Consider the following 106,942-nt stretch of genomic DNA (forward strand, 5'->3'; position numbering starts at 1 on the left):
AACTAATATTAAATTAAAGTCTAGGCAATCAACGCAATCACCAAGAATTTTGGCGATTTTATTTTGCGCATAGTTAATCGCCTTAAGAAACCTTGTTTAATTTCAGTATCAATTTGTGTCCAATGTACTTATCTAAAGTCTTCGTTACACATACGTATGTCCAATAAATGATAGCACGATCTTGATAGAATAATTGCATCGAAAGAGCTACATCTTCAGCTAACGCTAACAAAGAAATTTTAAATTTGGAAGCCCCTCAAATCTCTATTACATAATTAATATTACTTCTAACTTATATTTTAACCGTTCATATAATTACCGAAGAAATGCTTATCTAATAACATACAGCGTTTAGTGTCACATTATGCAAGTCTATAAAACTAAATACCTGATGATAACCTGATAATTACTTTCTCACTTAAAATCTATCATTAGTCTTAGAAATTACAGAGTACTAAGGATATAGTAGTAAGAGCATATTGAATCGAGATAAGTAATCAAGATACCGACCAACGTTAACTATACACTTGTATGGCAAAGCGCTAATTACCAATTCTTCAGAAACCTTTCATTGTATAATATAACTTAAAAGTATATTTATAATCTTCTTCATCTATTTAGTTGCTCATGTCCATTTGAGTAAGCAGTGATTAGCAATAGATTTTTTAGAATCTTACTGGATCTATTTCGTTGCATACCTATATAGCAGTACTACACCAAGTCATATAACCCACATATGAATAAATATTTCTACATACTGCCGATGCGACGTTTTATTATATTAATCACAATATACGTTAGATATTGCGAGCATAAACGTAATATGTCATATCATCTTACCAGTTTAAGTCAAGCTTCTGCAAAAAATATAGAACTGCCGCAAGTAATGAAGCTTTATTAGTCTTTTATTCATTACAATTCACAATTGAAACACATCTTTGTTAATTTCAAATAATTAGTTTAACGTATCTAGGAGAAAACTTTCCAATCGTAGACATTAATCCTACAAGCATAGATATATATTTAATAGGTCATTCACAAAATTAAAGTCCTCTTTCTTAAGATCTTTTCATCACTAAACATTTTAAGCCTCTTCTAATAATTTCACTTGATCACCATATGTAATATTGCACTCGAATCTCCCAAGTTAGCTTACCAGTCAATAGTTATTCCGCCTTTTTATCTTTCAAGATCTCGTTTAATACTGCAGCATTGATGACTATTCTACAGTTCATGGATAAGCGTGCTCATCCATATTATTTCGGAGGTGATAAGTAGCTATAAGATCTAATTTAGTCCATTCATCATTAAATTGACATTGTCCTACGAGTAAATAGTATTTATTATTTTGGACTGGCTTATTCAGTTAATTTAATGCCTTTACGACACAATGGCTTGCTACTGTTTACATAATAGCTGATTAAACTGTAATTAAATGTGTACCTACGTCTATAAGATAAACGGAATCGAATAATCACCAATATCGTTAAATAGCATCGAGAGCATTACAATTCAGAAAGAATCTAATACCATGCTCTACCGTACAGTAAATTATCTTTAATTTTAGTTTTAGCTTCGATATTTTCATTAAATTCGAGCATTACCGATGAACCTGTTGCGCACTTGCTTATTTTCCTGTGATACCCTGTAAATTCTTGATGATAAGCGAATGATCTATAAACAATTATTCAAATCAGCACCAATTAAATACTATATTTATTTCTGATAATTGTTTTGCCTATTATTCAAAATAATATCATGCCACTACTTTTATAATGATAATTGTTGTTGATATAAAAGCATCAGGGCAACGTAATTAAAGCAGCAAAGCCCTAGTCGTAACAACAACTAATTTGGACCGTAATAGGAAAATGGCTAAGAAGATCGTAACAAACTTTGCTATCGACTTTTTAATTCAACCACCTGTTTTCTTTCGAGGCCAACCAATTTCTGGGATTATTTCTATTTGTTTAGAAGAACCGATAGAAATCGAATGTCTAAAAGTTCGCATGGTCGGTAAAAGTCGAACTAATCTTGTATTTATGTCACATAAAAGTAATCCTAAATTTAATCAGGAAATTAAAGATGAAGAAACTTTTGTTGATCAATATCGAATTTTAGTGGGTAAAGGTAAGAGTAATAAGAGTTTAATACTTGTTATTAATCTACGTGTAGAAATTATTTCCAGTACAATTATTACTCCTTAACGCGTTCTTTGCCCCTACGGTTATTCACCAAACTCTTAAGATTTATCTCAGACCTTATGACCCATGTAAATTAAGTCCTACTGATTTTAATTGAATCAGATAAGCTAAATTATCTTAAAAACTATCCTATTATATACCTTAAACGTCCATAAACCAACAAAGAGACAGCATTTAAGTAATTGTGTCCTTAAATGAAATCAAAAATTCTTGGATTCATATTTTATCCAGATAAAATAGTGTAATATCGTCTTACGAGGATGTTGAAAATAGTTGTAGTAGTTACGGCTATCTCACATCGCCATTCTGATTTGAAAGCACAGGTATAAACTATTTTACTGTAGGAAAGTTTAATTAATAACAATTTATTCCCTACGGCAGTTAGTAATTCGGCACCCAAAGCTATTTTTGAGTAAAGTGAAAGTCATAGTATCGAAACTTAGCCATCTAATATTTGTCAAGTATTGCTTACTTGTACAATGTTATTTCATCTTTGGAAGCTCTTCTTTAAAACTTATTAAAATAAACTTTTCCTAAGAGATAACGTCAAACTAAGATTCAGCTTCCAATAAACAAGATTGTATTTAAATAATTTTAGAATATACCATGATGGACCGTAAAGACATGCAGTATGATAGTGTCTACCACATGTAGTCCATAAAAACGCTTAATTCCTTTAAAATGTGAGGATTTCGAAGTCAAAGTTTGGAAAAAGGATCTAGAAAATGTTTGTCTATTAAAATTTAAGCTTTCACTAGAAACAAATTTTTCTTTAAGGTGGTGTAAAATCTTACTGTACTATATGATACATCGGCAGGATCGTTTCTTTCTTCATTACAAGATCATTCACTGCAACTATGTAAAGATATGTCAGTAATTTGCTCAAAACTAAATAACATTGATTGTTTGGTCCCATCACCCAGTACAGTCTATTTTGGTAGTCTTACGGGGTAGGTTGTTCAATAGTATAGTCAATTGAGGTATTTGATCAAATAATATAGTAGAATTTGGTTGCAGTAATTAATTAATAACACAGTTGATAGTAAAATGCTATAAGTTCGCAAACAAGTCATTGAACAGGAATCGCAGAGCGAGGTTCATTGCTTATAAAAATAATTATCGAAATCTGCCCTTTCTCCTAAATTTAATACAATTTACATTTTAATTTTTTTGTAACAGAACATGAAGGGCGTCTATTATTACCTGCCGGTAAATCAGAATTCAATTTCAACTTTACGTTGCCTACAGAAAGTAAATTGCCATCGACATTTGAAAGTAGATCTTCAGAGGGTTATATTCGATATTCAATAGCCGCAGTATTGATGAGACCATGGGATACTGACTATATCTCGAAAAGAGCTTTCACAGTCTTGGAAGAAATTGATGTCAATCAGCCAGCATTAAAAGTGAGAATGTTTCATTCAATTACCGTACAGATCTAACCGTATAGTCATAAATTATTACTAGCAAAATATTTCTTCAGACTGTATCAAATTTGCAAATAACACTTTATAGTACGAGTAAAATGAGGAGTATTCATTTTCTGATCGTAATTAGTATCGTAAAATTCTAGTCAGAGTGTGTAACAGATTACTATGCAGCACTAAAACTCTATCAACAGGGTTTTAATTCTTGGTAATTCTACTATGTAATTGTACACTATACAGGTGCAACCACCAATACTAGAAGGCGAAACATCTGTTTGCTGCCATTGCTGGACTCGTCGATCCCTTAATCTAGCAATGACAATCGATCGTAGTGGTTATTGCCCTGGTGAAGCTATTGTATTAAATGTAAGGTGTAAAAATACTTCAAATCGAATATTAAATGGCTTGCAAGTAAAATTATGTAGACGAACACAGTATTATGCTAAAGGTAAACACTAGTAAACCCATAACTCCAATAATTCAGAATAATCAATAGTATTCCACCATTCTTTTCTAAGTTTAACTTTACTTTTTATTTAGATCATGATCAAATTACTTATAAAAGCTACTATAGGCTTACCTCAGATAAACAAATTAACGTAGGTGAGACTTTTATTTGGTCAAATCAATTAATCAGGATTCCATGTATATCACCAAGTATCAACTCTGCAAAACTGATCAAAGTGAACTACGAACTTCGGGTTAGTGCCTATGTTATTTGATTATTCTATTTTAAATCACTCTCTGTATTTGTCAAAGGATTTAAATTGTATTTCTTGATAATTAGAATGATTGCACTGCGTATATTCCATCAAGGCTACTGTTCATTTACTTGCATTGCACTAAGTAAAGTAAGATATAGCGGTACCCTTTGTAAATTGTCGATTTCTCGATATATGATCAGGCCAATTAACTCTTAGTAGCATTACAGTTAAATTATATCTTGTGAGGTCAATTTTATTAAAATTAATAGATTATGGCTGACAGTTAATCCTTTAAGTAGAGAGCTCAGATCTATACTTAATTTGGTCTGAATTTTATCCTCACTACGTAAATTTATTAAATTAAAACAATTATTGCAGTAAAAGCCATTCATAGTACAATAGTGGCTTACATAAAATATTTAAAAGCTGCGAGGAGTACGAAAAGATTTTGACATTATCATCCTTAGCTTATCTTAAAACATCTAAAGATTTTGCTACTATAAATCTAAAGACAGATATTTATGAAAATGACTTGCATAACACTTCTAGAGCTTAAATAACCTGATTTATCAATATTTATAGCAGATACTATTGACGTTCGAAAACGAAAATAAATTGATTTCATTAAATTATTTTCTATTCAAAATTGTTAAGGTTTCTGTTAAAGTTCCGTATGATACAGACTTTAGAGCTGTTATTCCGATAGTTATTGGCACTATCCCTTTAGAAGTACAAACACAATCAGGAGGACCTATACCTATCCGCGCATTCTATGATGATACATCCAGAGCAGGTCAGAATTTCCGAATTGAAAGCAACATTAATATTGTATAAAATGCAGCAATCCTTACTCTATTTTCTCACAACATTATTATATATCACGTTGGTATAATTGAATGATTTAATGATGAATTCATTTATTGCAGGGGCTTATAGACTAGATACCAATTATTCAAAATGTGTGGATGGAACCGTACCTATCCACAAAGTAAAATCGACTTTCGGTCAGCCTAATTACATTCCGTATTATCCATTTGTTCGAAATTATCGGCCACCCTTAACTAATTAACTTATTAAGAGTAATTTTGTTTACTAATCAATCCACATATTGTTATTACGGTTAAACTCTCCTAAAGTAGGCGATCGCTTACGTAATGATTTTATGATTAATATCATCATAAACGTGGTGAGCTAACATATGAAAGATCCATTTGCAACTGCTTTTCTAGAACCTTAAATGGCGGTCAAACAATCGCGTACTATATACAATTACTGTTATTTCATCATTTAATGTACCTATTTTACCGTTAGATATAGTATAGATATTGCTTATTTTTAAAGTACTACCAAGTAAGGCTATTTATAAGCTAGATTTCAAAATTATACAGTCTCTAAATAGAATACCACTGATCTTAAATCATCTTGTGAATTCGCTGATAGCTAGGAGTACTGCGAATGAAACTCTATTATACTATTTGAATGGGAACTTTACTAGTCCTAATGTATAAATTGCAAACTGAATCAATTGAAAATTCTGTAGGCTGAAATGAAGAATACTGATTCAGCAAATTTAAATGAGATGAATAAACTGAATATTATTTCAATATCCATTTTTCAATCCAACAATTTAAGAGTCGCTGCTAATTTCTAACAGCTATTCTTTCAATTTAGAATTTACACTATTATACTTTAGATATCCATGAGTATACTCTTAATGCATTTATTAATACCGATTGCGATTAAGCCTTTACATATTTTTTTTTCACGTAAATGAATTTATTATAGTTACCGCAATTTAACCCTTGGCCTATAAGGATATTAACGTGAATTTATGATACTCGACCTAATTTAATTGTTTTCTTACCAAGCCTATAGTATAGATGATATTGTACAAATATCATATACTTGGTGATTTTCTGGTAATTTCAATCCCCCCCTACCTTCATTCAAATCTGGAAAGCTTTATATACTCTCCCAGAGTTACTCCAGTTGAGTACCTTTTTAATGTTTACAGTTCACTTCAAAAATAAAAAATAGGTGCCTACGGAAAGGAATATCTTGTTTTATTGTAGTGTATCCTCGCATTCTATAGCAAAACTCTGCATTAACCTCGTTCACAGAGGTCTGTTCTACAGTAATCGCTTCCCCACCGATGCTTGATGATATTAAGGTCAAAAGTAAATACCTCTATGCTAGATCATATATTGTGCTGTCGTACTATATAATGGCATAACTTTCCATACCTGCCTATTTCCATGTTACGGTCTATCGTGCAGCAACGATTAACTTCAGATTAAAATTTAAAAAATTATTCTAAAATTAAGTGTATAGAAATGTTGCATTTTACTGTAATAGTAATTTAGATAGTCCTTGGTAGTTGTAGGACGAACCTAATTTATATAATAAAGTAGAGTTTACAAGAAACTGTAGTTCTTGTTTTATTATCACTAGCCCTTGTTCACTTGATAATTTCACCAATGATAAACAACAAGGATCTTGACTCATGACGGAACTGCTATCAACAAGGCTACTAGTGTAGTCAATGAATAGTATCGCTATAATGATGTTGTGTAGTTTGTAGTACTGTTGTCAAAATTATGGAGCTAGTCATAACAAGTAAATACAAGCATGGTCATGTTATTAGTATAAAGGATGAAAGGAAATTTCATGTTCAGTTTCGTAAGAAGCTATAGTAATTGTAGAATTTCGCTCTTATACTGAGTCTAGAAGTTAATCGATGTTGTTCAGTAATTCCTGCTTATGATCTATTAATTGTAAACAGGTTAGCTAAGGATAGAAGCAGTTAAGGTAACGCATTAGGGTTTGTCATTTGTACTTGAGATTATAGTCTGCAGTTGAAAACTTTTGTTAACAAGAACCCCCGTCCTACACTGTTTTACTCGGAATCGTTTGGGATTAGAACTATTCGAGAATTACAAAGAAAAGATTTATGACAATCGCAGACATTAAAAGTCATGGCGTAAAGCTTATGATTTCAAGACTGCATTTTTAACTGTATACTACTGTTTTGCTGAGGTAGTTTGCTGTACAACCAGGTCAGTGTTTGAGTGGAAGAGTTGGGTAAACCTTAGACCTGATCATATCGATCCTTATTTGAGATCTAGTAAGCTAACAAGATCAAGAAAAATCACCCCTAGTACATAAATCAAGTCGCTACCTGTAATAAATGCGTCTCACAATAACTATCTCAGTCAAATGGTATTTTTTAAAAGGCTTTTATTACAAGGTTGTGGGAATAGTTGAGCAATAATTAATTACTACAAGAATCTTGTCTAAAATCTAAAGTATTCCCAGTTCAAAGCGAAGTGAAGTCTCTTCTCCTTCGTGAGCTCATCTCTGTAGTTCTTATAAACATTTCGTTAAATGCATCGATGGCAACTTGATTCATCTACAATCAGACATGAGTCATCAAACAAAACACGTTTCTCAAATAGTACATCATTACCTTTTACAATCTAAATCATTCCACTTCAAAGATCTCTACACTTCTATTAACGTCTAGCCCCTTTCTCCGAAGGGCATCTTAACCACTACAGTGTTTCTAGCTACATCCATCTTGTAGCATAATTAGTCAACTGATTACTATTAGTCGTCAACATTTTCTAATATAGTAGTTAGCAATCATCTAATATTAGCTTTACGATAATGTCTATTCAAAGCAACCTAACTATATTAAATACAGCTATCCGTATAATCCAATATGGATGAATCACTATACTACCTTTCATTGCAGTTTACGGCCATGACCCAGTCTATAGTGCACTGTTTTGTTAATGCATTTGCTACTTAACATCTATCAACTTACGCCAATCTTTCCAATTCTCTTATCCAGTTGATCTATTTTCGTCCAACCGAACAATGCTAGTTTTAGATATATTTGCGCTGTAGCATAACTGTAGAGTAGACTGTCAATGGGAAGGAAAAGGAAATATAATTAGTCAATTGGCTAATATTCGCCAATCTTTCCAATTCTCACATCCTGTTGATCTATTTTCGCCCAATGAAACAATGTTAGTTTTAGATATATTTGCGGCTGTAGCACAACTGTAGAGTAGACTGTCAATGGGAAGGAAAAGGAAACATAATTAGTCAATTGGCTACTATTCGCCAATCTTTCCAATTCTTACATCCTGTTGATCTATTTTCGCCCTATGGAGCAATGTTAGTTTTAGATATATTTGCGGCTGTAGCACAACTGTAGAGTAGACTGTCAATGGGAAGGAAAAGGAAACATAATTAGTCAACAGGCTACTATTCGCCAATCTTTCCAATTCTTACATCCTGTTGATCTATTTTCGCCCAATGGAGCAATGTTAGTTCTAGATTTATTTGCGGCTTTAGCACAACTGTAGAGTGGGCTGTAAATAGGAAGCAAAAGTATTGGAAACACTCGTTGCTACCAGCGTTGTCGCTGTCCTATCATCAAATCCAACTATGTTCAAATGGGTAAGCAAAGAAATTGAATTTTAGCTGTACATGAGGTAGTACATAATGCACAGTAGTATGCAATACTCCGCAATCCCCATGGCGATGATGTTACGCCCCATAACGACGATGGCCATGGCGATAGTGTACCGATCGACTGTACAGGAAACTAGTATCAACAGTGATTAACATTGCATTAACGTCTATAGTGTAATTTCCTGTTGAAGGGCGTTAACCCTTCGAGCTGTAATTAATTAATCAATCGCAGCTAATATTGACTTGGAGTCCAAAATAAAACACTCCAGAATTTATTCCTGCAGGACCGGCAACGATAATTATAGCACAAGTTTTCGTTAATCTTTCTTCATCATTACCGCAAGATTCAGCACCTCTACTTGCCAAGCTTTGCCAAGACTGATGGTATCTATCCTTTGGAAGTAACACTAAATGATTCATTTTTACCTTAGAGTGCTACCAATTCAATCCCGATGACGGTGTTACAAGCTTTAGACATTGTCTTGTCAGACCAGATGGCAATCTATTTTCCTGGCCAAACCGTCGAAGGGGTGATCATTGTCCATATTAGCGAAGCGATGAAAATGCGTAGTATCAAAGCATCCATTTTAGGTTACTCGTATACTGCCATTGAAGACCCTGGTGGCCTTCGCTTGGGTGTTCTATTTACACGAGAAAAAGAAAAGCACTTAGATGAGACCATGGTAGTATGGGGAGATGGTAAGAAACTGTCCATGTCTAACCCTATCGTTCATTAACAACAATCAATCACACATGTATACTGTACTCATGGAAGTTTTTACAACCGATGGACAATCCATACTTCCATTGAATCTAGTTATCAATGTTACCATTACTCGATCATGCCTTGCAAGTGGCTACAATAAGTAGACATACACCGTGCTGGTAAAGTAGTGTAGTACTACAATTGCATACTTTAAATAAATGTCTGCAATGGGAAGATCATAGTAAGTTAAAATTGAGCAGTCTCGATCAATTAATGCCATATTGTGAACCAGTGAGTTATCTAAACAGCACAGGGAATAATAGTTCCAGTTAGTACAGCACAGGGAATAATAGTTCCAGTTAGTATAGGTACAAAGAATAAAATTATATATCATACTAATGTAAAAGTCACAAGGCAAAATCAAAAGAGTGCCACTAAAGTGGATCGCTGTAATATGACCCATGATTTTATTTTATACTGTACCTTTGACTGTATTAGCGAAATTGAAACACTGTTATTATCCTTTGATTCAATAGCAAATGGGTCAGAAGATGTGCTGGCAGCTGGAAAATATAACTTTAATTTTCAATTTAAGTTACCCAATGATGCCCAATTACCATCGTCGTTTGAGTACAGAACAAGCCACATTAGATATGAGATCATGGCGACAATTGATAGGCCATGGAAATCGGATCACTTGTCGAAGAGAGCATTTACATTTTTACAGATCATTGACGTCAATAAACCTCCTCTCTCGGTAAGTTAATTAATAAGTGATTGCTTTATTAATTAAGCCATTCAATAACTCAACGCCAAATCAGATAAAATAAGCGATAGATGTTTGGATAATTTTCCCCCCTTGTATGGTTGAAGTTGTACCTAGTTAAATGAAAATCGTATGTGTTTAAATGGGAGTTGGGCTGTTTTTTTCGTTCTGAACTTTGACCAATTATTCATATGAACTAACTGGAGTTATACGATACTATACTTTAACATCGAACACCAATGGATATGACGTTGTCTATTTTGTCTAATACAGTAGAAGCCTTTAATTGAATTAAAATTGTTTCTTATCCAATTCCGCTTGGTAAAATAACCATCGTAATTCATGATAATAGTAAAGCATCCATAAAGGTTTATGCAGTTGCTTTTAGTCAATACAATCGACGACCTAAAAGAAGCTGCTACATTTTATACCATAGCAACCACTTCCACCAAAAGAAGCTGAAACATCCATTTGCTGTCTATGCTGTACTTCTGGTCCGATTACACTTAAAGCAAGCATCGATCGATCTGGTTATTGTCCCGGAGAATCAATTTCTTTAAAAACAGAATGTATCAACAACACAAACACAGATATGGAAGGTATCCAAGTGCGTCTCTACCGAATCGATTCACGAACTGTTCCAGGTTTATCTTTAATAGAATAAATTTCTATTTCAAGTCATGAACAGTAGCCCTAAACCATTTTGTATACATTACTTTAAGTATACAAAGTAATTTATGCAAAAGGGTTCTAGCTTATAAACAGTGGTAGTCGCATTATTGTTATGATATGTCTATTTTATTGATTTGCAACGAAGGTCGCACGATAATCCATAACGAAATATACAGCAAGCTTTGCTCCGATCCGATAAAAGAGCTGCAAAACTTTACTTGGAATCCAGCAATAACAGTACCAGTGGTTGCACCAACCATCAACACCTCCAAATCGATTACAGTTTCTTATGAATTGCAGGTTTCCAATTATGTCTTAGCTGATCCATTTCATGTTACATAGCAATGAAGAGTATTCGTTTATTTACGGTATGCTTTTTTTCAGGTATCTCTCACAGTCCTTTCTGGAAACACGTTAGAACTGAAAATTCCCATCACTATTGGAACCATTCCATTGCATGTAGCTGCGCCTAATATCGCAAATCCATCACCTGGTCAGTCGCCACCTGATGTTCCTCCATCCTGTAAGTACTGACAATTAGTGTATTCTATTCTTGATCCTAGGTAGATTTCATTCGGTTCAAATTTAATACGTGCTTGAATATTTATTTGTAGACGATGCCATTCATGAAGCAGTATCATATGATTATATGGAATGCGTTGATGGTCCGTATGAGTTAAAGGAAATTGACAGCCGTGAATATGTAACCTACAAGCTATCATTTGCACCTTTGTATCCTTGCGTTAAAAGTAGTTTACAAGCCAACAACTCTCCTGTTACTAACCAGCCCACAACAACACATGTAGATGATGTTGCGATCAGTACCAACCAATAGCTGAATCGACTAAACAGAACATCATGACCAAGTAATGGTTACAATTAAAATTTTTTGAATTAACAAAATTGTTAATCAATTGGTTGATAATTAATCATTTCGATAGAATATGCACATAATTCGATTCAGATATAATAGGTAAAGGTAACTTGGCCTAAATATCTTATTATTAAGCATCATCCTCTAATTTATCGCATTAAAATCTTCCATTGAGCCATCTCAAAAACTTTATCTAGTTATCTATAGCAATGATCAATTTTCCCTACAGAAGACAATAATTGGTTAGTTAAAATGTTGTATCGATGATGGAGTACACCATCCTTGTACGCTTGAAGTCTTTGATATAGTTCATATTAAAAATGAAATTTTTCAAAACAATTCTGACAGATAGCAACATTATAAATTTGCATGTTATCATGGATTAAAAAATAGAAATTATTATGTAAATTAAATCGTTCTACCATCTAATATGTTGATAATTTTTTAACCTAGTCAAAAATAATCGCAAATAAATAAATCCTCAGATGTTATTTTAAGCTACATCTGAGTTTTTAAGTTCTATCTAAAAGTCCTTACATGTTATTTGAGCCACGGTTATTTTGTAACGTCTTGTCGCATAAATGCTTTTAGTGGTAGCTACAATGAATTTCGAGGTATGACGGACATCATCTTAGCTAAGGTAGCTCCTTTGCGTTGAATTCGTGTGCACTATTTTGTATCAGAACACCTACTTTATCTCAAGCGAGAGAAATTAAATCACTGGAAATTGTTCCTTCATCCATGTCACAAAGTTTGGTATTGGAGATCATGCTATTGGCATCTTAATGCACAGGACTGATATAAATTTTACGCATACAATACAGCAGAAATCATCAAAACTTTAACATAGCGAGATTAGCATTACCTGAAAGTTATTATTGTAGAGGAGCTCCGATTGCATCCAAAGTATCACTATAATAACATCAGGATATCAAATACCCCTCAAAATCAGCTATCATCAAACTTGAACATCGCTAGATTAACATTACCTAAATGTTAATATTGTAGGCGAGCTCCGATTGCATCCAATATATTATTATAATAACATCAGGATATCAAATACCGTTCTCAATCAGCTATCATCAAAACTTGAACACAGCGCGATTAATATTACTTGAATATTAATATTATAGGGGAGCTCTGATTGCATCCAATATGTTATCATAATAATATCAGGATATGAAATACCGTTCAAAATCAGCTATGGTATGCAACAGGCACCAGCATGCAATGCTCAATATTTTATCTACGCGATATTTATTGCCTTTAAGCAGAGATTTCGATTTTATTGACCTACACTTACAGTAGCTCTTAGGTATCACTTGATGTGTCTTTGCCTTCCATTTTTTGAAGGTCACTTGATCTCCCTTTAACATAAAACGCTTTATATTAAAGGCAGCCATCTCAGAATCACTCTTACATAATAAACAGACGATCAATCTACTTTTTTAAGTTATTTCAAGACTGTATTGCGATCAGCTAGAAACTAGATGGTAGGCATAGTGCAACGAAAGCCAAAGATACAGCTGCCGTAGACATTGGAAACGCAAAGAGTCCTTGCTGTCAATTTTCCACATTATTTCAAGAGCCAAGAAGAGATCCTGAACATGAAGACTTGAAAGAGGCAATCATCAGCTGTATCCCACAAGGTGAAGATGTTGGTGCTGGAGATGTTTACCCTGGTGATGTGCATAGTTAAAATAGCGTTTTGATCTAGCTATACAGTTAAGTCATCCAATGTCATCAACAGTCCTATGCCACAAACTGCGAAATAAGGAAGCATTAAGCCCTAACTACCAATAGATAATAAGAAAGATATTGAATAGCATTCCCTAAATATATTCTATTTTTATTTGTTTACTATGTCGATGAATTAGTTATTACTTTTAGTTAAGAAACAATCACTTTAATACATCCGCATGGAGCATCTACTGCCTATACTTCTAGAAGTTGCTGATGATACTCCGTGGTGGTCTTTCAGTGTTTACAACACCGATGATAACGATGGTGTTGCTGATATGACGAAAAGTGTGATTGGATTGGCACCAATATTTCTATCTGTAAGCATAACTCGAGATTGGTGTTAACACATGATGAGCAAGTTATGCAGTAAAATCCATCTTCGCCATTTTCAGCATCGATAGTATACAGTCGTAGGCCATCCCATGTTGATTAACAGCTGTCCACTGGTCTGCACTATACAGAGACTACAGACTAGACATTAAAATGCAGAAAAGATTCCTGCCCCAAAGGTAATAATGGATCAGATTTAATCATGTCCAACAACGAAGTCTCCTGATATGTATGAATCATGTTGCTATTCTTGTTGATATAATTCTAGGATATAATTCAACTAATTACAGTATTCTTGGACTGGAAAGGTGATTGACGATTGTTATTCTTTAGCACCTTGCCACACCGTACGGTTCTATTGATTCCGGGTTGGACTTGTCATTCTCCTTCCTCTTGGGGCGGTATCTTCCACGATGATGAGTGGAGGCTGGAATCGTTTATAGTTTATGAGCATATATATGTATATACAGTAGTATGCGATCAAGAGGTTAATAAACATTAAAATTCCTCTTGCCGTGAATCATAATGCAGTAGCAATCGATAGAGCATGATTGCGATCGCAGTGAGTGAAGACAGCACAGCATAAACTACAGTACAAGAGAGAAAATGTCCAAAAAATCAAAAACTAAAATTCAGGATATTGCCATCGAAATCGACGAAAATCTATCGTATGTTCTATCTGGCCAGTTACTAAAAGGCAAATTGGTTATCAACACTTTGGATCCGTTAACAGAGATTCAAAAAATCGTTGTCGAAGCTCATGGAGATGGTTATACGATGTTGAGACCTGCAGCCAATGCCGGAGAAGGAAATGTACGACATGGCCAATGGAAGGAATACTTAAAGTGTAGTAGCACCGTGATGAATCAAGGTAGGTTAATTTTAATTGACAAGGTATCTACTCTTACTACGGACTTTTAAGAAGATAATAGTACAAGTGCCTGCTATGATCATCGACTGTCCATCGTGCATGTACAGTGCAACGGATTTGGAACATTTTTAGACAAGAAGCAACTTATTACTCATCTCCGGGCAGGGATTGTTGTTTACATTGACCCAGCTGTTTCAATTTATCGTTTGCGTGTTGATGAATTACATCACTGTAGAGTATTTCATCAACTAAAGACTAGAATTAATATCAAACTTACCATGGAATAAAATAAGAAATTATCATTTGGTAATGAATTCCAACATCAAGACTATGATATTATTTCCGCCTTATTCGCATAGAATTGATTGCCGATTGATTTCGCTCTCGTTCAATAAAAATGACATTTTCATGACCTTAGTTCCAGTTCTTGACAGGATTGGAATACGGTAGATAGATGATGATGCATCGATAAAGTAGGTAATGATCGATTGACTACCTTCAAGGTGCATCAATTTTCTAGCTAAAACTGCGAAAGACAACGATAGCTACGCTTTCACTTTATACGTAATTCAATCCATCATGATGTCTTCCAGCGGCATCGCTAGATGTTAACTTGTACATGTTTAGGAATGGAGAAGCTTTTTCTATTTAGGGAAAGGTTTCAATTCACCATGATGATTAAATGATGACATAGAAAGCTTTCAATCAGAGTTGAATTTGTTAATTTAAATACTATCCTCACCAAAATGATCCCCAATCAAAGGTAATGTCCTGCCAAAGCCCGATTATCGCGGCTCCCGTGCATTTTTTGGACTTCGCAATCAGATCCAAAATGCTGAATTAAGTATTCTCAACGATCTCACTATGGCACTAGCAAAACTAAGCAATTTCCTTTCGTTTCCAATCAAAATAATAATAATAATAAACCGATAGTAAAGGACTACTGCACAGATTACATGTTGAGTGATTATCGGAACATCAACATTCCCATGCTTTACAGAAGAGCCAATTTGAACATTTCAAGGCTGCTTTTAGTATTGCTCAGTTTACGCTCGATATAACGTAATTTATGCAGATTGCTCACTTTGAAACTTGAAATTTTAGATTACAGCCAGGTCCAGTGATCCCGCCTGAGTTCTTGCCTAATAGTCCATCGGTAAAGGAAAGGTTTACTCCCTCTGTACATTAATGATTCCAATCGGATGATGAAAAGCAATGAATACTTCAAATCTAATTGATATCAATCACGCTAATAGTCAGATTAATCTCTACCGTGATCCAATACAGAAACGCTTATTTGTTGGCCATCGTCAAATTTTCAGATTAGAATTATCGCCAAAATATTAACTATGGTAAAATACATGTTGAATTGAACAGAAAGGGAATTTGACTAGTTCTAGAATAATAGCTCAGATCAGATACTTTATAAATCAAGACCAATTAAAGGCCAATAATCCCCATCAACCTGCACCGAGCCACACCATATAGGGCAATACTGTAATTAGGCAAAAACAGGATAGCGATACAGAAAATCCATCAAAATGTGAGTAGTAATTGAGCGCTAAGCAGTCGAAGAAAACTGTAGCGAACATTATTAGATTCGATGCCAACGTATTAAATGCTCTTCCTATTAACTAATTAACGTTAACATAGATCAAAATATCCTTATAAATGTTTATGATATATGACGTTGAAGAAGGCGAAATATCTCAATAGTCTTTTTTCTCGCAGTAGATGAAAGCGAAACATTAACTTTGGATTCCGGTCGACATGAACTCCCCTTCAACTTTGTCTTGCCGTACTATCTCCCATCCTCATTTAACACAAGCAATAAAAACCACAACTATATTCGTTATTGGATTAAAGGAACTGTTTTCTTTACCAAAGACCGATCGGCAACTATTTATAAATCGTTCAAAGTCAGAGAAAAGGTCGCTTTAGGTACCTTGCAGATGAAGGTAGGTCTAGTAATAATAGGCTTAATTATAATTAATTAATAGCCGTTTAGGAATGAGCGCTTATTATATCCCCTGAAGTAATGATAAAATTGAATTACCCATCTTATGCCAATGGCTATTGCTGTCCATCTTTTCTAGAATGAGCTAAAATCTACTTCAACTGACAATGAATTAGTCGATCATAAAGTAAAGCAGTTAGTACTCAAGATATAGGATATAATATTAGCTCAATGTGCCATAAAATGCTATTCCCCCAGCTTTAAACACCAATAGAATCTAAAAACGCGTATCTTTGTTTCAGCTCCAATTAATTATTATCACCAATGCGTAATAATTAGGACTGATTATCGCCTGACCTTTTCCATCTTATTAACAGCAGTAACTAACTTAAGATTTAGAACATCGAAGTAAAACTTTCCGTTAAATTCAATTTATCCCTTGATCAAAGCTTCCAACTTACATTGACTGTAAGCGATGTTATGCTGAAGCAATTTTCGTAGACGGTGACCCAGTGTTGCACATTAGTCCCTCAAGAGAGACCAAGTTAATACTTTTATATTAAACATGATACCCGTCTATTTTATGTGGCTTTAGGAAGAACCGAGATCCATTGATTTAACGCAAACATTATGCTGCAATATATTAAGGCCTGGAAGCGTCCATTTGACCTTTGTAACCGATCGAAAGGCTTACTGCACTGGACATTCGATGTTATTAACAGCAACGGTAGAAAACTTAACTCGTTTACGCCTAAAAGCGTTGAAAGTCGAACTAGTACAATGTGCTACCGTTATTGCTGAGGGTAATCTGGTAGCCACTTGAGAATATCATTATGTAGCCCATATATAATTTAATCAGTAAATTTGAATGTGATTATAGGAATTCTAATGATCATTTGTGTTAGGTAACTCCAAAGTAATACAAACAAAATGTGCCAGCTTGGAATCAGATCCGATTGAAGCCGGAGACACATTGGAATGGCAAAATAAGTCTTTCCATCTACCAGATGACCTTATGCCGACCTCGCACTCTTCTGCCCTTATACAAACGCAATACGAATTGGTGGTAAGGAATGAAACTAAATTCGACAGCTAGCTATTGCAATATCTACTTTTCTTTTTCTTCCAGTTAATATTAAGTTTTCTATCGGTAAATGCAACTGATAGATTAAATACTCAAGGCAAGCAATCTTGTGTAGCTCTAACGCAAATTTAATAGTAAATTATAATTCTCAATCAGCTCTACGCTGCTTCTGATATACTCGTACGTTATTACAGCAGCCAATTAACTATGAAACCACTATCTACCTTGAATGAGAAACCTTTCGATTCGTTACCAACTATGCTTAAACGACTACTTCATCTAATTCAAGTACCTAGCGTTCAGATTTTCTTAAATTTAGAGGAGACTATACTATTAAGTGTTCTATCGATTATCAATGGAGCTGCTACATGGAAGCAAACATGTCAGTTGATGCAAAGCTAACCCATGTTACCTGTATTCAAATGCACAAATAAGACCTGTCCTTGCAGTTGCTCTGCCTACTACTCCATGTTCAATGATTCAATTCATTTATATAACATTGTCACAACCCTCTCTTGTGGCAAAGGAAACGTTTATTAACAAAGTAAAGAATCTCTCTTGTAACTATAATAACTTGGGTTACTTTTCCAGTATCTCCACTTTCTATGTTAGTGATATACGAGAACTCGATTTCTCAACAAACTCCACAGATGACTGAATATATTACACTATTCTTCACTATACGAGTCTAGCACCATTCTTGAGCAACAACTGATTTATTCCACATACACTCGCGCTTAAATAGATTTCTACAATGAATTCTAACGTTAATCAGTGAGAATTAAGTTGGCGTTATCATTATAATACTTTACTAATTATGTACTTAGATATTCTCGTCTTGAGGTAGCTACAAGCTATCACACACGACATAGAGCATGATTGGACTATTTATTAATTAACAGTTACTTATAAGGTTATCATATTGACTGCATTAAACTGCCTAGCAGAATTTATCGATTTATTTATTTACATCGTACGTCTGAGGACTGTTATAACTATAACTAATCGTTGTTGTATTCGTTCCAGGTTACTGTAGTAATACCCATGGCAGCTAACCTTTCCTTTCGACAAAATGTTGGCATTGCAACAGTACTCGATGCCGACGACGATATCCAAAGTAAATACCAGCAGCATGTAATACTACAACGACAATTATCAATACAGCAACAAAGTCAACAACGGCAAAGACATAATTCAGCGGTCACGGATGTGTAATGTAGAATTGTATTTATACTTTAAGTTAATTAACAGAATTTATCAAAGTTAGTCAAAATACTACAAGGTAAACATCAATACTTGTAGCTTTGTTTGATATCCTCTCCTGGTTCAAAACCTCAAACCTGTTTTTTTTCATCCAAATAAAATTCTAACTGACTCTCAACACCAATCTAACTGCAAAGGATAACAGTTACGATACAGAAGTGCTAAAATCGTTACAGCTATTTTAATAACTGTTTAGCGCTGCAATTTTTACTAATTTATTTCTAAGGGTCCGCCTAAAAGTAAACATTGAAAGCTTTTGAAAATCTGTTCATTTTCTATGTTATGACATTTGAAAGTCATTGCTTTTGCATAGTGTGTGTCAGTGTCTGAAATCAAATCCATAAAGCTGATGTTTTTCATACGTATATTCAATACTACCCTATTATTTCAAAACCTATCAAGTGATAGCGGAATATTTTATAGAATCGTACCGGTGTGGATTTGTTCTACTCTCAAAAACTAATTTTGCTTCAAATAAGAAATATAATGAGGTAGGCTTGATGTGAACTAAATCGCTAAGAAAGATGTAGCTGCATTCGAAAATTTTAAATCTATTTAGGAAATCGTATTTGTGCTTGGTTTATACTCATATTTAAATTTAAAGCTGATTTATCCTTCTTATTAAATCATCAAAGATGAATTTAATCTATTTAATTTGAAGGCAATAATAAGATATAGCTATAGCAATTACAGCTATCAGGTTTGAAAGTATCACCCAATTTACGCTAGTATCTGTATTTTATTCCACTGAAACTTTCTCTATGTAACAGATTTTTCCCATTTACGAATGTTTAATCGCTTTGCTAAAAGTTTGTAATGAACTTTATTTGAAAAATATGGAATGTTTACCACTTACAATTAATTTATCATTACTCTTCACTTAATAAATGTTAGGTATAAATAATAAATTTTATGAAATATTCATCTTAGGCGAAAGTTAGTATTGATTCTTCATTGGTAGGGTCAATTCAATTTTAGTTTACCAAAAGTAAAGAAGGAATAGGTGACTCTGCTTTATTTCTTATAACCTCCAATTTGATATCACATATATTAAAATTCGATACAATCGGTGATTGCGCCGAAGCATTTGTTAGTTTCTAGAAATATATCACGTTATCTTAAATACTACAATTTACAGTCTTCAGATTTATTAGATAGTTCTGAGATTAATGTTTACAGGATTATTACTGACCTAAATATAATATAAGTTAATTAGGCATTAAAAGGCATTGATTTCAGGTATTATTTAAAGCCAAAAAAATGATGATTAACTGAAAATTAGCATCACTAAATTTCCTTAATTTAACTTTTAACTTATAAAGGGTCGCAAAATCTTTTAATAATACAACAAATTCACCAAGACTAAATATCTGCGCTACCAATTATTCAATCATAGCCATTTTAAGTTCAATAATTGTTTCACGATGCATGAAAACCTAATTTTCAACAACGCGAAAACAATCCTATCTCACAATTAGTTCGCAAAGATTACGTAGTAAAGCCAAGTTATAGAATTTCACGGACTACTTCCTAACAAGCATACCAGTCTAATGTATCGCCTTACTACAATTTAGAAAACAATTTTATTCTGCGAAAATACTAAAATACTGTGAACATCAGCATTTCTATAACTCTATACTTTTAGGCAACGTAATGCTACAACCAATATATAATAATAAAGCCCTCCAGAACGTAACTAAATAACAATTTTTGAATCAGCATCTATTTACAGCGGCAAAAGCGATTGTATTAAAATGATTAGACATCTGTAGAATAAATTTGCAAGTACCGATAAAAGCGAAAGAAGTTCTCATCACAAGAAGTATTTAAGCAATTCTAGCATATTAAAAGGGACTTACTCACACACTCATAGAGCAGTGATATTACTATGAAACATTTCAGAATGAGAGCTTAAATCATTACAAACCAAGACGAAGAAAATATGAATACAAATACTAATATTACCAAAAGGCTAGGCTTAAGATAAACCTCTTAAAAGCCAAGCTAACCATTCAAAATCGAAAGAAATCAACTTCGAAATTGTTATTTATCTATATCTACTGCCATTAATTCGCTAATTTGGTGGCAGTTCTGTGACAGTCATCAAACCAGCAGTTAATACCATTGCAGAGCATTAAAAGTGACTGCATAGCAATAGTAGATTATTATCAGTGTCTGTTCTAGAGTTTTTCGCTCTTTCGTCTATATCAGCCTAGATTTGAGCAAAAGCTAGCTCGTAACTGTCAAGACATGCAAGTATTGATCCATTCTAGCGATTTGTATGATCTCATCCTGACTCATATATGTTCAAAAAGGATTTAGACAGAAACTTGCATGTTTTGTCAGCATTAAACATTGGTAAATTCTAGGTACTTGCACAAGCTAATAGCTACTTCCAAACGAACTTTTCGAATATTTTTAAAGAAAACTAGGGATTACTCTGGTACTGTGTAAGTTACTACATTGTCGGAGAATGAGATCGGTACTCCGGTGAATCCATTTTTATATTGCAGAGCAACGTAAACTTAACAGTGTTACTGCTTTAATCAGTTTAATATAGATTGGTCATTACCTGAGAGATCGATTAATGAAGTATATGTAGGCATCATTCATCTTCACATTCAGTTGTCATTTATAGTTTCCCATCTCTGCTTAATGTTCAAGCATCCAATATTATTATATAAACTTATGATCTTAATATCAAGGTTGTATTGCCTAGATAAGAGACTTATTTAGGTATTGATGAAGATTGACGATTGGCTGAAGGATTGATTACTGAACTATAGGTGGGAATCATTTCGTCTCCATTTTCAGCTCTGGCGATGTCATTTATTGTCGTATTAGATGCCACGCAAGTATCATAACTAGGAGGTAAATTATTCTTGGCTTTTGCAAGTTTAAAAGAACAAAACATTTCGAGTAAGAGATGAATAGTCATTCAAAATTTGATTTTTATTTTCTAATTAGAATATCTTACCTGGTACGTCATTAACCCTTGTGCTATCGAAAATGGATCGTAAATAAGAAATCGTATTTTCTACGTCTATCGAATTTTCTGATACCCATGATGAAGAACAACTCGAAGAACTAGTGCTAGCATCACTAGTTCTTCTACTGATGCAGCTATTGGACCAATTGTGGCAACTAGTAGGAGAAGATGATCTGAGTGACATTGTTCCTATAACTACCGGCATATTAACGCATAGGTTAAATCCAAATGGAACTTTAACAGAAATCTATCAAGTATAGAAAAAAGTTTGCCAAATTAATACGCAAGATCAATAGAAGCGGATTACTCGTTGTTATCAAAATGCTAAATGGCCCTAACATATTAGAGCAATTGAATAACTTATTGGCTTCAATATGTATGAATAATAAGCAGAAGGTATTAATTAAAGGATATTGAAAAATTGTTTGGATTAAATAAAAAATATCAATGCATTCTGCATTGCATCTCATGGATCTAAAGATAGAAGTATTAAGCTATAATTCAAATGCCATATGAGATATTCAAGCTATCTACATGAATAGGTGTACTAAATACTTTTAATATATGATTTACTTTCCCAGTACCTTAATGTAATAAAGTAATTCAATGATTGAGCATTTGATAGTCGGTGAAAGGTTAGGAATGATAATTTCCCCATTCGTCCATGCCATTGTAGCACCTCCAGTAATTGGACGATTGTAATGAACTGCTGCAAGTTCTCGATCATGGTGTTCAAAAGTTCCTAGGGACAAAGTAGTTTCACCTCACTTTTGGTTAAGCGATAAATATATCAAACAAAAGTAAAAATTAATCATCTACTTGCTACTTATCAGGTATTAGCTCTTTCATTGTACATATTACTTAAAGTTTCAAGTAATATACAAAGATTAAGGTATAGCAACATGATGATAATTGATTAATCTTAATAAGAATTTAAGCAAGCCAAAAGCAGCGGTGAATTAAGTATCATAACAATTTATATCTAGTTTCAAATTGGTTTGATAACAGGTAACTGCTAATTGTCATCAAACTGATAGAATAGCATGATGGAACCTACGATAAATTCAAGACACTAAGCAACTTATATAATAACTTAATATCTTAATGAAATACGAATCATCTATTGCTACGTACAAATTCAAGCTTACTAAATCTACTCGTTAACCAAATATTAAGCAATAAAAAAAAATTTTATATGTCGGAACCCTAATTCAGAAGCAATACCAGATACAATTTCAGTCATTTAAATTATTTGTATGACGGTCAATAAAGTACGAGTTCAGTTACATATAAATTTAGAAGATATACCAGTATTTAATAGTAGCAAGCATCTACTCCTGAACACAAAATTAAGCTGGATAAATGCGTTTACTATCCAAAGTATCCGACGATGCTAGAAATATTTGCAGCATATAATGATAAGAGGCATTGCTAAACTCAAAGTCAAGCTCTACAAATTAAACTGGCTGCCATCGATGTATGATCGAGGTATCACGACGATATCGATGCAGCAATATATCAATTTGATACAAACTGCAGAAGAGAATTAATATTTTAGTATTTTCTGTCAGCTACTGTAAAAAAACATAACAGCTAAGGTAAGGTGCAGTACGAAATCAGAACTTATAATGACTGCATCGTTTAATATTGCATTGCGGCAATCATACTTTACTAATATTATACGCTGTAAACTTCCAATTTACGTATGCGTTGTAGGTAGGTAAAATGCTACTAAAACCAAAATTAGAGAATTTAATGACTACAAAGCTTTCAATTTATGCTCATATCTAGTCAAAATTATAGAAGTGGCTGATCATAGAAAATCTAGCAAGCTAACCTTCAGCCACATAACGGACATCTTGTAATAGTTTAGCTTTTACGTACGGGATTGTTCTACGAGTTAAATTTTCAATCTCCACATTAATAATAATCTTATCACCAGGACAGTATCCATAACGATTTAGCCAACTAGTAACCTTTAATGGGCCTCTTTTCCAAATAAGCCAACCGACATTTTTTTGTCTCTTAACGGGAGCTTTAGCTCGCTACAAAAGTGCAACACCATTCAATATATTGAGTAATTATTATGCAGATAATTAAGATTCTTAACAAGCACAGAAAGTAGAGATCTAAGTTATTTTGCTAGCAAATGGCTTCATGCTTTCACTGCCAATTCTGCAGAAGTAAAATCAACTTACAAAGAGAAAGGGTAAGTTGATATTAATTCGTTCTTTAATAGTAATTTCTACTTTAGTTTCATATTTGCGCTCCTTTGGCCGCTCTGCTGTCGCTTCTAAGCGATATCGGATATAACAGTCGGAGCTATAGTCAAAAGAAGATGGCAAATTTTCAATCGGCAATTGAAATTGGAACCCAAATTTGTGCGCTCCAGCCGGAATCCAAGTATAATTGCCATCGCCATCTCGTTCTACATAAGAAATTTTTAGGCATATACTTAATTTACTGGATTTAAACGAGTACTTTATCTCAATGCTTTATTACATAAATTTGAATATACTCTTTTCATATTTAAGCAATCAACAGTATCTCTGGAAAGAGTTTATCAAGTGAGAAATAAAATCTCTTATAAAAACAAGAGCACCCATTTGATACTGAAATTTACAGTCATTTCCGAAGTGTATTATCGAGAATTTGTAAATCTTGAAGGCTGGGTTCTGATTATTTCAGTATGAAGTACAATATCTTATTGCTGTCATTAAAATCAATCATAGAGTACAGCAGCCAGCTCCTATGATAAACTAATCCATTTTTGTTACAATTTACTGTCTCCATGATTTTGATACCGAAAATACTTGTTAGTGAAACATGAAGGTATCTATTTCTCTATTTCTATAAAATTTTATTCTACTACAAACTCTGGCTTCTGATATTTTCGATATGAAGTACAATATCTTATTGCTGTCTTTAAAATCAATTATTAAAGTATGGTAGCCAGTTACTATCACAAGCTAATCAATTTATATTACAATATACTGTCTTAACAACTTTGGTTTCGAACCTATCGGTTGGTAAAATATTAGAATGTCTATTTCTATAACTCTTTATTCTACAGCAAACTCTGGCTGCTAATATTTTCTATGTGAAGTACGGTATCTTATTTTACTCACTTAAATTAATCCTAGAGTGCGGTAGCCAGCAACTATCATAAATCAATCAATTTTTATTGCAATTTGCCATCTCTATAACTTTAATATCGAACATACTCGTATCTGTTAATAAAACATTGAGCTGTCAATTTCTATGACGATTTATTGTAAATTAAACTATATAACATTGAAAATCTTATGAGCGATTTTTCTTTCAAGACAATTAAGCTATTTTATAAGAAATAATACTTATACGAAACTAACGCAACTTTATGTTTGTGATAAAGTATCTTTAAAACATTAAAAGAGGTAGTACTTCGCGTAAGACTTCATTTTATTTCATAAATTTGGCTCTGCCAACAAAATTCATAACTATCCATTTCCAGTCTAAAACTGTCCATTTTATTGCAACTAAATCTACTATTCACATATAGTATAGAGAGTACTTTTTACCTCTAACTCAAATTCTAACTTCTTGTTCAATTTATAAGCCATTATAGTAGATAGTACAAAGATATTATATTGATATGCATGATTTTTCTAGAACAGATTTTTTTTCTTGTTCATACATGAGCAGTTTAAATTAAAATGAACTAGATTCAATCCCATATGCTACCTTTTTAGGCTCTTACACAAATGGCCGTAATGCAAAACAGCATTTTTCATTGCTTTCTATCGTCTAGCATCAGTAAGGCTGTAAATTATTCTTACCTCCGCCGTAAATAGCATTGGTGCGATCGCAAAAAGTCAGAAACTCATAACAGTCGTTCACTTCACGTTCGATAACCGATCGATTCTTCGATTTTGTATGAGTATAAGCACAACCAAATAAGCGAATTTTAATAAATTTTAATTTAATTGCTTCACGAAATTCAATTAACACTTGACCATGAATAGAATCTCCGGGATTATAGATCAATTTATTTTGATCCAATATGATTTGAAATAATATCAGTTTTCTCATGATGTAAACGCCGTTATGCTATTTCTAACATGATACATCAGGAAGAACATATTTTACTTCGGTGACCTATCACCACTCTCATCCATCAAATGATGATATAATACCGCTTTCAAGGACTATTGCTCAGTAAGAGAATAGCTACGATCGGTAACTCTGATTATATTATAGAATACCAAGTTCAAACTTTGCCATATTGCGACGACAGTTCCTGGCACAAGGTTCAATGTTAACATATTTTTGTAGGAGTATGGAAGCAATCATCAAATTATCATTTGTTTATTTACTTTTATACAGACACCAGAGTTCATGTACACTTATGCAGTTCTTTGCAACGCAGAATCACTGGCGCAATCTTAATTCGACACAATCTTACCAATTTCATTTTAATTAACGTTGTTGTGTATTATAATCTACAGTCAAAGCTAACAACCTTATTGAAGGTTGGTACTACTCTCAATCAGCATAGAGAATTGGAAAATAAACAAGTATTTAGAGTTATTTTAAAATTAACTACGTACTCCTACTCCAATTATTAATTGAAAAATGGCCGCTTATATACTAGCTTCATTTACGCTTATACTTACGTCGCATTATAATTATAAATTTGTAAAACAGCAGATTAATACATATACGTAACACAATCCAAAATTAGTATGTAGAATTAGCAAGCATTAAATAACGCATTTATAGAATACTATAAATCATTATTATCAGTCACGATTATCGTATTTGTAGTTTGCAACAATAGTTAGTTTATGACATGTTCATTCAGAAGATACCGAATTAACACAAAAGCGATCTTTACCTATACTATCAATATTACGTGATATAATTAATACGGTATATAGTAATATATCACATGAATGCAAAATTCAACAAATTTAGCATGAAATAAAATAAACGATTTCATTTTGCTCCCAGTAAACGTTAAATATATGATGTCAGGGTAATGACTATATGTCGGAATTATTCATCACATTCTTGGTGAAAGTAATCTCTGCCCGCATTCATAGCCAAAAGTTACATAGTCCGTAAAGATGTAAGTTACTCCCTAAAATTACAATCATATACTGTAAGAACATTTTTAAGGGATGATAACAACCTACAGTATACCTTCACATCCTTATAATATATTCGCTTCAGAGGTAGACTTATTGTAAACTCAGAACATCGAATTTAATTATTTATAAATTTAAAGCTAGAAACCGATCTTGATTTATATTATACTCCAATCTTTTATATTGGATATTAGTAGGCATTAAAGTGCAGTCTTCTCCAATTTTAATTATTTTTCAGCTTTAATAGTATCTTTCCCGGTAAGCTAATTACATCATTCATAGTGCTATAGCACCAAGATTGTCCACAGCAGTATTTATTCATTTTTATTTTAAAAAATTTGCTTTGGGGATTATCGAAGTCAGAAGCAAAGCATACTGCAAGTAGATCCATAATACAAAGGTGACAGATTAATAAATATGCTAAGTCAGCAGAGTTTCCATATAATGCGTCAAGCCCAATTTTAATAGCTCAAGAACAAGTACGCAAAAGCCATGGATTTTATTTGTCGTTAAGAAATGTACATTCTAATCGTTTGATTTAACTTAATAAATTAAGATCTTATTTCACGCCAGTACGAGTAATTAATATCAATCAAGCATGAACATTAACAAATTCAACGTTTTATAGCATTCTACACTATCGGTTTTTATATACGCTATCTTAACTGTTATAAGCATAATTTGGTAATCAAGTAAGTTGACTAAGGTAAATTAGGTTTAATTTCAGAGTTAACGATTAAATTAAAAACGCCTTCAAGAATCTAAAAACTAAGCTATTTTCAAGTATGGGACAGGAAATAAAAATAAATGAAATGGGATAAGCATTTCTTAAATTGTTAGTATACTTATAAAGCAATGACACTTAACTGATTACCATATAGTATAAGAAGTGAATTAGAATAAATAATACTCTAAACTACATCCTAGAATAGTAAAACTCATCAAAATATTTCAAAATGCAGAAGCAAATTTGTCGATGATAGTCCAATTTGATAGGTATATACTTCAACCGACAATAAGAACTATTTAGTTATGCTTTAACACCCGTTACCATAGCTGGTTGTGCGGCTTGCACTGGTTGGCCCATATTGGCAGCATCATAGCCAGGAGGTTGTTGGGGAACTGTCGTTGTAGTTGTTTGCTGAATAACGACGGTAGTTTGTGCCGGCTGGACAATAACTGTAGCAGTACCCTATTGGAGAGATAATTTACAAGTTTATTTTAAAATGATTACAACAATTTGAAATACTTTCATCATAGATAATACATCTTTAATAATGTAGTTGGATTGCGATTGACTAAAAACAAATAATTAATTATAGATGACATATCATTAATGTTCCTAAAGGTGCAATCTAAAGCCACAAATTTATAAGAACTGCTTAATGTACGGCAATGATGTTAAATACACCTTTACCGTAACAGAGACACCACCTAAGGTACTTTCATAATTTATAGATATTTAAAAATAGTGCAATAAAACTAGTTATAGTTATAATAACGACTTATTTGACGATAGCGATAGAACGCTGCGGCAACAAGTAAATCAAGATTAATCCTAGAAAAAATAAGATTGTTCCTCCAATGTTATCTTGGAAAATTAAATTATTCTAAAGTAATTTATTTCCCTATGCCCCATGCATAACAGCTAATAAGATGACAATCCGTAATATTAATTACATTATTTTAAATTACCTTTATGATAGCTCTGCCAAGTGTCATAAAGCGTATGCATACTGCAAAATTTGCGAGAAATATTAACATATAGATGACGGAAAAGATTATTGGGACAAAGTTGTACAAAGGGTTAAGTTGACCAATAGTTTGAAGATAAGTAACGCTGGTTGAAATGCTGTTGCATCCAAAGCAGAAGGCAATAAATTGTGTAATAAAGCCAACCAATCCAACAAATGTAACGCCTTTGACCTAGTTAGTAAGTAAGTAAATTGTTGCATATTTTCTTTATATGTTCTTTCGAAAGAAATTGAATCAACAAAACTAATAAATAAATACTTTCAGTGGCTTAAGAAATATATAATTATAACCTTTTTTTAACGATTTAATGATTTATTCAACAACGAATGGTAAAGGCTATAAATCCAGTACCGTAACTAGCAATGAGTAAATAGTTTAGAAATCTAAATTATTAATAACAATTTAATTCAAAAAAATATTTTTGGGATGATTTTGGATCTAGACATTTCCTTCAATGTTTGAACTATATCCTGGAGCATAGACTTATTTCTTTTAAAAAATAGATAGTTTCAACAGCTAGTATTATCCGAACCAATAGTGTTATCAGGACAGTTTTGAGATAGAAACTACTATTAACAAATGTCGTTAACAACATTAAGAAGACGTTCTGTATATTTTTCTCTTTCAGTAAAATCTTAATGGATTTAAGGCATAGATTAATTATTGTAATTATCATAGATTAACTATTGTATTGTATTAATTATTGATTAATTATTATAGTCATGTAGATGATAATTTACTAGTGATTAAACTTTGATCAATAATTAATTGCAGTAGTGCTATTCCTAGAATAGAATCTTTTAGAGAAAATTATGTTGGACCTAAAGAACAGGTAAACACTACCGGTATGGTATCCTGTATCTAATAGTATTGACTGCTATGAAGATAATATCTAGGTAATGCATTTATTAATTATTAATAATAAAATCTTCGTTAAGTATGATGGCAGAAATAATTTATCATTTCCTAGATCCGAAAACTATGCAGATTAACCAATATATACCAGTATTGAGAATTACTATGTCACTTTCAAGAAGTCGATTTTTATATATAAATTCCTGTCAATCAATGTTTGATCAATAATGCTGTGATCTAAATGCTTCTTGCATCTTTTCTTTACAAACACCCTAACTAGAGCTAAAACTTAATTTGAAGACTGCCTAACACTATAATAATACAAACGGTCATCATTGCAATTAAATTTATGATAATCACTGCTGTGCTATATATTAGAAGCCATTCTCATTTTAGAATTATATTTAGATAGATAGAATAACAAATTATTAATATTTACCGAATTCGATGTTCTTTGGACCGCTGAACCCACAATAATGCCGACAATTCCTACTAAAATTGCCTAAACATCAAGCGATTTTAGAGTCAATATACATCATTTTAAACGTTTAATCCCTAATATGTATTCAGATCAATGTCAAGACGTTAATTCGTTCAAAGTTTGGTTCTGTGCTGAAGAAGCATAGAAAAGAAATTTTACAATGCACTGATTTTTTAGCAATTGCTATAAAAATTACGTAATTATAATTTATTCTGTTCGCTTTATCCTTAACTCAGTTTGGATAAAGGTTTACCAAGTAATACGTCAAAAAAAATCCACTTTTAAGCCATACTCCAGTTAACAAATTCGGCTTGATAAAATGTTAGAGCGTATAGAGAGAAGATATAGAACGTGCTCGTACTTGTAGATTAAGCTCTTTTAATGGTTGATCGATGGCAAAGAGATTTATGATTAGCCATTTTACCAGTACTTTCATTGAAATGGCATATCCAATTCTCACGCGACATTAAGTAAAATTGCCTTAGATCTCGAATTTACTAATATACCCGTATAGAGTAGTTTAAAAGCATCAGAATCGAAGAGCGCTAATAATCAATACGTATCTATTCTCAATCATGATAACATTTAGCTACGGTTAAGGCCTTAAACTAAATTCTAATGGTTTTCAAAGAAAATTTTTTTGCTTTCTAATTTCTAGGTAGTGTTTATTTATAATTAACGCTCTTTGCGAAGCTTTTGTGAAAAATCATATATAGTAAACTAATTTACTGCGACTACTACTAGAACGCTGCAGATATCAGTCATTGATTTAGAATAAGTGAGAAGACGGATAAGATAGGCTGACCTCTAGCTAATTCTAAAAGCTATAAATATGTTTGATATTAGCACCATTCTTTCACACATATTGTGGTAACTTTTAGCATCAATATGGCGTACAAACTACATGCTCTAGTATCGCTTTCTATCACCTTCGAAAGTCACTGTAATTTGTGTAATTGCAGTACGAGTTCTTTCCAACACACGTATTTGATCTAATCCTGCCGCTTTACGATTATCATAACGCCTGTTTTTATCAGGTAATGCCGCTTACATTTTGTTGCTATGGCTGAATTCAAGTATTACTAACATGTTCAATACAAAATCTTTTAAAATTAGTTTCAAATTAAGATTTGAAACATAAAGTGCACTTGTAGAACCAGCTATTTTCCCCAGTAAAAAATAATAATTAATGAACGTAATATCAATATTTGCGGTTTCTCGTTTAATAGATTCCATCCAGAAGAAAGAAGCACTGATTGATCATATTGAATTTTCATAACCATTAATTCAATGTCGAAGAAACTTCTATAAATTACAACTAACAACTCACTGCTTAATAGGGACAAATATAGAAAATGATTAGGCTACTTCAGATATAAAATTAAATTTTTCTCTGACTTTGATTACATTGAAAGATATTGTCGTGTATGGGCATAATCATCTTGCTATCTCCCTATTTTTCATTAACCAATCTTACAAGGAAAAAATCTTATAGAGAATTTACAATATAATTCATTGGACAAGCAAACAAACTGACAAACAAACAATTTATTCTATAAAAGGGCTAGATAGTTTGTTTTCTCTTGAACATCATTTCAAACAGTTCTATGAATCCATTCAGGAAATAGGTCAGATTTTATTTCAATCACTCACTAATTGTTCTATCGACAGAAATAGCAAAGGGGAACGAGCCCCGATTTATAAGAAACACCAAGATTTAGAATGGCAAATATTACTTACAAAAACGCCTCCCCATACTGGATAATGATAAATTACAGTTTGTGTGCCAGCGTATACAACAGAAGCCAAGATTGGATTGGAACCAATACCGTAATGAAGAGCAATAGTAACGATGCCCGATATGATTAATTCTATTCCCATATGAGTGAAAGCGATGGTGGAATAAGCTGCAACTACTGCACTCATTTTGTCTTTAATCTCGATGTAGATTTTAAAAAGAAAATAAAAGGAGAGAATCTAGTCACTAATTCAACAAGTTGAAAGTAATGGAGAGTAATAGCGAGGATTTATCAATCAATGGAATAAAATTCTTTTTTCTCTATCCTAAATAATTTACAGTAACGTAGTAAGATATAGTTATGATGTTGCTACTGTCGCTTATATCCGTCTTTTAGTGTTGCTATGTACTTTATAACATTAGTTATTTCTATGGCGGTTTTACTCAGCATTGATTGTCTATGAAATACATTTAACAACATCATGCCCTGCAGGGAAAGTTATTTTTAGCATAGAGAAGGACCATCAGAAAACCTCCATATCACTATCAGAATTACAGTCGAATTGATTATAAAGGTCGGTGTTATTAACGATAATAACAGTCTTAATTCAGATGGTCCATAAAGATAAATCAATTTCTTTATCTTCATTATCAATATACATACTCGATAAGACACAGTAACATCTTTCTTCTTATTATTCAATAACTGCTAGTGCCCTTTCTTTGTGTAAGAACATAATTTAATTACTATCGAACTAGAATTAACAATAACAATTAATAATTATAATGAGACACAATTACCTTGTCATTAAACTACCTGTTAACATATACTGTACTAGTTCCTATGATAGTATTCCTATCCAATCCCTATATGAAAGTATCTGACGTAATCGAATTACTTGGATAATCCTCTATGAATAGCTTTGCATTTCTTCAATCAAAACATGATAAAGGCTGATTTTATTACGTATCAGTTGCTATAGGAACCCTAGGAGAAAGCTATAATTTGGCGTGTCATGACCGATTTGCATATACTTCCTACAGTGAAACTATAGGATAGGATAAAAATTCATGAGTTCAAGGTTTTAATCTTAGTAAGATAAATCACGCATTAATCACGGCATAATTTAGTGGTTAAAAGTAGATCAAGAAGAATTGATTGAATACACTTGCCCTAACATCCGCTATTATAAACTTTAATTCTAATTTCAACATTCTTGCAATAATAACATCTTCTGAAAGATGTCTTAAATATTTTGATTAAACATAAGGCTTTTCCTTGTTCAACTAGATAGACTGAGTACGTATAAACTAGTATTAAGTACTTAGAATTTCAACAATATTCCATTATTTTCAAGCACAATAATATTGTTGGAAGCTTTTAGCTAATGATGATACTTTTCGACTTTTCCTACCGTATTAATTTATCGTATGCTAATATTCAATTAAATTACTGTGAAATTTCGAGATTCTTCCTACATTATCAAGCACAAGAATTATCAGAGTTTATTGATGATTTTACTTATCTTACTCAATCCTTTCACGATGAACGAACAAACCAAATATATTATATTAATAGGTTTATTTAGAATTCAAATACTTTAAGAATATCATTATGAATAAGAATTAAGCCAAAATAGTTTTAAAAACATTACTTTTATTTATTCCATCCAATCCTTTAAGGATAATATGATGGAATGAATAGACCAAACAAATGCCATTAATAAGTTTAAAGCAATTTCAATATCTTTTCAATCTTTTACTAATTCTACTCAATCCTGCATAATGAATAAACGAAATACTATATGTGTGCTATTATGACGTTTTACCAGGATTTCAATATCGTTTCAAATCTTTTCACTATCATCGGGTTTAAAAATACTTCAGAATATTGTTATTAAAGATAAAATTGTCAATGGAAGCATATGCAAAGCAGATACATTTTGTTTATCTTAAGCTATATGATACGGATCTCATTACAATATATCATTACTTCTTCACCAAATAATATTCAAATCTCTAAAGCAACCTAGAGTAGATTCTATGCCACTTACTATTTTAAGTGAGTCTAAAATAATAATATTTGCTCTGGAAATCCTCTCATTGATCATAATTTATAATATTACGATCCATAAATTACGACGTTATAATTACTTCACAATTACTATTCTTGCAAATAAATTCGATCATTAAATCCTTATAACTACTCTATCAATGAAATATCAAGCTAATTTACCTTCAAAATCTACGTGGATATTAAAATGTATTTAATTGTATAGTTTTAAAAGCTTCAAATCTATCAATAACTCTAACTCACCAGATTAAATTGCTACCTGTAGCAAAATCAAACTGAATGAATATCAATACTCTATATTGCTACTTTATGTAATATCCATTCATGAAATTGAACATACGGACTCAGTACAATCACATAGCATCAAGTGTAGACAAAATTTAGCGTAAAGCAAAAACTATTTACCCCCATTGGATCTAAAGCTACATATGTAATTGTAGATATATTCGTAAACTTATAGCCTTACGGCGGAAGACAGTAGTTACTGACATATGTAAAAGCGTATCCTATCTAAAATAGTGTTTGCAAAGTGCAACACCATAAATACCGTATGTGATGACCATAGCTTTAGGAATTTGCATTCTGATGATTGTAATAATTTGGGTCATCACATCAGCAAAGAATTACGCAAGATTATAGAGGAAATAACCATCTTTATTGCAATTAATATTAATGAAAAATCAAGAGTAAGGTTTCAGCATGAAAACAGTATAATATATTCTGATAGCTATAGTAAGATAGGATAGATTGATCATGCAAGTTCACGTGCATTTAAGTGAATGAACTACATAGATAATTGTAACACCACTTTATAATACGTTTAGGATTATTCACATACTAGAATGTATAATACCACCGCTACCAATGACAATTTTAGATGCCGTTTAAGAAAAATATGAAAATCACACTGCACGATTACTAGATCTATTTGCCAATTTCACCTTTTAATTACTCTCAGTTAGGCTTTACTACTTTCGTCTTGGTGCTATTACAGTAAAGTCCTAGATCCAAAATAATCTAAATTGTACGTTTTGATTATGGGCTACGTTCAAAGTAATATTCGTTTCTTACTTTGCATTTTGTAAACCACTGTTACAGCTATTGAAGTCTATCTACATTACTTAAGATCCATAGATACAGCGTAATTTCGTCCAGTATTTTGTTGGATAATGACTGCAGCGTTAGCTGGAGCCACCACAGTGTCACAGGTCTGTTTATAAAAGAAATAAAAACTCATATTATTCCATGCTAAATACAAATCTTTTCCTATTAGCTGTAAAGGATGTCAAAATAATTACTATTTGTGGAAGTCATTAGTGAATTTCGAAGGATTGTAATAGGTCCTAAAAATTTATGCTTGACGAATGATAAAAAATGAATATAACACTTTGTCCATCGATCAATACAGGCACACAGTGTATCAGTTTAGTGTTAACGTATTTTAAAATCTAATAGGTCCGAAATAGGTTTTGATAAGTAGCGCAAGTTTAATGCTAATACTGCAAGCTCTCAAGAGCGACGGTTCGTTCCATTCTTGACTACAGTTTTAAAAATGATTAATTATTCTGGTTTATATTTTCTTTCCAATTCGTATTGTAAAGATAAAATCGTTAGTTAGCAAGTGCAGCCAAAAACTCTTACCGCAATCTAGTTTTTTATAGCAACATTTCTCGATGCCTAAAATAATTTAATTCGTTGATGTCGTAATTTAATACCCTAATTACTATTCTAATTTAAGCCAACTGTTAATTTACTCCTTGCGGCTAAGATCAGAATTAATTCCATATGTGGTAAGTTAATTTAGGTTTATCAATGATGGTATTATAAATTTAAGTAAAGCCAAAATCATAGCTAAAATTATAAGATTATACAAGAATAGTTTAACTTAAATATTAGATTACAAGATTACGTTAGTATCTACCAGTAGAAGACAATTATAATATGTATTGTAGTAATTCTACTAAGATGTTCATATTAAGATTCCGAGGCATAAGTAGATTAACTAAATACGTAATGTAAAATTTGTATTGCGATACTTTAATTTAAAAAGCAAGTTATGAACAGATCGCATGATAGTAAATATGCAATTAATCTTGTAGCTTGCTTGGCAAGATAGGATAGTACTGTTAAAAAGAATCAACACGTTACTAGCTCTTTATAAATGATGAATTTGGCTGTAATAATTTAGTTAGTCTGATAGCAGCTAGTTATCCTTGGTATTTGTATGATAAACCTAACTTATGTAATAATATGAAGTTTAAAAGAAATTATGGTTCTTGTTTTATTATTTTGAAACACTTTATCACAAACTTTAATGCTGATTTTATCTACTGTATTTCTTACGGCTATAACGTATTGTTTCAGTTGTCGATAGTTGCAGCTTCAATCTTAGTTTCCAACATTGCTTGGATATACGATAAGCGTATATTAAAATAATTTTATAGTTTATAATCATGGTCGTTCATTTTAACTATCATCCAATATTGTCAAAATATCTTATATTTTATAGCATAAGATTTAGTGTTAAAATATAGAATATTACAGAATAAAATAAAATAAATTGAAATTATCCATTTTTATATCATTAATATTCTAATCACTTATTTCTCGCAATTATATATTGCCCTATTTAAGCTGATCACTTCTAGAACCACTACCAGCAACATACTACTACTTAAGTCGAATTTATGAATAAGATAAAGTTTATCATGAATTTAAGTAACATTTAGAACACGGCTTCTGATACAATTTTGGTCAGGTTTGTGTCTATTTTCTTTCGTTAAGTATCACTTCCTTGGCACTTTATTTATCTACCTCATCTACATACGAGTTTAGTAAAGATCCATATTCCTTGCTCGTATTATAATTATCAATTAAAACTTTGCCTTCAGATAGGTATAGAATATGCTCCTGTAGCAGAGTATAGTTTTAAAAATTTGCTACAATTGATTTTTTCGAAATACTTTAGCCTTAAATACGACAATCTAGCCAACTTACGAAAGCTATGATCCTTACCATGGTCTTTACGAAATAATTCATGCTAACATGGATCTCTGTATCCAGTAGGAATTCATCTTTTTCAGAAATAAAGATTTGGCTATGATTGTTATTCTAATCATAAGCCTGAATAATATTTTTGCATCTGGATATGTACTTAGTAGGGTGGGATAGTATATATACATTTACTGCCTAAGATTAATATTTATATTAGTGGTAACTCAGTGTGTTACTTACAGTGCTGTACTATATGAAATAAAGAATCAAATGATCATTCATATTCCCTTTGTTATCCTAATCTTAACTTGCTTACCGGTAACTCCATCAATTAATATTGGCTAGAAGGGCCTTTAACTGCTACTACAAATGATATGTTACAAATTTTTTATGAATATAAGCCATATTCATACCGAATTATGTCCTCATTTCATCTCCAATTTATACAACGGAAGTTCCTTTCAATCTTTATGTTTTACCCTTTTCTAAAAACAGCCACTATCTAAGATCTATATAGGAGTTTTTACTCGTCTGAAATTCATTCTACCTGAAGCACTTTATCGTAAGTCAACGTATAATAAAGTTATTTATTCTACGTTGAAGATATAGCAGTCTATGTTTTACAGAAAGACTTATGATTTCATAATATATAACGATATAGTATAGACACGAATTCTTCGAAATTCTATGAAGTTATAAAAGTTCAGCCACAGAATATGTAATTTTGCCTAGTAGTATGAACTAGAACTAAAAGCATCAATCAATCAATCTGCAAGGACAATTACTGTTCTTCCGCAATATTAAGCAAATAATTTTTAATTCTAATTTTAAAGACAGCTAATAGAAATCCACTTTCTTATCTAAACAAGCACTTTTATAAAATAATTAAACTATTCAATCTATTACAAAAGTTTAATTTTAATTCATGACGTATCATTATACCGGATGAAGTAACATTAAACACAGAATAAAATCAAACAAGATTGATATGGTATTCTTTTCTATATGAAGTATATTCTATTATTAATATAAATCAATTTCTACTACACTGTAGCCTAATTTCACATACCTATTATCTATATTTAATAATTTACTTTGTAGAATTGTATTTACATTCTAGTTTGAGTATAATGTAAAAATACTCCAACATAGACATAAGTTTTTTTAATCACTCTTTCAATTTTATAACTAATTCTCTCTTGATGCGCTTTCTATATAGTAAAATAAATTATTATCATAGATCTTGATAATTAATTCTACTAGCTGCGCGGTAAGCTTATACACATTACCTCTTCTACTTTACTATAGCTACTTAACCAGTTCATGTTGTTTATAAACGTAGTTATCGAACACAACTTCTTCAAACTTTAACTGCAATAAAATGTCATTATTTTGTTGTATAAGTCCGATGTAGTTTTTCGTTATGGTAACGGACTCTCAATTTTCCGAAATACTAAAACTGAATGACCATTTTCTTCCAATTTAAATCTTATTCATTTTAATGTAATTATAAGTACCATTAATTAAGATTAATCTCTTTCACCTTGGTACCGATAATTAATGTCGATAGATTTAACTAAATTAGCTACTAGTAATCATGAACATATTAAGATATATTCACATTTCCGAACATTTAAGTATAACCCTTAGTGTCTATTTCTCGGTTAATCACGTATTTGCCGGAGCAGAATATTAGCCTAGTATTATGTACCTATTGAATATTTTAAAAAAGATATTTCTATATTAAGCCTAAAGTGTTATCTCTTAGGTGATAAAGAATATTTTAAACAAAAATCAAGGAAAAGCTATTAATTGCTTTCGCAGAAATTTTAATCCACAATATTTAAACATGCCTTGCATTCAACTAATATGGATTACAATACCTGATATGAACAGCTACTGGGAGCATCGATGTAGATAAGTTATAAGCAGCAAATAATGTATAGAATGTTAGTTTTTCAATATCTTAAGAGATGAAAGCTTCCATTGTAACCGAAATCATAGATATCTGTTTTCTTCGACTAGAAATACCTTTCGTTAATTAGGACGTCTCATCATTGCATAAAACAGGTATAGTGAATTTCAGAACTCTCCACTTCATATGCCGGCTGATACGCTGAACTCAAGATCAATCCAAATATCTTTTATCTATGGAGTGGAAATTAGACTTGTTTATAATAACTTAGTAAATACAAAGGTTAACTTAGTAAATACAAAGGTGAACTTGTAGAAACCACTTTGGCTATTGTTATTATTGTCAGGAGCAAAGCGATAAATAAAGTATTAGAAACGATGAATATACATAGTAATAAATATCTGTTCTATCTCCTAAACTGTATTAGAAAATAGAGTAATTATTAGACTTAATGGTCAGCTGATGATATTTTTTTGTATTTATCGCTGCTTAGTATCAATCTAACTTCAAATATTAGCAACTACAGTAATTATTGTTGTTTTTGAGATATGGAAAATAAAGAAATCACCAACGGCTTTAGATTCAATTAAAAAGAAAAATTGTTAATCTATTGTAACACTACAATATAATTTTAATTACAATCTTAGGTATATTGATAAAATACGTATCTGTTATCTTCGGCTCGATTCGCGAGCAGTAGAGTAAAATAATTCATCTATATTAGCATTTAGGAAAAACATTTACTTTCATACTCTATTGTTTAATAATTAAAAATCAAGAAAGATGTAAGTAACATCTCCGAATTCTTGAATCATTCCAATAATTATTTAGTGGTAACTTACTCTAATCTAGCGCTAATTTATTTATTGCTATAACTATGAAATGTTCCATATCTTTCAGATATTTACGCTACTATCCATCTGAAATATGGCAAAGATATTAGTTCATTTTTTTATGATTCAAACTTTAAGAAATACATTTCAATTTTATTTGTAATCATGAATATCTTTCTTTAGCAAGACACACAAGTGCAAGTTTAATTAGTCTACTTATCTAATATGTAGGAAAGCTTGCTAAATTTTACATCAAATTTATTAATGACATCATATTTTATTCATAATTATAACTATAAATATTAGTTTCTTCAGTTAGACGGCATTAAATAGGGTAAAATAATTATAATTTATCTATTCCATATACGGAAAGGAAATTTCAAATTTTTTATCATAGTATAAAATTTATCGACCTGATACACAGAAACGGTATTTTACATTTCATGATTCAACCATTTTCTTCTTAAGATGTAATATTTACAAAAAAACATCAAAAAAATAATATAACTTATGCAACTTTAATTTTATTTATAATTATATATTACCAACGTAGCTACAACTACCGGCACTAAGTATAGCATTGTTGAGCAACTTTTTCGTTGAGAACTATCGGTAACTACATTTTCTAGAATCAATCTCCACTGGACATTTAAGTTACAAAGTTTAACTATAATTCATGAGCTATATAGCTAGAAATATTCGCTCTTTAACTAGATCTAAATTTAGTGTCGTAAAAATGTAAAAATAATTTATCTGACTGCTGTAGTGCATGAGAAAGATGCATATTTGCATTGTGCAATATTTAATGATGAAAAAGAGAACATTATAATATGCAACTTTTGTAGGATTCGTTCGCTGTTTATAATTACTTTATGCTATCTTATATTCGATTGCAATTAACTGCGTTGATTCTTAGATTTATAGCCTTATTGGTAGCTTTGACACTTTTAAACTACCAACTGTGATGGATTCTAGCTCATTTTTAAATCATCTCTACATATGACTTTCTAATTTATTTTCGCCGACGAATATTTTCTATATTCGGTAGGGACAGCATTCATTATAATAGGTAGAGTTATACATTCAGTCCTAGGGGAAAGATTTTTCATCATTTAATTATTTACAATTATAATATTTATTAAATAAAATAAAAAGTTCGAAATGTATTTTTCTTGTTACACTCACTAAAGTATTTAAATACTGCTTCCGATTCAATGGTATACACGAATGAGTCTTCTATCCAATTGGATAGAAACCTCTTCATTGTGAAAAGAAACAGCTTGCATAACTTTACATTTTGTTATACTATACTTAAAGCACTAATATAGCCTGTTAAAGCCCTAAATTCGTAAATTCTTGCTCTTAATTCGTACATTAACAGGCTATTATAATTATGCATAACAGCAGGGATCGAGATTTACCGAAATCGTATAAAGTAAGAAAGCTAGCTTTCGCGTATCCACAAATCAACATATGCAAAACTCTAATATATGATTTAAAAATAGCTTAGCAGACGCACATGATTAACAGAAGGTTAATGTATTCAATTTGAAGCTTTCTTGTAAATATGACGCCTAACTGATGGACGTACCGCTGAACGAAAATAGGAAGTTTATACTTTGGATGTTTACTCTGGTAATGATCCTTTTACCTAACTTAGGTTGTATTATTGCACGTTACAGCCTAAATTCCCTGACTTATCCAATCTTCCAGAAATTTTAATCTTATTTATCATTATTTAGCGGTAACTTATTTATCGTCAAGAACTTGGAAATGGATTAACAACTCTCATAGCGCTCACTATAGTCAAAATTTTCGTCCATCTTTGACCGATACTAGGCTTTATTCCTATTTTCTGAATAGGTATTTTCCAGTATTGAATCTGTTAACTGTAACTCCATTTAAGAAACCAAATAATATTGATGTAGATAAGCTGGAAATAATTGTACGCAAATGGCTTATTCTACGTGACAACATAGTTATAACAAAGACATCTTGCCCCCTGTTTGTTAACAAACACAATCAATAATGAATTCTGTGACGCCAACTGGTATTGATGCAATGTGTTATTTCTATATTTTTTTCTTACTCCACCTATTGTTGACAGCATGGAGATAACAAGATTGAAAATGAAATAATAAAATAGCCAATCAACATGATGTGGTTATTGTTCGGCCTGTAATGATCACTTAATCAAGATTGAAAATTGTATAAGGTATTCCATTTTTCATATTATCTCAATACGTAGGTTGATCAATTAGGTTATTATCTTACCTTCAAATAACCAGCCTTCATAAATGATTACAACAATAGAATAATAGATAAGATTCAATTAACGGTCCAACATCTTTTATTGACTTGATACAGTTAATATTTAACATTTGTATTTTATCTTCTCTACTTTCAAATTTTTCCTTTTCAATTTTCTTTTCCATCCGACACTCAATACAGTACTATTATCCTAAATATCATTCCATCATTATCTAGCATCCAATCAATCATATACCTAAGGTATCTTATAAATCTTTGTCGAGAATTTTTTTCTAAACTAGCAACTTACCTTATCATGCTCTACTATAATTTTTTTTTTCAATCGTGCATTACACGGGAAATGATGGATTTACTACTGCCATAGTTGTATGAAAAAAAGAAATATCTTCTACGTTGTCTTAGACACGTTACTATTAACCTATTCGTCGCATAGATTTCTGTCTTCAGTTCATTTTAACTGTCATATCCTGCTCTAATTTGACATCAATTCAATTATAATAGAAACTGCCTGTGATGATCAAATGAGATATAAGAATTAATATTACAAGGTAGGTCGCTAAATCCTTGTACAATCCATGCTATAGATTTTTGAAATATACTTTTAGATGAAAACTGGGGTCTACTTCAAATGGCTGAATATTTCCTGGTATTCAGTTAAAATGATACATTCTAAACGATAACTAAATAATTTTTACTTGATAATTGAAATTGAATATTCGTTAACAGCATTATCTTGAATGTCATTCCTAACAGTCTTATTTTCATCCTTTTTCAATTTCTAACTGCCTCAGAAAATAATAATCTAACTTATTTTAATCAAGATCTACTGACAGCATGAACCAAGCTATAATCAAGCTTACTGATTGAATCTAAATATCATTGAAAATAGGATATGATTAAGAATAAATAGTCAATAGAGTGATTTGTGGTGGAAAAAAACCAAGATATTAAAGGTAGGATAAATTCATGCATTATCAAGCTGTTAATAATGAAATAATGGATTGAAACAATTTTCCTTTTAATCTTCTGCTTGTCCACAATCAATACGATCTTTGAAGAAACTAATCTATTTGTTACTGTAGAAGCATTCCTTATCCTTTCTTTTCTTCTTTTAGGGCATATACTATCTGTACATCAGATATTATCATTATGGTTAAAGCTTTGACTTTGAAAGTTCAATTTTACGATAACCGCGATATTTATTATCCCGGGCAAATTTTAGCCGGTTATCTCGATACTGATATCAGAAGAGATGTCCAAATCAATTATATTTCAGTTCGGTTATTAGGCCAGGCTAATAGCTCACCGCCAATGGGAATGGTAGATGATGATGATGATGATGATGATGATGATGGCGACAGAGATGATTATCAACGACGTACAAGCACGGTTAAATTGGATGAAAATCAATATCAAGCGTCCATCATCGATCGAATAATTGTGCCTTGGGGTAAAGGTAAGAGAAGTTTATCATTCTTGCAGGATTGACCTTGATGAATACTATCATCAATTGAGGCTCAAATTCAATGTAACAGAATACTCTCCTTTCAAGCATTTAAGAAATTAAAATTTCTTTCTTCCAATTTGATTATGGTTGATTTTGATCCTAACAAATTGCTACTAATGCTAAAAGTAGCATCGATCAATTTTATCCGTTTCCTCTAAAAAGACAGGAAAATTAAATAGCCTTTACAATAAATCCTAAATCTACCCATTACTCTCTCTCTCTCTCTCTTCCTCCCTCCATCATGATAGGAATTAACAAAGATCAATTTCATATTTATGATTAGTATTGTACCTATTTAGGTGATATTCCCATGTTACTGCCCATTTTACACCTAGAACTCGTAGGCGTTTACTAGTAATAATAATTTTATTAATTATTATTTCGTACTTTGGCTATTTTTTGCCATTTTTGAAATACTATCGACTTAGTACGCATTACAGCAACCAATTAATACTTATTCTCATATTAGAGTCTAGACATTTCCAACGATGACTATCCATTTTTGAAGCCACCTTTGCACGAATAGTTTGCATGAGGAGTGCTCTTGTATTGCCGTTGGAGCAGTTATTATATCATCCAAATTGAATTGTCCATTCATTTTCAAGCCTTTATAAATATTCTTACACCATTCTACCGATATTCTACAGACAAGTTAAACAGGAACTTTATGGCTTGATGAATTGCAATTGTTGCAAATTGACTAATATAATTTGTAACATTCAAATGTGCCTTCGTACATTTCAACTGAAACTACAGTCAATATTGCACGTGATAGAAGGGATTTGATTAACTTTATTGCCGGAAAATATATTCATCATTTGAATAAAATCTGTTCCGATTTTTTCTGATCTGCTTATATTGCCATCTTCATTCTGTAACTCTATTAAAATTGGTTTGGTGGTTGGTAATCATAATATTTGATCTTTAAATACCAAAATCGGCTCGTCATCATTGCATGCAGATACAATAAACATTCTTCGAGTTAACTTACATCCAATACAGCTACTCTTACCTAATGTGTCAAAGGTATTTAACATCTTTATTTCTTACCTATACTATCAGTATATTCAATTAGTATACATTTCTCTCCACATGATCAGAGCATTCTATTCAAGATTGTGAATACTTACTTTTATTACGGAATAATTGACTAGTGGCATGCTAGACTAGATTATGCTCTTCAATCAGAGCATGATATTCAAGATTGCAAGTTCTTTTCCAAAGCAATATATGGATAATACTGTCCTTGTTTAGTCATCTAGCTTATTTATTTAAAACCTCTATTAACATATTATAAAGTAAGATGCTTCACAGCATTCAAAATCTTCCAATTCTAAACAAATGGAGCTAAATTCTAGCTCTAGTTTATGTTATCATTAATTTTAGGATGCTATATCTCTAACCTTGCAGTGATGTGTCATGGTTTTTCATTCTGCAAACTACTTTTTATGATGACAATTAACTTTACTTTTTATCACAAAAATTTCTACCATATTTTCAATTTCTACTATTGCTTTAACTAATAATGGCGGAATATTCTACACCAATCCATTCTAACCTCTATTATCATAATTTAAGATCATAATACATTTATTCCCTGATTATTGTGGCATGATTTTTAATATTGTATATGCATGTTAAGATTGCATGACAATTAAACTTTATTCTCTTACCCAGTAAATTTGACTTCTTCATTTTAAATCTCTACTACTGTATTAAAAGGCCATCAAAGATGTTAGGTATTCTAACATCTTCTAGACGTAGCCTTTCCTATCCTAATGTAAAAAGCTATATCTGTATTAATTATTACAGCAGAAATTTCCAAGATTGCAAATCCTTCCTAATTATACCATTACTTTCCTCCCATTTCTTAGAACTCTATCCCTATTTTGAACCTCCATTGTAGGACTAAAGGAGGTAGAATAATCAATATTCTGATTTTCTATCTCAGTCTTCATAAAGTCAGGCTGTGAAGCCTCTGGCATTTTATTATCATGCTTCAACTTTTGCAATATACGAGCATGTATGTAGCCATTACAAAAGCCCATTTTTCCTTTTTCTCCAAGACTGATCTTATGATTTTGAATCTCTTTTCTCAATCCTTTGCATGTGTATGCATATTTCAAATCCGTCTCTACTCTTTTAAGGCTCAAAATGGCAAAGTTTATTCGTTACTGTCAAGACTGCAGTCCTTGTATCGCTGACTATATTCGTAATTCATTTTTTCGAACTAGCTCTTCAAAGACCAAAAATGGCAAAGTACATTTATTACTTTTAGGACTGCGATACTTGTATCGCTGACTATATTCTACATAGTTCATTTTTTACTTTGAATTTCCTGCCTCAGTATTTTGCATCTTTACTTCGAATAGCTTTACTAATATAAGGCTAAAGATCGTGGGCTATTTAAAATTTTTAGTTATCAAGTCTACAAAGCTTGTACTTGAATATGAAAACATTTGGCCATTTTTAGGACTTTATATTCTACTTTATACGACAATCGGTTTTAAATTTACAATCCTTTTTTTCATTTTAATTTTGGGACTTCATTACCGTTATCTATAATAATGATTCGAAAGGTCGAGGAGTTGTTCTCAATTAATTGTCTAGGCTTTGATTAGAGGTCAAAATAACATGCATATATTATTAATCTGCAACCTTTCAGTTCCTTTCCAAGTTTCATACCTTTGTTTTAAATTCTAACCTTAATTTGTGATACAGTTGAAGGCTAAAATTAAAAAATAGAATCTCATTCTCTCATTTCACATATTCATCCATTCTAATGAAAAAGGAAATGTCTTGCTATATCAATCTACATCTGCTATTCTCTTTTCATCTCGATATTTATATCTTCATTCCTCATCTTTCACTATATCCTCTTCCTAATTGCCGCATCTTTGTTCTACATATTGAGTATTATCTTCTTTTTCAACGTGTCACTAAAATGGAAAAATCTAACTTTATTTTCATCATTCTTTGTTTTCTATAGTTATAAGATGATATATTTGTCTCTATTCATTTGCACGTAGCTATTCTTAAATATTTCTGATACTTCTATCTTTATTTCAATGGCTTACTATTAGTTTCGAGGAACAAAAATAGACTAAAACTGAACATATCAGCTCAATTTCATTATTTTATGCTTTTATCACATACCAATAAGTAACATCCGCCATGTTAGTCTACACCAGCTGTTCTATAATATCCCGTTATTCGAAAGTCTACAGTTAGAGGATAAGGTTAGGGTTCGTATTTTAAATCTTTTTTCATTTCTTCTTTATAAACCTAAATATTAAGGATATAATATTCACTGATTGTCTTATTCTTTTGTGATTCAACTAGTTAGATCAAGTTACTTTTGTAAACCTTTCTCTATATTTATCATCTACCTATTTTATGCTATTACAAGTACTGTTTATGTTGGTAGCGGTAACTAACATAACCATCTCCTCAATTATTTTTTCCTTCACCATTCAATCTCATGCTATCGAATTGATAACCATAAAATGTCTATCCATATCATAGACATTTTAACATGACAATTACAAATAGATAGATAATAACTTTTCAATCCAAGATCAGCAATATCGTCCGAGTATCAGTTGTAAATGAATTTTAACTTGAAGATATTGATTAAAGTTGATGATATTTATATTTTAGCATTGATGAAAATAATACTTGGTATTTTAAAATATGTCATAACTTTCACTGAAATCAAATTCTAATCTGTATCATATAGTGAAATCGGAAATATCCTACCCGAAACTGCTAAAGTTTTTGAATAAAAACCACATGTCCTACTCAAATCATGCCACTCTATCTAGTAAAATTCATTAAATAATTAATTTCCGAATGTACAGTAAGGGACAACAACATTATTTCCATACCCACTATCAGAAATAATGATTTAATAGCTTTTTAAAACGATATGAATGATTAAAAGGCTTACATTGCGGTCTAATAATATGCTATTCCACAGTATTGCATTAAATCGATTTCCGCAATATATCAAAATTCTTTATCTTAAGATGTATTTAATATAAATTAACTCTATAATACTACCTTTCTACTAGGATAAATTACAGCATTTTCTCCCATACTCTACATTATTAGTAACTATTTTAATTTTCTACATCTAAATTTTTGTTGAAATGAACTACTTACTAATGCAACTTACGATGATTAAATTATTACTGAGCTACTGACAGCTTCAGACTATTTTCCAAAATTTCAAACATCTATTCTATGCAAATCTGCTTTACTAATAAGTTTGGCACATTTCTGAAACTCTTTAATTTTTAAATGTAACTCACAATGACTTTACATTATTAATATTTCTTATTATAATTTAACATACCTAATTTGCGCTGAATTAAACTGCTTACGGTGTAGCCGGCGATGACGAAGTTATTACTGCACTACTGACAAGACAGGTGTTTAACTATTCCTGAACATCTTAAAATATTAAATATAACTTATAATGACTCTACATTTGTTATAAAGCAGCTTTTCAACAAGATCACGTAATGTACGATCAATAAGTCAATTCCTTGAACCACGTATCAAGGAACGATATCTGCAACTATCAGCAGCACTTTTGCTTTACTTACAGACTGCACAAAGGCTTAGACGCCTCGTATTTTACGTTAAACACTAAGTTTAAGAATTAACTATATTATACGATATACTACATTTATATACTCTTCCTCAATAGTTCATGAGTCATAGTTAGTACGATTACTTTTGGAATCATTCACTGAGTATTTACGAACATAGACATCTGATGACTAATACAGAATAGTCAGATTACGATATGTCCTATCACGGAACATTTCCACAATAATTTGCAATCTACCATAAGTAAGTTACAATCACAACGATTCGAACTGTAAGTAGATAATTCGCATTCCCTAATATATAGCTAATAATTTGAAAATATGTATATGTGCCACTGTCATAAAAAGGCAGTGCTATATTAAAACACAGCATAACCAAATTAGAAGTTAACTGTATAAGGATAGGCTGACAAAATTATCCTAAGATTGATTTTTCTACTCTAATAGAGTATATAACACTGTCACAACATTATTAATATTTTTAGAACTTTTCATATCCAATTTATAGTAAATTAATTACGTACAGTGTAGCTTGTGACGATAAAAATTATTACTGGACTACTTACAAGACAAGTTTTAAATTATTTCTGGCCTTCCCAAAACTTCAAATACCTATCCTAAATTATTCAGCTCTGCTAACATCATAATATTCAATATACTGACTAAACCATTTACAGTTTAAGATGATAAAACTATCACAGTTTTGCTTAATCATCAGATGAACTAAAAAGTATTGCAAATATGGATCATAAATTACTTTATCTTGCTAGCATGTGCAAACTGCTTTAGGATGAAATATTTATAACTCAAGAAGGTGAAATTACTTTTAGTTTTCTACTCTCGACATAAATTGTATACTCTTATCTGACCTATGCTATATTATACTGTTCCACTAATACACTTTACAACTTCGATATCGAAAGATTGCCAACTAAACCACTTAAGCCACTATTTTCCGAATCACAGATGAAGTTCGATTATTTTAGGCAGTCCTATGGTTGCAAATAATGATTATAGACTATTCAGTCTAGTTATTATTTTAAAAATCAAGCTTATTACATTCAAGTACATCCTAAGATTATGCGACGATTGCTTTGCTTAATTAGGACATAAATTTAGGGATAGCTACAGGGCTTGCTAATTTAAATAGCTATCATAAATAATTTATTTTCTTTTACTTATATTTTCTGGTAAGCTTTAAATTTAAAAGCCTGGTTATATGTACTAAACTACTTAGAGCCTGAAATGGAGCCAGCAACATTGTTTACAAAATGGAGGCTTAAATCTGAGTTATTTCAAACAGTCACAGCAACAAGAATAGATTTAGAAAAAACAATGATTTCCCAACACCTTTAGCCTTGGCTAAATTCTAATTATTTAAATTTTATTTGATTTAAATTGATTATTGCTATCTGTTCTTCCCAAATCAATCATAATGATGTTTAACGTAGTTGTGGTCTTCCATCTAGTATAAATCTAGTATAAATAAAACATCGATATCCTCAAAGGCAATAAAATTCCGACTAAAATCTTAAAGACCGACTGCGATCTTGCATCAATTTCTGGCGAAATATTCTAAAATGAGTTTTAAATGACAATTTCTATTTATGCTATCCAATGCCATTTAAATTAGCCACCTATGACTCATATTCAATAAATAATTTTTCTTTCCGCTTCTCAATAACGGAAAATAACCTTGAATTTGTTAACCATTTTATTATTGAACTACACCTATAATTATAATTAAAAGTAAGATCGCCATTTTTGCCAAAGATTCAATATATTATCAATATAGAAGAGAAATGGAAATGAATTCGAGATTAATGTTTTCCAAACACTGTTATTCCAGTACAATTAAAACGGAGCTAGTAGAAAGCATATCAAACGTTGGGAAATGTTGAGTAATAATAAGTTTATTATATCATGTCCTATTTATTTTCATTTACGGCTAAAGTTGCTCATTCCTCATCATTTTAAGGCATTAAAAATGTCGAACCAAAGCATTTCTACTCATTTTTATGCTATACGATTATGATTTAGGGTCTTTTAGAATGAATGCAGTAACAGCTTTCGTATCCCATCTAATTCTTTAGCCCTTTTTTGGTCTTAAAGCTGCACTAAAATGAAAATTTTAATACCTATAGGTAACTTTGCAGACGATCAAAAGCCAATTCGACACGACATTTTAACTGCTGGACACCATAGATTTCCTTTTGCATTTGTCTTACCCGAAGAAGGTTTACCATCCTCAGTCAAGGCTGGCTCCACATTTACCATCAATTATCAAATTTCAGCTACGATTGTTTTTCCTCATCGCCCTTCTTATACTGTGCATCAATCTTTTTTCATCTTTGAAGTAGTTGATGTTAATTTGCCACGTTATGTTGTAAGTCCTAATTTCATCCTGTTGTTGATTCTTATATCATTAAATATACTAACATTGATTGCTTGATACAATATAGAAATCATCTAAAACCGATACGAAAGAGATTAAAATATCCAAATTATGCTGCCTGCATGGATCCATTCGAATAACGGCCTCAACAAATCATGTAGGATTTCGTCCAGGAGAACCAGTTTGCATGAATGTTAGAGTCCAAAATAACAGCCACAAAATCATTCGTTATTTACGTGCTAAATTAATTCAAATCGTGGAAATTAAAGGTAGGTTAGAAAGGCAATAGTTTAATCTAATCAAATTACTTTAATTACAACTTAAAGAGAGCCGAAAAATAGGATAATGCTATTAATCCGAATTCATTCTATATCTGTCACTACATTTACTACCGTAATTTAATATGGTACATCCGACGGTTAGCGAAATTAAAGCAATTTAACCGCACTATCGAGCATATTTGCTCGGAAAAACATTCTATCAAATCAATCGTTCAAGATGAAGAACTTATATGGGAAAAGGAACCTTTACAAATACCTTCAGTGCCTCCAACGGTGAATTCATGTCCTGCAATTAGCATTAATTACGCTGTTGAAGTAAGTAGCACAAATAGGATATACTATTTACCGTAATTTCATTAGAATCACGCCTTTTTTCTCGCCTTTTTTCTCGACACTGTCTTCTATTCCATGTTAATAACTAGCATATTAGCTATCGCTGATTTTACATTTACTTGTAAATAATTTTTGGCTCAAGCCGGAAGCTAGCATACGGTAGTAGCGTAGTTGATGATGATCCAAAATGGCCAAAGTAGATCATTCGTTCAGAATAATTTCTAAATACTACCTTATAGCTATACTGTCCTTTCAAAATGCGCCAAGAGTATCCAAGATTAATCGTAATCGCTATTAGTCGAATTGTTTGCTAATAAAGCAATTATATGATAACTAGTGTATAATTAAACAGATTATAACACCCATTTACTACACTTAAGTATAAATTTTATTCTAGCTCAAAACTATAATGCATCGTTTTTTTTCAAATAGAAGCTATATTTAAAATCATAATAGAGGCAAAGTATATCATTCTCTCGGGAATAAATTATAAGGGATATCGATTAAAGGAATGAATTTTGTGCCTTTTATTGTAGATACAGGCAGTCTTGCCACGTAAATATCATCTAGTCGTTCGAATTCCGATCACTATTGGCACAGTTCGGTTATTTATAAATACTTCTGCATCGGTTACTGCCTATCGCTCCGGAGTAGACACAAATTGTCGTCTAGGTAAGTTATAAACTAAACCAGATTCATTTTTATTAGCAGGAGTTATAAACAGATCAAATTAATATGCCAAATTACTTACTCAATATATTATGTAAAGTACTATCAATCATTAAATAACTGCTATTGCTCTTCTTAAACACTTGATAGATGGTTCTGAATCCGTTAAACAACAACTTAAGGGTACTATTAGTGATGCCGTTGCATTTAAAGACGTTGAGCTCGATTTTAATGAACGTCGTCAAGCTTCTCTTTAATTTGCATGGCAGAAAAAACTATCATTAGCTGTATCATTTTCTGTTTCTAAGCTAATTAAATACAATGCTTTGATAGGCAATGTCATATTAAGTCTTTACTTATCATTATTGGCATAGCGATGTAAAATTTCACTTTGTAAAGTAAATTTCTGAGTTTTCTATGAGCATTGATAATGCGTTCGTAAACAAGAATGCAATTAGCTGCGCTAATTAGTAAAAGATGCAGGAATTTATATCGAATTTATAACAGTTGCAATCCTTTAATTTGTTGCAACTATAATAACTAATCTTGCGTGCATATTATTAAGGATAGACTCTGATCTCAATGACTGCAATTTTGTGATGATACCGTAACTATAATTGGAATTGATCCATTTTGTCTAAAAGTAGATATATACTGCTTTAGCCGTGATGCATTAAGAAAAAATTTTAAAGAGATTCATAGAGGATTTTATGTTGGCGAATACGATTGCCGTTTTTTATCGATACTATGAACTGTATTGAATTCATTTTTATTAGTAATAGAAGATGTTAATTTGATGATCCTATCTATATATGAGATTTATTCACAAGTATTAATACTAGATAATCCATAACTATAATTCCACAATATCAAGATTGAAAATAAATTCGAATCGTTTCCTAATTTATGAATGGGCAACTTTATCTTCCACGATGATCTATCAAGATAACTCACTATCGTCATATAATTTATAACATGAGCATTTTTGATGTTTAAATCTTCAATCAATTTTGGTGCTTAACTATCAAGGTAGAATACTATCGTCACTGTTGAGAATGATATAATGTTTTCTTATTCTAAATGTGGAGCCTCAGACCATATTTTATAAATAAGTACCGAATTATTGTATAACAATTCAAGATAATTGGAATTATAGACGGGCATTCTAAATAAAATTTTATTCAGCTGATCAAATCTATACTATTTCTTTCTTATAAACTAAAAATGGAAACTAAATTATTGGTGTTAAAGGGTATATCCAGTTCAGTATCTATTTACATTAGATTAATTCTCTCTCCGTCTCTTCGTGGCATAATAAGATTACTCCAATTGTAGAAGGCAAAATAGTTTATTAGATAACGTATATTTTATTGATAAAATTGAGTTGTTTAATAGATGCTAAGTCGCAGACTGTTTCCTCTTTTATCTCAATATCTATTTGAACTCCAATCTATAGCGGATAAAACAGTTTATTAGGTATGTTTTATTGATAAAGCTGCATAGTTTAGTAAAAACTAAGTCAAAAGCTGTTTTTCTTTTATCCTTATATCTAACTGTACTCAAATCTATAGGGGATTAATCAGTTTATTGGTCATATTTTATTAAAGAAATTGAGTAGTTCAATGGATGCTAAGTCGCTGATCATCTTCACTATCCTGGGGCCTAATTGTCATTCTTGATTTTCCTAGATATTACTGTCATCTTACTGATTTTTCACTCTCAAGACTAGCCGATATTAAGAATCCTTGCCTGCAATTACAGTTCTGAAGCTCTAAAATAATTTTAAGATTGCACCAAAATGATTCAAGTTGACATTTGATTATTAGATTGGTGCCTGTGTCAATCATTAAATAATACAATCGAAATATCAATCACAAATTTAACCTTGTAATGTAAATCACAGTAAGTTATTAGCAATGCTACAAGAAGAAACAGCGCAGTAATTGCAACTAGAAGCTTAAATATGAATAAGTGAACCGTTAGTAAAGAAATTCCCGAATGGATTCTGGATAGTTGGGTTCCCCTTTATAAAAATCGAATAGCACCTGTAATGCTGCTAAAAAGCTGTTCTATTCTATTCTTAAAAAATCGACACTATTAAATTACGCTATAAATAATCAATATCCATTTTATTGTCCATAATCATGACCATTTCAAGTCATATTCCCACTGCTATATCATAGCTATCAAACAAACATAAAAATCATAAATTGATGAAAAGGGTAGCCAGAAATCGGATAAAATTAGTGCATTAACCGTTGAAATAGCCATTATCTATTATGAAAAGTTTTTTAAAGGCTTCGGATAAATGATTAAGGCTACTTACGTTATAAAATTTCAATTAAACTAAATGCAGTGGGTTTTTTCTTATTCTATTTTTTGAATCAATTTATAGGTACCATATCCGTGTTATAGTGTCGATCTTTTTACTGTACATTTATGCATATAAAATCATTACTCTGGAAAAAGAAAAATTTTTTCAACAAATATATATATACATAATATTACATCAAATTAAGATCAGGAATTGAGCATCCTGTCGAGGCGAAAGTGTATCTAGTTTAACTATAAGTATTAATATTGGCGTTAAGAATGCATTATTGTATTTAAGTAAGCATTCACGTCTTTACATTCTTTAGAATATTCCATAATATCTGTGATCAATGATCTCTTAAAATTATGCCATGATTGCTGTTCCTGCAATTCCCTTTGGAGTGCTACCTCTGATGGATATTGGATTGTCTATATCATGAGGAGAAGATAAATAGAGTATTAAAATTGTAGTTATAACTGTTAGACAAGATACATTTATCCCATAAAATCAAAATTTTACGCATATAACTTATATTACGAATAATGCACGGTTAAAACGATAAGTATCTTGAAATCTCTTCTAACGCATTATTGTTTTGATGTCTATCTATTACAGTGCAGAATCGATATTTCTCCAGTGATCTCTCAAGATATCAGTCTCATGAAATTTTTTAAACAATATCTCTACAATTGCTACTATCCAAGTGCTATATAAAATTTTACGCATTTAATCCTATCCTTTCACAGCAGATATGGATCTAGATTAGAGTTTTTCACCATTCAACTCTAATATGGAGATCTAGATGTATTTATTTCAGCATTATTCATGGCTGTCTATATCAACTAGCAAAATTATTCTAGAAATCTTGGCTACGTGCAGTTACATAACTAGCTATTCTCGATTTGCTTACTTATTTATCAATAGAATGAAATAAAAATCTTATAGTATTTTATTAAATTAGTATTTCTTAAGGAATAGGACATGATGGACGATGAACGATTTCTTAGATAGTGTTTGTTGTTACAGAGGCGCACTTACCAAATTTTCTAATATAGTCAATACACTTTTGCTTGCTTCTTTCAAAAATAATTGCTTGGAAACGAGGATGATCTCTGCTCCTTCACTGATCTAAATGCAATAATTCATGGTTAAAACTGTTATAACCTAATTAGGTATAAATCCTTATTTATGCAAAGACTATTTCTAAGTATTTCGATCTATAATATCCAATATTGTAGACTAAAGCGAAATGATGTAAGCAACCACGGACATTCTCAGCTTTATATTAGACACAAAACTAATATACAGCAACTTAATACTAATATTGGTTAAACAAACTCTAAATCAATACTTTATAGTTTGAAGATGAATCAATCTTGTTTAATCTTGTGATTAATTAAACTATTAATATTTTATGACATCAATTTACCGAAAGACTATTTGTCAGAATTGTAAATTATTATAAATATATCAGAGCATAGTAAAATATAAGTTGCAGAATAATAAGTCATTTATTGAATTTATATCCGCTAGAGCAAACTTTACGACCTCAAATGTCAAAAAAGTCTGTTTATCGAAATTATAAACATGTAGAAATAGATTAATATAATATATAAGTAACAAAATGATAAACTACTAAAAGAAATTTTATCCGCTACGGATGCCTACCAGAGCAGTTTCTACGGCATTTCTGTTAACAATACTTTGCAAACCCTGTAAAAATCAATTATGAATCTATTTCATAAAGCTGATGTAAATTTGGAAAGCTTCGTAAAATATTATGATCAGCCTAAAGATGTACAACGTATATATCTATTATAAACTTACAAATATTCCTCCACTTCTAAGTATTGAAACTTGTACAAACATATCGTCAGTTTGTTCTTGTACTGGAGGAAAGATTGACTTTTTCTGAGTTCTTCTAGTATAGCTTCCCTATAAGATAGTAAAATCATAATCAGTTCTACTAGGCCTCAGTTTTAATAATTTATAGTCGATTGGATATCAAAGATTGGATATAGACTAATCTATAATGTCTTACTCGAACTAAATGTCGATATAACATTATACAGATAGCCGATAGACAAAACTTCGTAAACTAAGTTGAAATCTTTAAAATGACTCGAGATGGCAATATGACTTACTTTATTCTTCTGTAGAACTAGCTTCCTCTTAATCATCGGCATGTGCTGTCGAGTAGGCAGTGGTGGTTCCGATACTGTGCCAGCATAATAAAAGCAATAATGGAAATCAATCTTCCAAATACGATTGTAATGTAATATATTGAAATATACTTTCGAAAATCAAGATGAATTCATTAAAAGAGGATATAACTTACAGCTTCGCTTACGAAAATGGCCAGCATGAGCATTACCCATTTTATGTAATATCTCCTGGAAGTAAAACAGGTTATCTTTTTAATACTCCTTAACTTAAAATGGTTGAGCTAATCGAGAAGTTCTCTATGGGTAACGAATATAAACATACTACATATTTCTTTCTTCTATTTGCTTCCTCTTCCGACTGGCCATAGCGTTGAAACATGTTAGTATCACTCTCCTGCATAATTACATCCTCGTCCTTTACGAGCTAAAGTAAGATAATACGTAAAAATTAAATTCAAATGGATGTTTAATTATCTTAATTCTGACCACCAAAAGCTAGGAATAGAAAATAGTATTTTATCTGTAAACAACGAATCCTATTTCAGCCGTTTTAATTATATAGATTATCAGCTCGATAGCCTTGTAGTAAAATTTGGCCTTCTCTCAAGCAATCTCGATGGAACGAGCAGAAAGATGGATGAAATATTCTTCAGGCTATCAACCTGAGTGTAATGGGGCATTGCTAATTTATAGATTTTAAATTTAAAAAAAAGAAAAAATCTAGTTCCAAGTATTATATCTGAATATGGAAAGATAGATACAGAAGCCTTGTAGCAAACAATCTCGGTACCACACCATAAAAATTTATTTTATATTTTTAAGCATGAGATGAATTTTATTTTTGCAAGATTATATATGTGAATACTACAGGAAAGGCAAGTTATAGTAGGCTTAATTAAAGCCATTGAGATTACTTCGGTGGTACGAGAAAACAGTGCAGCTTTATCAAATGATTTATGATCAATTTTATAAGCTTAACAATTATTCTCTTACTTGGGTTGCAGGATCGAGTCGATCTTTGTCAGGACCATCGACTATAAGTGAATTACAAAACAGGACCAATAAATTCAGCAATCACATAATTCTACTTTAACTAGATTGAAATTTAGCAGATTTATTCTTTCTTTAAAGTCTATAACTTTTACTATAATCGTCAGTAATGATGTAAAAAATTCTAAGCACGAATATCCTTAGAACTCACCAACAATATGTTTAGAAGCTTCTACAGGTAGTGGCCGCAAAGTAGGAAGATACGTTGAGTATTTAGGTTTGGAGGAATGGATTCTTACTTTGCCTTGATTTAGAGCTGGTCTCTTTATTTTACAAACTACCTTACACTTTCCCTATAAAATAGCCAATAATAGAGCATAAATTAATTATCATACCTATTAAAACCTCATTTTACGAGCCCATTTCGCCTAAAACGATAGCAAAATAATATTAGTTCTACTCATGTTACCTCTTTTACTATAGCAATCCATCTTGAATCATTGCTATTTTGTACAATAACAGATTCAGGTCTACAAGACAATGTTTAAGATTTGTTAGTTTAATAAAGATATTCTCCTTCGATACTTCTTTTAGTATTGTACTATCTAGTATGGCTTACCGATAATGATGATAGGAAAATGAATCTGCACGATTGTATAAAATCTTAACTGGCCATAATTCAAATAATTTAAGTGTTCTGCCCAAAAGAAAATTAAAAAATATTAGCAAATGTTAAGCTGATATTTTATGTTAATGAATCGATAATAATATTTCTAATCTTATTTACTGCGGTTCTATTAAAGTCAACAAAAAATCATCAAAAAATCTTAAATAATCCAAGATAATGGCTGGCTTATTTATCCTTTAGGAACTAATTTACGAGATATGGAATATTAAATCCTTCAAACTATTAAGAAATTTTAATGATGGACGCAATTTTATTCTCGAAAGAATCTAAAATGTGATGAAGTAATTTTAGTGTAATAGTTGACTTTTTCTGAGTCAATGTTATGGAAGAATTGAAGGGAAGAAAGTAATTCTATTCTCATAAGTACACTAATTGATGAGATATGGAAACATAAATCCTTGCTCCGATTAAAATCTTTAAGGATTGAAGCAATTGTTCTTATAAATATCTAAAATTTTATTAGTAATTCAAGCTTAACGCTGGCTTAGATCGAGCTATTTTATCTTTAGCTACGAAATTGATTAATAATTTCTACTCATTTCAACATGATAATGTAGAAGCTCTCCTTTAGAATAGACTAAATTTTTTTAGCAGATTTATTCATCATCTTACTTTAGGAATTGTAAATTAGCATGTTTTTCTTGTAGAAATGTATGATAGATTGTCTTTTGAAAATCCTATTAAAAAATTATTGGTTAAGCTGTAAGCCTTGCGCCCTTCGAGCTATCTTAATAAGATCATTTCTCTATTAAGATCCATTTTAATCACCTCTTTATCGATGGCTAATAACTCAACGAAAGCTTTACTAACGATTGTTGCAGTTCGACTTGATCCATTTATTAACGCCACTTCCTATGAAATCATAATAAGAAAGACGTAGCTAAGAAATACTCCAATAACATAGAAATTGACCTATTTAGCCATCAAGCTACTAACTTTATTATGAGCATCGCAGATAGCAGAGTTAATAAGTATTTTATAATGAGAACTATAGAAGATCTTTGCAAGTTTGCTGTGATGGATTACTAGGATAACTTCCATCACTACGCTAGTTGTATTAGTAGATCAAGTCTTACCCCAAAGCTTTTTCCTTCACCAATTTCTTGAACTGTACGAGTGAATGGCTGATTAGTGCGAATATCGCTATCGGTTATATTGACTAAAACTGAATATAAAATAATGGAGAAATTTTAAGGAGAGAATCAGTTGATTTTGGAAATATTTGCGGTTAATAACTCTGAAATTAATTATTCAATATTGAACACCAATATGTAGCTTGTAAGTCAATCAACTTATAGGAAATTCTCCTATCTGTAGGATAATTTTATCTAGATCAACTTACGCGTTCCAGAGAGAATAAAATAATAAGCAATCGGTAGATGTCCTTGTTGTACAATTACTCTCCTCTTGCCATAGCTAAATTGAGTCAATAGATCAATTTTCAGTAAGTAGAATTATTGCCGTAAAATTCATTACAAGAAATACCTTTCATAGCGTAAAACTTGACATAGCTGCCTCTGTAATGTGTTGGAATACATAGTGAAGGATTTCAGTCGACGAACATGCGATAAAATCTGTAAACAAATATTGAATTTCAAAGTAAGGAACTAATTATTGCGATAGTTATGCATTACATATCCTTTGCAGATGTTCATCATTAATCTTTCAAGCTATCAATGGCTATCTGATATTACTTGGCTCTAATTAATACTATCGTTCCAGTATCCTTCCTTCTTATAAACACTAAATAATTCAAATAATTGTGCTTTCAATCGAATACCGGTACTTTCTGATCTAATTGATTCAATGGAATCCTTACAGTACAATTATTAAATAGTCATATTCCAACTTACATCATCAATAATTGCATCTGTTCTCCTATCCGCTGGAATATCCAATAATTTCTTTAAGATCTCGCTACCTTTGGGCTATAAGACAGCATTGCGCATTAAATTACTCTAGGAATCCTTCCAAGTTGGTACTCATTCATTAATTACATGCAAGAGACTTGCAAGCTAAAAATTTCTTCTTCTTTCAAAGTAAAACTACCTTTCTGTAAATTCTTACCTCTTGCTTTTTAACTATATACAGAGGATGAAATGCTAGACTTTCTGAAAAGGTTGCTTCAATATCAGTTTGGAATTCAGCTAATGATAATCCTCCAGATTTTGCTGAAACCTCCCTATCATTGCGAAAAGAAAACGTTTTTAGATTTTACAACGATAAAATATAACCGCTTGTAAGGGAGAATAATTTAAGTTATCAACTTACTTTCTTACAGCGATGCATGCCGTAACAATAATTCTCACAGATTTAGCAAAGTTTTGAAATCGCTTATAGGGCTATGTAAATGAAAGTTATATCAGTACCTATACTAATAAGGTTATCAATCTGTGATATTTTTATAAATCTTTATCTTGTATCAATAATGGCTTAGAGTGTCATCAATCAATTTGTTATTTCGTGTCATTAAAGGCCTCATTTACTTTATCTTATTAACTAGGACTAAGTATAATTCTAGGAATGCTGAGTATAAGCATTGATTTAGATGGTGTAGCGACTTGATCGATATCGACAAGTGTAATAAAGGATTATTAAATCAAATTCTTGACCGAAAGTTTGGTTTAGGAAAATGAATTTATGGGGTAGGCAAAACAGAGAAATAATAGCAGATCGATCAAGAGTCTCTTTTTCAGCTATGAGTGCAATGAAAAATTAACAAAATAGTTTCATGAAAAATAAATCAAATTAACCTAGACGAACATCGAATAGCTATATCTACATTATAATTTAACGATCAATACTGCTTCCTTGTTAGGAAAGAATATTAATATGACCGCACGAATAATATTAGAGAGCTAACTGTTCGCTAATTGGCAAGAAAAAACAATCATAAAATGAGAACGATCATGATGGCTGCTAGATTGATTTAAAATAATCGAGAGACAATAATGGTTGCTAGCATTAACTAGTTATAGGAAATAGTTGGATGACTTGCTTCACTATTTTACCTTAAATTTCTAGCTAGCTATTGTAGTAAAATATTAAATTACAACATTCGATTAAAAGCCAGTATTTATTCAGTATTCTGACTTCGAATTGCAACAGCTCTATTAGAGCAGTTAAGTAAACAGCGTAGACTATGTTTCAAAAGTATCACAGGATTATTCTAAATAAAAAAATGAATATGTATTTATCTATAATCTGATGAAGTAAGCGATAGAACCGAGAATAGTTCAATCACTCAACGAAATAGAACTTATTCACTAAATTAGTGTGACTCTGTACTACCCTAAAATAGGAAGAGTTTACTCAATTTTGAGATGATGGAAAAGTTGTATTCATTTTAATTTAGTAAAAAATGAGAAAGGAAATTAGCGTCAATTAATCATTTAAACACCAATAGTAACAATAAATGTACGTTAAAATTAATACCAACAATGTAATTAGGCAAAATAGAATTCAATCGAATTAGTGATTTATTTAATAACTTACGCGTATTTTAGCTTTTGCGGGTTTAGTGATAGGATTATTGGTTCGATCCTGTGAATTACGACGAGTTCGATTACCAATTAGTATTCTCAATCGAGTTAAAGATGTAGGATGCACAGGCATGTTAATTTACATTAATTAAATTAGCATTAAAAGTGGATAGTAGAGGACATAGAAAAGAAATGAAGATTTATTTTTTCTGTAATAAAATCATCCAGGGCATTCTTGATTTACTAATGACGGAATAATATTAAGGTAATGATAATGATGAGATTTAGAATTCAAACCCTTGTTATGTGACTTTAATAGGAATAACAACGAAGTAGGTTAGAATATGTAGTCCTTAGCTACCAGTTGGCAACATTGCCGAAGGGGATTTCAGATTATTGAAAAGAAAATGAACTACAACACAGGATTGTACTCTTGGCGAAGACAATAAATCAGCATCAAAAGGGTCGAGTACAATGTGACTTGGGATAAACGACGATTGTAGTACTGTTACAATTCTCTATTATACGTTTCTATCTATACAGAAGTCTTAAACCCGATATGGAAATTCAATTTATAACCTTTGGCAGTAATACAATCTCGTTAATGACAAACGATCTTTTTAAAATGATGTTTGTTTTCTCGTTTTTTTACTTTCTTGCAAATTGACGAGCAATAGCGTTACCTTTTAATTTCAAATCAATAGGGTAGGTGGCGTTATTAATATAAATACAATTTATATTATTATTTTGATATTGGAAAACAATTTTGTTATAAGGCGTGATTCAATTTTTCTATCTATATTTCAATAGCAGCCTCTAGGGTAAAGCTTATGAGTCAATTTTTCTACTTGATAAAAAGTTGCAATCACTACAAACAACAAGAAGTTATGCAACCATTTTCCATTTTCCTTCATGGTAATCCAATTTAAAAGGTCAACAACTAAATCTTCATAGACAATTGAATTGATATCTTTAATCAGCTCAAGTATATAGATGTTCCTATGACGTCAATAAATGGATAAGAAGGCGATTGCCTGATATTTAAATATTAAAATTAGGTTACTTAGTGCTGTTTTATTTGGGATAAGAATTTCTGCAATTTTATCGTAATCAAGTGATGAATTATTACTGTACTACTTTGATAGTAACTACCGCACTTTACTTTGTCTTTAAACAGTAAACGAGTGGTTATTAATATTACTAGTTGTAGAAATTCAATCCCAACTGTCTCTTAATATTTATTCAATGTGATCCAATGGCATAGCGTGAAAATATCAATTGACCTCGCTACATGCATCATTTCATTCAAGTTCAATTTTAAAGAATCAATAACTATATATTTGTTTCGTAGTTACTACCTAACTTTGTCTTGAAATGGTGAACAGAGAATGTTAATATTACAAATTCAGAGAATAAAGTTTTCGATTGTATTTCAGTAGAGATCCTATATTGAATATGGCCCAGCCACAAGTGATAAAACATTAGCATAGCTTAATATTATAATTTCTATCCTTTAAATTTTTCGTCATCAGGACTACGAATAACTCTCGTACTACTTTCATGGCTACTACCTCACCAATTTTTTTACAGTACCGTACATAAGCAATGTAAACATTGCGAAGCTATAAGAAATAATCCTAACTCTGCCTCACTTTAATCCAGCTACAAGCAATGAGAATATCAATGCATCTTGATGTAGTTACAGTAAATTTCATGCATTGTCATATTAGTTTCGCGACTACTACCTTATGTCGACTTGAAGTAGTATACAAGTAATAGCAATATTTCAAGTGACAGAGACTAAATCTTGGCTGTATCCCAATAGTAGTTCGAATTGAGCCTGGGATCAAGCGATGAAAAAAATGGTAATGCACTAATATAATTTCGACAATTTAATTTTTTATCATTAGAGCTACAAATCAATGTCACGCTGGCTTCTCAGTTACTACCCTGCAATTTAGTTTTCCTATCAATGTCTTTAGTATTATCTTGATTATAGTAAAAAGATTATGGCTAAATCTGACTACATCTAGAACTGTCATCTTCTACTAGCAATGATATGATATGCGTATAATATACGCTATATGTAGAGTAATCGTCTAGATAACTGGAGAGATCTCTTGCTTGATATTTTTCATTATCCTAGATGGATCTTTGGTAAAATTTGATTATATGTCGGAGTTATAGTACAATCTGACTATATCATTACATCTACCATCGTCCTCCGGTTATAATAGAATATGCAATATATTCCTCTGATACCGATACAATTGTGTTATTAGATCAATTCAATGCTCATCTTCAATAGCTCTGGAGATTTCCTACTTGAAATCTATAGTCTTCCTATCGTGATCTGTAGTGATATTTTGATAATACTTCAAAATCTTAGCCTAATCTAGCTATACTCAGACGACTACTATTGTTTATTGAAAGTAATATGATAGGCAATAAACACTAATATTTATGGCTATAATCATTTTGCTAGATCTAATCAGTAATGATCTTATTAGCTCTAGAGATCTTTTATTTGACATTGGTACTTATTTTATTTGAATCTTTAGTAGTATTTTGATAATGCTTCGGAATTGTAACTAAATGTCGGCTATATTGCTAATTGCCATCCCCTACTACCTGAGATATGATCCGCCCACCATCATAACAAGGATTTCCATATCTTTGTGTAACATTAACAAGTGCTTCAAAATTTGCAACTGCTAGACAATCCACTCTGTAATACGAGATTTTTAAGCTTTCTATTAATCGGTATAGCAATTCTCAGGTAATTAAAATAATAAACTTAAGATTCCATCAGCTACAATCGTATTTTCCTATATCAATTGCAAGCGGCTATTGCTTCTTGAAACTCAATTGTAGCAAGCACTACAATAGACAAAACGATAGTATAATTTTTGTTGTATTACAGTATTTAGATTAAAATTACTAATGTACTAACGCTTAATTAAAATATAGAAATGCTACCTAACTTATTATTTTTTTTAATTTGACTTCCTATTAAACAATAAGTCTTTATTTTTATTGGAAATTTAACTTTAATTGATTATTCTTTAGATATTCGAGACAACTATCAAGGAATGAAATGTTAATTATTAGCCCCATTATCCAGATTTTTTTCGTCATTTTAATGTAATTCAACTAGCTTTCTGTTGTAGAGTCTAGAAAGTGAATCGTCATAGATCGTAGATTAAACGATGAGTGATTAATAAATAACCGACAACATACTGGTAGTATTCTCCTAGTAAATCTACTAATAGCTTGCAATTGATTGTGACAGATTTTATATTGATATTCGGATTTGCTAGGACTGAACTCGGCTTCAAGGCAATGCCTATGTAGTCTATTTGATTCTGCATTATGTAAAGCTTTTACATATAAACAACATCAAATTATAAAAGATTTACTTTTAATTTAATTTATAGCTACAAGAAATGGCTTGAACTGTGTTATACCCCTATAGATTAGTATAAATGAGAGAGTTAACGTTCACGTCATAATAGAATAATGTCGATAAATTTTGATGCAATTTGGCTACAACAACGCCACTACATTTTCAATTACGGAAACTTTCAAGGAATATTGGATAGGCTAGTTTTCTTCTTAACATCATAGTAGAACATTAATAAAGCGTACCTTGATATAAAAAATTGTATTAGAAGTGATGTGTTGCTTTCCCCTAATATTATTGGAAAAGCATTAATCTCTCATCGAGATTTGGAATTAAATTGAATAACATATCGGTGATTCTGTAACTATTGATACTTTCATCCGCATTTACTTATAACATTAATCTCCGTCAACATACAGTATGATACTAAGTAAAGCTTATAAGAAAAAATTGGGCTATGATAGGATCCTTTCAGTATAAAAAGTTCTTTCTAAAACTATCCCACGTATTTAATTACAAGACAGCTTTCTTCTATCTAACGTGTAATTCTTGAAATATTATTGTCAAAAGGAGTACTATGATAAAGTTATGTTAAAGATTTGCAAGTACGCAAATAAAGTGGATTAGCAGTTTCGATCGAGCTAGTAGATTTGTGCCAATCGATAACCATTACATTTTATGTCTTAATCGACTATGTGATAGACTGTAAGTAAATTGGTCCTTATTTAACTTTAAAGAACAATCAGTTAGAGAATAAAACGTGGATAGAACTAAGCTATATTGCAAAATGTTGTTACAATGGTGTAAATGGACAATTCTGAATTGACCAAGTTGTACGATATGGTAGCTAATAACAGATATAGATGATTCAATTAGATAGTCTTAATTGCATAAAATTAATGTATAATACGTGTATGATATCAATTTTCTTAGTTTTCCAATTTTACAAAACTTACGCTAAAGCTTCTCAACACCGAGCGCGTACGTAAACGCGTTTTTGTTCGCAGAGAAGTTCGTAACGCGGAAATTGGCTGTTCGCTAGCTGTCGAATTAAGTCGCTGAGCCATTATAATAGCTTTAACTTCCACTTTACAGACTAAATCTATTCGCTCAGTGGACTATAATAATAAACCTTGGAATATATCTGTTATTTTCTATGTCAGGAAGATGAAACTTGACAACGTTATAACGTGGCTGATCCCTGTTAATTATTGAAATAAAAGTACCGTATTCCTTGATTCTTCTCCATATTAAATACTTGGTAGACAATACTGGTCGCTTATGAAAAGTAGAGGAAAATCAATTGATTGAAAATATAGAAACAGCATTCAATGTAAATTAAAAGATGGATGTCATTGATGACTACTGAAGAGAATTTATCCTATATTATCATGACATTAAGTTGTAAAATGATGAAAATCAAGGCGTCTCGATGACATCGAATATATCATTGTTGCTATAGAGTCATTTATTTGTTTGTATTGCTAGGACAGTCGTTTACTAGATAGCTATTGTTTCCTGTTATGTTTTTCAATAGATAACTTATGGTATCTATTCATGGTGAACAATGCTATCTTTAGATACGTTATTGTACATTCTTGAAAATGATTCGCTAATCAATCGCTTTACTTTTCAATAGGATGTAATAACAACTAGCCAACCTTCATAACTCACAAAGGTGTTCAACATGCTTAAATCAGATTGATTATAACCGATGGCAGTAGAAATAGTAAATGGTTAATCCTTCTTTAAAATAATGAGTTATTTTGACATGCAGATATAAGTTCGAAACCAGTAGGCGATAAAAATAATCTAAGCAATGTTACTATGGAGAAGATTAGACTGCAATTGTCATTGTACATATTGGATGGGACATTTGCAGGTATAATCGATATCAATATTATAAGATTTCATGAATGCTCAAGAACAATGATTTCAATGATGCAGTATGTTGTAATTATATTTTAATTTACTCCATTATTTGCCTAAGATGGCTATTTTGTTGATATTAACAGATGTAATATTACGTCAGCAGCTGCATGGATGAAATTTGCAGCAGCGGTTATACTTTCTGTACATCTTTATTACTTTGTTTCATTTTATAAATTGAATGGATAGTCACTTCGTCTCCTTATGACAGTTTTCGTTATGGGAGTATTGTAAGCTAGCAGTACTTGAATGTATGTTATTATGCTACTGTTGTAGAGATTAAGCGCACCGTTAATTACAGTAATATGAACACCTGTCGAAAGCGGTAAAAGAAACTCCAATACCTCTACTAGTCGGGCAGAAGTGTCTACGATTGATCCAAATATATCCCAGCCTTGTAGTGTACTGTCAGCATTAAGTTGGAAAATAAAGCATGCTGGCTGACTGGAATAGGTATTTGCTCGATTCAAATCTATTATTATCTAATAATAATAATAAATAATAATTTATTTATGTGTCGCAGCCTTCAAGTGTACTGTCAGCATTAAGTTGGAAAATAAAGCATGCTGGCAGACTGGAATAGGTATTTGCTCGATTCAAGTCTATTATTATCTCCATTAGCGAAATGAAATTTCAAAATTAGCCTCGTCCGAACCATTGCTTCAGCTTGATACCCTTATAACATCCCAAGCCAACTTGCAGATTCAAAATAAAATTGAATCATGAAAAATAAAATGAATTTAGAATTTTATAGATTCATGATCAGAGATAATAAGCAAGTTCTATAGTCTGCATAAGCTGAGGGAACTTGCCCATTTATTTGATCTATTTCAAATATATCAATTTATAGATTACGTAGTTACTAATAAGACAACACCACGCTGTATACTATAGTTCGAAGTGTTTGGACTGATTCTGCGTACTGTTGTGCAGTGAGTACAGGATGTCTGCATCCGTCTGTCTGTATATACACACACTTACGTGTACCACACTGACGACACCGTGCATTGTGCAAGAACTCGATCACTCTTGGACGGACAGACATGATGTCATTCAAATCTTGGTCCAAACACTGCAATATGATCGATTTTGACTGAATTAACTGATTTTTTTCTAAGTTAAATAGTCTAACATTGAACCTTATTATCTGTTACGAAATTTTTTCTTGGAAACAGTTCTATAAGATCGTCCATCTTTTAAAATTAGACCAAGTAGCCATTTTTCGATATTTTACGTTCTTCTTTGGCAAAAATAGGTCCGTCCATCCGCCAGCATGCTATGGTTGGGTAACAGTATAGTACAAGCGAGATCTTGATGGGCTGGTCCTGTCCGGACCGTCGTCTGAAGCCTCGTACTGTACTTCAAGTGTACTGTACTGTACTGTACGCCACGAGACGTAACGATACCAGTAGCGTTCTCGGAATGAAGAAATAGCTGTCTGGTGCGGCTCTTTCCATCCATAGTGATGTATGCTTTTGTTCCATTTGGCCCAGTTCAATATAGGCTAAACAGCAGCCCATAGTCCCCCCCCACTCTATTCCATCTGCTAGAGCAATCAAAATGTCGTGGCGGCCAGCTTTGTCGCAAACGGTCAGAGAATTGCGAATCCATCTTTGCCAAAAGTCTTCAAGTAGTCAAGGAGCACGGTGAGTAATTCCACTATCAAATGATTGTTTGGTTGATATCTCTATGCATCGATTAAGGGATAGCCGGACGCGATCGGTGATGCAGTAATACGAATAGAAGGAGTTTTAAATCGAGAACGTTTTAGGCCTTGGAAACCATTTGAGATTCCGTCTTGAACGAGAAGGATATTGCGAAATGATGCTTCATAGGAGTCTAATTGTGGATTCTGCTGCGGCAATTTGCAGTAATTAGAGACGACTACATTATAGGATGCAGCAATTGGAAATACAAATGATTCTCACTATGAAAATATGTTCGGATAAGAGTAGCTTCAACAGCGCCGTTTGGCTAGTAAACGTTAGATTAGCTGAATGTTGTACTCGTGTACTTGGAAACTCCTAGCGCAAACAACATCTTGAGTGTGCAAGAGATTACTCTGGGTAGCCGAGAGTGAACTACCGTAGGCATATTATAGTGCAGTTATGATTGCTTAGTATAATTATTAGAGAAAATTCTGCTGGTTTTGCTGAACGTTAAACCAGTAAAAATGAACTCGATGAATCGATGTTATTCTCTCTTCGAGGAAGCAACTGTATACGTATTGATAGCCATTTTCCTACCCATACTGTATTCGGATGATTGATTTTTCGTCTTGATGAAACATGCAGATCCACTCGGGGCGATAAGTTACTTCCTGATTCACTATCACCAATGCTAAAGTTTCAATATGCATTTTCTTGAATAGGAGTACATGCGACAGAATAATCGATTATAAAGTCCATTTGATCAGGCACTCAATAAATAGCTTGGATTCAATTCAGATTATTCTACGCTTGATTCATACTTGTTGTTCATACAAGTGATACTGTATTGACTGCCAATTCGATCACCATGGAACTAAGCCGAACTGTAATTAGTGATATAACAAGATTACAACGCATTTACTATCTCTTTCTTGAGTTGAAGCTCAGCGTAACTAGACAAGCACTTTTAAAATTGATACAATCAATGTTCTACTCTTGAACTATCGTCAAAACAATCCAAGCGATTTGTGACAACGCAGGCATATCAATTAAATTCTAAATAAGACTAGAAAGTTTTCGTTTTAGTTCTTATGTAGTCCATTATAGTTCTCGTTTAATTTTGAAATATTCTTCATGTAATAGGCAATTCATCGAGAAGAATTATGTTCAATTGAAGAAGGATAATCCAAAATTGCCTATACTTATTCGAGAATGCAGCGGTGTTGAAGCAAAGATGTATGCTCGTTTTGGTAAGCCAAATTTGTATTTGGTAGCAACATTTCATATTGACTTGAATCTTAAATACTGCAAGCATAATAAATAGCAGTAAATCTTTTAGAAATGTATACTGTTCGATCATATGATGGTTATCCAAAGAACATGAGATATGGATACTTGATAGATATAAATTTAATTGGTTATTAAATTAGTTTATGGCTTTTCTATAGAATGGTATCGACACTAGATGATGTAAACGTTGCCTTAAAACTTAAAAACATCTTTGTTTTACAATAGTATTTGAAGCTGCACTAGCGTAAAATGTTGGAATTGATCACATCTAATATTAATCAGGCTATAACAGGATCTTTTGCTAATCGTACTACTATTATTCTTGATAGCATACGGGAAAGAGGAAGTCTATACCATTGCTAACAAGAGCGAAAGTCAAATTCAAGATGTAATAAAGACATTAGCTCAAAATGCTGCTTAAACCAGAAAAAGTTATTTCTATCTTTTTTTAACTTGTTATAAGCTCACTATTAATACACACTCTCAACTGTACAGTACGATACTCTAATGTCTTTACTATTTTATAGCGGTGCAAATAAAGTAACAAATGTTTAAACAGTGAACGTTATCAAAATCAAAAGCTAATTTAATAAGTGAAATAAGTTTTTGATCGCTGCCACTGATAGCTCTAACTCTTGAAGTCTAGATGAGCTGTACCACATATAATGAATGATGCAGTATACAGTAGCTATATATTCTGTGAGATTCAGAAGCTAAGGCTATAAAACTGGCTTGTAAGCTGTTGCTTTTATTGTCGTTTTATCTATTCGACATGCGATACTTGTATCTACTTCTAAAAACTGAATAAAATATTTCTTACAATTTTGTGTCTCTTAGCATAACCTGAACTTATGCTAGCTAAGTTAGATCGTGCACTTGATAGGAATAAGGGCGTTCTAGCTGCAGAAAGAGCTATCAAGTAAATTGTAAGATTTTGTAACAATCGACTGTTGATTCGATATATCCATTTCCTACAGTGGTACAGTAATACGAGTTAGAGGCTAAATAGTTCAGTACAGTATATCTTCGACATAATGAATCAGTGATTAATAACTACTGTAATTAATTCCGACACTTTTTCATAAAACATCATTCACCCTCCTTCAACATGCAGTGCTGTATATCTTAACGAGAGTTTTTTTGATAATTTTTTCTTTCTCATAATCTAGCATAATTATGACGACAGTTCATACAGTATTGCATTTCTTACAAACGACTGTTGATTTGATATATCCATTTCCCACAGTGGTACAGTAATACGAGTTAGAGGCTAAATAGTTCAGTACAGTATATCTTCGACATAACGAATCATTTGATTAATAATTACTGTAATTAATTCCGACACTTTTTCATAAAACATCATTCACCCTCCTTCAACAAGCAGTACTGTATATCTTACGAGAGTTTTTTCATAATTTGTCATAATTATGACAACAGTTCGTACAGTATTGCATTTCTTACCAACCTAAAACCGTCTTAATTGCGTCAAACACATCGTAACGTACAATATTATCTCTAACGTTCTAATAAAATCACCACCACCCGTGCACCTACATTCTGAATATTTTATCATTTACAATCCGTCAAAAATATTACTTTCAATACTGTCACCCTCACTTATGCTACGGAGTGGAATAATGCTCTTCTACCATGATTTAAGTAATGTCCAAGAGACCGCACATGTTAGATTGGAGTACACATCAAAGATTACCTTATAAATTGAATAATGTACCATTGACATTTTATTTGTTAACTAAGAAACTGTACATGGTAAAAGTTGAATTAAGATTTAAACACTTTCTTGCACTGGGGGTTCGTATCCATCGCGACGAACGGCAGAACCTGCATCACCACTGGAAGCAACGCCTTCACCATGTAATTCAAGCAATTTTGCAGCTGCAAAAGATACAGGCATTATTATAAACATATATCTGATTTTGTTTAACCAAGTAGAGCCAAAATCAATCAAAACTTACTGTCAAGCTTTGGCTTTTTTAAAACCTTGACTTTTCGAATGTAAACATCGTGTAATGGATAAATTGATTGACAAGACTTTTCAATGTCTTTGCCGATACTATCTGGGATTCTATAGGCAGATGCAATAAAATTAATATACTTTACGTTAGCATGTATGTTGTAGATTGTTCGCTGTAAGCGGTTGAAACTATAAATGCAATAATTATAACAGTCTTGTATAACCCGCTCAAATCGTGATTCAATACAATTTCGAATAAAACTTACAATCTGTTGACTACTTCTTTCAGATCAATTGCTGAAACTTCTCGTGTAATGATATCAGTCATTTTTTTCCTGATAGAACGACACTGAGAAGTTTTGGCGTAGGCTGTTTTCTTTATTTGGTTGGGCCTCTTTTTAGTAAAACCAATAGCAAAGAATCTGAGCAAATATCCATCAGTGGTCTTAGCATCAATATGGGCTTCAATTAATGTCTGTTGGGAAGTGGTCAAAGATGAGCAACATTAAAATTGCTGTTTGGTAACTTTTTCACATCAATACGGATGCAAGACTAACACATGATATTCATTGACTAAAACGAAATAGTCAAGCACAAGAACAATCCCAGCTGCATGAAATCTTATTCTATCCTTAATGCTGTATTCCATTTTTCAACAATAACTACACTACTATCATTTGAATCTAGTCATGGTTTCGAAGATAGTCAACATTACCTGCCATTTTTTAACAAGGGACTTCAATTTATCAGATGTCATACTCATGCCGTGGAAATTTGTTAAAACGCTCTTTCCCAATACTTCTTCAGCAATTAAGCGAAATTTCCTAAAGGCAATCTCTCCATTCTGCAAATCAGCCAAAGAAACCTCGAATACGCGGCCCTTCAAACCGTCCGAAGCGATTTCTGTAAACGAAGCAAGATAGCGTAATTACATATGGCTGTTTTATGATCCTTATTCTACCGAGAGAAAAAATACTTTGCTGCAATTCGAGTCTTTATTGTAGAGTAAACCTGACTTGATGTTATATAAGGTCTAGAATACGTACTTGTTCCGCTGGTGCGATTGACGAGAGTTTTACCGATGTTACGAACAGCAAATTGCGAAGGTGCTTTAACATCATACCAGTCCTTTTTAGTGAAGGGGTCAATTCTGTATTTGAAATAGAGTCGAAACAAGTCTTAGTTCATCCGTGATGGATCACTTTGTACAAAATTACTTTTTACTTGCGTCAATACAGCAGTTAAGAAACCAAGAGAAGAATTTTGAATATAATACATATTTTTTAGGTGGGAATGAATTTGGATTTCCACCTCTCACATCAAAAAAGGCCTAGCAATCTACGAGGACAGTACAGTTCGTGTATAAAAGCATGAAATGTTAACATCGAATGATTACTATCTCGTGTACGTAGCCTGAAAGGGTTGATACCTACTGTAGATTGTATTTCTCTACGCAAAAACTAATCAGACCCATTGATGGATCCTATCGTATGTAAACTATCCCAATGTAAAGTTGACGGTGAGCAGCTGTAATCCATCGATTCAATCCAGGTTTACTGTATTGTACAGCACACTTCAATTCTTCTCATGACTACTGTACTACAGGGTGTGAAATCGGTAAAAGTCGGGAATAAGCATACATTTCCTTCCACTAAAGTATAGTAAGGCCCATTAGCATAGCGTTGAATACTTTATCAAGGCCTATACTATTTGAAAAGCAAGATAGCGTTGATCTATGTAGCCCCTAGCCAGCCATAATGATGGTCAAGTTGTACCAAGTCGCAACGTGAACTGTATTTGTTAAAAGCGTGGTGGGTGAAATGGATCATCCAGAAATCACGGTCATCGTCGCATGAATAGCTAAAATAACAGTTTTACCATGGAGATAACTAGCATCTTTATGAAATAAAACAGAATTGGATCTTACATCTTCTTCTTTTGCCCCTTTTTTCCTTTAGTGAGTCTCTTATTTTTACCGACCGCCATGGTTGATCTACGATACGGTTCGACGTAGAAGCGAAAAGGAACGATTACGCCTGCTAAGCTAGCATTACCCTCATCACGATCCGTGACGACAGTATCACGTGACGCAGACTTGCAGTACCTGTCCTGCGTAGAACATGTGGTACAGTAGGGTGTACAGTACAGCGCGTTACAGTATACTGTACAGAGCAGTACTGTACAGTACTGTACACTGTACTGTACAGTACTATCGAGATAAAAGAAAGAGCCTTTCTTCTCTACAGTACAGTACATACCGTACTGTACTGTAGAGAAGAAGATGGACTCCATAAGATTGAGGACCGATTCAATTCAAGCAATCAGTAACGACAGTATCACGTGATGAGGACTTGCCGTACCGTAGTGTCCTGCGTAGAATATGTGATACGGTAGGGTGTACAGTACGTTACAGTACTGTATACCGTACTGTCGAGATAAAAGAAAGAGCCTTTCTTCTCTACAGTACTGTAGAGAAGAAGATGGACTCCATAAGATTGAGGACCGATCCAATTCAAGCAAAAGCTACAGGAAAAATAAAACAATATGCAGTAATATGAACGATCATTTCTGAAATAAAACATGCATGAATTGATAAAGCAGCTTCTGGTGGGTCGTTCAAAGTACTATTGCGCACTACAGTATGAATCCATTTTTGCTGTGTTGAACTACGCTACAGTGTACAGTACCATCACCATCGCTCCTGCAAGGATGGACTACTGGAAAAGAACGACATTGCGGTACTGTATCGCATACAGTACTGTACACTAGTGGTGTTGAGCTTGAGATTGGAACCAGAAACAAGCGACTATGTACTTTTCTGCATCTTTGCATGGAAGCAAGTCAGAATAATTGTCCATTTCTCTGCAATATACAGGTAATGTAGGAGTATGCCCACTTCAGTGTGTTGTGTATTTATATTAGTTTGTGTCACGGAATCCAGGTTACTACAAATCCTAACATTAAAAAATGATGTTATATGACGCCGTTGTAGAACATTGGAATTGACCAGTCCTCCATGTGACCTGTGGCCAGGCAGTCTACCATAGTTTGTACTGTGCTTTACCGTACATGTACTGTGCTGATTGCAGTAAAAACATCAGGCGGTACAGTACAACCACTGTAGAAATTGACGCGGCCATTAAATACTGACGCTGAGCAAAATTACAACATTTGAAGTTTTTTGTGCGCAAGGCTGAAGATTAGTGAAGAAGAAATCGCGCATCTTTTTTACTGAGTCTGCTCGAAAAGTAAGTTGAGAAAGGAATAGACGTAATCCAAGTTGAATGATACAGCCACAACGATTGCTGTTGTGCTCGTGGAAATGTTTCCAACCAAAAGAATTTCTCTCTCGCTTAACTAATTTTTCCATTTCTTTTTTTTCCTTTTTTCATCCACCATGGCACTACTTTGCAATCATTCCGCTTTTGTGAACAATTTTGGCGGGCAAATAGTTGTTTGTCTACAGAAATCACCATGTCAGACGATCGATCAGAGCCTTCATCACCTGAATCAGCGTACGACGATGGCCAACTACTGAATCCGAACATGAATGATGAGATTACCAATCAGTTAGCAATTTCAGGTCCGGTTGGTGTAGCGGCTGCTGCTGCTGTGGCTACTGGCCGTAAGCGTAAAAGAGGCCACACGTTTGAGACCAATCCATCCATTCGTAAAAGACAACAGACTCGTCTTCTACGGAAGATGCGTGATGTTTTGGATGAATATACCGTTCGCGTTGGACAACAAGCCGCGATAATATGTTGTACACCAAGCAAGCCCAATGAGATTTTCAAAGCTTTTGGCGCAAAGCCGTTAGAAGATGTATTAAGAAATCTAAAACCGGTAATCATGCAAAATTTAGATAATGCTTTACAACAACAAGCACCCCAAGTACAGCAAGATAACACTGGCTTATTCGAGTTACCACCTCTTGTTTGCGATGGGATACCTACTCCAGTAGATAAAATGACTCAGGCGCAGTTGAGGGCATTTATTCCATTAATGCTCAAGTATTCTACTGGCCGTGGTAAGCCTGGATGGGGCAAGGAATCGTTAAAACCTGCGTGGTGGCCCAAAGATTTACCTTGGCAAAATGTACGAAGTGATGCTAGAAGTGAAGAAGAGAAACAACGTGTTCCCTGGACGCAAGCATTAAGGGATATTATTAAAAGTTGTTACAAACATCATGGACGGGAAGATCTTCTACCTGAATTTACTGATGCTGCGGAATTGAAAAAAGGCCCTAGTGCACATTATGCCTCTCAACATATGATTCAAATTAATAATGGAGACGGCACTGTCACAGTATTATCGCTTGATCCATCACAAGGTATACCTGATGCAACGGAAACATCACAAGCCATTGCTGCTTTAAAAGCACAGGGTGATCTTGGCTTGACCAGTGGACAGCAAGGTGTGACCATCGAATTTCATGGTTCTTCTATGATGGTTCCACAGCAAACTGGAGAGGTGACTGCAGCAGAAGTACTTGCAGGATCACTCCAGCATGATCATAACACTGGTAATTTGGTTGAAGCCCACGAACATAATCAACAAGTAGTTCAAATGCACCAGCAAACTTCATCTTCTCAAGGCCACCACATTCCTGGTTTGCCTCGTGTTACGATGGCGAATTCTGTCATCAATGATCAGAGCGAGGTCCCGTCAGCTTCAGAAGCTGTAGAAGTTGTTACCATGAATTAATTATGCGGGGTATACCCTTATTTTAGAATTTTGTTGTATTTTGATCGTAGTGCTATAAATACAGTATAAACTTGGATCTTACTATACAGTATAGTACGACTACAAGCTTGGATGCAATGGAGTTGATTTTTAGCTACGAAAAGCCAGCTGTTTTTGCTATCGAAAGTTCAATTGACTCGTTGCTATCAGATCGGTTCAAATGAATTTAGCGCATAATAACTTATCAGGACTTAAAAATGCGCACAGTATTATTAATAATATTGTTGTGATGACGATGCGATACAGTGCATGGGCTGGCAACCTTTCAATGACTATCTTATACAATTTACAAGCGGTATTTTGCAATTATATACAATTATGAACATCGATATAACTACACTTTAAATATTAGTCTCTCGAATTTAGAACAAGTGTAACGCATATGAATCTGTAAATTTGAAAGTTAAAGCTCTGTAATTACTGCAGGACATACCTTTATGTTTATGATAGTGTCGTATGTCTGATACAGTGATGTGTAGACAGGAAATTGACAAACTGGTGATTATTAAGCTCGTGATTGGTACTGATCAGTGAAACCTGCAGTTGTATGCTTGATTTTACGAATGTATTGCAATAAATAAATAAATAGATTAATGTCACTTTGAAAACATCAGAGCGTTGAATCTAATGGCATCGAATGCCAAGCTCAAATGCTTCCTCGTATGAATTGATCTTGCACGTTCAGCATCATCTGGCTTTATCTGAAACTGTACCTAGTAAAAAAAAATTATCGAATTTAAATATGGTGTAGTAAATGCTGGCAGCTCAATTTGGAGATGAAAGAGTTGTGCATGAATAAATACGATATTTGTCTCTTACCTGGTGTCTACGACCACATCATGTTGAATACACCCGTTCTCGTCTGATCACGGAAGTTAAGCAGCATCGAGCGAGGTTAGTACTTAGATGGGTGACCGCTTGGGAATACCTCGTGCCGTAGACGTTCTCAAATTTTTTCCACTTCAGTTTTCCTATGGGAACCAATCAAATGCTGCATGCTAATATTTTTATTCCAATTTCTCCCCACTGTTGACGATTCATATTGGACTCGAATGGATTTTTCCATTTTTCTTATTTACTGCGTAATTGATGCAAAATCGGATTTGAAGAACGAGTCAGACTACTGTACAGTGTACAGTACTGTTGAATACTGTAAGGAAGACAATGTACACTGTAAGACCTCTATACTGTACTGTGTACAGAGGTCTTGATGGTCTGGTCTGTACCGTACATTGTACGCTAAGTCTAACTTACTATAAATGGGGATATAACGGTCAGTGATACTTTCATTATTTATGGACTTAAGAGCAAGTTTAACTTTCTAACTTTACCACATTGAGATCTTTCAGAATCTCTCCATCAACCTAATATATCATTCTATTATAGCTTTACTGTATTTTTAAAGAAAGTAATAAAATGTTATGGTACACACTGTACTGTACTGTCTGATGTATAATTTCAATGGCACCCTGAAAAGATAGAATGGTGGAAGTTCAATCAGGCCCAAACTACATCAATTCTATATATTAGTTGTATCTGTGGAGATATCCTTCTACGGGTATATATAAATATTAATTATTATGCAGCAATTTTAACGGAATACAACTTTCATTTTTGAACGAAGGAATGCCATCGAAAAATAATCAGACTTGTAGATACTTTCATGCCATACCGTGCTAGTCTACTGTGTACGATATGAAATTGTCTATGGTTGATTTTTTCCTATTTTGAACCGGGTATACCCATACTGTGGTAACAGACTTTAAACAAAACTACTCACTCACTAACATACTGTACTTTTATCAAGGCCCACCATCGGCATAGCTTCAATTAATTTACTCTTAATGAACAAATTAATATGGCACTACAATATCGGATATTTACCCTAGTCATGTTCTAGTGAACTATTGTATATTGACCATTATTGACCACCACTCCTTTTGGAACAGTTCACAATCGACAGCAAGTTGTGAACACTGTGTTTAGCGAAAATGAATGATTGTTTCTACCCTATTGCCATTATTGACAAGAATGGATACCTTCCATTTTTCAAGAAAGTTAAAATAGTGATGCAAAATTCTTTTTCATGAATAGAAGCTCGCTAGTGTACTGTATAATACAATCCTATTAACAATTATCAACAATACACTAGGATAGAAGATTGGTGCTGTACCCGTACAATTGAATCAATATCGCCATACAATATCCAATAAAAGTGGATTATCCGTTCTAAAAATATTTCAATGGTCAACAATAACAGATACCTTTTATTTCCATCAATGTCAAAATACTAATCGTAAACTCTTTTGATAAACTCTCGATGCTCTCTAGTCCAGTGTACAATATGAGTACAATCCTATATTAACCCGATTCAGCATGATAAACTACGAGTGCCAGTAGAATTGGATGAATGTGGTCAATAGTCGTCCTACTACATATGAAGAAGTATTTCTCAATGCATCGTCTTTGTCATGAAAAGATGAAAATAGGGCATTGAAGAGTGCTTATGTTAGTAATAGAATGCCATTTTTGGAGTCGTCAATGAAAAGACGTAGTTTACATTGTCTAACAGTCACTACCAAAGGCTGAATAAAGAACAAAATCAATCATACCGCACTTTGACAAAATCGATTATTGTCGACAGAAATCGGGGGCATAAAGTATAGCGGTCTCAGTACTGTAGTATTTTCCATATTAATTAATTAGTATCGTGCACAGAGTGGATAGCAACATCAATTTGAAAGCTATCGATATCATTCGATCGATGAAAGGGACAGCAAGATTGGTTTTAAAGTACAGCACTGTACATATATGACGGTGTAATTTGATGTTATCGGATATCGTTACTAATTTTATATAATTTTAGAACATGATTTCACCTCTTCGTTACTCTAACGACTGACAATGGATGAAGGAAACGGGAAACACACACAAAATATACCATCTCAATCCTTATTTACTCTACAAGCTCTACCGGAAGAAACGCTACGAATTATTATTACTCATTTGAATGGCAGTACTGTTGCCAAATTGGCTCGACTATCGCAATATTTCTATACAGTGATTTCCAATGATTTGACGTGGAAACAAGTTATACAACAAGAGTTAACGAATCAACCACAATTAATCGATGGAGAGAGTTATTATCATTTCTATAAACGACATTATCTTGGAATTCAAAAAACAATGAATTCAGGTGGAATAGATTCATCTGAAACATGCAAGCAAAATATCCATGAGCAACACGATGATGATAGCCACGCTAGAAAACATTATTATCAACCACGTACATCATGGGTATATATTGACCAATTTCATCCCTATAAACAGTATAAATTAATCGAAAATGACCTACCATCAAGGAACTGCAATTATTATTACTTCAAATTTTTCTTTTTGAACGCGGCCAGAAATAATTTAGAAGTCTGGGCTAATAAATTATACCAACAAATCAGTCGATATTTACAACAACAGCAAGTTGAAAATATTTATTTGCAATCGTTATACGTTGCTACACGCGAAAATTCTTGCCACTTTATTCGTCAATTTTTATATATGTATATTCAATACCATGATGATAATGAATGCCCTCCACTCTTTGCTACCTTGGCTAAAAATCATACACCGATTGTATGGAAAATATTTTATTGTATTTCATTAGATAGTCATTTAATAAGTGCACTATCTGAATTTTTTAACTTACTACCACTGTATCAAGCTGTCATCAACAAAGATTTGAATAATATTCAATTTTTACTTCATTGTAATCATGATCTAACTCATCTTTGGTCATCTGTATCATTTTGTATTATTTATTACATTTCGTTATGTGGCAATATATCAACTATCGAGTATGTTCTATCCAATTATCAAAATTTCTTTGAGAAGCAGGAAGCCAATAATAGTCATGGGCAAACTGGTAGTTGTAATACTACCGACTTTGAAAGCAAATGGGAAAGAGAAATGATTAGAGCTGCCGTTGATAGGAATGGTTGTGAGTTTCTTAAGATTTTACGCAAAATGTCAACCATTCATTTTATATTTAAACATTATTATTCCATCGCTTTATGGCATGCGATTTATCGCACGCTCGTTAATCCAACATCTTATCCAAATTTTTGGCAGTATATTACGCTAGAGTGTAATGATTTGAACACTTTTACTGTAGTTAGAAAGTCAAATCGTGATGACAAAAGAGGTGTTGAATTGATATTTAGAGCATGTTATAAATTAATGGAAGATTACGACAGCTGGAAAGAGAAAGATGAAATTGTTTATGCTTTAACTGGACTTGTGAATGACAACTGTCCGCAAACGAATACATATGATTTATGGGCAACAGTATTCCAACAACTATTACCTGATTTAGCAGAACTTGATAATCCCTTATGTCGCGAATATGACGATTATTACTTTTGCCATGATATATACAACTTGATTACTCTTATTAAGGATAAGCAAATAACCCCTCCAGAGTTATTTCGTAAATTAAGAATTATCGAATCGAAAAATGAAATTTCGAAATGCTTATCATTGTATTATAGTCTTAATAAGTTACATCATGAACAATCGATAGCCGATTGGATAAGAGGAACCTCAGGATACCGATTCGAGGAGTTAACACTGCGAGTGGGAAAGTTATACTTGAAAGATTTCGATTTTGATCAATGGCTACTTTGTGGTGTAAATAGATTAATCAAGAAGATAAGACCGGACGATATTCTATGCAATAACATTCTTCGGCATAAAATTGAAGTTATTGCTCAGTGCTATTTTGATCTATATTTATCTTATGGTTTTAATGTCAATAAATTAAGCAATCACCAACAAGCATCAGTGCAAGAAAATCTACCTAGTATTGCCATATACGATTCTAAGTATCTAGATATACCAGCTTTACATTACGCTTGTAAATTAGCCACACCATTATGGGTAAAAACTCTTCTAATTGCCGGTGCAGATCGCCAATTAACAAATAATCAAGACAAGCTACCAATCGATTTTTGCCGAGAGCATTACAAGCAATATAATGTAGTAAACATGAAAATCACTGTAGACCTGTTAACACATTATACATCTTGCCCTCGAAGGACTAAGGAAGGTATAATAGTTCAGTGATATTAATGTACATCTTAACGATGCTTTCACACACATATAACTCTCAACGATAATGGAATAACGCTTTCTATACCATCATATTACGTCTACTTTTTGCTATAAAACTCATAAGTAATGTCTAAGTTTCTAAGGAATAAGAGCTCACAGTTAATATACGCGTATTTATCGCTTTTTTATTTTAAGATTAAGTTGCATAGACTGCATTTAGAAGCCATTGGCTAATTTTCGTAAGAATCGTTTTGATGATCCAATCAAACACACTCCGAAATGATTACGCTTCGTACAGTAATTGTGATGTAATCCAATGTTGATCTACTTGGAATATTAATATCAGTAGTGTTTTCAGCTATATTTTTGATTAATCATTCTTTATATTAATTAATTGGTTGGCGTATCAGTGGTTCTGTGGGTTAGCATCTGTAAGTTATTGACGTAAAAGATAGGTAGATAGAATTGTCCACGACTTTGTATATTCGAATATTGAATTACTGTATACGTGCAATAAGTAGACTAAAATTAATTCAGTTTCTTGCTTATTGAAACGCTAGCGGTAGGGAGAAATGCAGCAGTTAGAATTTGAACTCTATAATACACAAAATCGAAGTGTCGATGTTATGTTACTCATAGGAAATTATGGATCAAGAAATTATTTCTTAACGTAATTAAAAAATGTCATTGATAGAGGGAAAAATTTGAAAATATATAAAATTAAGATAAATACGTAAAATTATTGATGCAACAATGATATTTTATTACATATAAATTAGTACAATTTCATATTGTGCAGAAAATTTATTATCTTACTGGCGTTATTATTTGCATCAGTTTATAATGTACTTAAATAAATGATTCGTAAAGATATTGTTTAGAATACTCATAGTTACTGGCAACTTTGACTTAATGTCTACCTTTAATATCTTTAGGTAATTTTATTGTGTCATACGAGATACTAATATCATGTAAATGCTGTACTTATTTTAAGACAGTAACTTTAGCCATTTTTTAACTAGATAACCTAAATAGTAACCTATACTATTGGTGCCTGGTAGAGAAACTTTTTATGTTGATATTCGAGTACAGTATATAAAATTTAATGATTGTCTAAATCCTAACTTTGTTTGATTAATGGTAATACAATTAATCAATTACAGTACGTATGACAAGACTGCCATCTGGAACTAATTCTCCAAGCTATCTAGATTGAATAGCATTGTTATAGCGTGTAAGATTATCACTTCGAGCAAATTATTGTTACGATCATAGATGAAAAGTATCAAAATCATATCTACACTATTTACTACTTTGAACTATTTCGCTTGTTAAAAAAATTTATTAGTAAAGTTATTGATAATCAAGCTATCATGTTATTGTATTCGTTAGTACATAGAATTGAAATTCCTTATAACGGAAGATCTCTGAAAGCGTAGCCATGCGCAAACATTCTTCGTCTTATTGTTCAACAAAGTAGCATCCATTTTGTAGTAATACGATTTAGTACTTTAGCTGCTTCCCAAAATTTATATATTTTATTCTAGTCACTCACAGCTTGTCAGTTTCATCAATTCACTTAAGATTAAGACTTTCCATTACCTATTTTAGAAGGATATAACAGCTCTATTTCATGACTGTAAAGTGATATGTCGATGCAAATAATGCATCATGTCATAAATGTTGCATTTGTAAAATTGAAAGAATTAATGCATTCTCAGTAAATACAGATAACATGCCAATAAAATTATTGCTATTTTACATACATTACGCATGAGTATCCTTATAAAATCGAAGCTAAGCATATTAGAAGATCTCTCTAGTTCGCAATCTTAAATATCATTTAATATCTTCTTAAAGTCGCGCTACATTAAAGAAAGAGTAATTTATCTTATCCTATTAGTCTATAGCGTTACATGGCTACTGAGATTGGTATACTTTAGTGTTACTATCCAAGTATCAGTTAGCATAACTTTAACAAAATAGCGTTATTACGGTTTAAGCTCTTTCTTTAATATTAAAGTATATTAATTCAACAATATGAATGGCATTTAGTATTCTTATTAGTTATGCTACAGTTAAAGTTATATGAGAGTACATAAAATAGTATTACAGTACATGGAATCGATTGTATCAGATACAATTATAATGTATAATTATTAGGCAAATAAGTGTCGAAATACAGTAGGTAAGCGCATAAAGTTTACAGCAGTAAGAAGAAACACTGTAGTATTATTGAATCTATAAAAGTAGTCAATTAATAATTAATGTTTTAAAACGTCAACAGAATAATAGTCTAGAAACAAAATCAATACATACTATACCAACCATTAGCTTCAAACTGAAAACGCTACAAAATGAGAATGCAATAGCAGTTTTTGACCTAATTTGGGTATTTGTATTTTTGTATGTATTTACTTAATCGATCTATTTACTCTATCTATGTACAGTACATTATTTAGTGAATCGGCTAACACACATAGAAAGGACATCACCAACTTGGCTGAAACAAACATTACATTGAAATAAGATCCAAAATGGCATGTTGTTGTGTAGATTACATGAAAACGGTGATACAGTTGTAAGCCAGCATAATATCCAGATAGAAGAAAAAAATGCTTATGTCAGTTAACAACAGCAAAAAGCTTGAAATTACTCCTTTCCTTTTGAATCTAGTCATCGTACTATTTCAGCCACCAAAAGCTAATATTCTGGTGTTTACTGCTAGGTAAAGGACAGTTGCAATAGCTGTTTAATAAATCGATTGCCACACCGTATGATTGAGCCAATTTTGGTAACGACAGTGATCGGATATTTTCGATATGCCTGTCAGCACCGGCTGCTAAAAAAAATTGAACCCAATGTGTTTTACCCATCGTGATGGCATAGTGAGCGGCTGTTGAGCGACAACTTCTAGTGCAATCATTAATCTGATAGCCAGCATCCAGTATAGCTTCGAAATAACATTCAGTAATTTGATCTAGTCTCCTATCTAACTTCTCATCTTGAAATAAACGATGGTTCCATTCCATGTTCATAACTGACCAAAACATACAGAATAATATTTCTGATCGTTGATGCTCATCGCATCGGTTGATTAATTCTAGAAGCACTATTAATAGATTATAAGATGTTAGTTCTAGAGCAAACCGTTTGGGGTTGAAATAATTATCCTCGATTTGGCTTAATCTATAATAGAATCCGACTGTTGTGTCGTAGTGCTGACTTGAGGAAAAGATCGACCAATCATTAAAAACATTTAATCTTAGATGGTGATCTAATCTTGAAGACTCATAGAGGAGTACGTTGGGAAGGTCAGAAATACATTGGAATGCCATTCTTAGCAACTGAGGATGTTGTAATTGTTCAACATAACGGATAGCTTTATTTCTAGCATCGCCGAGCGATGTCATCATTTTAAGAGATTCATCTCCATTTTGAGCATAATCCGAGATTAACTGTTTATAGTTAACAACTAGAGAACGAAACATGTTCATGTTGCCTATAGAAACAACGTGATCGAAGATCATTTTATAGTAATTATACTTAATCAAATCGGGAAGAAGGAAAGTTATATAATCGGAGTAGTGTGACGGTCGTGCCAATGCTTTGGCCATAGCGTGGGTAAAGGCTAAATGGTATGAATTTATTGGGTCTTCATCATAACTACACGTGGAGAATTCCTTGGTTTGATTCTGGCGTAATGTCTTTAACATGGCTACACCCATTTTATCAATGGCAATCTCAATAAACGATTGAACTCGTAAAGAAGATCGACAATGATTGTAATGGATATTGTGATCGATTAAGAATTCGCAACATTTGAAATGGCCGGCGATGGTAGCATATCTTAGTGGATCCATACCGTAAATATCTTGTTTGAAACAATTTAATTTTTGTGTCTCAACGTAATAGCGTAATTGATCGAATTTGCCTTCAACAGCAGCACGACATTCTGGCGTTAATTTCAAGCCCATTAATAACGACTTTAATTGTGATGGATAATCAACTATTTCAATTAAGATGCTATTAACACTCGATGCGTAGTTATAACTGCCTTGATTATTGTTGCCTGCAATGGCATTCATCACTTTTTCACCAGAGTACTTTTTTAAGAAATATCGAATTATTTGACGTATGAAATTATGACGAGATTCTCGAATAGCGATATTGATAGGATAAAATTTCAAATTGAAGAAATTGACACCGGAAAATAAAGCACCACGTTCAAGTAATAATATTGCCCATACTTCATAGCCATGTTTCGCCGCATGGCATAGATACATGGATAGGATTTTGCTATCCACAGTTTGCGTATGAGTTTTAAGGTAATTACCGTAGGAGAACAGTTTTTCTAGAATGTAAGTATCCTTAGCGTAAGTGCTGTAATTACTTACGGTATTGGAATGTTGGTTATCATCATCATGATTGGAAAAATTGTCTATATTGATATCGGAAAATTGAGGATCGTCCCAATTTTTAAGGACGAATGTACAAAGCATATTATATTGACCTAAATAAGCACGCTTGTAATACATGAAATGATTTTCATCCTTGAGTAATTGAGGCTTGCAGGTTAACTCATTTTGTATCATTCGTCTCCATAAGGTATCATCACAAGTCAATTTATAAAAGGAAAGGCAAGTATTGGCTAGCCGAGTAAGATCGCAACCTGTCAAATAGCTAGTAATATGGATAATGACCTGTTGAGGCAAGACTGAAAAAATATTGACATCTTTCGCGATACCTTCCTTCTCCATGCTACCGTCAGAGGATGATAATTGCATCGTAAAATGGCACAAATCGATGTAGTAAAAACTGTTGTCACCACAATTGGCAGATTGGCACTACTACTGATATTCAAATTGTCGACAATGGCCGCTCAATATTCCCTGCCAATATGCCACACTGGATTGAAAAGTACTCGCAACTCTTCTCTTGACTAACTTGCGTTTTGCTCTCTTCGTTGTTGAGCTGGTCGATGTTGATGCTGAATGGATGCTAGGGATGGACCCTTGTCCACAGTATGCTATCGCAGGGCGGTTGTCCTTCGATGAAAACGTTGTAAAGATCAATTTTTCTTACCAATGGCGGTCATAAAGGTCGAAACTAGCGTCTGAATGTTGTAACTTAAAAGGAACTTAAAGGAAATTGGGCCAGGCCTTGATCCAGTTTCAAGCTAATTTTCTTTCTGATCCAAATTGTGATCATTAATATTGGCGTTTAGTTGCCCTGCCCATTCGTGCCGACGAAGTGTTACGTCAAAGCGGTATTAAAATCTTACAGGCAATCTTGTGCATACAATACATACAGTTCTTGCTGGTAGTTTGAGTTGCTTTCCTGTGGTCCTCCATGGCCAGTCCAGTACCAAGAGGACCTTTACTACAGTCCACCGCTGCACCGTGTACAGTACATGCTCCACAGTACTGAGTACTGTAGATGTTTAGCATCGTCCTGTCCTACGGTCTTCCATGCAGTCCAGGACCAAGAACCGAACCGCGCCGAACCGTTGAGGGCCTCTACAGTAGACCTGTCCCGGTTCGGTTCGGTCCGGTTCTGAACCTTCCACTTTTTACACTTACAGTACATACTGTACTGTACACTGTACTGTACACTGTAGTACTGTACTGTACACAATGCTGAACACTTACCGTACTCAGTACTGTACAACATGTACTGTACACGGTGCAGATGTGGACTGTACTGTGTAACTGTAGTCATAGAAACCGTACGGTACAGTACTGAGTACTGTAGATTCTCGGCAGCGTGCAATGGAAACGAGTCAAATTGACCGGCTTTCAGGCTTGCCTTTCGATGCCATTAGACCACTATTTTAGGCGTTTGGTGAGCTCCCTCTATTCATGTTTCTATTCATTTTGACTACAGCATTCAGTTTTCGATTTCTACACAATTCCAATACAAACCGACTATCCACTGGTACACTTATTACACTATCGGTTCAACCAGTACAGTATACCAGTCACGCCGTAATAGTGGTCTCCTTCTTGAAGGGTATTTACTTTTACCAAATGTACCCAATCTGAACATATAATCATGAATGAAAACGATGCAAATTGGATCCAACTTTCATCAGCTAATTCTGCTGTCGCATTATGCTTACTGTAATGTACTCGCATGTCTTCAGATTATCACGGATGCACTGATATACTACCAGTAGTTATTTACTCTAGCCAAATTCTGATCTATTGAAGAATTGTTTATTACCTCCAATTCCATTTTCATAGACAAACCCTTAATTGGTAAATTGGTCAATTCTGAATTACTGATGCATTCTGCCTCCATGTAAATTACATCAAGAATTTTCTGTTTAGTAATCGGACACGCTTTAGTAAAATCCAATATAGGTGCTACTGTACAAGTATATTACAGATTAGGGTTGACCGAACTACACTCTCAAAATTTTAGGTAAAAGGTTTATTTAAAATCTCTAGTAGCGCGCAAGACTGCTTGCTATCCTTTACTTGGACAAAATCGTTTTATCTCATATTTAATTTATCGTAAAGCATTCTACTTCGCGTATATTTTAGATTAATCTTAATACTGATCCGCCTGGATTGAAAAGCACGTTGCTTTCTACGGTTTCAAAAAAATACTATCTTGGCTACAATTTTAGCACAATCTGGCGAATACTGTGACAAATTCCCATCGCCACACTATTAATCATCGTAGTATATCAAGTTGCACTCTTCCTCAATATGAAGAGTGTATTGGAGATATTCCAAAGTAAATTAGATCATTCGATGTGAATTATCAAATTTAAGCAAGTGTACTGTGCAGTAACAAGCTACAGTTTTGCGAGTTTGACAAGGCAAGGTGGTTGCTTCGATCGAAGATCCATTAGTCTCTGCGCTACGATCGTTCTTATTGGTGAATTGGTACGGAAATTTATCCTAGTCGTCGTAAAAATGAATTGTTCTGTAAACAAAGTTATTACAGTTAGCATGTACCAAGTGAATAACTAGAGCTGAACCTTGGCTCAGTAGCAAAGTACTTGACCATCTCCATAGTATGCCACCTACCAAGGACTACTACTCAGATTTTAAGTACTCTATGCATTCACTGACAGTTCGTAAGCAAACAATCTTTCATCCAAGAAATTGTTATAGCTTCAAATGTTAGTATTTGAAATATCCGGTGCTGCTGGTAAGCGAATGCAATTACAGTACTGTTTTAGCTAAAAGGAGCAGTCAATAATTTATAAAAATATAGTGCACCGAGGTAGCCACAGCGTGATATAACCATGCACTAGTGAAGGAATTCATGTCATCTGAGATGATTATTCAGGCAAATGAATCATTTTTTCAGTCACATCTTAAAGGCAATGGCAATCAAGGTTTAAGAGCGTTTATTTACTACAAATTTCTATTAAACAATTGTGCATTAAGATTCGGCATCAACATTCACAGTCTGTAGACCTAAATAACCGCAAAAAAATAAGGTGGCAATTTAGGCTTAGATAATACTAATGCACTACAGAACAAGCTCTGATTCATGTCGTGTTACCTATGCATAAACTATCATCATGAGGTGATCATAATGAGAATCTTTTATCTCTTTACTAAATTTTAATTTTCTTACCCTTAAATGATTCCACCGGTACATGAGTCACTAGAGTGTATAACTTGTTGGCAGCATCTTCGTCTTCGTTTCTTTTTCTTGATAAACAAACGCGTACTCTGAAGGGAACATTTCTAGTGTGATAAAGAAGTTCGACATTATCAGACTCTACTTTCCAAGAATGTTATCATGCCGAAAGAGCGTCTAATACTGCTAAGAATATAATATCCAACTTCTAAATGAAGTACGTACCTAATGCCTTTACTCCAAATATGCTTGTTTAAACCAGAGTCAACTCGAACATCGGTAGTTCCCATGGCTTTTATAGCAAATTTCTTAAGTTCTTTGATAGCACGGGGTGCTCGTTTCTTAAAACCTCTACATAATCCAAAATAATAAGCCCACTATCAATCAAGATGAAAGTATAAGCATGTATTCGCTGGTATACTCTGTCAAAATTGAAATTCTACTGTAGTAAGGATAGATTAACTATTGATTTGAAACTTTCTTTTCACATGACAGTAAAGTGAAGATAGATAACGTATATGCACAAAGTTTTTCATTTAATATGGTCACGAATACGAGCTCAGCATTGTAAATTGTATCATAACAGTATAGTCAATATACAGTTCTATGCTGTATATCACTCCATTACAGAGCAGTAGGGCAGAAATTGTATCGGAGACTTTCTCTATCTATAGCAAAATGGATTTATTCACGCAGTGGCAACATAGCACTATGTCAATCTATATAATACAGTTTAAGGAAGTCTTGTACTAGTTTTTTTCAGTTTATCGTTTTCCTACGTTGAATTGCTTACACTCCATGCAGGCGCTTATGCAAATGAACGGTATATTCCCTAGAAACGATTTCGTCAATGGCCGAACGGCTCTTCTTGTTGGCTTTTGGCGTCATAGATACCTGTGATAGGAGAGGATCTTACGTTTAGATCGAGTTGTTATAATGTAAAACAGTAGATGGCAATAAATGGCGCGGATAACCGTGTGATAAAATGAAAATGTTGTCCAACCTTTTTAAGATGGCCGACACGCTTCCAATAGAAAACAAGTACAGTAAGGGAAGATGGTGAGTTCTACAGCAGCACTTTATACTAAATTGATACAGGTTCCACGCAGGCCCATACACTGCATATAGTATGCTATGAACTACAGTGTACAGTGTACAGTGTACAATACAAAACACTTTAGTTTGTCGTGTTGTACTGTACTGTACTGTACACTGTACAGTATTGTACAGTACAGCGTGTCGATCGATATTCCATTCCGATTTTTCAAAATGAAATAAAAGTGTCAAAAATTGATGGATTCTATTGAATATAATTTATTTATTAATCGCTAAACCTTCCTCTTTCTACGCGTATAAAATTTTCAGAATTTTGCTACAAAATTCTGAATAAAAGTAAGCACCGATTTTTCGAAAAAATGCTACGCGTTGTACAGTACACTGACAATTGTACAATGTACAGTACAGTACATGGCCGACTTGATCCCATACTGTACATTCCATATTGCAACTTTTGCATCAATTTGTACAACATTGATCGCAAATGCTTGCTTTTAATATAGATGGATAGCTCTTGACTTGGTGGGTAACTTTCTACCATAGCAGACCTACGTATATAAAAAGGCTTCATTACCATTGGTCTTTTCCAAGCGATTTACTTCTAGTTTTAACAATTTAAACATATCCAGGAAAGGATGACATTAGACTGTACACCTGCGCAAGGCTACAGTACACAGCACAAGTGTGTAGAAATTCAATGCAGATTTAAAAAAAAAATAATACGATCAACATTTGATCCATTTTATTTCAGTTTTATATCAATCAACACCATAATACATATCACGTTTTACAAGTTTTATTCGAAAATAATCGATAAAAACAGGCACTGATTTCTGTATAAAGAAATTCTACACAGTCTGTGTTTGCAACAATATTTTGACGAGATGGCCGAAAACGTCTGTCCGTCCAAGAGGGCTCAGTCCAGGTCGACTCTTCATAAGGTGAAGCTCATAACAGTTGTCACACTGGTACTGAGTGACACGTCTTCCTCTACAGTCTACAGTATGGCGCAATACTGTAGAGTCAGTATGGATTGTGTAGTCATAGTACTGTACAGTGTACACTCGGAATACAGACGGATGGAAGCTGCCGCCCCGCCTTCAAGTTTTATAAAATAAACAACAAATCTTCAATTTCTGCATTTTAGAAGCAAGGAAATTCGTCAATCGTTAAAATTGCAATGATGGCACTATTGCAACGCTTTTACCTCTTGCTAGTGTTCTTGGTAGTAATCGTATTAGCCAAGGATCAGGTAAATTCATTGTAAAATTCAATCGATGGTTCTAGTTGTGCCGTACTCGTACAGTAGAGGTTTTGAAAGGAAACTTATGAATAACGAAATTCGAATCAATTTGCCACCTACTGTACTGTATTTAGTCCATCGATTGCGATAGAATACGATTTACTGCGTACTAGATTAGTTGCTAGACTTATCAATCTATTGCAACTGGCAATTAATAAGTGCTAATGGAGTAGATCAATAATACTTCGATGTCATCATAAGTCAATCGACGGTATTTCTATCCATACTGGATTGCGTAAGAAATTAACCTTCAATACGCAAAGTTCTCTAAATTGCCCTTATTGAATTGTTACTAGTAATATGTAATTAATTACAATTAATACACTACTCGTTATCGATCCAGTATAATACGTATAATATCTGTAAACACATATGTAGAATAATTAAGAGAATAAGAACGTATAGATTCCTCGTGACTGTGAGTAGATTTCTAGTACTTTATTAAATACTAAATAAGATGTTCTTATTTTATTAATTACCTAGTCACCATCATTAAATAATATCAACTTTCTGGGTAGTAGCGACTCATATATTACGTCTGATTTAACTTTTTTCCATGACGACGAATAGTGAAGTTGATATTTTTATCGAGCCAATAAAACAGACTTATCATAAGCATGCAGACATAACACGATATGGAATAGTTACCTCTATAATTATAATTATATTTACGTCTATTGATCAGTAGCCTAATTCTATAATGGAATAGATTCTAATATACAAAGATTGATATTATGAGCATAGTGTGTACCACTACCTGTGCCGTAATAGCTGAAATTTTTCTGCTTTGTTATAACACTATACACTACAATAACTTGTACTTATATAGTTGTAGCGCCAGCTAGTTAGGAAGCTTAATATTTTGCCTAATGTACAATTTAGGTTAATGGAGATGTGTGGGAATCATGTGAAACTTCTGCTTACCCTCCTGATAAGAAGTTAGGATAAGAATGATTAACATTGACGATGTTGCTATTGCATAATTTATAATTAATACATACAACGTCAGTTACGGTACTCAATCTTTGTCACAGTCCAGATAACTTAAAAAATAAATATTTCTCCGTATCTGTACTATTTCTCTACTCCCGCTACATAGAGACAAGATCGAATGGTACCCTGTGAATTTAGATAGTGCACCACAAGAGAGATGGATGCAACTGGCTTCTAAAAAGAAACATGAGGTGACTGAACTCACGTAATCTAAATTTAATAGTAAAACCGAGAAACTATCGCCATCGTTTAATAGTAAGATCGCTGAGTCATACCTACACTATTCACTTCTGGCTTAACCTAGACAACCTTATTCATACTGTTTTAGAGCTAAATATGATCTTGCTTTACTTCTTGAACCTAATTTACGTTAGTCACATAAAACGCAGTCAGCTTGTAATAGAGTATACCTATTTTGTAGCTAAAATGGTCGTACAGTTATTATCATATTTCAATTAATTTTCTTTTATCATTGTGTAGTTGGCCGGAATGATTGGTGTCGTAAAGAATTTTACTCGATTCTTCTTCAAGAATCTCCTTGTTGACTGGGTGGACAAAGATTGGGTATAAGATATTCTTAACTACTCAACTTATACTATATATTATAGGCAGAGTGGTTTGTGTCATAATACAATTTGATAAAGTCGAGATTGTAACCAATGTCTGGCTTTGTTTGCTATTCATGAAAAGCATATATTTATTGGATATTACAGGTTTTATTTCCTTAACTTATAGTTATAGTTAAATGAAAACATTTTTAATCCTACACAATTTATATATACGCGTATACTAGAATTTGCTTATATCATAATTTCATCATCTATGCTATGCCTACTTCGATATCCATGCTAAGCTTTCATGATAAAATAAACTCTAATGAATTAGATATCGATGTTTATTATCATACAATTAGGGTGCGTTAGCAGACAAAATCCCTAAACCTTATTCTGATGAAATTAAAGGAATCGCTAAAGCTGCAAATATTCCATTAGGTAAATTAATACTTAATTTATTTATAACTGATCCACTGGCGCAGTTAGCCCATAAGGCTACGAGTAATTGCTAAATTTTAATATGATACGGATAGAAATGACGTTATTTCCTTTCTACTATAGGAGAAATAGTCCTTTATAATATCTTTTACGAAATATTTAGTGTTTGTACATCCGTTGTTGCCCAGGACAAGAATGGTATAGTAAGATAGCAAGATGATGTCAATTCGCTTATATTTTGTTACTTTAATACTTTTTACTCACGTAAGCTTGTCTTCCATAAAGGTAAAATATATCATGCCAGGAATTTGGACTTTGGGCTCTTTCTTGGGTGAGTGATTTATTATCCCAGTTTATAAAGCAAGTATTCATATTTTATCGAAATTATAACTTTTATTTTTATGTCATAATACTATAGGTGGGACTTTAAAAGAGATACTTGGCTACTTACAGAATATCTTCGGCCTTTAGTCGTTAACGTTGACTATCAGGTAAATTTCTAAGCATTTCATCACTATGCTGGATAGGAACTTGTAAATTCTAAACAAACAAAGTATACGTTGATATATTCTTTACAATACCTTGCCTGACCTTCTACGTTCATGCCTTTTAAATAAATTAGCGAAATGGTAAAACTGTCTACAAATCAGTAAGTTTTATCGGATACGTAGGAGTACTTACTGGAATTAAGCCTGGAGTAGCCTCTGTTACTATCAACGAAAGGTTCATAAGCGACGGCGGTTACATCGGTATTTGCTCATATCTTTTCACTTTAAAGTCAAAGTAACTCTGAACGTAAATATCTTACCTTTATCATAAAATTAATTTTAGGTCTAATTGAATGGGTACTTGGACTGAATGATGCTAAGTTTATGAGCCTATTGCTGAGGGATACACTAGATAAAGCTAGCAGGTTGCGATGCGAATAGTTGATATCGTTAAATCATTTCATTGTATGTTACCTTTATGATCTGTTAACTCATCTCTCTACAATATCGTTACTATTAATTACAATACTCTTTCTTAGTTATCAGGACGCTGTCAACGTATTAGTTGAGCCACAATTAATTGCGCCCGCTTATTTTATTGTTGCCGGTACGAAATCAGGAGAGGTATTGATTAGTGTTGTTATCAAATTACAAAATTAAGTTCAAAATTCGTTAACACGCTGTTTACACTTGTTTTATATTCATAGGGATGTGTTATTACCAGATCTAGAGAGAAAACTGATAATATAATGAGGTAGATATTCAAGCTGTAGTGTCTTTTACTTTATATTATATATACGCGTAAAATACATTTTTCTAGCAGCTTCATATCTATAGCGATAAAATACCACAATGTAAATATTGCAATTTACAGTAAACGAAATCAAATTAATTACTGATCGCGTCAGCAAATAGAAATTACCATTCAATCAAATCTTTTGATCATAAGCTTGTCTGAATTATTAAACTGTTATTAGTCTTCTTACCTGTTTTACTTTCGTTGATATCTTTTTCTAGCTTAAACATCACTTCAAATGTATGGTACGTCGTGGAAACAAATTATGATAACTGGAATAAGCCGCCAGTCACCGACGACCGAAGGACACCGGTAAACCTATTATAATATTGAGTGTAAAGTTTTGTACAATATTTTATTTTATACGCATTCAACTCTATTAGTAAACTGATAAACTGTACACTGTAACTTACGAAAATAATACGCGAATTTTTTAACAAAAAATGCTAATTATATATTTTAGGCTAAAGCTTGTCTGAACAAAGTTACACAACAGGTTTGTTCTTAGTTTATAAAAAGCTTATCTAAAGTCTTGGATGTATAACCTTCTATTACGTTAGGTCTCTTCTGTACTTTTACTGCAATAATGTAATAAGCAACTTGCCAGTTTTACTATTAGTTTATTCGATATTAAAATGTATCCCTTATTGAATGCAATCGCTTTTTGCGAATTCACAGCATATCTCATTACCTAACATCTATAACGTACTATCAACGAAACCAGTCCGCAATAAGGTAAGTCCTTTCAATCTTTAACTTCATATTTTCTAAATTGTAACTTCTTACGCTGACCGATCTAATGTTATTTTATGCGATCTTGTGTATTATGTATTGATAAATAGTTAACCACTTATACCGCCTTAATGGAACCCTCAACTGGCCATTTAGAATCTTATAGGCGTTATTGTGCGGATCCTTGTCCGTTAATGTAGTAACGATGTTACTGCAGTGAACATTTTTAGGCTAGCTAAAGGATACATCAATCGCTTTTACTGTGCGCAATTAATTAATTCATTAATTACTGCGTCTGAGATTCTAGGGATCGTGTTGATTCAATTAATGAACATTTTTCTAATCGATGGCAAGTTTAATCTTATATAGGACTCCTTTTATAGTATTATTTTATTGGATTTAGTTATTTCTTCTTGTTTATAAGAACGGTAGAGGCGGCAATCGATCTTACGCCTAAATTTTCTATAGTCTTATGGCGTCATGAAGTTATAAGACATTCCAATATAATACATTAATACACCAAACAGTTAGAGACTACCGCAATGACATATCATTTAAATGTTAAAATCACTTAATTAGATGCAATCTTTTAGATTTCCAAATGTTCAACATGGTAAGCAAAATTATTCCAAATTCAATCTTCGAAACCGATATCAAGATGTTAATAAATTTACATTTATTTTGGACATCATACTAGTAATTCTATTGTACATTTCGGCTTTCTGCCATACATTTTCAGGCACCCATTTTTACCACAAATCCGTCACTGTCTGTTGACAAGCACACCATTGTCCATTCAAGTTGAATTTCTTCATCTCGACAACTAAAACTGACGTACTATCAATGATTGGTTTACAAATAATACAGTAGAATGACACTATTAACAAACTTTTACATCGTTGCGTTACACAAATGATTACATAATACTATGAGAGACAATATCGGTAAATACTGTGATAAGAATGATTGTATTTACCATTTAATAAAGTATATAAAGCAGTTTGAGGACAATATGGTATAGTAGAACATTTGCGCCATTTTTAGTAATTTTTAGTGCTTGGCACAACGATTGCAAAAAATGGTAGACAAACAATGCTCATTTTACGAAGATGCGTCGATAAAAGCTTGGCATAAAGTCTTTTCCAGAATAACTAGTAGAAATGTTTGCTTTATTATTACAATCGACTAATTCTCGGTTGCGAAGGACTCGCGATTCTAATGAGTCACTTTCCTGTGGAGTACGCTTTAAAATTCCATTCTCGGATTCTGAATTCGTATGCGACACACTTTTTTCGCCATGAATGCATAAGGTCCCATCTTCGTCACTTTTAGGATCGTTATCAACTAATTCATTTTCGAAATCTTCCTGATGACTATTGGAAGCGTTACAACTGACAGCACTACCTTCTTCTTTTGCATCTCTACTAATAACATTGACAGGTGAAGAATCTAGATAACTTACATCATCATATCTTACTGAGCTCTTGAAACGATGAGGCGAATAATTTGCAAAGTTTTCCTTCTTGCAAGAATTAATTTTTGAAGCCTGATTGTGAAATAATGCATCATAATTCGAATGCTTCCTAGAAACTTTGATATTATTTACAAGATCGATAAGATTGCCCAAGTATGGAGTATTATTTGAGGGAAAAGTTGCAAAGGTATAGAAAAAGTCTTCCGCTTTCCGAGAGATTTCAAAATTATTTCGTACATCCGTTAACCAAGTCTGTTCGGCATCAGTTAAAGGAACATTACCATTAAATATGATACTTAGTCGTTTAATAGTAATTTCATTTTGAATTTTGATTAACTCTCGTCTTAATTTCTCTCTCTTTATAACCATATAACAGAGATTTCGAACCTGCAAAACGAACGCATTCATTATAATTATTCTATTGCAAAATATCCCTTCTAAATCATACAGTATAAAGCATACTTTTTCCATGTCTTGGCGTACTCGTAGCATGAAGTCGGCTTGTTGTTCTGGATTATCAATAACCTAATGAGTGTAATTATAAGCTTTAATACCTTAGCTAAAAAAGTTCGCTTCAATTATATACATGCAAAGCAATATAGACCTCTTCTTCGTCCGTATCTTCTGGTTTAGGCACCAACGGTAAATTATCTAAAGTCTAGGGTGGTGTTAATAACAACTAGTATTAATTACAACAATGATAACCTTAAGCCCTACAGTGCAGTACATAATAATTGAGTTGCATTGCGAGGATAACCTTTCGTTTCATGGTCCAGTATGCATGGATGGCAAAAGCTAGGTCATCGTCTTCAATAACTTCACGTATATCAACAGGTGTAACATACTGATAAAATTCTTCTCGAATCTTCTTTAATCTAATAAATAGCGCTTAGAGTTGAAATATTCGGCATTGACTGCTATTCTTTGCATTGATAAAGTGAATTACCTTTGATCACGATCAGATATTGGGCAAATTGTCTCAGCATCGTCATTTTCGTTATATTGATCAGCATGACGACTACAATAACACTATAAATACAGTTAAATTATGGAATTTAGTTAAAAAGTTTAAATTTAAAAAATCTATTTCAATTTCAACACACTATATGCTTTACGCCTCCCGGAGCAAAATCATCTAAACGTGCGACCATGACTAATCCTTTCTTAATAGCACATGTGACATGAAATGAGACTGTACATGATGGAACCTAAGGAATTCAGAAGTGTTAATCTGATTTAATATAGTGTAAATTTTAGTTAGCAAAGTTGGAATATATTGCAGATCCTTCCTTACAGAACACTGAATGCAGGCCCCATATTTTTCTTGGCATAAACAGCAAAGCAGAGTCCACCTACTAGCCTACGTCAAGTATAAGAAATTCATTCACTACTCGATCTTAACATTTACTCAATTAACGACAAATAAATTTATTTCTACCGCTTACTGGAATACGATTTACTCTGGTAATGGGCTGCATTTTCTCAGGATTGCCCATCCGTGTCTCTGGAATCCAGAGAGCACAACTGACATGACCCCAACGTGATCCATCCCTAAGATAAATACGGCTTCTCTTTCAATGATAGTAAAGGTAATCTAGTATATTGCAATAGTTAGACCTACTGTGTTTTTTTCATAGCGCCACTTTTATGTGGACAAAATATACACGATGGTAACCGAATGCCAAGGCGACAAGGTTCGCAATACCAATTACCATCAGGTATAACAGTAATACCATAACAAGCCTAATTTACGTGTAATGAATGATAAAATACACACATGAAAGAAGACATAGGAGAAGTACTTGGATACTATTGAGTGGCTAAATACTGTAGAACGGCGATCATTGACGAAAATATTACTGACACAATACCTGATGAACACACACATTGCAACGATCGCAAAATACCATTTCATTGCCTTCTTCGCTGAAAGGCTATTCAAATGGCATAAAGGCAACAAAATTAAAATGCAACATGATAAAAATCTTCCCCATAAAAAACAAATGAACTATTTTGGCCATATAAAACCAACTAACCGACTGACAAACGTCGCAAGGAATGTCATCGTCGTATTCTATTCCGAGCTTTTCCGACTCCACTAACACATTCATTTTTTCATGGCACTACAGAAAGTTAAGTTTCTCAGATATGATCCATTTTGTAACTTAAAGTTATTATGACAACATGATTGCCTTATGCTCCAGCGCGTAAATGGACTTTTCTAACATCTCTTCCGTTACTTTCTTACTATCTGCAAGTACAGAATTATAACAGCACCACCGTAAGAGTGAAAGAAGGAAAGTCTTTTAAATTTTTATATTACTAGTTGAAATATGGCAATCAATTTAAAAACCTGATTTTACTCTTCTTTCATTCATTAACTGAAGCCATGCTATATCTGTTTCGTCTAGATCATATTGGCGTTGCTTGGCAATGCAATCTTTTTGATCAGCTATATAGCTTCGAGACCTAAAGCCAAGAAATAAAAATTTAGTACCATTTTATCAAATTATCTTTCGTGTTGAGTATATTTACCTATAGAATCGTTTACGCGTTGCTTCAACGGTGTGAGTCTCTCTAATGAGTAATCATAGTTTAAAATATAGTTAGCTCAACGTTATTAATAACTATAACATTTTTGGTCATACAGTAGATAGCAAACCTAAAAGTTGGCTCCGATAGCGATTGAGGATTTACTGGTACCTACATTGCATACATTACAAAGAGTAATACATGTGATTACTACAGTATGCGAAAAGTTACTTAATTGAATGCCTTTAACGTACTTGAACTCCTTTTTCCCATTCTTGCTTCCACGTATCTGTTATTGTTATGTAGCGCCCAGGAGGCAACGGTTGCGAATCAGGCAGTTTCATTGCACTGATCAAATCTTTCCTAAAAAGCTAAGGAAAAATAGAACTAAGCTTAGGCAATGATAGCCGATGGACACTTTCAAAAATAGATAGTTATCCCTTATGACTAATGTATTATAAAATTGGAGAGTAACGCACATAAATAGATTTATAATTTTAGTTAACAACGATATTCTTCACACATTTTAGTTAGACTTCAGATCAATAATTATTACCTCTGCGGGTTTAGAGTCAGATGCAAAGTTTATACTAGGTCGTTCAAAGATTTCTGCTTGTTCATATTCGGTATCTTTAACAATATTATTAAATCATTCAATTCAACTCGATCTTTATACAAGATCAAAATTGGCATACAATTCAATGTGTGCCTACTCTGCTACATAGTTACATACATACATGGAGCACTGAAGCAATTGGTCAGTAAAAAAAACAGTGAAGTACATCCATTCAATGACTAGATAGCTTACTGCTTGACATATGCCTTGGATATTACCAGTAATGTGTTGTATTAATTTAAGGTATATATTACAGTACAAATGTATCTATAAATATTATTTTAATTGTTTGAAAATGGCATTACCATACTGAGTCTTAGAAAGGTTGCTATCACATCCTGTCGATCTAGAAATACAAAAAAACAGAATTATGACACAGTATTGTGAAATTGGACCTTTAATAAGTTCACAACTACTGTATTAATTCCATAAGAGTAGCGAATCACAATTAATACAGCTTAAGCTCCAACCTCGTAAAGTAATAAAACATCATCGTTTACTAGGGTAGAAGCGATCATTTTACTACCGTCGAAGCATGCATAATTTTGTCATGCTCAACCGCTGTATGACACCAATTTATTGATAATAAATACTAAGAACTCACAGTGTATGACATCAAGAGAAGCTAGAAAGAAAGAAATAGCTAACAACAGGCTGAATTGATCCCATCACTCACCGTACATTCTCTTCGCAACTACTAAGTCTACTGCTCCTTCTCAATGTTCTGGAAGCTTCAGCTAATAGCAATATAAAAATGAAGTCGTTCGAGTGAAGTAGATTGAACAGAAATTGGGTTACAAGATTTTTTAAAACATTTTCACTCATTTCCACTTTCTATACTATTTTAATAATATTATGTACTTAGAAGTGTATGATAAAGCCATTAACGAGTAGACCCACCAAGACTAATACTATTGGTTTCGCAGTATGACATTTGTACCGATATGGGAAAGCTCTGTAACTCAATTGTAAACAGTTGGACGCTGAACAACTGATTTATTTCATTAATTCACTTCAATGTCATACTGCAACTGCTTGTTACTACAACCTACTAATCAACATGGAGACCAGCATGGTAGGATTAAGTGTATACAAATACCCACCACTCTGGATATCACATCGGTCTCAACCATGTTGATCCTCCTACTCTAATGTACTCTTGGACGGGACAATGATGACATGCGATACCGTGTACGTCTACGTCTATCAATAACACTCTCGGCCACAACATGTGACGTTCAGAATAACAAGTCCTATTTGCAGAGATTCTGTCCAACTCTAGTATTTCCTATTGAGATCAATTTGCAATTTGGCATGTAATGCGACGATAGGCACAATACCGTAAGTTATAACTTTATTCAATATCGCTAAGCCACTGCTGTAGTCGATTTCTGATACACTTGTCCTTTGTTATACTGTATACTATACATACTGTGATGATGGTTGATATGATATCTGTATCGTGTAGGCTGTAGGATAGGAATTCTACTAGCAAAACGCTTGCATAGGATAATGCTATCCGATTGGACCCTCATTGGAGTTGGATGGTAACGTTGGAAACTCGACATGGGTGATGTCATGACGAAAGGCCTAATTCATCCACTGATATACGCATGAGTAGAGTCTGGCCAACCAAACGCGGTATACAGACGTACAGACATTGATCAAGTAGGTGTAGTACGATACTGTACAGTACTCAGTGTAGAGTATTCTCATAAGCAACCTACTCGCAGGCACTAGCATACTGTAGACTTGTGGTAAGAGAAAAAAAATCCCTTCCATCCGGAATTCCGTCCAGCTGATTGCAGCGGAGGCGCTGTCGGTTCTTCATAACGCTTGGGTAGGGGTACCGAAAGTGCAGTTCGCCTATAGTCAATACAGTATGAGGAGGCGCTTGATAAAATGACTGCCAGTGGGCAAAGGTCTGAATACGTCAGTCATGCGATTGACTATGTCACAGTACTGTACTGCATTGGCGGACAAAAATATGTCTAAGTTCAATGAAATTCTTAGACTGACTGTGAAATGAGGCGAGCATAGGTAAAGAGAATAGCGATCAGATCCTCCTAATTTTAACAGAGTTCGAAAGATCTAATCTCTTTGGATGAAAATAATGACTGTATTATTGTAATATTATGATTATTATTATTATTATTATTGCCTTGTTATTATTGATCTACGCATGGATGGTATGGTCTGGTATGCGTGGTTGTGTAGAAGCCGCTTGCTATCAACATGATTCTCTGTCCACTTTGTAAAGTACAGTAAGCTATATACAGTACAACGTGTGTGGAATATGTCTGATGGACGGATCTCTCTAACGCTTTCTTCTTAGTTTATCATGAAAGATTACAGTGACAGTTGGTGCATTTATTCTACCATTGACAGCGATGTGGGTGATCCAAATCAGTTTCAGACCTAGGCATGTTTGGTTGTTCTCTACAGTCAGCATACACTTGTCTCTTACCTTTACGCTTCCTACTTCTTCTGTTCGGCATAACCGATCGCGTTAGCAATAACCATTTGCACAACCAAGACAACGATGTGGGCTAGTGGCGCTGAATTCGCCTGGTGCCCTAGAATTGCAACAAAGCTAACCGAAAAAGGATGATCGCCTTGATGGAAAAACTCGACAAGGGTTAGACGCCAGAAAACGCTCTTGTTGGACAAGGAGAATGCTAGATGGACTTACTGTATTATGACAAAAGACGACTGTCCCAGTGTTGCACCTATCGGTGGTTGGCTTTGACTGCGTAGCTGGGTAGCTAGCTGGCTTTGGAAAAACCGACACGATACAGACGTCTATCAGAGGCACTAGGCTGGTCAAGTCAATCGAGCATCTGCTGCAAGAGTGCTGCTTCATACTACATTATATGACCCGTTTGCACGGTTGACCCGCATTTTACCAAACTGGCGGCAAACACAGTACAGTACTGTACTGTATGTTCTGTACAATACGCTGGTTCAGGAAGTACAGTGCTCATGCGCAGCTACTTCAAAAAGAAGACTATTTTCGAGGGAAAATGATTTCTCTCTTACCGTAAATATTATTAAGTACTGTAAGTAATAATGTACAGTGTACAGTACATTGTGCGTACAGCACATACTGTACAGTGTACAAGTGCACGCAGACGTGGTACAGGACTTGACGTTCCAGACCCCATTCTCTCACTACTAGGCTGATAGGCTAACCAATTTGGGGACGAGTACACTCCAGTACAGTACAGTAGAGAGAATGCGGTCTGTAACGTCTACAGTACGGTACACTCCAATTTGTTAATCTACAGTACTGTATTACTGTACAAGTGCACGCAGACGTGGTACTGGACTTGACGTTCCAGATCCCATTCTCTCACTACTAGGCTGATAGGCTAACCAATTTGGGGACGAGTACACTCCAGTACAGTACAGTAGAGAGAATGCGGTCTGTAACGTCTACAGTACAGTACACTCCAATTTGTTAATCTACAGTACATATTACTGTACATTGTACAAGTGCACGCAGACGTGGTACTGGACTTGACGTTCCAAATCCCATTCTCTCACTACTAGGCTGATAGGCTAACCAATTTGGGGACGAGTACACTCCAGTACAGTACAGTAGAGAGAATGCGGTCTGTAACGTCTACAGTACAGTACACTCCAATTTGTTAATCTACAGTACATATTACTGTACATTGTACAAGTGCACGCAGACGTGGTACTGGACTTGACGTTCCAAATCCCATTCTCTCACTACTAGGCTGATAGGCTAACCAATTTGGGGACGAGTACAGTACTGTAGAGAGAATGCGGTCTGTAACGTCTACAGTACATACCACGTCTCTGTACTGTACTGTACTGTACATGTACAATCCAATTTGTTAATCTACTGTACAGTATTACTGTACTGTACAGTATCATTCTACTATAGCTTTACTGTATTTTTAAAGAAAAATATGGCCCGAAAGTGACAAAATGTTATGAAACAGCCTGTACAGTACCACGTCTCTGGATACTAAAACTGGTTAACCTGTAACCAGATTTGGGTCCAGCAGGAGACAATGGGGTCCTTAACGTCACCTACAGTACCACGTCTCTGTACTGTACTCAGTGTACTGTACACTCTAATTTGGTTCGTCTACTGTACTGTATGGGTCCAGCAGGAGACAACGGGTCCGTAACGTCACCTACAGTACCACGTCTCTGTACTGTACTGTACACTCTAATTTGGTTAGTCTATGGGTCCAGCAGGAGACAATGGGGTCCGTAACGTCACCTACGGTACCACGTCTCTGTTACACTCCAATTGGTTTCATCTAACGGTCCAGCAATCGAGAATGAGGCGAACTTGTGTAACGTCAAGTGCAGTACCACGTGTCCATGTCTGGACGCACTTGGATGAGCTGTGCTGTCCTCCGCTAAACCGATAGCTAGGCGATGGATGCGCTCTTTCCAACCTCCATGAATGAATTCATTTTGCATGAATTCTATTTTCATTACCAACTGTAAATCAAAGTGTTGTACAACTTGTAGGCCAAGATACTCACTGATTGAACGATCGCATTTCCCATACTTCGATAATGTTTGGCGCATGAATTCAGTATAAAACCAATTAGAAACGAAATGGGTCCGTCTATTGGACTGGTCGGATGATAAAATGATCGATGTTGGCCGACTGGCTCGACTTCAAAAGTTATGGACTAGACGCGTAGTTTATCATTGGATGCATGTTCATTATTGTTTAATAGCGTTTTAGAGTAGTATCGAGGTTGGTGCATGCTTTCGGGCTGAGATTAAAGGTAAAGCTAGTCAGCAACAGCAGCATTGCCCACAGAGTTGAACGAGTTTACTGTGCCTTGTGTTTTTGCCCATGGACCCTACTTGATGCATGATCGCACGGTCAAAGGGTTGCACTGGCTCTCTCTCAGCCAACATCATCTTGCATCCTTTTCAAATAAAGAAGTAAAACGAGACCAGGCCATAAAGATCTCCAAGGCGAGTAGCAATCTGGATGAGACAAGAGGTCAAGCAGTGCTCTAGTAGTACAGTAGTAGAGGCTTTCGCAATGGCTGTAAACAAACAGCTGTAGTACTGGTCAAAGCGGTCCATAGAAGCATGTTGACTACTACTGTATGCTACGCTAACATACCGTAGCATACAGTAGTTGGACTAGGCACTCGTCACGGCTGATCTCATCACTCGACAGCCAGGGGCTATTGGCCAGTGGGCCAGTCAGTGTCCGCGCTCGCGGTTAAGGGTGTGCTGGTGTTTCCTTTCCAACAAAATGGCGAGCAAGTTCAGCGGGTTGTGCAATGTTTAGCCTTCAACAGACGATGCTGTAGGCCATCCATTTCCATCGATCTATACCGTTGCATGCACAAAATTAATAACTCAACCACTTGGCTAACTCAATTAGTGCACTTGAAGCTTGTATTCGTCTAGATTCCCTCTTGCAATTCTCTGCAGCCTAACGAACAGGAGCTAGACACTACTGCACTCGGCGTTTGAAAGCGTTCCGTTTCCATTGCTAACTCCATCCATAAACCGAGATCGCTAAAAGAAATTGGAAATGAACATGATATCACCATGGCCTGGCTTGAGGCTGGGTAACCAGCCAAGTAAGACTATGTCTACAGCATTCTATGTCATTTTAGCGTTGGTTTTAGTCACATCTTGCTATGGCCAAGATGTCAAAGAACGTCAAGATCGTCAGGTAAGAGTTGAATATGGAAATAGTTAGACCAGCAAGATTGACGTCTACTAGTGCCCATGCAATACTCGATCCTTGTTTCCAGAACGTTCGAGCTCAACAAGACTACAGTGATATACCTCTACTCCTCTAGACTTTAGAGAATATAATTGCTTAATCTTGCTATTGAACCTTTTAACCACCAGCAGTAGCGTCCAAGCATACGTAGGATTAGTCATGACTACTGTACAGTTATAGGCTGCCCATGGAAAATACTTCTAATAAACCTTGAATAGAACGATGATCCGCAAGCCGATCGATGAAACATTCCTACGAGGATCATATTCCATATCAAGTTATAATGATAAAGTAATCATCAATCAATCGGTTTGTGTTGAAAGCATTGCATGGCTTGAAATACAAATTATGAACTTGATGCTTCCCAGTAAAGGTGGCATACATTACCATCACCAGTAATGCTTTCCAGCAATGGTGGCATAGTTTACTATCATCATTCTGCCACATCCGGGTTGAGGATTGAGTAAAGCATCGGTAAATTGCTTGATTCTTTTACATACTGTATTACCATTAAAAGAAAACTAAAATGCGTACACCAAGCAAGAATGACAATCATAATAATATAACGAATCAATCGATCAGTATTGAAATGTTGCAATACAAACCATCAACTGGACACGGTAGAGTCAATTAGTAATGGCGTGATGGATTCCATGTTCTCCAACAACGATGATAATGGCCGATACCAATGATTATATCAACCTGTATCATGAGAATACCGTCGTAGCTGATAGTCTAGCACAAGGAATAGTTGGCTTATTAGTATTAATCTAAATGCAACTACTGCAATCAATTTCCCCTTCAAATCAACCGGTACATAGTCTACTCAAAGCAATACATTCAAAGAAAATTCACAGCGACATTCTCTTACCATACAGCACAGGACCTAAAAACAAATTTAACTTTCAAATTCACAAATGAATCCATGGGTGTAATACCTCGCGATGCTTCATT

The 106,942-nt window shown here is 33.2% G+C and overlaps 15 protein-coding genes across 15 annotated transcripts; 8 read left to right on the top strand and 7 right to left on the bottom strand.

The window, feature by feature from the left end:
* Positions 1-3,388: 3,388 nt before the first annotated feature.
* On the top strand, positions 3,389-4,335 carry TRIADDRAFT_16016 (uncharacterized protein; the record flags this gene model as incomplete). Its single annotated transcript, XM_002115949.1, has 3 exons — positions 3,389-3,610; positions 3,872-4,079; positions 4,172-4,335. Coding segments are annotated over 3 exons (594 nt in total), but the record flags the coding sequence as incomplete, so codon positions are not given.
* Positions 4,336-9,311: 4,976 nt separating this feature from the next.
* TRIADDRAFT_59962 (uncharacterized protein) lies at positions 9,312-11,796 on the top strand (the record flags this gene model as incomplete). Its single annotated transcript, XM_002115950.1, has 5 exons — positions 9,312-9,516; positions 10,060-10,280; positions 10,726-10,896; positions 11,346-11,484; positions 11,576-11,796. The coding sequence occupies 5 exons, from the start codon at positions 9,312-9,314 to the stop codon at positions 11,794-11,796; spliced, it is 957 nt and encodes a 318-aa protein (XP_002115986.1).
* Positions 11,797-14,514: 2,718 nt separating this feature from the next.
* Positions 14,515-19,035, top strand: TRIADDRAFT_59963 (uncharacterized protein; the record flags this gene model as incomplete). Its single annotated transcript, XM_002115951.1, has 5 exons — positions 14,515-14,779; positions 16,646-16,737; positions 17,332-17,539; positions 17,642-17,802; positions 18,847-19,035. The coding sequence occupies 5 exons, from the start codon at positions 14,515-14,517 to the stop codon at positions 19,033-19,035; spliced, it is 915 nt and encodes a 304-aa protein (XP_002115987.1).
* A 2,776-nt stretch (positions 19,036-21,811) lies between these two features.
* TRIADDRAFT_59964 (uncharacterized protein) lies at positions 21,812-26,143 on the bottom strand (the record flags this gene model as incomplete). The annotated part of the gene is made up of 6 exons (XM_002116032.1): positions 21,812-21,969; positions 22,061-22,319; positions 22,657-22,814; positions 23,910-24,117; positions 24,271-24,500; positions 25,891-26,143. The coding sequence occupies 6 exons, from the start codon at positions 26,141-26,143 to the stop codon at positions 21,812-21,814; spliced, it is 1,266 nt and encodes a 421-aa protein (XP_002116068.1).
* Positions 26,144-28,231: 2,088 nt separating this feature from the next.
* On the bottom strand, positions 28,232-32,224 carry TRIADDRAFT_64234 (uncharacterized protein; the record flags this gene model as incomplete). The annotated part of the gene is made up of 4 exons (XM_002116033.1): positions 32,033-32,224; positions 30,251-30,313; positions 28,897-29,127; positions 28,232-28,393 (listed from the first exon to the last, which is right to left on the bottom strand). Exons 1-4 carry the CDS (start codon positions 32,216-32,218, stop codon positions 28,232-28,234), a joined length of 642 nt encoding a protein of 213 aa, XP_002116069.1. The 5' UTR covers positions 32,219-32,224.
* An 18,138-nt stretch (positions 32,225-50,362) lies between these two features.
* TRIADDRAFT_59966 (uncharacterized protein) lies at positions 50,363-52,175 on the top strand (the record flags this gene model as incomplete). Its single annotated transcript, XM_002115952.1, has 5 exons — positions 50,363-50,626; positions 50,703-50,904; positions 51,059-51,231; positions 51,786-51,921; positions 52,069-52,175. The coding sequence occupies 5 exons, from the start codon at positions 50,363-50,365 to the stop codon at positions 52,173-52,175; spliced, it is 882 nt and encodes a 293-aa protein (XP_002115988.1).
* Positions 52,176-53,269: 1,094 nt separating this feature from the next.
* Positions 53,270-61,690, bottom strand: TRIADDRAFT_59967 (uncharacterized protein; the record flags this gene model as incomplete). Its single annotated transcript, XM_002116034.1, has 22 exons — positions 53,270-53,368; positions 53,625-53,752; positions 54,549-54,660; positions 55,271-55,360; positions 55,901-55,945; positions 56,060-56,167; positions 56,377-56,450; positions 56,571-56,625; positions 56,720-56,821; positions 57,391-57,431; positions 57,599-57,740; positions 57,857-57,917; positions 58,007-58,084; positions 58,688-58,752; positions 58,844-58,927; positions 59,152-59,240; positions 59,418-59,491; positions 59,561-59,649; positions 59,929-60,003; positions 60,143-60,257; positions 60,347-60,417; positions 61,571-61,690. The coding sequence occupies 22 exons, from the start codon at positions 61,688-61,690 to the stop codon at positions 53,270-53,272; spliced, it is 1,917 nt and encodes a 638-aa protein (XP_002116070.1).
* A 6,759-nt stretch (positions 61,691-68,449) lies between these two features.
* Positions 68,450-69,787, top strand: TRIADDRAFT_8840 (uncharacterized protein; the record flags this gene model as incomplete). The annotated part of the gene is made up of 2 exons (XM_002115953.1): positions 68,450-68,535; positions 69,682-69,787. Coding segments are annotated over 2 exons (192 nt in total), but the record flags the coding sequence as incomplete, so codon positions are not given.
* A 1,765-nt stretch (positions 69,788-71,552) lies between these two features.
* Positions 71,553-73,828, bottom strand: TRIADDRAFT_36460 (expressed hypothetical protein). The gene is made up of 6 exons (XM_002116035.1): positions 73,731-73,828; positions 72,850-72,953; positions 72,519-72,706; positions 72,070-72,278; positions 71,805-71,914; positions 71,553-71,724 (listed from the first exon to the last, which is right to left on the bottom strand). The coding sequence occupies exons 1-6, from the start codon at positions 73,787-73,789 to the stop codon at positions 71,618-71,620; spliced, it is 777 nt and encodes a 258-aa protein (XP_002116071.1). The 5' UTR covers positions 73,790-73,828; the 3' UTR covers positions 71,553-71,617.
* Positions 73,829-75,283: 1,455 nt separating this feature from the next.
* Positions 75,284-76,024, top strand: TRIADDRAFT_2796 (uncharacterized protein; the record flags this gene model as incomplete). The annotated part of the gene is made up of 1 exon (XM_002115954.1): positions 75,284-76,024. A coding segment is annotated over one exon (741 nt), but the record flags the coding sequence as incomplete, so codon positions are not given.
* A 3,426-nt stretch (positions 76,025-79,450) lies between these two features.
* On the top strand, positions 79,451-81,664 carry TRIADDRAFT_59970 (uncharacterized protein; the record flags this gene model as incomplete). The annotated part of the gene is made up of 1 exon (XM_002115955.1): positions 79,451-81,664. The coding sequence occupies one exon, from the start codon at positions 79,451-79,453 to the stop codon at positions 81,662-81,664; it is 2,214 nt and encodes a 737-aa protein (XP_002115991.1).
* Positions 81,665-84,336: 2,672 nt separating this feature from the next.
* TRIADDRAFT_59971 (uncharacterized protein) lies at positions 84,337-86,412 on the bottom strand (the record flags this gene model as incomplete). Its single annotated transcript, XM_002116036.1, has 1 exon — positions 84,337-86,412. The coding sequence occupies one exon, from the start codon at positions 86,410-86,412 to the stop codon at positions 84,337-84,339; it is 2,076 nt and encodes a 691-aa protein (XP_002116072.1).
* A 2,591-nt stretch (positions 86,413-89,003) lies between these two features.
* Positions 89,004-90,310, bottom strand: TRIADDRAFT_63137 (expressed hypothetical protein). Its single transcript, XM_002116037.1, has 5 exons — positions 90,261-90,310; positions 90,051-90,151; positions 89,483-89,608; positions 89,252-89,364; positions 89,004-89,088 (listed from the first exon to the last, which is right to left on the bottom strand). The coding sequence occupies exons 2-5, from the start codon at positions 90,143-90,145 to the stop codon at positions 89,054-89,056; spliced, it is 369 nt and encodes a 122-aa protein (XP_002116073.1). The 5' UTR covers positions 90,146-90,151; positions 90,261-90,310; the 3' UTR covers positions 89,004-89,053.
* An 887-nt stretch (positions 90,311-91,197) lies between these two features.
* On the top strand, positions 91,198-95,932 carry TRIADDRAFT_64237 (uncharacterized protein; the record flags this gene model as incomplete). Its single annotated transcript, XM_002115956.1, has 17 exons — positions 91,198-91,254; positions 91,461-91,565; positions 92,499-92,554; positions 92,716-92,800; positions 93,090-93,173; positions 93,523-93,601; positions 93,725-93,804; positions 93,871-93,932; positions 94,020-94,092; positions 94,224-94,350; positions 94,433-94,514; positions 94,629-94,713; positions 94,797-94,843; positions 95,107-95,197; positions 95,349-95,381; positions 95,564-95,620; positions 95,728-95,932. 17 exons carry the CDS (start codon positions 91,198-91,200, stop codon positions 95,815-95,817), a joined length of 1,293 nt encoding a protein of 430 aa, XP_002115992.1. The 3' UTR covers positions 95,818-95,932.
* A 2,253-nt stretch (positions 95,933-98,185) lies between these two features.
* TRIADDRAFT_30335 (uncharacterized protein) lies at positions 98,186-99,994 on the bottom strand (the record flags this gene model as incomplete). Its single annotated transcript, XM_002116038.1, has 10 exons — positions 98,186-98,299; positions 98,386-98,451; positions 98,537-98,642; positions 98,713-98,834; positions 98,963-99,025; positions 99,128-99,214; positions 99,332-99,394; positions 99,455-99,543; positions 99,740-99,794; positions 99,878-99,994. Coding segments are annotated over 10 exons (882 nt in total), but the record flags the coding sequence as incomplete, so codon positions are not given.
* Positions 99,995-106,942: the final 6,948 nt, after the last annotated feature.

This window comes from Trichoplax adhaerens, genomic scaffold (assembly GCF_000150275.1).
Source record: "Trichoplax adhaerens TRIADscaffold_13 genomic scaffold, whole genome shotgun sequence".
Classification (NCBI taxonomy): domain Eukaryota; kingdom Metazoa; phylum Placozoa; class Uniplacotomia; order Trichoplacea; family Trichoplacidae; genus Trichoplax; species Trichoplax adhaerens.

Bases quoted from the DNA above. Each gene is read 5' to 3' on its own strand.
- TRIADDRAFT_36460 (XM_002116035.1), bottom strand. From the start codon at position 73,789: ATGGCGGTCGGTAAAAATAAGAGACTCACTAAAGGAAAAAAGGGGCAA. The intron at 72,954-73,730 runs GTAAGATCCAAT...TTTCAAATACAG, and splicing joins AAGGGGCAAAAGAAGAAGAT to AATTGACCCCTTCACTAAAA. The intron at 72,279-72,518 runs GTAATGTTGACT...ACTTCCCAACAG, and splicing joins CCCTTGTTAAAAAATGGCAG to ACATTAATTGAAGCCCATAT.
- TRIADDRAFT_63137 (XM_002116037.1), bottom strand. From the start codon at position 90,145: ATGACGCCAAAAGCCAACAAGAAGAGCCGTTCGGCCATTGACGAAATC. The intron at 89,609-90,050 runs GTAAGCAATTCA...TGGATTATGTAG, and splicing joins CATAAGCGCCTGCATGGAGT to AGGTTTTAAGAAACGAGCAC. The intron at 89,089-89,251 runs GTAAGAAAATTA...GCGGTTATTTAG, and splicing joins ACCGGTGGAATCATTTAAGG to GTCTACAGACTGTGAATGTT.